The sequence below is a fragment of the Trachypithecus francoisi genome, unplaced genomic scaffold (genome assembly GCF_009764315.1).
Source record: "Trachypithecus francoisi isolate TF-2019V2 unplaced genomic scaffold, Tfra_2.0 Lachesis_group6, whole genome shotgun sequence".
NCBI classification, from domain to species: Eukaryota; Metazoa; Chordata; class Mammalia; order Primates; family Cercopithecidae; genus Trachypithecus; species Trachypithecus francoisi.
In genome coordinates this window covers 42,724,845-42,869,023 of record NW_022681471.1, presented here as the reverse complement: position 1 = coordinate 42,869,023, position 144,179 = coordinate 42,724,845, and the positions used below count along the sequence as shown (strand labels likewise).

The 144,179-nt window shown below is 39.7% G+C and overlaps 3 protein-coding genes, 1 long non-coding RNA gene and 1 pseudogene across 5 annotated transcripts; 2 read left to right on the top strand and 3 right to left on the bottom strand.

Annotated features, from left to right (window-relative positions):
* The first annotated feature begins 682 nt into the window (after positions 1-682).
* Positions 683-1,569, top strand: LOC117078267 (annotated as a pseudogene). The gene has a single exon (XR_004434960.1). The product of XR_004434960.1 is annotated as a 60S ribosomal protein L7a-like (transcript).
* A 5,504-nt stretch (positions 1,570-7,073) lies between these two features.
* On the bottom strand, positions 7,074-7,724 carry KCNE5 (potassium voltage-gated channel subfamily E regulatory subunit 5). Its single transcript, XM_033201778.1, is given in 2 exon segments — positions 7,074-7,213; positions 7,216-7,724. Coding segments are annotated over 2 exon segments (426 nt in total). The 5' UTR covers positions 7,583-7,724; the 3' UTR covers positions 7,074-7,154.
* Positions 7,725-25,744: 18,020 nt separating this feature from the next.
* Positions 25,745-108,885, bottom strand: ACSL4 (acyl-CoA synthetase long chain family member 4). Its single transcript, XM_033201370.1, has 17 exons — positions 108,755-108,885; positions 71,372-71,424; positions 58,048-58,576; positions 57,631-57,808; positions 56,175-56,284; positions 55,913-56,051; positions 53,210-53,360; positions 52,933-53,056; positions 49,093-49,164; positions 44,510-44,649; positions 43,626-43,798; positions 40,869-40,943; positions 38,690-38,881; positions 37,913-37,962; positions 37,003-37,115; positions 34,877-35,034; positions 25,745-27,241 (listed from the first exon to the last, which is right to left on the bottom strand). Exons 3-17 carry the CDS (start codon positions 58,396-58,398, stop codon positions 27,084-27,086), a joined length of 2,184 nt encoding a protein of 727 aa, XP_033057261.1. The 5' UTR covers positions 58,399-58,576; positions 71,372-71,424; positions 108,755-108,885; the 3' UTR covers positions 25,745-27,083.
* LOC117078265 (glycine-rich protein A3-like) lies at positions 108,099-109,424 on the top strand. Its single transcript, XM_033201777.1, is given in 2 exon segments — positions 108,099-108,680; positions 108,682-109,424. Coding segments are annotated over 2 exon segments (570 nt in total). The 5' UTR covers positions 108,099-108,632; the 3' UTR covers positions 109,204-109,424.
* Positions 109,425-110,047: 623 nt separating this feature from the next.
* On the bottom strand, positions 110,048-136,566 carry LOC117078266. The gene is made up of 3 exons (XR_004434959.1): positions 136,375-136,566; positions 126,037-126,083; positions 110,048-110,672 (listed from the first exon to the last, which is right to left on the bottom strand). It is a non-coding gene; the product is annotated as an uncharacterized LOC117078266 (long non-coding RNA).
* Between the last annotated feature and the right edge of the window lie 7,613 nt (positions 136,567-144,179).

Below are 144,179 nucleotides of genomic sequence, written 5' to 3'. Positions count from 1 at the left end.
ATGCACCACAGTATTCTGCCTTAGTGGAAGATGGAAAAAATAAGAAGGTGGGGGATCTTGAATGTACCAGCCACAAGGACTTGCTAGAGGAGAGGCTCACACTTCCATGGGATAGTGCCAGATACTTGGTACACAGGATGGAGACTAACCCAGCTGATTTCAGAGCAGCTACCTCCAAGCAGGGCTTGTCATTTCTCTTTGGCCTTGATTTAGTATAGACTTATAGGTAGATTGCAGGAAAATGATGGCAACTCCATTCTTACAGTCCTCAGGGGACCCATCCTAGTATTTCTTCCCTCATTCCCCTCAGCCATTCCTCTTGGTGTTGTGTTTGCTAAGGTGGCCTTCCAGTGGACAGAGGGCTAACTGGGAAGCAGGGCAAGGCCTTCTCTCCCCTTCCATCTGCCCCAATTACTCCCATCTCCACCCCCATCTTATCCCCCACAATAGGAGCCTCACATGAAAATGAAGATGCCCTCCTAGGCTGAATGTTGCAGTCTTCCAAAATCCCCTAGAAGCAGTGGAGATAAAGAAAAAAAAAAAGTCCTTTCCTTGAGAAGCTAATCACAATGTTGTGACTGCCAGAGTTAGCTTACCCATATCATATTTGAGTGTCCTAGGACAAGCCCTCTTTCATGCCCCTCTCCCTCACTCAGTGTCTGAAAGCCACCATTAAAAATATATTCTCTTCTCCTCCCGCCGCCCAAGATGCCGAAAGGAAAGAAGGCCAAGGGAAAGAAGGTGGCTCTGGCCCCTGCTGTCGTGAAAAAGCAGGAGGCCAAGAAAGTGGTGAATCCCCTGTTTGAGAAAAGACCTAAGAATTTTGGCATTGGACAGGACATCCAGCCCAAAAGAGACCTCACCCGCTTTGTGAATGGCCTCGCTATATCAGGTTGCAGCGTCAGAGAGCCATCCTCTATAAGCGGCTGAAAGTGCCTCCTGCTATTAACCAGTTCACCCAGCCCTGGACCGCCAAACAGCTACTCAGCTGCTTAAGCTGGCCCCAAGTACAGACCAGAGACAAAGCAAGAGAAGAAGCAGAGACTGTTGGCCCGGGCCGAGAAGAAAGCTGCTGGCAAAGGGGATGTCCCCACTAAGAGACCACCTGTCCTTCGAGCAGGAGTTAACACCGTCACCACCTTGGTGGAGAACAAGAAAGCTCAGCTGGTGGTGATTGCACACGACGTGGATCCCATCGAGCTGGTTGTCTTCTTGCCTGCCCTGTGTCGTAAAATGGGAGTCCCTTACTGCATTATCAAGGGGAAGACCAGACTGGGTCGTCTAGTCCACAGGAAGACCTGCACCACTGTCGCCTTCACACAGGTGAACTCGGAAGACAAAGGTGCTTTGGCTAAGCTGGTGGAAGCTATCAGGACCAATTACAACGATAGATACGATGAGATCCGCCGTCACTGGGGCGGCAATGTCCTGGGTCCCAAGTCCGTGGCTCGTATCGCCAAGCTCGAAAAGGCAAAGGCTAAAGAACTTGCCACTAAGCTGGGTTAAATGTACACTGTTGAGTTTTCTGTACATAAAAATAATTAAAATACAAATTTTCCGTCAAAAAAATATATATATATTCTTTGCATCATCGCTGAGATGAATAGCAGATTAGGTATAAATGAATAAGGTCATTAGATCCTAGCAGTAGGAAAGAGATAGTTTGGGAATACTGGGACTAGGGAGAGCAAGAGTGAGCTCGGAACAAGAAGGGGAAAAATGAGATAAATACCAATCCCATAGTTTTTCCAGAAGCTGATCCTAATCACATTGCCCCTAAAGAAGTGGTCCTAAAAGAGGAAGATTGAAATTACAAGTCCTTTGTCTCCATTCTTTCTTGTGCTGGGCCTGCTGGAGCTGTAGCCCCTACTGGATCACAGTTAGATCCTAAAAAGAGCCAAGGGTAGATCCCCTGTTCTTCTAGGGACCTGAAGTATTTTCTTGAATAGACATCTTATGAGTCAGGTGTGTGGAAATCCAGTGAGTTTGTACTGCAATCCAGTCATTCATGGCCACCTCCATCCTCCCCAGGGTTCCAAGAGCATCTGGCAGTGAGAGTAGAATGTGACTTGAGAAGCTGTGGGAAGTCCAGCATACCCACCTGTGTACTCTGCCTGACATCTGTGAACATTTCAAGGTATATCTTCTTCCATATTCCACTGAACCCCACAACTGGAGTTTCTTTCTTGGGGTTTTACCTTTACATTATCCTAAGTGATCTGTTATAAAATGTGAATATCCATGGAAGGGGTACCATCTAAAGCAATGATTAAGTATGCCACTTCTATTTAAGGGAATTTAAGTGTTCTCCTTTTTCTCTGACTGAAAATGGCACTGTGGTAAAACAATGTCTATGTAGTTAACACTACTGAGCAGTACACTTTTAAAAATGGCTATGTGGGTAAATATTACATAATGTGTATTTTACCACAATTTAAAAAATGTATCTGAGGTATTTCCCTGTCTACTCTGGCTGCACTCTCTTCAGAGGAAGAGGCACAGGCCACAGCTTTGACCACGACTGTCCTCTTTCAAAACATAGCAGATGGGGGACTAGTTGAGGCCACCTGGTCCCATGCTGTGAGGCCTAGCACCGAAAGAGGAATTGGCTTAACCACATTATTTGTCTTCCTGGACAGCCTATAGGTTATGTTAAGTAGGGACAAAAGGGCTGAAAAGTGACTTCTCATCCAACAGTTCCTCCCAAGGCCATTTTTGATGGAAAGATCAAGTTCATCTAGGCTGACTATTGACCAATCTAATCTGTTCACCTTTGGTGATCCTCAGTCATACTCTCTTACCTTCACAGAACATTCTAGTTCACTGTTCCTCCTACCTCACTTATGAAGCCCAGCACCCCTGATTCTTACCCTTCATTCTTTTCTCTTATGCTCGCTACCAATCCCTGAGGACTCCTGTCTTCAAAAGTCTAGACTCCAGTCCTGGTGGAGCATTGTAAATAAAGTGCTACTGTCATACTTTTTTTAAAGAGCACCATGGGCCTACAGGTAAACGAGAGTAGAGTAGAATGGTGAGACAGTTATGTAGTTTCCTAGTCAGCCAAGATCCTGAGAATGGGGTAGATAAGCTTGAAAATGTGGGAGCCAGTGGCCAAGTATCAGCAGTCCTCTTCTTTGAGCATTAACAGTAGAAACTACAAAATGGAAACTTTTCTCTTTCTCCCACTACTCCCACCCAAGTGCAAAGAGCACTCCTCCAAAGAAAGAAAAGGAAAGTATAAACTTAATACCTTCTATAGCTTCTATACTTCTCCTAGCCTTTTCCCATATATTATCTCACTTGATCCTCAAATCCCCACAGCTGTAGACACTGGGGCACCGAGAGGTTAAGCAGCTCACTCTGAGAAACAAAGCTGGTTAATTGGTAAAGCCTGAGCTGGACCCAAGTTCTCCTGATTTCTGGTCCTATGCTCTCTCCACATCATGGTGTATTTGCTTTAGCTGGCAGGCAAGATTGTTTGGAAAGCAGCCCAGACCCTTTGATTGTTGTTGATGATACAAGTTATGTGCAGACCTTGGGTTTATAAAAGCAACGACACATTGAAAAAGAGAAGCTGGTAACTACAAACAAACAAAAGACCCCACTTATATCCTTCTAGAAAAGTAAAATTGACAACACAGAATTGTGTCTGTAATAGAAGAAAAGCTTTCATTTCTTTTCGCACTGTCAATGAGTAATTCCAGACATTGAAACTCAAAACATTCTCCTAGTTCTTCTTTGGAGAAAGCCTCAAGTTACAAGTAAGGAAGCAAAGGTCTTTTGCTTCATTATTATTTTGAAGTGAAGATCGGACCTGAATTGAAAGAGGATCTGGTTATGCAGAGAGGAAAAATAGACTGCTTGGTGGAGTAAAAAAAAAAAATCATTCTATTAGAATGTTTAACATCTTTAAAATCCCATTAAGGACAAAGCTAACATTTTCCCAACTTGTAGAGTCAGCTGTTGCCATTCAGGGATACATTATCAAAACCAGGGGTTGGCCAAGCAGCACCCAGTTCTTCTTTCTTCTCCCTATCTTTTGCTGACCACAATATGATCACTTCAATGCTGTTAACACCTCCACTGTCTGGTAAAAGTTGAGTGTCCAGACTTCTGAAAAACTTCATTATCTGAGAGACAGTTGAAAGTCTGAGAGTATTTGAAAAAAGCCACTAGAAAGTAAATTAAATCATTCTTCCCAGCCCATGTCACTTTTCTCACCAGTAGGGTTCTATAGCTACTCTCACTACATGTTCTTCATGGGTACCCTAAGTCATCCTAAAAAGGTTAAAATGTTTTTAAAAGCAGGAACATTTTCCATGGGATTTGTTTTCCACAGCTGGCACATTAATATATATAGTATGGGCACTGTCCCAACTTCTCCCAGCTTCTTTTATTTTTGGCAATATTTTATTTTAAATGTCTATGGGAAAATGGTACAAATGTGTACCAAATTTCAACACCTGAAGCAGTGACTATGCTTCATTATCAAAATAACCTTGAGGCTGGGCGCAGTGGCTCACGCCTGTAATCCCAACACATTGGGAGGCCGAGGTGGGCAGATCACTTGAGGTCAGGAGTTTGAGGCCAACCTGGCCAACATGATGAATCCCCATCTCTACTAAAAAAATATATATATATCTATATATATCTATCTATAGATAGATAGATAGATATATAATTAGCCAGTGTGGTGGCGCAGCCTGTAGCCCTGCTACTCGGGAGCTGAGGCAAGAGGATCCCTTGAACCTGGGAGGCAGAGATTGCAGTGAGCCAAGATCGCGACACTGCACTCCAGCCTGGGCTACAGAGCAAGACTCCATCTCAGTTTTAAAAATTAATAACCTTGAGTCCCCATTATGCCAGATAAATGAATGGCAGTTTTACTTAGAACACAGGACTGAAGACTGCCCTGTCACATGTCCTCAGCATTGCTGCATTGCCCTCCCTCCACATCCTCCCCAGGCCTCCCTGCCTGGCTGAAATGGCTCATACAGCTTCCCTTCTCTTTCTGTCGTCGTCTTGGACTCCTGCCCAATCCCTGGCCCTCACCTTCAAGAGTGACCTTATGGCTGGAACGAGGACTGGAGAAGAGCCAATGGGGCAAGGCCAGTATAGCTTCAAGGAGTGAATCCTGGAAATAAAAGTAAGTTCACTTAACTTATTAATAGCTCCAATAAAATGCTAGATGGGCTGGAAGGTCAGACCCAATGCCTTGAATGAGCTTTGTGTGTTATCATTGCATTTAAGTGACTGGTAATATATTTGTCCTGCTATCATTATCAGAGAACCCAGCTATATTTAAGCAAATTGGCTTACTTCTAAGAGGTGATTTTATTTGTGGTTGATGAAGCCCAAACAGCCATCATCAGCTATAGGCATTTCAGCTGTAAGCAGGGAAGTTTCTGACAACCTTCTTGAGACAAGGAGACTAGATGAGTACAACACATACCTCTAACTTTACCCATCATTGGTTAAGATTGCTCAATTCAAGAATTTTCTCTTTGACTTCAGATTTACACTATTTGGTGGCTTCCTTGTCTTTTAATAAGCCACTTTAAAAAAGTTATTGGCTGGGTGCAGTGGCTCACGCCTGTAATCCCAGCACTTTGGGAGGCCGAGGCAGGCGGATCACTTGAGGTCAGGAGTTCGAGACCCTCCTGGCCAAAATGGTGAAACCCCCATCTCTACTAAAAATACAAAAATTAACTGGGCGTGGTGGGGCACATCTGTAATCCCAGCTACTAAGGAGGCTACTTGGGAGGCTGAGGCAGGAGAATCACTTGAATCCAGGAGGCAGAGGCTTCAGTGAGCCTTGATTGTGCCACTGTACTCCACCCTGGGTGACACAGAGAGACTCTGTCTCAAAAAAAGTAAAATAAAAACAGTTATTAAGGTGGCTTCTAAACATTAGGTTTGATAATAGCTGAAAGTGATGGGTCATAGAGGTTTTTTTAAAGTGCATCCTGAAAAACTGCATTGTGATCTTTGAAAGTGCTTCAGAAATAAGAAAAAAGGAGGGATAAGTGATAAAGTAGGTATAACTTTTGAAACACTTGAAGAAACAACCCATTTAGCCGTATAAACATTTTCTTCACCCACGGAATCACATGTATCAAATTGGAACTGGATATATAGGTATAAATATCACAACCACCCAACCCCCACATCCAAACTTCATTTCCAAAAGCAAAAGAAAAAGGATTCCTTCTCCATATGGTACTGGGTCTTAAGGCTAGAATCTTTGAGAGAAGAGTCTTGCGTTATTGTTTAAACAACCTTTATTACCTGCCTCTGACATTCCCCAGGGTTACAGAGCAGGGGACATCTGAGCCTCAAGTTCCACGGATGAAGCAGACACTGCAATAACAACTCAATCAATAGAAGAGAGGCATTTGGAAGTACGGGGGTGATACACCCAGTAATGGTAACCCTCAGCAAAAGATGGCATAGCTACCAGAAATCAGGCAAGTTACCACTGGGATGAAAACTGGGGAGGCGAGAAAACCATACAGTTGCAGTCATAGATCATTTCCCTCCCCGTCGAGCACTCCTCCGGCTTCCGTCCCCCATTAAGTTCATTCTATCCCACAGACTGTTCCTAGTGTCCTGCTAGCTCCCTGCTGAAAGAAGGAGGGAAAAGATGTCTGAAGTCTCTTCATTTCCTTTGTCTCTGTCCCTAAGGCAACTGGAAGCTGGAGCTGCTGCAGTCGGCCTGGCAAGCCCGTTGGCTCTGCAGAGTGAGCAGTCCCTGGCAGCCCCTGGAGCAGCTGCCAGTTAGACGGTCCAGAGTTCTGATAGAATGCATTGCTTCAGTTCAATGCCAAGTGTTGGACGTGTTAGATTCAGTTCCCAGAGGGCTGGAGCCTGCTCTCAGGGCTGTCTGAAGACAAGAGAGCAGAGGCAGTTTAGTGCAGTTGGATGTGCGGGGTAGGGGTGGAGGCGCAGGGGTGAAGAGGGAGAAAGTGGCCAGGAATGGGTAAGGTGATGCTTCTCCTTCCAGGGCCTTCCAGACAAGGTCTCCTGGCCTCTCACCATTATTTGGGCCTCAGATGAGGCGAACCCTGGAAGGGAGTAGGGGGTGAAAGGCGGGAGGCGCGCCCAGGGATGAGCGAGATGAGGAGGGCGCGAAACAGCAACCTGGGGCTGTGGTTTTAGACCCGCTCAGCCCCCTGGGCGAGGGCAGGCAGCCCCCCGGGGGCAAGCTGGCGGCAGGCTCGGCCGGGGAGCCCGCGGCAGTCTCGGCGTCGGCGGCCAGGGCGCCTCCTGGGGCCCATTCGTGCTCGGCGCTAGCCTGGGACGGCTCGTCCTTGGCCTCGACGAGCTTACGGGAGCGGGTGTAGGCCAGGATGAGGCCTCCGGCCAAGCAGGCGTAGAAGATCATGATGAGCAGGATGTAGAGATAGGCGTCGTCGCCCTTGGCGCTGGTCACTTCGCGGCCCACGAAAGGGTCAGGCACGACCCCCATGCCCATGCTGGGGCCAGGGCCTGCGCCCAAGCCGCTGGCGTTACCCCGATGGTGCAGCTCGAGCAACAGGCGGCTCAGAAGGGTTCGCAGCCTCTGGCTCTCGCTGCAATTCATGGCTTTCGGGGAGTGACACGGCGGCTCCAGGGCGCTGCTGACCTTTCCCCCTGGGCGAGGGGAAGCGAGCTAGCGAGCGGGCCGGCCGGCGGGCAGGGCTCAGCGGTGGCAACGGCGGTGGCACCCAGCTCTCCGGCGGGCTCGCAGTGGCTGGGGGCGCCGATCGCGGGGCCTCCTTATTCCCTCACTCCCGCCCCTCCTTCCCTTCCCCACCACGCCCCCTCCGGCCCGCGGCCGCCTCTTCCCAGGCTCTGGCTGTCTCGCTGCTCCAGGGAAAGGGGACAGCTGGTGGGGGGAGGAGAAGGGGACAAGAGTGGGGGCGAGGCTGAGAGACGGGCGGAGGGGGCGGGGGCTCGGAATGCGCGAGGCCCCGGGCGGCAGAGGCTGGCAGGGCGGCTTGCTGGGGCCAAGCCTGGACCCTGGGCTGCGGAAGAGAATTCCTTCCAAGTTCTGGCCACCTGCCCTGCAGGCCAGGCTTTGGCCCAGATACAGCATTTGGCCCCCTAAGGCAGCTCTGCCTTGGGGCGCTCAAGGGAGAGGGCAGACGCCTTTCCGCGGCAGAGACCCCTTGTCCACATTTTATGGAAGTTACTCCCATATACGAGGACTCAGACCTATCTTTTTAGTCCTCATTTCTTTCGTTTTCCCCCCTGCCACGCTTCTCACCCCCCTCCCACCTTGTCGGAGGAGAGCATCTCATTCAGAAGATGCTCAGGCTGAATTTGGTGACTGAGTGCTCAGGCACCTGCTAGAAGACCAAGACAGAGTAGAATTCCCTGGTTATCCAGAATGGTTTCTGGTGATATAAGTGATATAACAGCCTTCTTGGAAGCACCCTGCTCTGATGTTCTATGACATTTTTTGAGAAGTCCACACATCTTAGCACATGAATGTCCTATTCATAATGGGACCCTGTTTCCCATGGGTAAAGAAGCCATCTTCCCAGAAGTGAAACCAAGTTCTTCCAGTAAGAGTAGCATGCACATTAAAAAAGACCCTTTGAATACACTCTGTAGATGTCTCGGGATCTGAAAAGTGCCAGTTCTAGAGAATATGCTCACCCTACTCCCAGTTAGGCCAGCACACAGCTATGTGCCTCTCTAGACTTGGTAACAGGTCTAGGCCCTAATGGCTTATAGGGCAGCCATTTTTTCTCAAAGGCTATCTTTTTTTAGGGGAAAACAAGGCACCAAGACAAAGATGAGGCCAGATATGTTAAATTGGAAACAGACTGAGCTTCACAAAGGAAAAGGGTTGGTTTGTAAATGGTGGGGTAGAAAAAATGAGGTAGTGCTGGCTAGGTCTGGTTGTCCATAGTTGCCAAATGAGAGCAGAAAGAAAGAAAAGTGTATGACCTTATGCACACCTTGAAAATAATGCTGCCTGTTCAAGACCATGCAGTCCAGGGACCATTCCATCTATAGGTGCCATGGGTTAAAAAAGGAAGGTTTTCCGATGCCTCTTCCCCAACCGTTCTTCAGCCCACCATCCACCCAGGGGCTGTAGCCTTCTGTGTGTTCAGGTGAGGCTGGCATCAAACTGTATCCAGGGTCTCAAAAAGAGCCTTGCTTCACAGCCTCTAAACAGGCCTCAGAGACATTCCACATGACCCTGACACTGGCTCCCTTCTAATCACCTTGCCTCAATATTCTCACCTCAGAGGGGCCCAGGAAAGAATTGTTAAAGCAACTTGGCAGGATGAATGCCAGAGAACACAGCTAGAGAATTTTCAAAGCAGTACTAACCTAGTGATACGACTGTTAAGCTAAAAAGACTTCTCTTATCTGTTAAAACTAGAGTCCCCAGCCTCCCAGGCTGCTGAACCCTGGCCTGTTAGGACCAGCCGCACAGAAAGAGGTGAGCAGAGGGCAAGTGAGCATTATCGCCTGAGCTCCACCTCCTGTCAGATCAGCGGTGGCATTAGAGTCTCAGAGGAGCTCAAACAGTATTGTGAACTGCGCATGCCACGGATCTAGGTTGCATGCTCTTTATGAGAATCTAATGCCTGATGATCTGAAGTGAAACAGTTTCATCCCGAAACTATCTGCCCCTCCCCAGTGTCCATGGAAAAAAATTGTCTTCCACAAAACAAGTCTCTGGTGCAAAATGTTGGGTCTGCTGTGTTAAAACATACCTAGAATATCTAGGGATTTTTTTTTTTTAGAGGAAAGGAGGAAGAAGCCCCTTTACTGTAACATAAAAATAATCATTTAAACTTGTTTTCTAATTTAAATAGCCTTATGAGCTAATAAGATTCTCATTTTCCAAAAAGGAAACTGAGGTTCAGACTGGTTAAGTAGCAGGACTGGAATTATAAAGTTTGACCTTCTTCTTCTCAGTCCTAACACATTACTTGTGTCACGTGGGTGGTATTCAAGCGCTACCTCCATTTTCCCACCTCTCCCTCCTCTTGAACCTTCTAGAGTCCAGTGCTTTCTGCCAAGACTGCTTTCCATAAGTCACTTCACCGGTGACTTCCCAGTCAAATTCAGGGGTCTCTGCTCCCTTTGCATCTTTGACCTCGAGGATGAATTTGAAACCATCAACCACCCACTCCTTCCTGCAACTGTCCTACCCTTGGCTCTTGTGGCATTGCATACTCAGGTTTCTCTTCTTATCTCTCTGACCCATCATTCTCTGTCTCCTTTGCTGGTTCCTCTTCTTTCCTTCTCCCATTTTCTATTGGAATCCCCAAAGACTCAGTCGTCAGCTATTCTCTCTCAACACCCATTTCCTTGAAGAGTGTCTCTTTACATGGTTTCACCTACCACTTGGCATATATTTAGCCAAATTGAATCTCTAGCTCTGATTCTTGTAGCATGTCTCAGATCCCTCTGTTCCTTCCTTTCTCGTTTTATTGCCACAAGCTTAATCCATGTCCTCATTACCTCAGGTCAAATATGCAAACAGAGAATCCTGGCTTACAGCCGAATCTATCATGTTATGGCTAGAATAATTCTGCAACACCACTTCCATCAATTCAGCCCTATGTTCAGAAACCCCGGAGTTGTTACCCATTGATTCTTTAATAGAGTTTAGTCTTCTGTGGTGGAACTTAAGTCCTCACCACCAATAGACACCATCTTCTCCCCTTTAAATTTGAAAAACAGCATCTTCCTGGAGTTCCTCTGCAATACTCTGTGCATTTTGCCTTCCTCAAAATTTGCTGACTGAAAGAACCGGGTGTTTTGTATCCCCGTTTGCGCTTTCAGATTCTTCACAATGCACCCTTCTGAGCTTACTTTGCAGCATTCAATGCAGAAATCTTGGAAAACACACACACAAAAAAAAAAACAAGAAAAATTTTGGAAATCTTGGAAAACACAAAAAAGCGACAAGAAAAAGAACAAAAAAATTACCAATAGTACATACTCCTAACAGATCTCTCTCTCTCTCTCTCTCTCTCTCTCTCTCTCTCTCTCGTGTTTCATGGCCTTTTTCTCGTGTTTCATGGCCTTAACAACATACTGTAAATTTTTCCATGGCATTTACTATTTCTCCATAGCGTTATTTTATTGTCTACACAGTACTCCAGACTATGGATCTGCCATAATTTATCTAACTTTGCCATTTATTGTAATATTTATGTTATTTTCAGGTTTTGGTTTAAATATTAAAATATTTTTTAAATACAATGCTACTTCGAGTTTTATTGAAAGATTCATTACCAGAGAGAAATCAACCTACTAATTTATAGAAGAATGGCATGGGGAGGGATAGATGTGTAGAGCGGGTGGAAACAGAAACGGAGAATAGCCATAAAATTTAAAAAGGCCCAACACTCCGAAAAAAAACAACAGGTGTGGGGCGGAGGGGATTCTGGCTTTCTTTTCACACTAGGGGCTTCTGGGCATCTTTTAAATCTCAGTTCCAGGCCAGCCTAGAATGGCTGAGATGCCAACCCCTTTCCCTACCACACTTAATGAAACTGCAAATCCAACAGATGGGCACTGGTTCTCATTCCTCACCACCCCTCCACCCTCACTTTCCATGAGCCCCATACCTGTCAAATAATCATCCATTTATCCATCACCTGGAACTCATTTCCAAAATGGGAATCAAGGGTGTTGACAAAGGGAAGCAATTTACAATCATGTATTTAGACTTTCACAGAGTCTCAGGAAAGATTCTCTTCCATGCCAAGGTGCTTTAAAAGTACAATTGAGGCGCCATGGATGGGAAATGCTTTCCCCATTCCTTGAGACTGTGAGTGCTTCCTGCCAAAGCGCAGCTCTATGGAAGCTGGTTGAATTGAACTGAGTTGAGTTTGGCTAGTTGCCAAAGGACAGACACAGATGGTAAGCACTGTCGGAATCCAGAAGGCTGGCAAAGCCACAGTGGGCTCTAAAGGAGAGAAAGAAAGAAGGCTTCATGAGGCACCAATAAAGACTGAGAAAGAATCATTCATTCATTCATTCATTCAACAAATATGTATTGCATGTTACTTTGTGTGAAGCACTGTGCTGGGTCCTAGAGACACATCGGTGAGCAAGTCACATCGGTGAACAGTCTGTGCCTTTATAACTCTCACAGACACTTCTTTGTGAACTGGGGACAAATAGGGAGTGCCAAGATGTGGAGATGGGTAAGTAGTGGGCAGGACGACCAGCCAGAATTCTGGTTTGGAGAGAACTGAGACTCTGGGCCCAATCTCTGAGCACTGGAGTCCAAAGCCTTGTTTGGAAAAGGAACACTCCAGGTGGTCTGAGCTCACTGTCCCGGGCTATGTTGCAAGCTTCTCTACCTCCTCCTAGCAGCACCATCTTGAGAATATGGTTTGCCATAAGCCACCACAGTAGGTCTGTTCTCAAAAGACTGATGAGAATATAATTAGACGGTTCCTGAATCCAACTGGGGCTTCTCAGTTGTTCCATGGGAATATACACAGCATTTCAGACTAACTGGGGTTTGATAAAGATCACAATAATTGTAGGTTGGAATGGGCCTCAGGAGCTTCAAATGCCTTTCTTAGAGACTTCTTGGAGATCTTCATGGGCTTGTGCTGATATCCCCCTCTATTCAGGCCACATACTGAAGCATCAGATTTGGTCTCTAATTTCATTGATCAAGTGTCTAGCATATGCCAGGCATATTACATACATGATACTAATTAACTTTATAACAACCTTATGAGGTGCTCACGTATGGATTCAACAGCAGTATATCTTCAATGCTGATCAATCAGAATGGACTAACAAACCATCAGAATACATGTTGACTGTGAACAACCAGTATGGCCTTACAGAGCCACAACATCATTGGGCAAAGAAGTAGGACAGAGGCACAGACTAAATGGCTTCCCATTTCCCAGGGGATCAAACCAAGATCGCATCTCCTTAGGCTTTGGGGCTGTCCTGGTCATTCTGAACCTCTCTTTATGGATGCTTCCACCTGCTCCCGTTGCTCATTGCAGGTACCTGAAAAGCTCCCTTGCCCGCTAACCCCCCTAAAGCAATGGCATCTATTGCACCTGCCCCTTTCTCCCGGTAAATTCCTAAAGATGTCACTCCTTGGCTCAAAATTCTTGAATGGGTCCACTAGACTTCCAAATGATCACCTTAGTGTGACCTTCAAGACTCTCTGTGCTCTGGCTTGAAGACGCTGTCCAACCCTACTTACAGCACTAATTACCCAAAATGTCTTCAATGCCACATACCTTCTCAACTAGATGAAATCTCACTCTCCTTAGCAATCTCATAGCGTAAAATAATAGTGATGGATGGGCTCATCAGATGGCCCCTACAGACCTCTTGAGGGCAGGTGCTGTGTTCTTCCTCTTTGTATCCCTCACCATGCCTGGCACAGTGCCTGGCACATAGTATGTGCTCAGGAAATATTTACCTAGGTCTGAGGTCTGCCTTCCTGCAATGAAACTTTCCAGCTTTGAAAAAGATTCACTCTGTGGGGAATGTGAAACATTGAAGTTACATTTTTCCAAAAAAATATTGTGTAAAATTTCAAACATATAGCGACATTGACAGAATTATACAGAGGATATCTGGTAACCATCTAGACTCTACCACTAATATTTTCCTATACTGGCTTTATTCATCTCTCACCTACCCATTCCTCCCTCCATCTATTTGTCTCTTCATTATCTTTTATTTTTTTGAAGTTGCAGACATCAGTATGCACTTCACTCCTAAGCACTTTCTCCATACCTATCATTAAGTATAGTCCAATATTTGTTTATTATTCTTTTTTCCTTTTGAGGTAAAATATACATACAATGAGATACATAAATAGTAATTGCATGTTTTCTGAGTTTTGGCAAATGTAACCCCTATTAAGATATAGACTACTACTCAAGAACATTTCCTCTTGTCCTTTCATAGGCAATCCTCTCCCTTCACCCCCAGAGGCAGCCACTGTTTTTTTTTTCCACCATTGATTAGTTTAGCCTTATAGAAGCTCATACATATGGAATCATAAGGCATGAACTTTTTTGAATAAGACTGCCTTTACTCAGCTTCATGTTTTTGAGGATCATGCTAATACATGATACATAATGATACATAATTCATATATAATACATAAATCATGATACATGCTGTTGCAAGTATCAGTAGTTTGTTCCTTTTTATTACTGAGTGGTACTCCACTGTGTGACCATACCACAGTTTGTTGATCCATTCTCCTACTGATGAACACTTGGTCTGTTTCCAGCTTCTGGCTATTAAAAATAAAGCTGCTACAAATGTTCTCATACAAGTCCTTTTGTGGACATATGTTTTCCTTTTTCTTGGGTAAATACCTAGGTGTGGAAATGCTGGGTCAAGGGAAAGATGTACTTTAGTTTTATAAGAAATTGCCAGACGTTTTACCAAAGTGGCTTGTATCATTTTAGACTCCCACGAACAGTGTAAGAGGATTCCACTTGTTTATGGTTACTTGTGCAGCTCTCTGCTTCAATTGCATGCTTAGCCTTGCAGTGCACCCATGAAATGCATTTATCATTGTACTTATAAAAGGGCCAAGCCTGATTGTGGCTTAGTACTTAAAACTTCCCCCAATTTTGATGACTCCTAAATGAACACCCAAGCTCTAGGAAATTACTACATTGTGAGGGTAAGCTCTACGTGATAATAGCTTTTACTGAAAGTGACAAACACTGTGTTAAACACTTTACATACATTATGTCACCTAATCCTTAACAACAACCAACCCTCTGAGGTAGGTAAAACAGCATTCCTATTATACAGATGAGGAAATTAAGTTGCAGAGAGGTTAAGTAACTTGTCCAAAGTCGATTAGCTCATAGGTGGTCAAGCTGAGAGTTGAACCAGAGTCAGTTATCTTCTTTATTGTCTGCGGTCCTTTGTATAGAAACTATCAGGGAAAATAAAACATTTCAGGGTTGGAAGTCTCATCTAACCCTCTTATTGTAAAGGTGGAGCTACTGAGGTCCAGAGAGGAGAAGGGACTGGCCTGAAGTCTCTCATTAGTTCATGGCAGAGCCATCAGAAGCCATTCCTGACTGCTTCACAGTCAGGAAACCTTTTCACTCCACTGCATGGCCTCCTCCAATGCTTTTGGCAATTCAGATTTTATTTCCAGCTTTGTAATGGTGACAAGGGTGCAAAAACCACTTTGAGATCTTTAAAATAAGTGCATGAATCTAAAAGAGTGGAGTGAAATAAGGTCAACCTTGCCTTTTGGGCCAAAACATAAAGTCATAAATAAAATTGTCAAACTCATGTCAATTCCTGCCTAAACGTTATCTTGAAAATGTTTCTCTTACCCACTCAGGCTTCTCTGGAAAATAAAATTAAATTAAATTAAATTTAAAATGTGGATATTTGGAGTCTTCTTGGGAAAGGAGTGGGAAAGGAAAAGGTCCGAGGGCACTTTTCTTTTGGACTCCCACAGCACCATCTGGTGGAGGCCTGGAGTTTTCATTTCTCCTCATTCAGAATGTTTTTCTTATCTTTTAATTCATACGTGTTTATTTATTTTTAGGGTTTTTTTTAAAATGTATACTTTAAGTTCTGGGGTACATGTGCACAACGTGAAGGTTTGTTACATAGGTCTACATGTGCCATGTTGGTTTGCTGGACCCATCAACTCGTCATTTACATTAGGTATTTCTCCTAATGCTATCCCTCCCCCAGGCCCCCACCCCCTACCGGCCCCAGTGTGTGATGTTCCCCTTCCTGTGTCCATGTGTTCTCATTGTTCAACTCCCACTTATGAGTGACAACATGTGGTGTTTGGTTTTCTGTCCTTGCGATAGTTTGCTGAGAATGATGGTTTCCAGCTTCATCCATGTCCCTGCAAAGGACGTGAACTCATCCTTGTTTATGGCTGCATAGTATTCCATGGTGTATATGTGCCACATTTTCTTTATCCAGTCTATTATTGATGGACATTTGGGTTGGTTCCAAGACTCTGCTATTGTGAATAGTGCTGCAGAATGTTTTTCTACTCAAATGTTTCTGTGTCAGGCCCTGTGTTATTTGCTGGGATCCAGATAAGACTTGGTAATTTGGTTACTGATGTGATGTTGCTAACATTCCAGGGGGTGGGAGAAAGGCAGACGCTACCCAGACTATTACAACAAGGTGTGGAAAAGGCGCTGTTAGAAATTAATAGAGCATAGTGCTTAAGAACAGCAGCTCCAGCCTCAAACAAACCTGCCTTTTTACATTTTGGCTTGGCCACCTACCAGCTGCTGTGTTACCTTAAGCAAAGTCATTCATCTTATCTTTACTCCAGTTTCCTCAATTGTAAAATGGAGATAATAACCATGCTTACCATAGGATTTTGTGGCAAGGATTGAGTAAGATAATTCATGTAAAGTACTGAACATAGTGCCTGGAACATATGAAATGCTCAATAATGTTGGCTGTGGTTATTTCATTAGCATTAAACGTATGGTGCAGTGGGAACCAGAGAGGAGCGTTTAACTCAACCTCAGAGAGCTCAGGACACATTTCCCTAAGCATGTGACAACTGACATAAGTTTTGAGTAGGAAATAGCCATTAGGTTCCTTTCTCCGTGTGGGAAACAATGCCTGTAACATTGGTAGGGAATAAACAATAGGGTTTACTCCTCTTCATCTCGCATTGTGAGGGATGACAGCATAGTGTTCCTTTGCCTCTGGGTACCAGAGGTTGCAGTGAGGGCTTCTAAGCTGGAAGATGGTATGGGAACATTTAGGAATTATTGGAATTAGGCCCCAGACCACGTTAGAAATAGTTTCCGTAGTGAACACACAGAGTTTGACTTGAAATTAGATGCTAAGAGAAACATGGTTGTGTCAACTACCATCTGTTTGTTCTAATTTCTACTTTGCTCTTTGGCAGTGATGTTCAGTGGCTCTTTATTCATCCAGCATTATGTTCAATAGGCATGATGGGGCCTGATAATTTCCCATTGCCTGCCAAATTGTGCCTGGCATACACTACAAACATATCTGACTCTATTCCTATTGCTCATCACCCTTGCAAACCCTTATCCCTTCCAGGTTATCCGTATTTTACTCATTCTTCAAGGCCTAGACTTCCTCATTCATTCATTCATTCATGAAATATTTTATGAGCATGTACTATGAGCTAGGCACAGTGGCAGGCACTAGATATATAACAGCATATGAGACAGACACAGTTTCTACTTTGACAGAGCCTGTGTAACTTGGACTACAGACAGGAAAACAAATCACTGAGACCATGTGTTAGCTCTCCAAGAAGAGGGATACATCTGAAATAGTGCTTTCTAGCTGTTTTTACCACATAGCACACATAGATAACATATATTGGCTCCCTGGGATAAATGGATAAAAAAGCAACCTGCCAGGGAGCTCTGGCCACCCCAAAGGCAGAAGGCATCAATATCTTAGGTGCATGAGGAATCTCTTGGAGATCTCTGGTGTGGAACCTCAAGCTGTAACCCGTGAAATTCCTATTGCTTTTACCCCATGTAGTCCATGAAGACTGATGGGGCCTTCAAGGACTACATGGGGTGAAAGCAACAGGAATTTCATGATGCAGTGGGCAGAGAGGATGCTGCTTTGAGTGAATGCATGCTCCTTGTTATTATCTGGAATTTGGTAAAAGTCACTGTCACCTCTTCAGTAGTAGGCTCAGACTGGAGGCCGTCTCAGGCAACTGAATCCTTAAAGACTGTTTGTCTTTTCCAAATTCCTACATATGTAGACTCTTCAGCTCACAGTTCAGCTTCTCGCTCACCCCCATGGTCTGACATGTGCTAATAGCACAAGAACTTTTTTGTCTCTTCTTAACACCTAGTAATACTACACAAGAAGGGCCAGAAGCATTGAAGTGCCATGTTTTAAGACGAAGGAAATCTAAGAGTATTGGAACTTCACAGGGCTTTAAAACAAAAATGGCTTTGCTACCTAAGAAAAGTCCAGTGCTCAATCTGTCTTTAAAACTTGACAAAGAGAAACTCCCAAAGTTTTAAGAGAGAGAATGAAGTCAACAGCTCAAGCTAACATATTTGTACAACCTTACTTCTGGAAACAGAATGCTGAGTCCCTGCAGCTCCGGGCCAATTGGTTTTGGAGTTTGTCTTCTCTGAGCAAAACCAAAGGCCAACCAAGATAGCCCACAACCCCAGGAGATGGGATACAGAGAGCTATTGTTTATACCATAAGCAAAAAGGAAGAATTCACAAGCAAAGAGAGCCTGGGGGCCTCTTGCAGAGAAAACAAAGACTCCTGCTGGAATGTAACAGAAGATTCCATATCCTTTCCTTCACTTGGACTCCCTGAGAAAGGTTAATTCTGTCACCACCATGAATCTTGATGGGCAATGAAATGTAGAACTGCGTGAGAAATGATGCCACCCAGAGGAAGGCTGGGGAGCACACTTGAGCAATTTCAGCTTGTCTTTCTATATTTCTCCCTCAGTCAGTATCTAGGCAGGAGGGCTTCCTAATTTTTCTCTCTGGCCTTGTCCCTCACCTACTCTTGGAGAGCCACATTGCCACTTTCCTATGTTGATACCTGCTATTCAACATCCAAAACTGAATGTGGGGCATGGAGTGCCCTATAGTAAGGAATGTCGAAGATACAGCTAAGGTGAGAAAGTCATTTGTAAGAAGAGCAGTTGGCCATAAAGACATGTCTGTAATTTATATGTATGTATATCTATATCTAATTTGAAGCTTCTTATAACTTCATGGGCTAGCAAACAGCCAGGTGCAAAAATAAATACCTGACCTCAAAAGAATTATTTTCCAATTTCTACTGCAAAAGTCACTCTAGAGAGACATATGCATGGGTGAATTTTCAGCATACTCTTTTCCTTTTTCCCTTTGTTTTTGTTTGATTTATTTATTATAACCTCAAGGCAAAAATATGAATTGGGAAACTCGATGTTTAGCACTCCCAAGTGTCTCTCCACCACCACTAGAGCCCATTTTTAATTTGTGATACCCTTAGGAGTGTCTTCCAAGAAATGTTCTGATTCTATATCTCATCCTCTCAGAATCTCTCATTCTTGTTAGTGTAAAGGAAATAGCTAGCTAACTTGTTGATATGGTTAGGCTTTGTGTCCCCACCCAAATCTCATCTTGAATTGTAATCCCCATAATCCTCACAATCCTCACATTTCAAGGGAGAGACCAGGTGGAGGTAATTGAATCATGGGTGGTTTCTCCCATGCTGTTCTCATGATTGTGAGTGAACTCTCACAAGATCTTATGGTTTTATAAGGGGCTCTTCCCCCTTCGCTCAGCACTTCTTCTTCCTGATGCCTTGTGAAGAAGGTACCTTGCTTCCCCTTCACCTTCTGACCTGATTGTCAGTTTCCTGAGGACTCCCCAGCCATGCTGAATTGTGAGTCAATTAAATCTCTTTCCTTTATAAATGACCCAGTCTCAGGTAGTTCTTTATAGTGTATGAAAACAGACTAATACACATGCCAAAGTGAAAGAAAAATTGATCCTACCAAGAAGGAAGAGTTAGAAAAGCCAACAGTTAACTAGGAGCCTCCTTCCTTGGTTAACCGTGAAGACTGTCGCCTCCTCTGTGAATTATTTTGTTATTTAATCCTAAAGATACATGCTAATAAAGGAATCGAAATATCTAGCAGTATGGCCTCCATTGGCCAGTGAGGGAGGATGAGGTATCGAAATTGTTTTTCTGTTTTGTTGTTGTTTTTAACCTTCCCATGTGATTCCTAAGTGCAGCCAGGGTGAAGAACCACTGAGAGATGAGCTTAACATACTGGAGAACATACTGGACTAAAGATCACAATGAATTTATTATATCAACAACTTAAAACTCTTCTGCTGAGCACATCTACAGAGGTGCTATATACACCTCTGTTACACAAAAGTTATACATTTCCTAATTACTGCTATTGTTGTGGAAATACTGCTTCAGTCATCGTCTTCAAATATGTAAATACAAGGGAAATAAATTTATTCCAGACAGTTCCAGATTCAGAATGTGTTATTCCTCCCAGAACAATGACACCGAGGACATCATTTTTCCTTTGAGGCTTTTACCTATCCTGCTGCTGAGCCATTTATGTGCCCTCTTTTTTTTCTTTTTTGAGATGGAATCTTGCTCTGTTGCCCAGGCTACAGTGCGGTGGTGCAATCTCCGCTCACTGCAAGCTCCACCTCCCGGGTTCAAGCAATTCTCCTGCCTCAGCCTCCTGAGTAGCTGGGACTATAGGTGCATGCCACCACGCCCGGCTAATTTTTTGTATTTTTAATAGTGATGGGGTTTCACCGTGTTAGCCAGGATGGTCTAAATCTCCTGACCTCGTAACCCGCCCACCTCGGCCTCCCACAGTGCTGGGATTACAGGCGTGAGCCACCATGCCCGGCCCCTTTGTTTTTTTATTTATTTTAAGTTCTGGGATACATGTGCAGAACGTGCAGGTTTGTTACATAGACATACATGTGCCATGATGGTTTGCTGCACCTATCAACCCACCATCTAGGTTTTATGCTGCACATGCATTAGGTGTGTGTCCTAATGCTCTCCCTCCCTGTGCCCCTCACCCCTCGACATGCCCCAGTGTGTGATGTTCCCCTCTGTGTCCATGTGTTCTCACTGTTCGACTACCACTTATAAGTGAGAATATGCAGTATTTGGTTTTCTGTTCCTGAGTTTGCTGAGAACGATGGCTTCCAGCTTCATCCATGTCCCTGCAAAGGACATGAACTGCATAGTATTCCATGGGTTGTATGTGCCACATTTTCTTTATCCAGTCTATCACTGATGGGCATTTGGGTTGATTCCAAGTCTTTACTTTGTAAATAGTGCTGCAATAAATATATGTGTGTATGTGTCATTATAGTAGAATGACTTATAGTCCTTTGGGTACATACCCAGTAATGGGACTGCTGGGTCAAATGGTATTTCTGGTTGTAGATCCTTGAGGAATCACCACACTGTCTTCCACAATGGTTGAAGTAATTTACACTACCACCAACAGTGTAAAAGTTTTCCTATTTCTCCACAGCCTTGCCAGCATCTGTTGTTTCCTGACTTTTTAATAATCGCCATTGTGACTGGCATGAGATACTTTCTTGTATGACTCTCTACAATGTACTCTTTATTAAGCACTTTGCTACTGAGATGCCGCCTCTTGCCTTTTTAAATTATCTAAATATATTGTTATGGTGTCAATGTTTTTCTATCAATTTTCTCTCCTATCCCATACCCACCTTTGGTTCATTTGAAAAGACTTGAGAAATGTCTTACTACTGACACTACTGCATGTAGCTCTTGCTTATTTACCCATCTGGGGAAACAGGATGTATTTCCTTTTTTAGAAAAGCCAATTTACAGATTACACTAAAATACTCCTCCTTTTGCATCACTCAGCTTTTTAACTTGGTAAGTTTTAAGAAATTTCAACAGCAAAGTTGTTATTCAAGGGGCATGATGGACTACAAGTACCTTGAGTTACGTATATCTGCCCTAGATGTAAACTTCATTGTTTTTTGTTGGATGATATTTTAAAAGGATATAAAATGAATTGTCTAAAGACAGAAGGGAGGGAGGGAAGAAGGAAGGAAGGAAGGAGGGAGGGAGGGGGAGGGAGGGAGGGAGGAAGGAAGGAAGGAAGGAAGGAGGGAGGGAGGGAGGGAGGGAGGGAGGGAGGGAGGGAGGAAGGAAGGAAGGAAGGTTGGTTCCTGTTGGAGAGAGAAGATGGAAAGCTTATTGACAGTGGAATAATGCTTTCAACATGGAGAGGAAATTTTCAATCCTATACCCAACCAAATTATCAGTTAAGGTCTCCAATTATTTCCCATTTATCCCTTCTCAGTAAAGTACTGTAGAATGTATTCTATCAAGGAGAAGTAATAATCCAAGTAAGAAAAAGACATGGAATACAGAAAACAGGAGATCCAACACATGACGAAGGTAAAGGGAAGTCTCAGGACGAGACCCTGCACCAGGGAAACGAGGGCAAATGATCTGGTTCTAGGAGAGATTTTTTTCCAGATGAAATTGTTAGAATTCTTGTTATCTGGAAGTCGAGAGAGATTTAAGCACTTAGTTGCAGAGCCTGCAGTAGAATTAGCGGTAAGTGCATAGAAAACCAAGCAAATGAAAGAAAGACAATTATTAGTTCCAGTGGTTTAAAAGTGCAGAAGAAAACGAATCAGTTTTCCCACTACATTTCAGCTCTGAATAGCAGTTATTATAATGTAAAGACTTACTGATCTAACTATGCATTTATATTGAGGATGAGAAGTGTCCCTGTGTACACTGAAAAGTTGATAAAATTAAGAAGCAGGGATACAAGCATGTTATTTAGATACAAGAGGGTAAATACCAAAATAATCAACTAAGAGTTAAAAGTGGTTGCCTCTGAGGGGGAGGAAATGGGGAGGATGAAGGGAGTGGATAGCTGTTTTTCAGAGACTTTGTGTAACAGCTGCCTTTAAACCTGTGCTTTTCCAACCATGACTTACAATCTCTCTGGAGTGATGCTGTCCAACAGGGACATAAAAATAAAAATTCAGATCCTCAGTCATACTAACCACATTTTATTTTTTAAAAGATCTTTTAAACTTTTGTTATTTTATTTTTATTTATTTTTTTAGAGCTGAGGTCCCACTATGTTGACCAGGCTTGTCTCAAACTCTTGGCCTCAAGCGATCCTCCCATCTTGGCCTTCCAAAGTGCTGGGATTGCAAGTGTGAGCCACCGGGCCTGGCCAACAATAACCACATTTTAAATGACCCACGGCCACATGCACTACAGTGGATAGTGCCGATACTGAATCTTTTCAACTTCACAGCAAGTTCTACTGAGCAGCACTATTTTACGGGGTAATTACATCAATTTAGTGAGTCACAGCCAACATTTAAGTAAATGAAATAGAACAGAACACCAGTGTGCACCTCATTAGTATTGTTTTTTCACAAAGTATTTTCATAAAATATGTGTGCACAGCATTGTGGATTACAATAAAAAGAAGTTTGGAAGCACTCCTTTACATTATGTGTGCAAAACCCTGATTAAAATTTAAAAAAAACATAAGGGTCAGGCACTGTGGCTCACATCTGTAATCCCAGCGCATTGGGTGGCTGAGGTGGGAGGATTGCTTGATGCCAGGAGTTCAAGACCAGCCTGGGCAACATAGCGAGACCCCATCTCTACAAAAAAAAAATTGATTAGCTGGGCATGCTGGTGCATGCCTGTAGTCCCAGCTACTTCAGCGGCTAAAGTGAGAGGACTGCTTGAGCCCAGGAGAGTTCAAGGCTGCAGTGAGCTATGATGGAGCCACTGTACTCCAGCCTGGGTGATAGAGTGAGACCCTATCTCAAGACAAAAATACATAAATAATTAAAAAATAAGAGTCACAGACTCCTTATACCTAGTAGAATCCTCAACTTCTTGTGATCCATAGTCTCAGAGCCCTATAGGAAACTCAGAACCTAGGGCATCATTTAAGAAAATAGAGCTTGGAACAGTAAGATCACAATACTAAAGCTAGACATGATGGACCGTAAGGACTACTGTGTTCCCTATTTCTTCTGTCATTTGTGTTTCCCTTTTTGCAAAAGGCATCATTTTTGAAGTGTGTGTGTGTGTGTTTTTTTTTTTAATGGGAAGAAGAAACTAAGGCTAAGGCTAAGGTTATGAGATTGGCCCATGGTTACAAAGCTGGTGTCAATAAACCCAGGTCTCCTGACCTCTAGATCTAGAACTTTTTTCACAAAATCTTCAGGGGCAGTCAGTTCTTGAAGGCCCTGAGTATGCTAGTCAATACTTTAAACAACCTGACTGATGAATAGTGTCTAGATACAATAATAATTATGATAACAATAGCTAGCATAAGCTATTTTCCTAAACACTTTACATTTTAACTCTCACAACAATCCTATTAGGCAGATCCTATCAACCCAATTTTTCCAGATGAAGAAATGCAGCTCCAAAATGTTAATCAATTTGCCAAAAACTACAGTGGCAAAGCCAGGAAATAGAGCTCTTAATGCCATTTTATACATACCCTCATATAACTCAAATTAATTTCTCTCTAAAATATTAAGTACCCTAAAAGTAGCAGTTATAATTTGGTAGCACCTACTGATAATCCATGTTTTGTCCCAAAGTATCAGTGTTACAAAGGGGTTTTACTCTACTGACTGGATCAAAGGAACAGTTTGGGATTCAAATACTCTGAACTAAAGGATGGGACTATACAAACCTGTTTAACTGCTTAATGCAATTCCACAAACTTGGAGATGAGTACTTTAAAAATATGTGTGTAAAACGTTGGCTAATAATCTTCAGACTTGGAGATTTTCTCTCAATGCATAATGAAGTACAAATTGGCTTGATAACATGGGTGAATTTATTTCTTAAGATTTGAGTGCAAACTTAAAAACAAGAACAAAGCTTTTCATCAAGAATAAACACAAAATCTCAACAATTCTGCAATCGTGCATTTTAACAGAAAGTACAAATATGAATACATTATAATTTGTAACTGCATTTAAAAATTAAAATATTTCTCTCCAAATCCAAAACACCACACAATCTTTATCTGTTCTCATCTTGTTACCTTAGAAACATTTGTCATATGCTATCAGGAAAATATAGGCAAGAATCACTAACCAGTTATTCATGATCAAAGAAACATGAATCTCCTTAACTGTGACTTTTTGAATCATGTATCCATATTTCTGAAATATCACACAATTATACCTCCACTCTAGAGAAAAAAAGAATAAATACAAATATCAAGGAGGCAGGAACATTCACGGAATTAAAGCAAAAGTCACAAGTGTTTGACTTAGAAATGTCCATATTGTAGTAAATTTTTAAAGTACAACTTTATTTGATGGCTGACATGTATGTAATAATTGTGAGCAATTTAAACAGTATAAAAATGTGAGATCAAAATCTTTAGTCTTAAATACTTGAAAAGTCACTATGAATATGGAAAGATTTGCTTACATAACATGTATATTTTTAGATGGAAAATCAAGGGGTAGTGGCATCTCCCTGGTCCCTTAACAATGTTTGGATTTTTGCAAAGAATTAGCAGCACCCAACCTTAAGTGTTAATGATGTGTTTCTACAGGACCTATATAACAGATCAGTTGGCAGTGTTCCAGCTTTTGGGAGTCGGGGGCGGATCGGGGGTGCAAATATCTGAGATAAGACAGTGCATGCACTCACACATTTAAAATCACCATTCTAAATGGGAAAAAAAAATCACATATTGGAAAAGTCTAAGAAACTCATTCTTAATGGGTAAACAGCAGGGCAGGAATAAAAGCTGAATAGTAGTCTACTTGAAAATAATGGTTTTTCACTCTTCAAAGGCAAGTTGGGAAGAATGAGAATACTCACATACACATAACTCCAGGGAAAACTTGCCTAAAATTTTACCTTGCAAAACACTGAACAGAAATCTTTACAAAAACCTTCATTCTTGTTTATAATACTTGATTTTTCCCTTATTACCACCATATGCATAACATTTAAGTATTTTCTTTATAAATATTTTAGAGCAAAAAGAATTTATTTTGTTGCAATGGTGGCCCACATCTGTACATAACAACATAAGCAACTCCCACACACACACACACACACACACACACACACACACATATATATGTATATATGCATATATATAAAATGATTAAGAAAAAGTGCAAAGAGTAACAGTATTAAGATTTTTTGTGTTTTACAGTAACTATGGTTCAAGTGTGAATATTTATCAGGGATATAATCCCAGGTTTTAATTAAAGATTCAAAAAGAAACCACACTCCCAAGTTACTGCACAAACATCAGTCCCTTATCAAGTAACTCTGCCCTTCTCCCAAATCTAGTATTTCCAGTTTCTAAGCTCTTCCCAAACAGGAAAAAATGGTAACAGTGTTTTCTTCCCTTTAACTTCCCAAAACTCATCCAAGTTAATCACCTGTAAGTTCGAGCAAGATATTGGGGAAGTCATTCGTTATAACCCGCTTTGCTAAAATTAAAGCAAAATGAAAGGCTTCCTGAAATGCAAACTACTGATCAAGAATCAAATCAGCAACAGCAAACAGACCTTATATTACAAATGTAATTTACTACATGTACATTTTAAAATCAATCCCTGTTATCAAAGATAAATTCAGAGTTTAAATCTCTTTCCCAGGTTCAGTGCTGTGCCAGGCTTCTAATTCCAAATACTTACGATTTTATCATCTTTTCTAAGAGAAAATGTTTGCCTGTTAACTTTTTACCTTCCTGTCATTTTGCTCTTGGTCTCAGCTTTTCAGTTTGAATAAACACAGAAAGGCAATTTTCAGCATTTCAAAAAATGTACTTTCCTCTTAAGTCATTCAAATAATTACAGTTATTTTTAGATCTCAAAGTTTCAAAAAAGCAGCTCAATTTCCCTTTAAATATATTACTAGATATTTTTTGGTGTTGTATATGTTGTTTTATTCTTACTTTAGGCACTGTAATTATTCACAACATTACAATGACTCTATATCTAACCTATGCAACAATTATAATCTTAATACCTTCTAAGGTATTATTTGATTTTGTGTATTATATTACTATTGAATTTTTCCTTCAAGATAAATGGTTGGAAGAGAATTTTAAAGCCCTGCAGCACTTTTGCTTTGAGTAGTGTTAATACATATTTTCTGTCATGCTTAATATTTAAACTTCTTCTGAAATAGGAAGACAAGAGGCATTGGAAGCTGCAAATTTCCTCAAACTACATTCTACTCCAACTCCGATTTATTTTGTTCAACATTAAATATTTTTCTTTACAACAACAAGTATATCTTAGGCTAATTTTTAAAAACAAAATTCTGCTCTATAATAACACAGCTAAAGGGAAATAACTTTTCAATTTCAGCTGCACTAGAACTATGCAAAACTAAGTTAAAGTAAACTGGACAACAAATTTAATAACTTTTGGTTTTGTTTTCTTTTTACTGTATCTTTAGAATGATATACCTTACATTCTAACAGCTCAACAAAGGCTTAATATTCTAGAAGTGAAAAACCACCAGGCTACCTCCTGCACAACTGTCAATAAGAGAGCATTTTATTTGCCCCCATACATTCGTTCAATGTCTTTGAGGTAATGGTTCTTCAGCTCCTTCCTTTTCAGTTTGAAAGCATCAGTTACCAAACCAGTTTCAGGGGTCCATGGCTCTGGGCTTAATCGAACCTTGATTGGAATTTCAAATCGCTCCAATTTCACTGAAATTAGAAGGGAAAAGATGGGAGAAAAGGAGAGGGGGGAAAGAGAGAAGAAAGGAGTGGGGACAGGGAAAGAAGGGGAAGGAGAAGCAATTAATAAAATATGAGTTTTTCAGGATTTACCTAGATGATTCAGGTGCTGAATCACCAATCACCACAAACTTATTTAATGGTATACTAGATAGTTTACTAATGCTACCTCTACCTTACAATTTCATTTCATATTTCTCAACGTATACATAAGTTGTTTCAGTTGGATAGTTTTAGTCTATGTGGTTTTTAATATACATGCATATACACATTATACTCACACACACACACACACACACACACACACACACATCTTCCTCTTCAGAGACTTTATATTTGCCTGAGATGGTCTTTCTCAATACAGTTGTGTGTCACTTCCATACTTTATCTGTATGTCTGCTCAAATGCCACCTCCCCAGAGAGGACTTCCCTGATCACTCATAACAAAAGAGAAGTACCTTTGTCTCTCTATATCTTCTTAACACTATGCTTTGTTCAAAGTAGTTATCAACACCCAACATATTATATATTAGTCTCGCCATGGAGCTAAAATGTAAGCTCCATAAAAGCAAGGTCTTTGATTTTTTCACTGCCATCCATAGGGTTGAGAGCCCTCCATAAATACATACAAGTTTATTTATTCATTCTACAGAAAATTCTCTAGACAAATATTCTTTATAAACTTTAGTATATATTCAAATACAGATAAAAAAGGGGATTGTGAATTTCATATCTTTAAATGGTATAAAAACTGATACAATGAATATTGTATTTGAGTTAGACAACCTATACATATTGGAAAAAATATAAAGAAGGACATAAAGATAATTAATATAGTATTAATACTTTCAAATTCCATAAATTACATGCCATCAAGTTATTTATCATGACTACAAGGGTAATTCTTTAAATTATGGAGGCCTATTAACAGTAATGTTAATCAATAGATGAGCCTTATTTTATGTGATTATTTAAAACAGCAATTGCCAAGAAGCAAACATTGGCACATTTTTAAAAACTACTAAAAAATAGCGTAGATGACTTTAGAAATGATTTGGTTTCAGTGGCAAGCACAAAGAACTCACATTCACCGAAGTTCTTTTCTAGTACTAGTCTATGTTTTATGAAAGTTTGGTTGAACTAGTGAGTTTCTCACTAAAATGACAGAAAAATATAAAGTTGAGTATGAAAATATCTTTTAAATCTAACTTAGAACCAACTTCCTATAAATATGCCTGAAGAGGTCATAAAGGGACATAAAACTTGCTTGAATTAACCAGGTCTACTCTGTTAATAAAGTACAGCTGAATTACACAGAGGTTCATAAAATAAGCCTATCTGCTCCCAAGGTCACAATTGGAACTCAAGTAAACAGTTAAATTCTCAGGTACAGATTTGGCCCCCCAATTTTTTATTTCATTTTCCTTTTCTTACATACATAGGTGCTAGTCCAGAAACACTGACAACATTGGGACAAGGCAAGCACATTATTTCAGTTGCACACAAGCAAATGAAAGCAGGCTGAAAACAATCTTTCCATTTAGTTAAATCCCTGCTTTAAAGCCAAAGAAATAAAGACAGCTATAGAGGTTTCACCTTGAAAACTCCTAAACATTATTGAATACCCCAAGCCATAGGAAGCAATGGGCTATCACAGTTTCCCGTAAATAGAATACATTGCCAACAAGTGCGAAAGGTTAGGGGAAGGAAAAACAAACAAAACCAACAAAAATGTGGCATTTTTATCTGAATTAACTACAACATTATGAAACGTGACCTGCAGGTGGCAGCAAATATCGATTTTCATAGCCATTGGAAGTCGCTCAAATCACCCAAAAACAAGTATTTTGCATTCTTATGATACTATGTATACCTCACACAAAGTACTTAAAATATGAAGAGGCCTGCTATGAAAGATGTATAACTTCCGACAGATTTGCTGAATATAATCACAACTATTTTACACTTTTTTGCATAAGTCTCTGAAATTATAATTTGCAAAATGTTGGCAAGATAAATCCTTTGTGGCACAAAAGGCTTATGATTTATACATTTAGCTCATGATTACCACTCGTTATCCAAATCATGAGTTACATGCCTCACTCCACGCACAGGAAAGTTATGAGGACCTAGTGGGTCCTCGGATTTTATTCTGCCTTCTAACAAAGTGGGATGCAGCTTGACTTCCCCCATGGTTGCTTTTACACATTAAATATGCAATGGAAAATGATTCAAGTCACATTCTAATCCATTAATATATTCAGAGGATGACTAAGAATAACGACAGTGCACCTCTGATGGTTAGCCTTTTGGTTGAAATACTATATATTTCTTGAAATACTATATTTGTAATGCTATACTTAAATACTTAAAGAAAATACTATATATTTTTGGGAATACTATATTGAAAGCAAATCAGGCTTTGTATCAAAAAAGGTTCTGGGAGCTTGGTGTCATTAATATGAAAGTGTGTATATCAATAATATAACAAAACCATCTTGAAGCAGGAAATATTATGTCACACTGTTTTTATAAGTATAAAATAAATAAGCTTTTTCAATCTGATTATGTTAATAGGCAATTGTCATTTAAAACTTGACAGTGTCTAGAATTCAGAAAATTATTCTTGGGGAGAAATTAGTTTTCAGATAGAAAAACTATTACTATAAACTATATTTTTAAACCCAAATGGAACCTAAGTAGTTAATATTTTTAATAAAAATAATAGGAGCCCAGAGTTAGGGAAATAGGTATATTCATGTATCTCTGATTGGAATAGAAACCGGTTCAGTTTTCCTGGGGAGAGGCAGCAATTTGGCAATGAGGAAAAAAGTCTTAAAATATATATTCTCTTTGACTCAGAAATTCTGTTTCTAGGAATTCACACCAAGAAAATAATCACATAAGAAAATAATTGAGTATACAAGATTCGTGTTATATTTGTTTACAGTGATGAGGAAGAAGGTGAAACTCACCTAAAAATCTAATAGGGACTTTAAATGGCTATTTATGTACTGGGACTATTTAGTATTTAAAATGATAGTGTAATTTTCTATTTACTGACATAGAAAAACTTTGATTATGTTGACAGGTTAAGTATATATACCAAAAGTAATCTCGCCACCCATAGATAAACTACTCTCAAGTGATTTTGACTTCCTTCTTTATAATATTCTGTGTCCAATATTTTATAATGAGTATAGATAACCTATAATCAGAAAAAAATGATATTTTTATTTGTAAGAGAAAAACAATGGGTTAAAATTAGGTTAAGAGCTTCCAACAGAACATGAAGAATATACAGTTTTTCTCTGTTCTGCCTAAAAAAGAATTTAAATTGTTTAGAATAATTTAAAAATGAAAAAGGTATTAACCACCAGGCAAAAAGTGAAACGAGAAAAAGGGCACTGAATGAGAAAGTGCAACAAAATCTTAGAAGACAAAAAGCAAAGGAATTTGTGGTCATTAAGTTAAGGCTGAGGGATCCAAAGCAACTACCAACAAAAGAGGTTGCCAACAAGCAGCAAACTGCCCTCACAGTAGAGCCTGGGCAAGTGCCCCCTAAGCCTGTGCCTCTGAAGATAGAGATGAGGGGTAAAGCTGGAAACAGCAGCACCGGGCTCCAGCCTGTTTAGAGAATAGTTCTCCCTCACCCTGTGCTGCTCTTCCCAAAGCCGTTTGTAGGCAGGTCTACTTTTTGGAAAAACTGAAGCAGAGACTCGGGACTCAAGGACATTAGGTACAACAGAAGGAGGGAGTAAAGCTGAAAAGAGAAGGATTCAGTGAGGGTGAGACCCACTGCTCTCCCATCCCCCCAATAACTCCTTTACCTCTTTTGGGTACCAGAATTCTGGCAGTCAGGCTAATATCGCCGGGCAAGAGACTGGAGAAATCTCCTTTGGAGAAATAGAATGACTTAAGAGAAATGTCTGTTCATATCCTTTGCCCACTTTTTGATGGGGTTCTTTGTTTTTTTCTTGTAAATTTGTTTGAGTTCTTTGTAGATTCTGGATATTAGCCTTTGTCAGATGAGTAGATTGCAAAAATTTTCTCCCATTCTGTAGGTTGCCTGTTCACTCTGATGGTAGTTTCTTTTGCTGTGCAGAAGCTCTTTAGTTTAATCATATCCCATTTGTCAATTTTGGCTTTTGCTGCCATTGCTTTTGGTGTTTTAGACATGAAGTCCTTGCCCATGCCTATGTCCTGAATGGTACTAAAAAGACACTAACATTGGAATGCCTTTTCAGTGAAGCCCAGTAAGCTTTCCAAACAGTTTTTTAGTACCTGGTTCTTAAATACGGACATACAAAGATCAGCAGACACTTGCGACTCAATGACCAAAGCAAGCGTAAAGTGCAACTTGGAGGTAAAAGAGACAATAACAGGAGGGGAAAACTACATTAAAAGGATTCCTTTTAATATCCTCAGAGGAATAAGAGACAATGCATTGACTGCATCCATGAAAGAGCAACAGGGTGCTATTAAAAGGAATACTGAGAGGACAGAAACAAGCTCTTGAAAATTAAAATTCTGATAGTGGAAATTGAAAATTCAGTAGACAGAAGAGATGATAAAGTTGAGAGACTCTGCCAGAATATAAAACAAGAAGAGAAATAAAAAATTTTTTAAAGGATAATAAAATTAGAGGATGAAAGCTGGAAGTCCAACAGCCATATAAAAGTAGTCCCAGAAACAGACACACAGGGTGGGGGGAATTATGGGGAAAAAAGCAAATGAACAAACATAAGATAAATTAACATTTCCCAGAACTGAAGGGCAGAGATCTCCATACTGAAAGGGCCCACCCCAAGTATGCACAATGATAAATGATCAAAGACCCACACCAAGATACATCATTATGAACTATCAAAACACCAGAAATTAACATAATGACTCTGAAGCTACAAGAGATAAAACAGATCATACACAAAGGAATGGGAATCAGGATGCAACACTGGAGTTGGAAGACAACAAAGCTAAGTCTGCAAAGTGTTCAGGAAAAATGATTTAGAATTTATCATTGTAAGTTATGCCAAGATACACCTCAAGGGTGAGGACAGAATAAAAACATATTCAGACATGCAAGCACAGTCTCAAGAATGTACCTCCCATGCACCTTTCTCAGGAAGCTGCTGAAGGATGTGCTGTACCCAAACTGGCGAGTAAACCAGGAAAAAGACAGATATGAGATCCAGGAAACAGGATCCAACATAGGAGAGAAGCAAAGGAAATTCCCAGGATGATAGTAAAGGGAAGCCTTGGGGAGCAAATAGTCTAAATTTCAGCACAAGGATAAAGGGCTCTAAGAAGTATGTCTCTGAAAACAAAAATACAGACACACTATCCTTTTCTGTATTAGGGAGAATTTTTACAATTTTATCAGAGTTTGGAGGAAGAGTTAAGAATAGGTATACAAAAAACTAATGAAGAGAGGAAATTTTAAGATCCAGGGAAACACAAAAAATTGTCCAAGAAAGGAAATATAATCATAAAACACTATGTAATTCAGCTGTGAATATTTTCATAGTCATAATGAAACCTGGGTATAAAATGCGAATTGTACTATATATCGGAAAAGAAAAAGTGTGGTGGGGAAGGGGAGGAGAATGGTAATAAGAAAGCTAATCATCTTCTATGGTTAGTGGTCCATAAAAGTCTACAACATTTTTCAACAAATGAAAAATCAAGAAGAAGCAATATAACCATTTTCTTTAGAAAAATGGAGACGAATGCCAGAAACTTTAAAAAAACAACTAAAGTTGAAGACAGATGAGACTTGGGGAAAAGAGGGATACAATATGGGCTGCTTTTTGTTGCAAGTCCGTAATACTGATATTTTTAAAACGATATATACTTGTTATACTGATAACATTGAAACTTTAAAAAAAAAAAAAAAATGGAATCCCTTGATGGGAAAAAGGGGGAAAAAAGCCTACTATTGAACTTGAGCATTAATTTTTATATCTTAATTTTCCAATCAGTGTTCCAATAAGTTTTGTCAGTCCTTTCTGCTAATGTCAAACTGTTGATTGCTCTCTTTCCTGAAACTCTCTTAGCAGTGCTCTGCATGGGCATTGCTCTCCTGGCATCTTGCCAATCATGCTTCCCACACACATCTCTCTCTTCATCCATTCCTGATATGCTGGTATTATCCAGAGACCCATCTGCAGCCTCCTGTTCTCCCTTTACAATCTCGCCCAATGTTGGCCCATCTTCTTTCATGGTTTCAATTATCCCTGAGTCTATAGTATAGTCCAGGCCTCGCCCAATAAATTTGGAGTATACACAACCGCCTGCTGGGCATTTTAACTTTGATTATCCAAAAGATGTTTCAAACTACGGTGTCCCATACTGACCTCATCATCTTCTTGTATATGCTGGCTCTTCCTCTTGTATTTTCTAGCTCAACCAGTAGTAGTATTTACCTTGTCACTTCAGCTACACATCTGGGAGCTATCCTAGACTCCTCTTTTCCCTTATCTACATGATCCAATTAATCATTGAAGTGTGCCAATTTTGCTTCATAAACATTTCCTGATTCCCTGCTTCAGGCCCTCATTACTCACCACCCCTCAGTCTAGGTATCTCCTACAGTCCTCTTCAACTGGCCTTCTGCCTCAGTCCAGTCCCCCTCAAATTCATCTTCAGCACGGCCTCCAGAGTGACTGCATCTCTCCAAAATGCAAACCTGACCATATCACTAACCTAGTAAAACCCGCCAATGGCTCCTCACTGCCTACAGGATTACATCCAAATTTCTGAACACAGCATAGAAGGTACTACACAACTTGGCCTCTGCCAACCTCTACAGCCTTACCTCATACTTTGTACTGTACCAGTAACACCAGACTCCTTGTAGTTCCCTGCATACATCATCCTTTTCATACCTATTTGCCCATACTCATGTTGCTTCTTGCCTAGAATGCCCAACCTAGTTAACTTCTAATTAACCCTTAAGAATAAGCCTAAGTGACATCTCTTCCATGTCCTCCCAAGTAGGTTAGGCATCCCCATCTGTGGTACCATGATTCTCTGTTCATCTCTCTATTGCTGTTAAGATTGTTGTCTCTCTCATGTGCCCCTCTCACCTGATAATGAACTACATGAGAGCAAGAAATGAGTCTTACTACTTTCTGTATTCCTAGTGTGCAACACAATTCCTGGCATATACTATATAAGCAGATTTTCTCCAATTGGTTTTTAACGTACCATCTGAGACAGTCCATTTACAGAGCCAAAGTATACACACAAAGCATAATCATGGTTATAACACTATTTACTAAACTTAGAGTTATTAATTAATTTCTGCTTTGCAGACACAAAGTAGATTTATGTAACAGATCTACCCAAAGATGGACCATTCCAAACACAGGCTAGATAACCACTTTGGGAAAGATGTTGAAACATGCAATAAAGAACTAGATAGGTTATTTTACCATACGACACTGAAGGATCCTTCCAACATGGAAATCCATTATATATTTAGAAACAGGTTTCTTAAAATCCTGTATTTTATTATTAAGTGAACATCTTGAAGAGCCTAATGCAAAAGACATCATTAGATGACTTTTAGGGACTACACCAGTCTAGCAATTTCTTACTTACTGGCATTTGCAGCTTCTCGAATTTCTTTCAGTATTTCAGCTTCCATAGCAGGATTATTGCAGATATCAACCCAAGTTCCTTCTACCCCTTTCTGTTGTGCCAAGAGTGTCAACCTTTTCTGATTAGGAACCACAAAACTGATCACATAGGACTGGTCACTAAAAAATAGAATAAAATAGAAATGAAAGCATTGAGAAAAGTTATTTATAAATTAGTCAATGAAACAGTACAGTGCAGATAAAGTTTCATTAGGAAATAATAAAACCCATAGTACCAGCATAAAGACAGACATATAGACCAATGGAATAGAGAAAATAGAAGTAAACCCTTGTATCTATGGAGAAATGATCTTCAACAAGGGTGTTAAGATCACTCAATGAGGAAAGGACAGTCTCGTCAACAAATGGTACAGGGAAAACTGGATATCCACATGCAATGAATGAAAGTGAACCTTTACCTTACAACATATACAAAAATTAGCTCAAAATGGATTAAAAATCTAAACATTGAAGAGCTATTAAGTTGGTGCAAAGTAATTGATATTAATGGCAAAAACTGAAATTACTTTTGCACCAATCTTATAAAACTGCTAGAAAAAAAAATAACACACACAAGAAACACTTTATGAGAATAGATTTGGCAGTATTTCCTGGATGTGACACCAAAAGCAAAGGCAACAAAAGCAAAAACAGATAACTGGGACTGCATCAAAATTAAAAACTTGTGTATATCAAAAGACTCAATCAGCAGAGTAAAAAGACAATCTATGGAATAGAAAAAAAGATTTGCAAATCATATATCTGATAAGGGGTTAATAACAGAATATATAATTTCCATAATTCAATAATAAAAAACCAAATAGCTCAGTTAAATAATGAACAAAGAACTGAATAGACATTTCTCCAGAGATAATATATGAATGGCCAACAATCACAGGAAAAGGTGCTCAGTGGCACTAATCATTAGGAAAATACAAATTAAAACCAAAACAAAATATCCCCTCACATCCATGAGGATGACTATTATATAAAACAAACAAGTGCTAATGAAGAAGTGGAGGAACTAGAATGTTTGTGTACTGTTGGAGGAATGTAAAAATGGTGCTGTTGCTATGGAAAACAGTATTGCTGTTCCTTAAAAATGAAAATAGAACTGTCATATGATCCAGCAATTCCACATCTAGGTATCTATCCACATAATTGAAAGCAGGATCTCAAGAGAGATTTGCATACCCATTTTCCTAGAAGCATTATTCACAACAGCCAAGAGGGGGTAGCAACCAAAATGTGCACTGACAATGAATATATAAACAAAATACATTATATGGATACAATGGATATTGTTAAGCCTTTAAAATGAAGGAAATTCGACATGTACTATAACATGGATAATCCTTGAGGACATTATACTAAGGGAATTAAGCCAATCACAAAAAGACAAAAACTGTATCATTCTACTTATGTGAGATTTCTAGAGAGTCAAATTCATAGAAACAGAAAGTAGAATGGTGGGTCCCAGGGGAAGGAGGAGGAGGAATGGGAGTTATTGTTTAATGGGTATAGAGTTTCCATTTTACAAGAAAAAAAGTCTGGAGATTGGCTGCACGCCAATGTAAATACACAACACTACTGAACTGTACATTTAGAAACAGTTAAGATGGTAAATCTTATGTTTATTGCTTTTTACCACAATTACAATTTTTAAAAAAGAATAAAATCCATAAAATAAGACATATCAACATATAAAGAAAATGGCTCAGTCTCTTAAGGCTTTTGATTTAGAAAAACTTGGGTTCAAAATCCATCTCAACATGTAGTAGTTGTGTTACTTTTTTTGGGAAAATTACTTATGCTAAGTCTCAGTTGTCACGGATGTTAAATGAAATAATTTATCGCATAGCTAAGTATTTAGCAAGATGCAGGTGTCCAAAAAAATAGTTAATATGTCTGAGTTATCTCAAATGATCTTCGAGCTGTTGAATTCAATAACTTTCATAAATGTACAATTCCCCAGATCTGATGAAAATTCTAAGAGGAGTCTATGTTACCTTTATGATAATACGTAATCACATTATTTTCTAAATATCTTTTGACTTATGAAACAAAAAATACAACTTTGGAAGTTACCTTTTGGCAAAAGCACAGATGTTATCAATAAGTGGACAATTCTTCAGTGCAGCTTCTACTTTCCCAAGAGATACATATTCTCCTGCTTGTACTTCACTAGATCTTCTTACGATCTGTAAGTCATAAAGAATGTAAGTCAGCCATAGTTTGTTTTACTAAGGTATATGCAATTCTGACTGTCTTCTTTGAATATCATTGCCTTAATTGTTATTTACAAAACTACTTCTTCTAAAATTATTATTAGGTTGGTGCAAAAGTAATTGTGGTTTTTGCCATTACTTTTAAATGGCAAAAACTGCATATACATAATGCTTGCCCATACACACCAGTTAAAAAGAAAATGCCTAGTTAAATAAGTATTGGCTAAAAGTTACACCTTATACCCAAAGCTTTAGCATCTTATTATAATCTTAAATATTATAATCAATGTAATAGAAGGAACTAGGACTTTGGAACATTCTATTTGAATGGTAACTCTGCCTGATACTAGCTAAGTGATCCTGGGCATGTCAGTTAACCTCCTAATCCTCAAGTTTTATCAGAATAATGATGCCTACCTCATACAGATATATCCCACAATGTCTGGCATATAGAACACATTTAACACATGTTAATTCTCCTTTCCCACTTTTGATATTATCTTGTTAAAATGACAGTTCTCTAAGAAAGTGCTAGTACAGGATGGCACAGCTTGAATAATCATCACATGGCCTTGGAACCTTCGTGTGAGTGCTGATTTGCCTACCCATAGCTGGGAACCAGTCTACAGAAATAACCTTTGATTCCAGTGCAATTAAGGAACAAGGGGAAAATAAGCTTATTGTTTCTCAACTGAACCATGGTTCCTGGGAGTTTCCCCAGCAGATCAAATTTCTAGATGAAGAACCAATTTTCCCAGGAAATCTCTAACTATATTCAGGTCAGATATCATGAGGTCCAGCGACGGATTGAAATCAGTCACTGGATATAGTGGGAAACTCTATGTCTTAAAAAAGACCTGACTGGGATCCTGCTGAGTGGTCCTCATCAGCAAGTTTTAACTTCTGCCTCATCCAAGTGAACAGCACATTCAGCCCATTTTGAGTCATTTTTTGAACATAAAGGTCCACTTCAGTAGACTCAATAAGGACAATGCCAAAGTAACTGACATTCTCAGAACCGACTAGTGCTAAGGATTGATACTAATTTTCTAAGGTTCAGCCTAGTTAGACCCATATAAATAGCCAACAGTAAAAAAATATGAGCCCATGCTGCCCCACGGTGGAGAGGTAAAGAGTGAGGAAGGCCTAGCATAGAGTATGTTACAGGAAATAGTTATATAAAATCACATGTGTTGACCAAGAAAGACCTCCTCTGAGCTCTTTTTGTTTTCTCATTACCAATTTGCTATTTCCCTGTCCATTCTCTCTACACTCAATGTTGCTGTGGCTAGTGCTGCTAGTACTTACACTAAGGTTCAGGCTCTATTTAGAATATTTTACATATATCAACTCATTTAATCTTAACAGCCCTATAAGGTTGGTATTGTCCCTGTTTTGCTGATGGAGAAGCTCATACATAAGTTAAATAACTTGTCCAGAGTTTGAACTAATGGAACCACCAACTTTATTAATGACTGATCAATATAACTTTCATATATATTGAAGTTATAAAACTAAAGAAAACCATAAAAAGAAAACATTCTGACCTATAATCTGTAAACATCCATCGGGATGGAATTCTCCAATATCACCAGTGCAAAACCACCTTTGTCCATTTTCATCCACAGAATAATCCTCTGCTGTTTTCTCTTCATTTTTAAAATATCCCATGGAGATGTTCTGTCCACCAATTACGATTTCACCTCTGGGGTTTGGCTTGTCGTTAATTGTATAACCGCCTGGAAATCATAAAAGTAATTAGTTATTGTTCTACAACAATTTCATTACTCTTAAGCTTGTATGTTAGTATTTTTCTGCTGATCAAATTTTATACCACTTTATGAGAGAACATTAGTTTATATTTACTAAGATTTACATGAGGATACTGGGTGACTGTGATTTTAAAAACACCAAGAAAGGCTCAATAATAATCACTACCAATAATCACTCATCTCAAACCTTCCCATACCATAACATTTCACACTTAGAACACCATTAGAGCTTAGTGTTCATAGAGCTCTGTTAAGATAAAATCACCCCCAGGAAGAGTAACACTTGAAGCTGTTATAAGTAAATTACTACATACTGATACCAATGCATTTCAAATTTTTCTAAGGAGGTTTTAACCAAAAAACGTGCAGTAAGTACCCAAAAATGGTAGCACCATAAAGTGAGAGGGAAAGGGGGACTATGGGAAACAGAAGAAAATTGTATTAATTTTACCTGCGGCCAGTCATGACTTTAAAAGTTCAACACTAAACTAATTGACAATAACTACTAATATATTTTATCACTACTTATTACCTCTGTATTACTGAAGGAAGCTTACTTTAAGAAAAATATACAAAAATCTAAATTTGTAAACTAAGATAGAGATTAGATTTTGTGTCATCAGGGTTCCTTTCAGCTGTTAGCTGCTCTGATAACTTAAAACTATTCAATATTTCAACATGATAAAACCCATTGTATGTAAAAAAAAAAAAAAAAAAAAACTGAGATCATTCCTACAGTATAAGCCAAGAGACTTTACAGCAAGGAAAACTCCAATACATGTTCAACAATGGACCTACTCCCCAAAACTGACATTAAGGCCCAGTACCAGGAAATCAGAAAATAAAAATTATAGTAAAACTTGTTAAGGAGATTTTTGCCTTTAAACATTTCTGTGATTCCACTGCCTAACAAATAAAACTTACCTAATAAAATAATTCTGATGTTGATGTCCAAAACACATACACACATACTATTTTCTTCAGATTTTCATGGTAAAATTGGAATGCCATTACCATGGAAGAAGGGAAGACTAAGTCCCAAGGTGTAAAACTCTTGGGAATGCAACTGGCTTTTTAAAATGTGTTTTTAAAAAACAAATAGTCATTTGCTCATAGAGCACTGACAATAACACACATAATAAAAAAATGCTTTAGAAACTTAAAGTTTATGTTAGATAAAACGCATTCATTTTCTTAGGTTTTGTACAACCTAAGGGTTATGTCCTACAAGGTAATTGTACTTTAAATTTTGGTCTGTGGTTCCATCCTAAGGTAATATTCTCTTTTAAATCTTAAGCATTTTAATTATTATTCCTTTATCTGACATGGCTAGGCTGTTAATTATTTGTTTTATTTAACAATCTACTTTACTGTAGTTACTGTGTATGTTTAGTATCTTTCATTAAGAAGACTGGTTGATATTTGCCTTCAGCTAATTTATAGAAAGGATGATCACCAATATCTCTAGGTTTCTTCTAAGTGGCTTGTCTCTGCAGGTACATATAAAAATTAAACTATACAAATAGCTGGACAGTTGAGTCTCAACTATGAAATCTTTTCTGGGGTCAAGATCTAAGAAGTTGGTGTATGTTTGCAACCCATCATTCTATCCCCTAAAAATCTGGGATTTCTTTCTCAGCCCAGACATTCTCACTAGTAAAGTCAAGTTTCAAGGATCCTCACCTTCTCCAAACCAGAAAGCTCCAGTAAGAATTTTTTTTCTCTTTACCTTCAAGTATTGTCAAGCTCAGAATCATAATCCTAGATTCTAGAGATTTTATTTTCCTCTTGGGAACCTAAAGATATCACTAAGGAAAAGAACGCACGGGGACAGGCAATAGCAAACCAGCAGAGAATTATTTGCTTCCCCAGACTTTAAAGAAATGAAAGTCATAAAGCTGACAGTAATTTTCAGCATATCTTGAATCACTAGAGCTTTTCATAAAATTCTTACCTTCCTGCCAGTCTTTTAGCTTAATTTCACAGCAAATAAGAGGAGCTCCAACTCTTCCAGTAGTATAGTCGGTTACTGTGAGGGAAAAAGTAACAGATATTAACATACCACATTCCAGATTTGTACCAATGTACTGGGAATATTAGAGTTAGAGCCAGAGTCAGAAAAATGACAAAAGAAGGAGTGGAAAGTGTGATCATTTTTCAGTATTTCAACTCCATTTCAATAGTGTGATGGATTCCATTGTTGTTATATCATTTTTGCTTTTCATGGTTATATTTTATGTAATTAAGTACAAAAATCTGTTAAAGGAGGAGAGATGGCTCCACCGTTATCTACTAAGATTGTCGTAACATAGATTTTAATCGGAATTCCTGCTCTACCACTCACTGGCTGTGTACATGGACAAGTAACTTAGCCTCTCTAAGCCTCCACTTCCTCATCTATGAAATGGAGATAATAACAAAAGCTACTTCATACAGGGATGTGCTGTGAGGATTAAATGAGATGATACATGGACAATGCTTAACACTTCTTGGCACAACCTAATCCTTCAAAAGATGCTAGCTGTTGTTATCAAACACCATCATGATGATGATATCCCTTTGTAATTTGTGATTATTGCTAGCAATAAAAAAATATTTATGGACAGCCTATTATGTAAACAGCATTATATTAACTGTTGTGAAGAAAACACAGGAGAGATAAGAAGACCCTGCACTCAATGACCTTAGGAATGAACTGGGAAGAAATGCATGTGAAACAATTCAGAGAACATTTAAATACTAAACTGCATGGCACTGAAGGTGAGCACAATAGCAGCTTAGAGACTCAAACAATCAATGTAAAATGAAGTAGTTGGGAAAGACATTATTGAAAAGTGGGCATTAAAAGATGGTTGTGATCAATTAGCAAAAAGGACATTCCAAGAGAAGGGAAAAGAAAATACAGAGTGGTGAGACCAAGAATGCCTTCATGAGAAACAGTAAAAAGATTGGCTGGTCTGGAGAGAAGAGCCAGGCATGTTTATATGTGGGGAATAACGGAAAATGATGTTGGATAAGTACACTAGCGTCAGATTAAAGATGTCCTGAAAGCTAGGTAAAGAGGTGTTTAGATTTGATACATCAGGTATCAAGCAGTGGGTGAGGTGGATGTATCTAATAGAAGGATACAGGATACATTAGAAGTGATGTAATGTAGACAGACACAGCTGTTAAAAGGCTGTTAGGTCAGACCAGGCGCAGTGGCTCATGCCTGTAATCCTAGTACTCTGGGAAGCTGAGGTGGGTGGATCACCTGAGGTCAGGAGTTCGAGACCAGCCTGGCCAACATGGTGAAACCCCGCCTCTACTAAAAATACAAAACTTAGCTGGGTGTGGTGGCGCACGCCTGTAGTCCCAGCTACTCAGGAGGCTAAGGGAAGAGAATTGCTTGAACCTGGGAGGCGGAGGTTGCAGTGAGCTGAGATTGTGCCACTGCACTCCAGCCTGGGCAACAGTGCAAGACTCTGTCTCCAAAAAAAAAAAAAGGGGTTTTAGGTCAGAGCAGAATGGAATAATAAAATGTTGGACAACAAAGGTGGTATGGGGGGAAAGGAGAAACCTAATGAAGGAATGATCTGATGACATTTAAAGATATTTTAAAATAAGCAATCAGATGACTTCAAAGCTGGTATCTGGAATGACTTTAAGGATGGTGATACCACTCACACAAACAAATAATTTGTCAATAGAGAGACAGTTTAGAATAATGGCATTGATTTTGGACACAATGAGTTTAAAGCAAAAATAAGATTATCCAAAAATACAATTTCTATACCCCAGTGTTTCTCAACCTAAAGTGATTTTGCCCCCCAGGGGATATCTGGCAATGTTTGGGGATACGTTCATTGTCACAGCTGGGGTGAGCCCATAAATATCTGCTTTGGCAACTAAATATCCTGCAATGCATACAAGAGTCCTCAACAACAAAGAATCATCGGATTCAAAATCTGAACATTGTCAAGGTTGGGAAAATTCGCTTTAGGCTGTTGAAAAATAACAAACGGGAAAGCAAAGAAGTCAGGACAGGAACACAGATTTAAGGGGGAGCATAAAAGTGATACTTCATTTTTAATAGTACGGTTCTCCAAAGAAGTGATCATTTAGAGAAAGAAGACTAAAGGACCAGGGTGACAGGATTTTGAGGATGACTATGTGGCATAAATATTTATAAGGCGACTGGGCATGGTGGCTCACCACCTGTAATCCCAGCACTTTGGGAGGCCGAGGCGGGCAGATCACCTGAGGTCAGGAGTTCAAGACCAGCCTGGTCAATATGGTGAAACCCCATCTAAAAATACAAAAATTAGCCAGGCGTGGTGGCACACGCCTGTAATCCCAGCTACTTGGGAGGCTGAGGCAGGAGAATCGTTTGAACCCAGGAGGTGGAGGTTGCAGTGAGCCAAGATCATGCCATTGCACTCCAGCCTGGGCAACAAGAGTGAAACTCCGACTCAAAAAAAAAAAAAAAAAAAAAAAAATTATAAGGCTTAAAATTAAAGGGTCCACATGATACTTATAACTAAGAATTCATAAACTAAAACTACATTGATTTGCCATGAATCTGATATTAGTTAAGAGGTATTTTAAAGTTGCAATGAATCTGATATTAGTTAAGAGGTATTTTAAAGTTACCATGGTTTCCAAAGGTAATGCAAATATATTTTATTAGTAGTATCTGATACAGAATATTTACCACATTAACAATGCTTACCCTCAGTAACTGTCCCAGCACCACATGATTCTGTCAGTCCATAACCCTGGCCAATTGGGCAGCAGAAGCAGACATTCATGAATCGGTGTGTCTGAGGAGATAGTGGGGCCCCTCCAGACAGCATCATGCGGACATTCCCTCCCAGCAGAGCCTTCACCTTTTTAAACAGTAACCTTGATAAATGGAGGATAAATGATTTTAATGTACGCATACATTATTCTTGGCAACACACTAATTCATAAGCTCTGGGAAAGATTCCTCAACTGGTTGAACATCTCAATGTCAGAATCACGGTGAGAATGAGAGGTTAACAAGGCAACAACCAGTAACGCCTTGAAAAAATGCCAGAAAAAAACTCTTTAAAAATGAAGAAAGATAATGTGCGGTATCAGGAAACTATGCTGACACAAGTAAATGATCACTTATGTTATCTCGCTTCCAGTAAAAAATGCTTCCCCATCCCCACTCCTCAGTATCACATTTAAAATAACGGTTATGTTCATATACTTACAACACTATTTTATGAATACAATAAATCAGAAACCTTCATGCAATGAAGGTCACTTTTTTTAGTTAGAAATGACATTTTTTAAGCTCAAGTGTCTTGATTCAAAAGTCTATTTTAGTTTTTCTTCATGAGACTAAATTTTATAAATAAATCTTAAATACATACTCAATTATTAAAATCTGTTAAATTGCCAAGATCAGAGTCCTCTGCTTGCTGTATAAACAATAAGACTTAGAATGAAAGAGAAATTCAAACTTATGATCATGGTGGTGATATTCAAATGAATTAACTTTCCATTTATTTATTCATCTTCTGGATTTAAAAGCAGAAAAAAAAATTAAAGGCTCAAACCACAGAGCCTATGAAATGTACTTACAGATTGCAAAGAGGTGCATCATATCCCTTTTTGATCTGTTCCAATTTGTAATCATACCCTATCTTGAACAGAGTTTTCTGAATATAATTCATCTCTTGGACTTTGCTCATAACATTCTTATAAATTCTATCCATGATTTCCTGAAAGTTAAACAAAATATTCAATAATCTGAAAAGAATGGAGACAGTCTTTAGTTGAAGATACCTCACTTGCAACATCTTGGGTAAAAGTCATTAGCATAATGGACATATTTGTTTCTTTAATTATATAATTAATTTCACTGACTACTTGTTCACTACTTCAAAAAGACTAAGGACAGCTATAGGGGTTTCTTCAGTTCTATACATTAAGTTAATCTAATTTTTTTTTTTTTTGTGAGATGGAGTCTCACTCTGTTGCCCAGGCTGGAGTACAGTGGCAGGATCTCGGCTCACTGCAAGCTCCACTTCCTGGGTTCATGCCATTCTCCTGCCTCAGCCTCCCCAGTAGCTGGGACTACTGGCCCCCACCACCACACCCAGCTAAATTTTTTGTATTTTTAGTAGAACAGGGTTTCGCTGTGTTAGCCAGGCTGGTCTCGATTCTGACCTCGTGATCCACCCGCCTTGGCCTCCCAAAGTGCTGGGATTACAGGCGTGAGCCACCGTGCCCAGCCAAGTTAATCTACATTTTTAAGAAATGTTAGCTCAAGTTTAGAGAATTTACTCAGCTGTCACAAAAAAAAAAAAAAATTAAATCTCTTTGTTACAATATATTTACTTAATCTCAAACAGTACCAAAATACCTATGTTGAATCTATTCATGATGCTTTTCTCTTTTTTTACTACAACTTTGTAATCTTCTTACAGCGTGGCAGAAAGCATTAGTTTCTTAAATCCTAAGTATCTATAGTTTAAGCATTTCTATTACATTTTAATAGAAGCAAAGAACACGATTCTTGCTCATACAAACTTGAAAAACTGGAGGTAGGACCAGGTTTAAGATATATTGACTCCAAGGTTAATACAAAACAAACAAAAAACCAAACAGCCCAGACTACCACTAAATGATGTTTTCTTGAAATTATTTAACACAAATTAACAAGAATTATTACATAAAGCACACCCATTTATAAATACGTGTTTCCAAATACTTAAAATATCAATTATCAGTACAAATTAAGGTATGCTATAATGATAACTTAATGGGCAGTTCTTTTAATATTAGAATAGAGCCACTCACAAATGAAGACAGCAGAACCATCCGTTAAAAAGGTTACCACAGGTCAGGCGCAGTGGCTCACACCTGTAATCCCAGCACTTTGGGAGGCCCAGGCGGGTGAATCGTGAGGTCAGGAGTTCGAGACCAGCCTGGCCAAGATGGTGAAACCCCGTCTCTACTAAAAATACAAAAATTAGCCAGGCGCGGTGGCAGGCACCTGTAATCCCAGCTACTCGGGAGGCTGAGGCAGGAGAATCACTTCAACCTGGGAGGCGGAGGTTGTAGTGAGCCGATATCACACCACTGCACTCTAGCCTGGGTGATAGAGCAAGACTCCGTCTCAAAAGAAAAAAAAAAAAAGTTTCCATTACATAGCACTCAGGCATGGTACAATATTGTTTTCTCCATTTCCACAAGAGGAGTCACTACTATATAACTGAAATATTTATCTACATCTGTGACAGAATCCCCAATCATTCCCTAGCAGGACTTGAACATCCTGTAAACATCCTTCTTAAAAAGCATACGAGATCTTAAAAAAGGAGGGGGGGTGGGGGGAGGGGAGAGGGGGCAGGGGCTTGGGAATGAGACAGATGTGTGAGAACCATGTCTACTGTTCTTTCCAGCACTGGGTACTAATCATAGACTTAGGCAAGGCCTTGATGAGAAAGGAACATAAAACAGTTGTAACACATTGGCAGAGTTTATGGTTAGCACATTAAGTCACCCTTTATCTCAAACTAACATTACATGATGTTCAATGGAGCCACGGCTGGTAAGTAGTGACTTACTCTGAATTCTCATTGTGAATGTTATAGTATTCAATCAATCTTTCATTCTGACCCAGGAAAGAAACAAACTCAAAAAACAGACTCTACCAAAAATAATTCTCAATAAAAAGTGTTTTTCTTTTAAATGGCCTATTTCTGGAGAAACAGGAGGAGCTAAAAAGGAAACCCGGTAATATTTGATGAGGTGCCAATGGACTAGCAACATAGGAGACCATTTACTATCTCAAGGCCTCAAGAAATAAGAAAAGTGTCACTGGAACCTGGATGAGGACTCTAGCCATGGGAAAGACCTGGTTACAAACAATGGGAAGGAGAGTAACCAACAGGGTCTCCTGACAACTGCTAAAATTTGCAGCCCAGCAGGAAAGGAGCAAAGGTAGTAAGTGTGCAGACTCTCTCTCTTTCTGCCCTCTGATCTCTCATGAGGGCCTCCAATGGCTGAACCCAACCAGAAGTCATAAGGCAAGGAAGCACTGGTAATTTGTGCATAGAACGTAGCCCCTCAAGACACAAAGTAAAGCAGGGAAGAACGGACAATGGGCAGTTAGAGGATAAGCAGCCTATGTGTTAACTGTGCTTATCCTTCAGGCCTAAAATCAGAGATCACTTCTTTTTTTATTATTTTTTTTTATTATACTTTAAGTTCTAGGGTACATGTGCACAACATGCAGGTTTGTTACATATGTATACATGTGCCATGTTGGTGTGCTGCACCCATTAACTAGTCACTTACATTAGGTGTATCTCCTAACGCTATAGCTCCCCCATCCCCGCACCGCACAACAGGCCCCGGTGTGTGATGTTCCCCTTCCTGTGTCCAAGTGATCTCATTGTTCAATTCCCATCTATGAGTGAGAACATGCGGTGTTTGGTTTTCTGTCCTTGTGATAGTTTGCTGAGAATGATGGTTTCCAGCTTCATCCATGTCCCTACAAAGGACATGAACTCATCCTTTTTTTATGGCTGCACAGTATTCCATGGTGTATATGTGCCACATTTTCTTAATCCAGTCTGTCACTGATGGACATTTGAGTTGGTTCCAAGTCTTTGCTATTGTAAATAGTGTCACAATAAACATACGTGTGCATGTGTCTTTACACCAGTTACAATAGTGATCATTAAAAAGTCAGGAAACAACAGCTGCTGGAGAGGATGTGGAGAAACAGGAACACTTTTACACTGTTGGTGAGACTGTAAACTAATTCAACCATTGTGGAAGACAGTGTGGTGATTCCTCAGGGATCTAGAACTAGAAATACCATTTGACCCAGCCATCCCATTACTGGAGATTACTTCTTAAACACCTCAGCCCTTACCTCTTCCTATGTTATCTGATAAGGTTTGCTATGGAATTCTGTATGCTAGATAATAAAGCCAATGTATTGTTTCCCAAAATGAAATAATAACAAGAACATACAACAGTCCTAAATAGACAGCCATAGTGGTTAAGAAGACTGGCAGACTGATACTCAAACACTGATTCCATCACCTATGAGCTGTGTGGCTTTGGGGCAACTTTCCTTCTTTGTAAGATAGGGGTAACAGGGCCAACCTTGCAGTCTTAGAATTAAGTGAGATCATTTATCTAAGGCATTTCGCACAGTGCCTACCTAGCACATAGGAAGATCTGCACTAGCTATTATTAGCAACTTTATATTATGGTTTTAGTCAGAAGCCTCTTCTTTCTGTTTGAAAACTTTATGAATTATACAGAACCTCTAAATAAAAAGACAAAGTCTTCTCTGACCTATTCTATTTCTTTGTTATTTGGTAATTTTGCAATTAGAAGCTAAAACGACCATAAAGTATCTTCCATCTGTAATTCTCAGAAAAATCCGGACTGAATACTTTCTTATCTAATCTCAGACTTTCCATATACAAAAGTAATTCTGTGAAAGATACTGGGATAAGATTTCAAGTCTGATCATAATATAAGCAGTAGTGACACACAGTCTTTCTGGAGTTTCTGAAGCATAAAAAAGCTAGAAGATATTTGATTACACAAATCTGAAATATGGTGTTAAATGTTTCAAAATTCATCATTACAAGGCTATAAAATGTAACATCTTGTTGTTTTTTGTTTTTAAGGCAGTATTTCACATGAGGATTCTGAATATATAGAATTAAACGTTTTTCCTTTGGGAGCTCTCTCCAATGTTCAGTTTACTTAATCACCGTAAGAGGGTTGGGAGGGCTTAGATCCTCGACCTTGTATATGATTCTTCAGCTCCCTAGGATGGCTTAAGTTTCCTCATATTTTAAATTAAGAGATTAAACAAGATGGTCTTTAGAGTATATTCTATCTTAAAATGGTCTAATTCTCACAGTAGGTAATCTGAACTAGGTCGTTTTCATCACCTAATTTTCATGTATCAGCAAACTCAAACAGGCATACATTTCAAAAGCTTGCCATTTTGTCTTCCCCAGTACAGTACCTAAGATTTTAATGAACATATTTGCTGTGATCTCAACAAGGTAAAATTATTTTAAAATGTAGACATATCTAAGAGTATTACTTTTTAAAAGGTCCAAGTATGAGCAATAAATTAAATAAACGATTCTCTTATGCTCATATTCATATTCTGTACTCACCGGAACAGCAGCCATAAGTGTGGGCTTCAGTACAGTACAGTCTCCTTTGCTTCCTTTTTTAATTTTGCTGGACTACATTAAAGAAAAAGTAAATATAATCAGGAAAACCAACCTTAACAAAACATGTTGTAATTCAAGTATTAATAACAAATATAGAAGTTACACATGGAATGTGAGCTGTTATTGCTTGTGATTATCTGTTAACAACTATCATAACCTACAAGTCTCAAGTGTAAGTACTTTAGTGCTACAGATAACTGCTTCTAGCACATTTCACCTTCCTTAGAGGAGAAACCTTGATCCAGGATAAGAAGAGAATGGGATATTTTGATGAATCAAACATTCTTATTAATAACACACTATCAAATACAGCACAGACTACGACTACATTTTCAAAAAAACTTGATTAAGACAGATATAACACTAAAACAAAATTGAAGGTGATTTTAACTTTCTTTGATTAACCAATAGGCAAAGCCACATCTTAAACACACCACTATATGGCCGGGCGCGGTGGCTCAAGCCTGTAATCCCAGCACTTTGGGAGGCCGAGACAGGTGGATCACGAGGTCAGGAGATCGAGACCATCCTGGCTAACACAGTGAAACCCCGTCTCTACTAAAAAATACAAAAAAAAAAACTAGCCGGGTGAGGTGGCAGGCGCCTGCAGTCCCAGCTACTCAGGAGGCTGAGGCAGGAGAATGGTGTAAACCCGGGAGGCAGAGCTTGCAGTGAGCCGAGATCCGGCCACTGCACTCCAGCCTGGTTTGCAGAGCGAGACTCCATCTCAAAAAAAAAAAAAAAAAGACACCACTATGAACATCAATTAACATCATACTGAAACTCTAATTTGGTAATACCCTAGTTGGTACAATACAGAGAACACTGCCAGGGACAAAGTAGAGATACATATATATATACATAAATGTGCACATATTCTCTTTTTATCTTTCTTTCTTATACACATAAATACAATTTGGTATTTCAAATGTTAGTTAGATCAGTTGGTAGAAAAGTTGATAAAGTAACCCACTGAAAAAGCAAGATAAAAATAAAAATCTGCTACAACACAGTTCATTAGCCTGCAAGTTTAGCTGTTTGTCACACGTTAGCCATTGCTGATACAGGAAAGAAGAAAACCAGCTGTTAAGCAGTGTGATCCATAAGAACTACCAGCTTGGCCATATACAGGATGGTTCTCCTGATAAAACTAAGTTGCCTTTCTCCTACTTTTCTTTAATATGGATAAAGGAGATAAAATAACTTGTTTTATGTATGTGCAAGGATGTGCAAATTTGCAAGTGGAAACCTACACAGAAACCATGTACACCACACACAGGAGGGGCTGCTCTGCAGAGACAAAATGGGCTCTCATGTCCTTCAGGTCAGAGTTGCCCTCTGCATGCTATTGACCAGTTCTTGCTACAGAGAGCAGTTCTAGGATAGCAGAAGCCACAAGAAGTCCTTCTTTGTTTTTTTCACTCTTAGTAATTTTATCAGTTATTTTGTCCTCTTGTGATCATAGTAATCCTAGTTATGACAATATTGCTATCATCAGTTGGCTCCAAATGTGGTGCTTCTAGTCTCCTGCATCCTTCTGATTTCCTATGTGAGGGAAGTTCCTGTGTTTTAGATTCCTAGTAAGATTGAGAGTCTTTACAATAGTTCATTTAAAAAGTAGGTGTGAATTTTATTGAACAGGCTTCTAATGTACTAGCTTAGCCTAAGAGACAGCAAGAATTAAGTCAGACCAGCAACAGACTCCAACTGTCCCTCCTTTCCCACACTGAGGCTATTGTTCTCAGAAAGGCAGTGAAAAATCAAAGAGTGGCTAGTCCCGGCTTCCAAATTCATAAAGGGAAAAAAAATTATACTCAAAGTTTACTGAAATGTTTTCTACATTTTGATAATGTCTCTGAGCATAAGAAAAACCCATGACAATAAAACATAATCATCAGAGATTTTACTAAATTTTTTTTAGAGTTTAAGCCTCAGTCTTATTGATAGGTCTACTTTGATTTTACTAGATCAAGTTCTGTTTATCAACTGGATTGTGTATTTATTCATTCCATTACTATTCTAGCAGATTTTAAATGTGAATTTATAGCTGAGTGGTATAGTCAAACACAGCAGCACCCTGTCATACAAAGATTGTGTTTCTTAAAGTAAAAAGGTAGGAGTTGTTTGGAACAGAATGCTTTCTCACAGAAAAAGCCACTTTAAAAGGAGGCTGGATTCTTCTTTCAAAGAGAATCCAATGTGGTAATGACTAGGAGGGGACACAAGGGACATTCACGGGTACTGAAAATGTTCTTTGTTTTCCTCATCTAGATGGTGATGATCACAGAGGTCTATATGTATATATGCTTATTAAATCTAATCAAGCAGTACACTTAATATTTGTGCACTTTGAGTCATACATAAAAAAAAAAAAAAGGTGATTAGAATCTCAAGTCCAAAAAAAAACACTCTTTAACTTTTTTTGTTTTAATAGTATACAACCTATCTAGCCTTTCCCTACAATGGTATTTCTACAAATAAAGTATTACAATTTCTAACTGTGAACACCAAGGACATATCTTACCAACTCCATGCTCCATAGAGACTCAAACAAAAGGCAGCATTGCCGGGGGTGGGGGCAAACAACAGCTGGGCCCCCAGTGTTGAAGGAGCAGAGCCACATATAGACAAGTCATTCCTACCTATACTCGCTTTATCTTTCAGCATCCAGAACCCCACAGCTTCTTTAGTGGCTTTTTTTTTTTTTTCCCCTATGCCTGGTTGAAGCTTTTCTACAGCAACTATTCCAAAGAAGACATAAAACAGAACTGTGGACAATAGTATTAGGTGTGTAATTTCAAATGGGTATAACATATATGAGTTAGCCCCACCCATTGTTGGGATTTCTGCTATGAACTACAGGAAGAAGGAAGAATCCTAACTTAGTATGGTGAGCTGAGACTACCTTTGGAGATGCCTCAGCCCTTACCAACAGAACTTTCTGTGATGATAAAAATATTCTTTATCTTTGCTGCCTAATATGGTAGCCATTGGTCACACATAGCTATTGAGCGCTTGAATATGGCTAAAAGCAAATGAATTTTTTTTTCAATTTTACTTAATTTTTATTTAAATATCTGCCTAGTGGCTACTGTATCAGACAGCACTGCTCCAGAAAAATCTCGGAAAAACTGGGCCAAAACCCTAACATATGTCCTCCCAGAAAACCCACCAATGCTCATGGGTAGTGTGTCAAAAAGGCTCACTGTATTTATATTCTCTATCATAGTTCTCAAGAGTAAAAATCTAGTAGAGAAAGATAAAAATAGTTATTCATTCTGAAATAATTGTAAGGCCGGGCACAGTGGTTCACACCTGTAATCCCAGCACTTTGGGAGGCTGAGGTGGGTGGATCACTGGAGGTCAGGAGTTCGAGACTAGCCTGGTCAACATGGTGAAATCCCATCTCTACTGAAAATACAAAAAAATAGCAGGGCGTGCTGGTGGGCGCCTGTAGTCCCAGCTACTCCGGAGGCTGAGGCAGGAGAATTGCTTGAACCTGAGAGACAAAGGTTGCAGTGAGCCAAGATCATACCATTGCACTCCAGTCTGGGCGACAGAGCAAAAGAAAAGAAAAAAGAAATAATTTTAAAATATATAGCTAAAGCAATACTAACATATCCACAGGATAATTTCCTATAGCTACATATTGTTCATGGAAGCTATTTTGATGTCAAGGAGAAAGCTTTAGCTGAATTAAAATATCTCATGTCCTAGTATTATGTTCTCAGCCAAACTATGCAGCATCATATAATCATGCCAATATGAAAAGTTTGTCACCTGGTCAGAGAGTGTAAGTGGAGAAGAATATCCAATCCTGCAGCCATAGGTAAAGCAAGATATCTCTGCTGTCAGTTCTAGCACATGAGCCAAAGGCAAGTAGCCAATATATGTGTCCTTTGGTCTAAAACAAAATAAGAGAAATATTTTAACCATTCTTGAAAAGGCATTTGAAGTTAGAAATACCAAGAACTTTATCATTTTAATATAGATTGAGTTTAGAGAATGCTGAACATGAACTCTGATTTCTAAGAAGAAAGTTAAAGAACTATCTTACCCCAGTCCAGGTATTCTTTCACATTGGCCTGTCATTCCAGCTATTAAATTGCTATGATGCATCATCACTCCCTTAGGTCGGCCAGTAGAACCACTAGTATACATAACAATGGCCATGTCTGAAGGCGTTGGTCTACTTGGAGGAATGCCCACTAAATGAATGAATGAAAAACACCACATTTACTTCAGTTCAAAAGTTAAATTACTAAACAATAATAGGATATTTCGATTTTGCATAATGATAAACTATCAATAGACAGTATTTGCTTTAAATCATCAAAACGAACTGGGTGAGGTGGCTCATGCCTGTAATCCTAGTACTTTGAGAGGCCAAGGTGGGAGGATCCCTGAGCCCTGGATTTCGAGACCAGCCTGGTCCACATAGCAAGACTCTGTCTCTACAAAAACTAAAAAAGTTAGCCGGATGCAGTGGCATGCACCTGCAGTCCTTGCTACTCAAGAGGATGAGGCAAGAGGACTGGGTGAGCCTAGCAGGTTGAGGATATGGTGAGCTATGGTCATACCACTGTGCTCCAGCCTGGGCTAGAAAACAAAAATGTTTATCAAATTCTGGTTACAGTGAGCATTTTGGACTCAATTTGGCCCATTTTCTGGATGTTTAACCTAATCCCTGTCTGTGCTGTGCCTCTCCACAGTGTTGTGTACAGAGCAATGTCGTAGAAAGATTTCTGGGACTTTGGAGTATCAGGAGGACAGAGTATTCTGTATAAACTTATTAGGCCTCAGTTTGTCATCTCTAAAATAAGACAGTTGGACAGATTGTGGTTACTGACCCCTAGTGGGTATCAGAATCACCTGCAGAACTTAAATAAAATACTATTTCTGAACCCCCTTTCTGAAAATTCAGATTCAATATGTCCGGGATAGAACGAAGCTCCACAAGTGATTCTCATATATGCCCCTGATTGAAAACCACTGGATCTGACCTTTAAGGTGACTCCAATGCTAAAATTCGAAGGTGATAAGTTTTAAACAGCACCCTGGAGCTTCCACTTTCAAGACAGTGTATAGTGCTAACCTAGTAACCACTTTTCCTTCCAAGAATATACCAAAGTGGCTAAGAAGCCACAGATACATCATCAGAATTAAATACAAGTTTAACAGGATTATCAGATTTTAAAATCTTTACACAAATTATTTACATTTTTATACACATTAAAATACATTTTTTTAAAACAGTGAGTTATACCACTGAAACAAAGATAGTTACACTTAAACGGGCTAATTTTAATGCTTTTTAAAGATATAGTCATAGTTTATAAACCAAGCACATAAGGACTGCATATTTCCTCTGATGACTGACCAAAGCAACAGCAGTCGCTAAATTCTTAATCTAGCACATAATGTGATACTTTGCTTCTGCCCACTTTTAAGTAAATATGCAAAAAAGTGGCATCATAATAACTGTCTGTACCACAAAAACATATGTATCCTATCTACTGCAGAGATGAGTAGAACTAAGCGGGATATGTGGTCTATTACATTATTGCTCACACCAAATTATGAAGACTGCTGACCCCTTAGTTTGCTACCAACACCCTTTGGTGAATCAGCAGAACTGCAACTGATCCCTACCAATCAGGACTTTTCAGTCAAGTTTATCCCAGTCTTACAGGGTCAACCTGGTGTAAAGAAATAATTCTCTATGGGTCTCATGTTCCACACATCTTGCAAGCAGAGACACTGACTTTGTTCCAGACTATGCAAAGAGATAGTGTCTCTCCCCAGAGCAAACAGCAGGCATGCTTACTGTCCAGTACAATAAAATAAGATATTCAGGCTCTTTAAGCTCAGAGTTCCTCTCTTATGACACAAATGTTGATATGATACTCTGGCTACTGCTATTGTTGTGAGTAAAAAACGTCCCTCATCTCAGACCCAAAAGTTTATGGCCCCAAGAAGTTTTGCAGGCTCATCTGTTTGCCGGCAAGCAGGGTAAAATCTCAGACTCTCTGCCATTCTGGACACATGGCAGAAAGCTATAATCTATACCTGTTATTATAAACGCATGTTCATTCTCTAACAGTAAAATGTTCAGAAGCTGAGTAGAGGTTCGACCAACACTTTCTTCTGCAAAAATGTATCCTTTCCTCATTATAGTATGGTATTATGGCATTAAACATAATAAGAAAACTCTTCAAATGGAGTATTAACTTCCTCAACTCTCTGCCCTGATGGCCAACTGACATTTTGCTACAAGGTACACTTACTTGCTTTAAATGAAATACCAACTACCACTTCAGTGGTAACATACATCCAAGCATTAATCTTGGTAAACAGTTTTGCATCCTCTGAAACATTCTTAAGATAACTAGCATTAGGCATTTATTTCAGAAAGTTTACTGAATGGAAGGCCTGAGATATTTTTCTTTTATGAGGCCCAAATTGGAAGGTTATAGTGGGTTATTTAAAAAATGAAGAAACATTTGGCAGCAACTGCCATAAAGTCTGAACCACTGATTACATCTCAATCATTTAGTGAAATTTACTAACTTACTTTTTTTGAGGAGAAATGGAGGGAAAATCTTAATCATATATGGTCTTGATGGTTTTTAAAGAGTTTTAAACTTTTTTTTTCAGTCAAAGAACTTTTGTGGATTTACTCGTATCACTTGTTTCCCTAACCTACCGAAATAACTAACCTGGAATAGGTAAATAAAATTGTTTCTACTGCTTTACTTACAGTTTTCTGGGTTGGATCCCAACTCTTCTACTGATTGCATGCTGTGAATCTCAAAACCTTCCGGGTACTCTGCTTTATTGATAGTCTTATTGTCCACATAAATGATATGTTTTACACAACTGATATCTAACAATGCAGTCTGTTAGGCAGAAAGAAAAAACCAGCTATTAAATTTGGGCCTGCAACAAAAATTCACTTACTGAATATTTTTCTGTCCTGCCAGACAATGCAACCATGAATTAAAAGAATATTTCATATTTACCTTAAGTTTACTTTCCAGAAGTTCAACGCTGGTAATCAGATAGGAAGCCTCAGATTCATTTAGCCCATGAACTACTGCTTCTTTGCCAAGTGTGGCATATAAAGTCACAACTACATAATAAAAATAAACAGAAATATTAAGTAATAAACATCTATTAGAAATGGGTATTATTGAAGTCAGTCTTTAATAATAGGTACACTTAGAGACACAAAGCCATTGTATATTTTAATTTGATTTCATAGTCTCTGTCACCATCCTTCAACCTTGCTTCAAACTCCCTCGGAGCCCAAAGTTTTCCTTACAAATTCCCAGAACTCTCACTTCCTAAACCTGAAGAAACCCAGAAACACTCACACTGCCACAGCTGATCAAAAATCTGTTAATTAAGATGCTCCAGGCCAACTGGTACTGGCTGAACTCTTAATTCAGGTCAGAGTGGCCCAGCTAGGGCTTCCTCTTGATACACACTTTCATTGGCCATAGCCTCCAAAGAATGGATAAGTCCTTGAAAATCTTGAGGATCTTAAGTCATAAGATCAGCCACAGATAATATTCTTACTCCTTCTAGGAAGCTGCTTTAGTGAGTCCAATGTCCAATGTGATTGGTGACCTCCACACCTTAATTAGAGAGATCAAGGAGACCTACTCCTTAGGAGCCACCAGAGATAACATAAACTTAAACCAAGATCAGTTGGAATCAAAGGACATTTGCTGAACTTAGAAAGAACTGAAAATTCAGCTCTAGATTGGTAACTAGAAACAACGTGGTTAAAAATAGCCACTTTTCACAAGCTGTTGATCGTTGAAAGTGGGTAATGGGTACATAGGGGATCATTTTCATATTATCTATTTTTTGTTTGAAATTTAAGTTCTTCAATCCTACCCTACAGTGTTATATTTCATTCAACAAACAACGGAGTACTTAGTATGGAACAATACATTGTTTACTTCTTAAACAGTGGCAACAACAAATGCTTGAGTATTAGAAACATACTCAATTTTACTTTCTAACATATCTAATGCCAATTCCAGTTGTCACATGCATATTTCACATGTAAAATGGAATAAGTCAAATAAGAGGTCTCAAAGTGTAGCAATGAACTTGAATTATCCTAAGAAATGCTTTTTTGTTCTTTTAATCATTACTCTTTGTATATCATCCCTGAAAAATACCCCCAAACTCCAACTCTTTGAGGTACAATTCATTTCCAATTGGAAAATAAAAGTGTAAATCATATCCCTTAAAGCTGCCAATTCCCATATTAGTTCTTAAAAGTTATATTTAACAGGAGCTATCAGATATCTTTTAGCCACAATATTACATACTGTATTGTGGACGTAATTATGTGTAAAATGGCTAAACAACACCTACTCTGAAAACAGAAGCATCTCAAAACAATTTTCACATGCAAGCAAAAACCCTTCTCTCCCCGCTCCAAAAACACAAGGCACTTACGAGGAAAGCTGTACTTAAAGCAGGTCTGTGCTGCAATCATCCACTCGGCCCTGGTCTCACAGAAGATGGCAATGGTGTTCTTTGGTTTTAGTCCCAGTGCAGTGAGTCCACTACCAAAGTTATTCACTCTGCAGTTCACTTCAAGGTAGTTCATCCATTTATAATTCCCAAGAATTAACTGTTAAAGTGATACATTCCCTAATATTAGTATATTCAAATAAGCAATTAAAATACTATCCAAAGCATAAAACTCTAAAAATGCTCTTAAGTGAACATAAAGAAGCTACGAACGGCTTCTGAGTAGTTTTACACAGCACTATAATAGAATGCCAGCATATTTAAAATGCACTCCATTTATAATAAAACAAATGTGTCTTACTCTTTAAAACATAAATGGAAAGCACCAAAATACTTTACCTTCTTAAAAACTTTTCCATTTGGCTGCATTTCATTTTCTTCACTTAGGATTTCCCTGGTCCCAAGGCTGTCCTTCTTCCCAAACTTGGATACAGCATAGTCAAATAATTTATCCAGAGTATCTGCTCCAGGGATGTCTATTACAGCTAGTGAGTCGAAGTGTGTGACAGAGCGATATGGACTTCCAGGTTTGTCTGAAGTGGGCTTAGCTTTTATTCTCTTTGCCATAGCGTTTTTCTTCTTGGCATTGGTAAGAAAATACCATGGAATAAATATAAGGGCACTGTATATTGTTATTAACAAGTGGACAGGCAGCAAAATAATGGTGAGCACATTTAGCTTAAGTTTCATAGTGGAAAGGCTTCTAAAATGGTGCTTATTTCTTGTTATTCTTTGGCTTTTGAAAGCCTTATTTTGCTGAAGAAGGCAATAATAGAAGCAGCAGTAAGAATAGCAGTACAGCCAAGGCAGTTCAATCTCAGTGATACAGATAAGTTAGTAATCTTTGGAAGCCGACAATAAAGTACGCCTGTAGGTGATGACAATGAACCAAGCAGAGAGCAGGAGAAAAAAAAAAAAAAAGAGTATTAACAAGTTGATAGCACAATTGATTTAAATACTCAGGTCTTTATTAGTTTACACAATTAATTACAGAAAGCTGAAATAACTGGTCTGAAAGGCTGGCATTTTCCATTTGTAATCATTATTGACATAAATGTCTTTGAGCACATCAACTTCTGAATTTAATTTTTTCTAGATTTCTAGGTGTAGTGGTACTCTGCATATCATTCTGTGAGTTGAACAACAACCTTAATGCTTACGCAAATGCATGAATACGATATTTAAGTTTGGCAAAACTTTGATAGAATAGGGTATGCCAATGAGATTTTTCTTAAACATGTGCATGTAAACTAGACATCTTTAAATAGTGTTAAGTTTATATCCAAACGCGGGGGGTGGAGGGGCAGATACTACCAACTTAGATTTATTTCTCAAAGGTCAACCCAGAAACATTATTCTGAGTTCTTCATTAAGGTCCATTTCTCAGGTAATGCTATTTACTATCTCCTGTTTCCCATATGGGATCAATACAGTTGTAAAATCATTTCCTGTATGTCCACTTTGTGCTCAAAACTGCACCAGTTGCCTAGGAGTGGTAATACAAGACTGAAGTAGTATTAATTCCTGGCCCTTGGCCATTATAAGTTAACATTTATGAGTCAACTATCACACAAGATAGATCCAGTGTTTTTGAAACTGTTTGGGGGCATGGGGACAGGGGGTGCAACTAAATCATCTCTTCTAATAAACACTACTGCAAACTGCCCATATAATACTAAAAAGTGGAGTTGCTCTGGCCAAAACAGGGTTTGGGGATGTCTAGAGTCCTGCCCCAGAATTCCCTGAATCCCAACTCCCAAGGTGACCACTAAAGCATTTCCACTGAAAAGCCTTGTGGTAATACATAACTAATACATAACTACCACATGCAGTATAGGCAGTAGTATAAGCAATAAATGCAAAAGGAGTTCACAGGAAGTGCAAAATGGCCAAGAGTAACTAGGAGAGGCGTTGTGGAGATTAGATTTAAGCTGGACCTTATGTTGGGTATCTAGAAATGAAAGAGGAATGGAAGGCATTCCAGGCTCAGGGACTGTACGAAAAAAGATACGAAGGTGGGAATGAAAGGACTTTGGGAGAATAGGAAGTACCAATAGCAAGGACACTAGTCTGACTGGGGCACAGCATACACTAAATACGCTAAATATGCTTGACTAAATATGCTATGGTAGTTACAAGATTTAACAAATCAGGCAAAGTAATTTTGATTGGATTACGCAGAAAGCTGGGGGCTGCTGCAGGTTAGAAAAACAGTGCCATTGGAAAGAAACTGCGGAAACAGGCTCAAAAATAGTAATTTTGCTTTTTTTTTTTTTTTTTTGAGACAAGGTCTCATTTTGTCACACAGGCTGGAGTGCAGTGGTGTGATCTCAGCTCACTGCAACCTCTGCCTCCAGGGCTCAAAAGATCCTCCCACCTCAGCCTCCCGAGCAGCTGGGAACACAGATGTGCTGATGTTACCATGCCTGGCTAGTGTTTCTGCATTTTTTGTAGAGATGGGGTTTCGCCATGCTGCTCAGGCTGTTCTCAAAATCCTGGGCTCAAGCGATCTGCCCTCAATGGCCTCCCAAAGTGCTGGGATTACAGGTGGGAGCCATCACACCCGGCCTAAGAATAGGAATATTTTTCAAAGAGTTTACCTTCAACTGAGAAAGCTACTTTGGTGAGTCGTAGCATATTTCAACAAGAAAAATCAAAATATTAGTTCACTTTGAAGAGACAAACTGAAGCCCATCCTTCTGCAACTTTTGTAGAAACAGACTGACAGACTTAATTCAATTGACCCCAGGCTAGTTGATTGTTTTTATACCATCTAATATAAAATTGTAGCTTCATCCTGCCTGTGCCTTTGTTCATGTAGTTTAGCTGACTATAGTGAAATCAGCAAGAAACTAGAAGTCACCGGGTGTCAATCCTCATCTCTGCCCCTAACTGGCTGTGTAACCTTGAGCAAACCATCTGTCTGAATCTGGGATCACACTAGATCAGTAGGCCTTAACCTCTTAGAGATGATGGGCCTTTTTGAGAATGAGAACTAGGAACCCAATTCCCCTCAGAAAGACATGCTAAATGACAGACACAATTTCAAGTGATTCACAAGCTCCCTGAAATCCATCCATGAACTTCAAAGGGCAACAACCCTGAACTAAAAATGTCTGGCCTAGGTGATTCTTAGGGCCTTTCCAGCTTTAAATTCTATGATTTACCCTACCTGGAAAGTACTTTCTCAGTCTCTTGGACAAGTCTGGTCATTCATTTCTTCAAGATAAGGTGTGTCATGTCAAGTGTTTAATCACAGTGCTGAATGTAAGATCCCCTCTAACAATCCTCTTCTCCCACTGAAGATTTCATGGCTACCCAAGTCCAGAACAATCTTTAATTTTTCTAATTTCACATATCATTAGCAGTATCTACCACTCAATCTGATATATGATTATACTACCATCACTTCCAAACTTCTGGGTGCCTTAGTATAGAACACAGACCAGTAGTTCTCAACCATATCAAACCCAATACCTCTTTCTTATGACAAATATTTTGTGATATCTCTTCATAAACATCAAAGGATAGTCATAATCTACCAACATACCATTTTAAAAAATAATTTCTTACTGGTAGTATAAAAGAGTACCATAAAGAAACTAATTTAAAATTTTAAAAAATAGTTGTTTCAATACATACATTCTCAGAGACAATATTAGCAGACATAAATGCATGTCTTCAGATTTACAAAATGCCCCTAAGGGGTGAGTACCACCTTATCCTCAATTGAGAACTCTTCAGACTTAAGGCTGAAGATATATAAAGAAATAGAAAATAGCTTTTGAAGAGCCTATACTTTAGTTGGATTTAAACTGCACTGTATGTTTTTTAGTTATTGATGTTACATAAATTTAATCTTTTATACATACTTGCCTTAAGTCTTGGAGAAAGAGAAATGCTTTCTAGGTAATCCTCATAATGGTTAGTAGAGACATACACACATTGCATGCACACACACACACAGAGTAGGCAAGGCTCAAAGAACATTCAGGTGAGAAGAAACCAGAGAGATCATTTAGTCTAGAGGTTTTCAAATTCTTTCTGCAGGTAGTGAGGGGGTCATGGGTCATCCATTTGAATAGAATCTTATATAGATACAAAAACACAAGTGTAGATGAAAGCAAAAAGCATAGCTGCTCTGGTAGGGGAGGCTATGACAGCCCCTGAAGGTACTCCTTGGAACTTCCAGTTCAGCTGAATATTTGAACAAGTGATACTGTCTGATCCCTCATCTTACAGAGAAGCAAATGAATGGTAGAGCACAAATCGAGCACCCAGTGCTCTTTCAAGTACACTAGCCAGCCTCTGCCCAGTTTTGCCTATCATCTTAAACTATAATACTTCCTTGTCAGGGATTCTACTCAGTCTATTGATACATTCATTTCAAAAAACATTTAAACATTTCATTTTACTTCAAAAAAAAAAAAGAGTTGGTGGTAAGGGTATGATGCTGAGCATCGTACCCATCATTAGGCAGAATATAATGTCTCGTAAGAGAAACAACAAAAATTTTCTAGGCTCACAGATCTGAGTTTAAAATGTGGTTCTATGCAGCCACGAAAAAGAATGAGTTCATGTCCTTTGCAGGGAGATGGATGAAGCTGGAAACCATCATTCTCAGCAAACTAACACAGGAACAGAAAATCAAACACTGCATGTTCTTGCTCATAAGTGGAAGTTGAACAATGAGAACACATGGACACAGGGAGGGGAACATCACACACAGGGGCCTGTCAGGGAGTGGGGGGCTAGGGGAGGGATAGCATTAGGAGAAATACCTAATGTAGGTGACGGGTTGATGGGTGCGGCAAACCACCATGGCACATGTATACGTATGTAACAAATCTGCACGTTCTGCACATGTATCCCAGAACTTAAAAGTATAATTTAAAAAAGAAAGGTCTATATTGGTGGCTTCATTTGTAAAACAGGAATACTGCTTATATTACCTCCTTTATAGTGCTTTTGGGAGAAACCTTTGTCTTCTTCCTCTTAAATTCCATAGGCAATCATGCTCAGTTCCTGATAAATACTCTCATCTCTCTTGCCACGCCCTCACTTGGTTGTACTTAATCATCTTAACCACAGCCTGGTTCTATCCTAGCCAATTCTCCACCTAATCTGTACCTCTACCTATGCAGCTGAATTTGCTGTGAGAAACACACAACTGTGCTGAATCTCTCACTTTGAATTTGTGATTGCTACCTCAAATGGCCTCTCCCTGATGCAGAGAGACCACACTGCACTAGTACACTCACTGGCCCACTCCTCTGGATTTCATACTTTACTCTCTTCAGACCACCAACATTCCTCATCCAGACTCATTCTCAGCAGCTGACCTATTTTGCAGAAAAAACAGCAACAATCCAAAGAGAATTTCCACAGACTCTCACTGCTACATCTACCCACCTAATCACATCTGTGGCCACATGCTGTTTTTCTCTCCTGTGACTATGGAAGAACTGTTGATGCTCCAAGCTGAAGCCAACCCCTTCACCTGTGCATTACACCCTGTCTTTATAAGGACATGGAAGTGCTACTCTACCAATTCTTCCCTCTCTTCCTTCCTCATTAATTTTCCCTGCTCTTCTGAACAATTCCCTTCAGCATCATAACCAGCTGTTATTTCTTTCATCTTAAAAATCATTCCCTCTCTTGCATCTTCTTTTCAGCTATAGCCCATTTATTTTCTATCTCTTTGGCATTCCTTGAAAGACATGTCTATGGCTCTCTGTCTCCCAGTTCTCTCCTACTCTCTCTTGAACCTACTACAATCAGGCTTACGTCTCCTACCACTCTATAAACTTGTTCTCCTCATCAGGGTCTCCAATGACTTCCATGCTATTAGATCCAGAGGTCAATTAAAGCTCAGTACTCTTCTTCCTTGACCCACTGGCAGCCTTTAACACAGCTGAGCCCTCTTCTGCTTTAAACTTCTTCACTTAGCTTCCAGGAGACCATATTCTTCAGGTTTTCTTCCTACTTCCCTGGCTATTTCTTTTCGGTTTTTTTTTTTTTTTTTTTTTTCCTGCTTCTTCCTCATATTCCTGGCCTTTAAATGGTATGGGGCTTGGTCCTTGAACCTCACAATTTTAAATACCACATATATGTTGTGATGACTTCCAAATTTCTCCCTCAAGCCTGGAAGTCTGCCTTAAACACTAGATTTGTATATCCAACTGTTTCCTCAACAGATCCACTTAGATGTCAGTTAAATACCTCAAACTTAGCATGTTTAAAACTGAGATCATCTTTCCACAATCCTATCTCACCCAGTCTTGCCCATCTCTATATATTCCACTTGCTTTGACCAAAAACCTTAGATTCACCCTTTTACCACTCCCCCCGCCTTTCTCACACATTCCACAGGCAATTTATCAGCAAATCCTAATGGTTTGACTTACAAAACAGTTGAATCTAATTCAACTACTTCTCACCACCTCCACTGTTACCATCCTGGTTTAAGCCACTATCATCTCTCAAGTGGATAAATGGAATAGCCGATCACGTCTCCCTGCTTCCACCTCGTACCCCCACAATAAATTCTAAACTCAGAAGACACAGTACTATTCTCAAAATGTAAGTTAGATCATACCATTCCTCTGCTCAAAATATTTCAAAGAATTCCCATATGACTCACCCAGAATATAAGCTAAAGTCCTTACTATAACCTACAAGACTATATAATCTTTCCCCTATCCCAAGGTTATGACTTCACCTCCTAGTACGCTTTCCCTGGAACACTGTTCTGCAATCCCATTTGTTCCTGCCTCATGGCCTTTGTACTTGAGGTTCTCTGCCTGAAATATTCTTCCAAGACACCTACATAGCTTATTCTCTTGCCTCTTTTTTTTCCTTTACTCAAAGAACACCTTCTCAGTGAGGCATTTCTCCAACCACCTTCTTTTAAAATTGGACTCCCCACACTTTCTGTCCCTTACTTGCATTATTTTTTGTCCATAGTACTTTTCACTAATATACCATGTTTTATTTTTCATGTTTACTGTCTGTGCCCCAGTAGATATAAGCTTCACAAGGCAGAGAGTTTGTCTCATTTGATGCTGAATCTGTGACTGGAACAGTGCCTCCATGTGTTAGCTTCAATAAAACTGTTTACTGAATTAAGAATGTACCGGAATTGTTCTGAATCTATAAGGTAAAAATATATGCAAGTACAATAACATGAAGGTAGCTAACTTTAATCATCTTAAAAACAATTACTTGTCCATGTCAACATCCTAGGAAATACTATACTCTTAAAATCCCTGGTAATTAAAATAAACTTCAATGTGTTGTTAGTTGCTTAATAGAAAATATGAAACTGGAAAAACTGCCTGTTGCACAGAGGAAAAAGATTGGTGTTATAAAAGCATGACGATTACACAATTTGCACTATGTGCATCTTCACTGATACTTTTCACAAAGGTATGCAGTCCTTCCATGTATGAAGAGTGATACCGCTATCCCACCATTAGGAGGACATGGACTTTGGTGCTTCCTTGAGATCATGTATTTGTATGTCAGCCAGAAAAAGGCAGGGCATTATCTTCAGTCACTGGATAGTTAATTGCTCCTGTTGAACTTCACCATTCCATATGGGAATCACAGTAATAACCAGGTACTGAGCATTTACTACAGGCTAGGTACTGTGCTAAGTCCTTCAGATCTATTATCTCATTTAATCCTTCAGAAAACTTCTTTGAGGTAGTACCTTCATTTTAAAGATATAACAGACTCAGAGAGATTAAGTTGCCCAAGACAGCACAGCTGAGTAGAGATTTGAACCCAGGACGATTTGATTTTAAAGTCCATGTTTTTAGCTCAGTTGTCTGTGATCCTAGTCATATTGGTATAATCTAAATAAGTGAGAGTGACAAACTTTGGATATGAAGAAATACTGGCAACAATTTTGAGCAATGATCTGTCCTACATCCTAAGACATTTTGCTTGGGGGCAGGGGCTGTCTAGATGTCTAGTAAGTACTAGAAGTTTCAGTGAAAATCAGATTCAATTTTATTTTATTTTTTTGTTCTGAGGTGAGATTTAATAAGTATTTCATTCCAGTTACTTCAAACACTCCAAGACAGGTTAAACACAAAAAGCATTAGTGATATATTAAGCTCTAGTACACAAAGTAAACAGACACTACATATTAATTAAAGTCTGAATTTAAAAGAAGAAATCGTCTTACCCAGAAGCATGTGACACAACACCAATATGAGAATGAAAGAGAAAAACTACTGAACTGCAGTTGGTTAATGCCAAGACATTTTTTCAAAAGTTTTAGAAAATGAACTAAACCAAGCAAGGATCCATGCATCTGCCAAGTTGAAACATACAGTAGTGACAAATTAACTTTGTCCTTGACATAAGATCTTAACGATAGTTTTTAAATCAATTTGAAAATCAACAATTAACAATATAAGTGCTACTTTTTTAAAGTTTCATTTTCAAGTTACACATTATTTAAGAGTAATTTAAACACCAAATAAAGAGACAATTTGCCTTCTGAAACAGATTAGTTGTAACTAGTAAACATTAAATCAGGAAACAATTATAAAAGCTCCAAGAGATTAAACAGGTAAGAATACTTGCTGTACTTTAAAAGATCATATTTCTAAATAGATGTTGCATCACAAAGACTTTTGTAAAGGGGCAGAGTGCTTCCTTAAAATCTTACTTTCTTTAACACACTATTAAAAACTTCCAAATTGTTTTTGGAATGATTGTAAAACATACAAGAGAAAGCTCAACTACTAGGTTAAGAATGGTTTCACTGGCCGGGCGCGGTGGCTCAAGCCTGTAATCCCAGCACTTTGGGAGGCCGAGACGGGCGGATCACGAGGTCAGGAGATCGAGACCATCCTGGCTAACACGGTGAAACCCCGTCTCTACTAAAATATACAAAAAATTAGCCGGGCGAGATGGCGGGCGCCTGTAGTCCCAGCTACTCGGGAGGCTGAGGCGAGAGAATGGCGTAAACCCGGGAGGCGGAGCTTGCAGTGAGCTGAGATCCGGCCACTGCACTCCAGCCTGGGCGACAGAGCGAGACTCCGTCTCAAAAAAAAAAAAAAAAAAAAAAAAAAAAAAAAGAATGGTTTCACTTTGTAAATGAAATCAAACTTTACAAGAGACATTACAATTAACTTTATACTTTAACATTAAAACTTAGAGAATGACAATACCTTAAGAAAATAAAGGCATTAAGAGTTGCTAACAAGATCTTTCATCAGTCTGCAAGATGAAATAATCATGTAAAATACATGTATCATTACAGCACTTGTCTCATCTGATTCAAATTGTTATATTGCAAATATCAAGCAGTCTATTCAATATAAAATAACTTGTGCAATCAAACCTTAAGCTCAAATACACAGTAATTATAATAAATACATTTTAAAACCAAGAAAAGCAAAACAAAACCTAAGATGACTATATAGATGCTGTATACCAACACATTACACCTGTCCCTGGCTAGTTTGACTGAAAGCTTTTCACAATTATGACTGATCTTTGGGTGCGTCTCTCACAAGATAAACTGACCCTGTTTACTTCATCACCTGGAGAGGTATTAACTCCTGAATTCGCCATTCTGCCAGTCTCTTTGCAGCTTTTCCCAGCAAAGAAAGCACCTCAGCTGCCATGTTGAAGATACTTTTAATGCTCTACAGTGAGTTCCCTCCTATCATGCCTTAAGAAGATCCCCAGCATGCATCAGATAATGTTGTTTCTAGGTCATAGGATGTTATAATCGGTATCCTATCTGTGTATGTTAAAATGAGGAGCTCTAGGAGCCAATGCTGCTGCCTACACACTTCACATACACTGTGTATAATTATACATCTATTCCTCATTTCAAGTGATCAAGATATACTTGATTTTTAAAAATGTAGCTTTCTAAAGCTGGGAATTGGTTGTATATAATCCAATAATTGGTTGTAAATAATTTAATCCAAAGTTTACATCTAAGGAATCTTGAGGATAAATCAGGCTAGAGGTGGCACCTGTAATCAAACTTTATTAAACATAATGAAAAAGGGACAAAAACTAAGTTCTGGGTGATATGTGTTTAGAGAGCAATACAAATGGTTCAGTGCTGTAGAAGGGCAGCAGATAGCACAATGACAATGTCAATGTTGTCCACCTGATGCTAAAGAGTAACTGCTGCAGGTCCCTGTACACAAAACCTTGCTGCTAAATTAAACTGCCCATTGTACCACAGTGGAGACTTATTTTATCTACAAAGTCTTCAATTTACTGGGTGCTTTTTCTCTGTTGGGATATATATATGATTTTAACAGAAGTTAACCAAAAATAATTGGGTTATAGAATTTAACTTTAAACTTTTATAACAAATGTGTTTTCTTCAAGTGAAGAATATACAAAATATCTATAGGTTATACATCTATTTCCTGTAATCTTACATATTTATTATAATAAAGTAATACAACTTAGGGCTTTCAACCATGAGTGTAGGTTCCAAAAAAGTCTTTAAGCAGCAGTAGTATTTCCCATAGGAATATCTTCATGTTACAGCGAGAATTTTACAACTATGCCCTTTTTTGCCACATGATCTGCCCTCCCCATCTGCTAGAGGAGGAACCAGTTTAGTAGGTTAGTTTATGAATGTTCTTTCCAATATGTCAGACTGTTAATAAATTATGCAACAATGTAGTCTTAAACCATTTCTTATAAAATGGCCAAATAAATGACTATAATTCAGCTGCCTGACTACCATAATACAAAATTGTATCGTGATAAAAAAACAAAAAACTCATTCTGCTTTTCAGTATTAAATGGATCTTAGAAGTGATTCTAATTAAAGAACTCAAAGACAGATTATTCAATAATCTGTTGAATATTGAAATTTTATGGCCATATAGTCAACGCTCACATATTAGCCGTAGTAAAGAACAGAAGGACACATATTCTAAAGACAGTGGGTAATTCAAAAATGCATTTTATCCTTATTAGCATTTTATTTTCAGTATGTCTGACATTTCAGAATTAAAGAATTCCTACGTAAAGAAGTAAGTCACACAAAGCCAAATATAAGAAGCCATGGAAAAGTACCCCTAGAGTTAATGTCTCCGCATTAGGATTGGGAATACATTTCATTCTGTTCTCTCCCTCCACATTCATTTGTTTATCTGGCTTATGTTTCAGTAAGATGAGTGAGACAAGGGTGATAAGGAAGTTCATTATTTCCATTTTGAAACATACTTTGGGAACGTTCAGACAAAGGCAATTAATGGGGAGCCTCCAAAGTGTCACAGAGTACTATCTGCAATCTCCTGAACACAACTGGCCAGATATGTTCATGCCAATGTTTCTGGTAACTTCTACTCTTCACCTTGGTAGTTTTTTCCCTTCCAAATCTAGATGGGCTGCAGATTGATTGGTATAAATATGTATTGTGTGTGTGGGTGTGAATCTGTGAGAGAGAAAACAGTACTTTCTGTAGTTAAATTAACCATAGAAGTTTGAATACTACACTCTCACAGTGGCAGTATAGTCTGTCAACTTCCAAAAGGAAATAATAACTTTACTGATATTTTAACTTCTTTGTCAGTCATTGGGGAGCGTGTAATACCTAAGTAGCTGAATTCGGTGACAGCTAATTCTGATCTGCTGATAAAAATCTTTGGCCATGTTTAAGATTCTTCTAATGCAGGCTAATCAGTGGACTTCAGCACTTCGCTATACAAGAACATGGTCTTTTGAATTTCATTATACTTGGAAATCAAAAATAGTTATTAGCACATAAGAACTACTATATCTTCAGTTTCAAATTTATAACCTATTAAAATGAAAGCAATTTTCAGAAGACCAGGAATTCTAGAGAGACAGTATCACATATAGGGTTTTAGTCCTGGTTCACAAGCTGCTGAGCTGTAAGACCTGGAACAAATTAACCTCTCAATGTCTGTTTCCTCATCTGTAAAATGAGAAGTTGGGTTCATATTTTAAGATATCACAAAACAGTAAAAACTGTAAAAGAAAGAAGAATCGTAGGGGGAAATGACACAGAGCTACCAAGTTGTTGTTGTTTTGCCGAGCATGAATTTTTTTGAAAGCCCTACCATTTACTATCACCATCATTTCACGAGATAAAGAACATGTTTAATTCCCCTAAATTAGAAAGATATATTCTATAAGAAGCACTCCTTTAAAGTAAAAATGTTTAGCTTTTAAAAACTCATGATCTGCTGTCCTTATTTTTCTCACTTCACCATGGACCAGTGAAAGTGTTTTCACTAACCAGCACTGGTCTAAAAGTCAATAATTGGGGATTATGGGAATAGGTAAATTTCAAAGTCCAAGCCTCAAACACTATGATTTTAATTTTAAGTGCTCTGTTGTATTTCTTTTACTCCATATTGTAGTCTAGAATAGATGCCTCAATGAAATATATACTTAAAAATTTATGAAGATCAGAAATACACTTAAATCAGTTTGAGAGACAGCCTCAATGTATACTTGCCCCATACATTGAAGTTTATTCTTCAGTAAGCTTTGGCGCAAGTATACATTGTGGCTGTCTCTCAAAGAATAAGCTTCAGGTTGGTACGGTGGCTCACGCCTGTAATCCAGCACTTTGGGAGGCCGAGGTGGACGAATCACAAGGTCAGCAGTTTCAGACCAGCCTGGCCAACATGGTAAAACCCCTGCTCTAGTAAAAATACAAAAATTAGTAAGGCGCCGTGGTGGGCACTTATAATCTCAGCTATTCAGGAGGCTAAGGCAGGAGAATTGCTGGAACCCAGGAGGCAGAAGTTGCAGTGAGCCGAGATCATGCCACTGCACTCCAGTCTGGGTGACAAAGCAAGACTCCATCTTGGGGCAAAAAACAAACAACAACAACAAAAAGAAAACAATAAGCTTCAATGCATCAGGGCAAGCATAAACTGCTATGGATTTAACTTCATCAATAATAACGAACCACTGAGGACAGGTGCGGTGGCTCACGCCTGTAATCCAGCACTTTGGAACACCGAGGTGGGATAATCACTTGAGACCAGGAGTTCAAGACCAGCCTGGGCAGCATGGTGAAACCCCATCACTGCTAAAAATACAAAAAAAAAGCTGGGCATGGTGGCACGTGTCTGTAATCCCAACTACTCGGGAGGGGAGGCGGAGGTTGCAGTGAGCTGAGATGGCGCCACTACACTCAAGCCTGGAAGACAGAGGGAGACTGTGTCTCAACAACAACAACAACAACAACAATAATATAATAATAATAATGAACCCCTGATTGTGTACTTACTACTAAACCCATTTTAAAGATAAGGCAACTGAGATAATGAGAGACTAAGTAGTTTACCAAAGACACATATTCTATAAGCCTCAGTAGTCAGAACTGGAACTCTAATCTCTGACTCCAGTTTTGGGTAGGACTCAAATAGAAAGATGTTGCTTGGATTTTAATTACCACTTGCTCTTTTACAAATGAGTGGCAAATGGTTTAAATTTTAGAAGCTGCACAGGGTAAAATGTTTTCCTATTTTGCTCTATAAAATAGTGCCTTTTTAAACACAGTCATAAATACTGGTGGAGTTTTTCCTCTATAAGAGTCAAGATGCCATTAGTATGGTCACTTACTTTTCTCAAAAAGCTAATAAAATTACACATTTAGAATTTCTAAAGGACAAATACTTACAAATGTCCTCTTTTTCTCTTAAGAAGAACAGGAATATCTTCTGTGATTTCAATCTGCAGTAAGAGACAGCATTTATGAGTACAGTGACATGAGACAAGTGCCCCTTTAAAAGAAATGTCGAGTGCTTATTCACATTATCTGCGCACCTTAGCTCGTAAGCTTTTCCTTTTTACTAAAGGAAAAGCAAGAAATGACTAGAGATGAGTGTCTGACTAGAATTAGTGCTATTACAATCTCAGAAAGTAACTGAGCCAGACTCTAAGTAACAGTAGTTGAAACTCTATGGAAAAATGACAAGAAGCAAGAGCCATGTTCTTAACGGTTTTATTTGTATCTCTGAATCCCCCATGGTCAGGACCAAAGCCATATTCAGACACAGAGACAATGTCTGACCACAGCAAACTAGTCAGTCACACAAGACAGCCATCCCCACACGCAGATGACTATAGGCATCTATTCTCCCATCGAAACCAAAAACGAGTAAGTTCCTCGAAACAACACAAGTTCCTTCCCAATACAAATACGACACTAGTCTAAGTAGAAACCTAAATATATTTCCATCTTCTTTCAGTCTGTAAACACACCATTTTTGTGACATTTTTCAAGATATACACCAAAAGGGCCAGGCAATGGTGGCTCATACCTGTAATCCCAACACCCTGGGAGACCAAGGCAGGCAGATTCCTTGAATCCAAGAGTTCAAAACCAGTCTGGGAAAAATGGCAAAACCCCATCTCTACTAAAAATACAAATAATTAGCCAAACATGGTGGTGCATGCCTGTAGTCCCAACTACTTAGGAGGCTGAAGTGAGAGGATCACCTGAGTCTGGGAGGTCAAGGCTGCAATGAGCCAAGATTGCACCACTGCAACCAGAGTGAGATCCTGTCTTAAAAAAAAAAGAAAAAAGAAAAAGAAAAAGGAAGGAAGGAAGGAAGGAAGGAGGGAGGAAGAAAGGAAGGAAGAAAGGAAGGGAGGGAGGGAGGGAGGGAAAAAGAAAAAGATATATACACCAGAAATGTTTGTCAGTTAAGGGTTGGGGTTTGACCTATTTTGGACAATGCAGGAGTAAACTACTTACCACCTGAATACTTGGAATAGTAAAATAAGGCCCTTCAGTAATTTGATATTGCTTTCTACAGAGCTGGGGCTCCCTGGGCATGATGCTATACTCTAAATAACTGAGGCTTTATTCCATCCAGCAGTATTCACTACTACTTGCATATGATTATGTATCAAGAATAACTCTTCGAGTTTTTTGGTTTTTTAGTCTAGACGCCCCCATGGAAGTCATACAAACAACATCCACATAACTGTAATCATCACACTAACTAGCTGGTGTTAATTCAGACAGTTAATTTTCTCCTTGCTACTATTAAAGAGATGAAGGAAAGAATGATTTATACCCAAGCCTATTACTAACAAAGACTAGTTACTAATAGTGAACTACTTTCAACTTTATGTTAATATCCACAATCTACTTTTGTTGAGGGGTTACCAGGGACAGCATCAGTATATGTCTTAACACAAATAGTTAAAACTACTTATAAACAGAAGTCATGCCATTTCATATGTTCTTATTTTTCTCCAGAAGGCTAACACTGGCTATTAACATGAAGGCGGGGCGGAGGGCGGGGGCACTTATATTAAAATAAGATCCAAAGAGCTCACAAGGAGAATGCTGGGAAAGAAAAACTTCATACTTCTATATAAAAACGTACACATTTCCCCCATAGATAATTCCAATAACTTAAAAATAAATGACCAAAAAAAAAACCCCATCCTTCTATAAAATCATCTAAAGATCTAAAGGTGGAAGTTGCAGGGGAGAAGGATAAGGGAAAACACAAAACTATCTGCTAGTTTGCTTAATTTGGAAAATAACTCCATAAATAAATATTTGCAAAGGATAGTCAACTCTTGACCCTTGGTACTAGAGAGTGTCAGGGAATTCTCCAAGCTGGATGACAGCCCCAGCTTAAACCTTCTACTCATCTCCATTCTCGTAGCCCCAAATTGGCCGAGCAGGAGAAGCAACTCTCAGAGGTTCTCTAATGCTAAGGAAGTTAATTTTTCTCAATGCCTATCACCTTAAAAGCCATTTCTTTCATCACAAAAAAATGAAAGAAAGTAGCAGCTACCCAGGAAAGAAAAGGAAACCAAATCACATTTTGTAACCTAGCCTAATTTAGTTCTACACAACAGAAAAAACTGATCCCGCACTCTCCTCTCTCCTAGTCTCCTCCTACAAAATAGCACCTCCCTGTTAAATTTGCATTATATTAAAACAAATTGAAGAAATAATTTAATATAAAAAACTAAGCAGATTAACACCATGCGGGTTGAATTTACAGACGATCAGGAATTGGGATGATTTAGCTAAAACTGTAAAAACAAACTTCAGACTCTTTCACTTCAGATATATGCAAGGTTTTTGTAACATAAGAAAGTTAGAAAGTCTTAGCCTAGCAAATTGTTAACAGACTGAAGCATATAATATTGTTTATTCAACCTAACAGTAACATGGTGGCATTAAAAAAAGAAAAAAGAGATAATACAGCATCAAGAGTTTATTATCTTACCACTAGAAAAGAAGGCAGCACTGAGAAAGCCCAACTCACCAAATGCCAGTGAGCAAAACGAAGTACATGCAGCTAATAGGAGAGCAAAATGTGATACAAAAAAAGTAAAAACTGATACAAATACAAGGCAGTGTTCAATTTCAGACAACCCTCATATCTGGGGACAGACTTAAAAACAAATCATTAATGTGTTTGGCTCTAGCCCTCTCTGCAAATAAGTCGGTCTCTTAACCAATATTTTGAAAACATTCTTCCACAAGCAAAGTCAATACTAAACTTGTGATAGCATCTGTTGGAAATGTTTCAAGCACGAAAAATCATCGTCCTGTACTGAATGTCTCAAAAATCGATCTTAATAAGTTTAAAATAGAATGTTTCAGAAAACAGTGGAAAAATATTAAGAAAGCTTTTGGCCAGGGGTGGTGGCTGATGCCTGTTATGTCAGTACTTTGGGAGGCTGAGGTGGGCAGATGACCTGAGGTCAGGAGTGTGAGACCAGCGTGGCCAACATGGCGAAACCCTGTCTCTACTAAAAATACAAAAATTTGCTGGGTGTGGTGGTGCATGCCTATAACCCAGCTACTGGGAAGGCTGCGGCAGGAGAATCGCTTGAACCTGGGAGTCAAGATCACGCCACTGCACTCCAGCCTGGGTGACAGAGTGACTCGGTCTCAAAAACAAAAAGAAAAAAAGAAAAATATTAAGAAAGTTTTTAGCACTTAATGTTCAAATCTAAAAGTAAATTCTGGCCAAGTCCTTTTCAAAACAATTCCCTACGCAATGGTCCTTGATAGGTCTTATTTTAGATAAGTATACATAAATCACGTATTGGTAAATAGTAGATTAAAACTGCCATACTAAAATACATTTCAATGTTTAGAAATGTTATCAAGAAATAATACAGGTCAAAAACAGTATGTATGACTCCATTCTACATACGTACATATATTTGAGTGTCACATATTCATAGAAAAATTAGCAAAATGTATTTCAAATACTAACAGTTATTGCTGGGTGGTAGGATTAGAGGTGAATTGTTTTAATATTTGCATATATTTTGGGTTTTTTCTGCTGATTTAGTGTCTTCCAAAATTTTCAAAACTAAAACTTGTATACTTAAAATTTATTTTAAAAACCATAAAGGAACAAGAAAATGACTCATTAAAAACAGTACTGGCCGGGCGCGGTGGCTCAAGCCTGTAATCCCAGCACTTTGGGAGGCCGAGACGGGCGGATCACGAGGTCAGGAGATCGAGACCATCCTGGCTAACATGGTGAAACCCCGTCTCTACTAAAAATACAAAAAACTAGCCGGGCGAGGTGGCGGGCGCCTGTAGTCCCAGCTACTCGGGAGGCTGAGGCAGGAGAATGGCGTGAACCCGGGAGGCGGAGCTTGCAGTGAGCCGAGATTGCGCCACTGCCACTCCAGTCTGGGCGACAGAGCGAGACTCTGCCTCAAAAAAAAATAAAAATAAAAAAAATAAAAAAAAAAAAACAGTACTAAAAAACTGTCGTAAGCCAAACTACGGAAGGTGTCACTCACAGGCTAAGCTGTGGGAGAAACTTTTCTTTTCCCCTTAAGAGTATATGTGAGCCAGGCGCAGTGGCTCACGCCTGTAATCCCAGCACTTTGGGAGGCTGAGGCAGGCAGATCAGAAGGTCAGGAGTTCGAGACCAGTCTGACCAATATGGTGAAACCCCGCCTCTCTTAAAAATACAAAAATTAGCCGGGCGTGGTGGTGGATGCTTGTAATCCTAGCTACTCTACTCAGGAGGCTGAGGCAGGAGAACTATTTGAACCAGGGAGGCGGAGGTTGCAGTGAGCTGAGATCGCACCACTGCACTCCAGCCTAGGCAACACAGTGAGACTCTGTCTCAACAAAAGAAAAAAAAAGAATATATGCGAATGTGGCTGGGCACGGTGGCTCACGCCTGTAATCCAAGCACTTTGGGAGGCCAAAGCGGGCAGATCACCTGAGGTCAGGAGTTCAAGACCAGCCTGGCCAACATGGTGAAACACTCCCTCTCCACTAGAAATACAAAAATAAATTAACCGGGCGCCATGGTGTGCGCCTGTAATCCCAGCTACTGGTAAGGCTGAAGCACAAGAATTGCTTGAACCCGGGAGACAGGGGTTGCAGTGAGCCAAGATTGCGTCACTGCACTCCAGCCTGGCTGACAGACTGAGACTCTGTCTCATTTAAAAAAAAAAAAAAAAAAAAGGCCGGGCGCGGTGGCTCAAGCCTGTAATCCCAGCACTTTGGGAGGCCGAGACGGGCAGATCACGAGGTCAGGAGATCGAGACCATCCTGGCTAACACGGTGAAACCCCGTATCTACTAAAAACCACAAAAAACTAGCAGGGCGAGGTGGCGGGCGCCTGTAGTCCCAGCTACTCGGGAGGCTGAGGCAGGAGAATGGCGTGACCCCGGGAGGCGGAGCTTGCAGTGAGCTGAGATCCCACCACTGCACTCCAGCCCGGGTGACAGAGCGAGACTCCACCTCAAAAAAAAAAAAAAAAAGAGTATATGTGAATGTGTAGCACAGGAGGACTAAATTGTTATAAGATTATGAGTCGGACGGGCGCGGTGGGTCACGCCTGTAATCCCAGCACTTTGGGAGGCTGAGGCGGGCGGATCACAAGGTCAGGAGATCGAGACCATCCTGGCTAACACGGTGAAATCCTGTCTCTACTGAATATACAAAAAAATTAGCCAGGCATGGTGGCGGGTGCCTGTAGTCCCAGGTACTTGGGAGGCTGAGGCAGGAGAATGGCGGGAACCCGGGAGGCGGAGCTTGCAGTGAGCCAAGATGGCGCCACTGCACTTCAGTCTCGGCGACAGAGCGAAACTCTTGTCTCAAAAAAAAAAAAAAAAAGGATTGTGAGTCATCTGATTCGTAAATATTAAAACATATTAAATAATGTTATAACATAAGTACAACTACCCAAAATCTAGCCTGTGCAATGTAAAGAATGAACTAGATACGTTGCTTCATGGAAAAGATAGAAAACTTTTTTTAAAAGTTTTTAAAAAATATTCAGGGCTGGGCACAGTGGCTCATGCCTGTAATCCCAGCACTTTGGGAGTCTGAGGCAGGCAGATCATGAGGTCAGGAGTTCGAGACCAGCCTGACAAACACGGTGAAACCGCATCTCTACTAAAAATACAAAAATTAGCCAGGCGTGGCGGCACACACCTGCAGTCCCAGCTACTCAGGAGGCTGAGGCAGGAGAATCACTTGAATCTCAGAGGCGGAGGCTGTGGTGAGCGGAGATCGCACCACTGCACTCCAGCCTGGCTGACACAGTGAGACTCCGTCTCTAAATAAATAAATAAATAAATAAATAAATAAATAAACAAACAAACAAACAATAAAATAAAAATATTCAAACATTACAAAATATATCAAATGAAGTGAAAGTGTCCTTTTTTATCCAACCACCTAGAAATAACAGTTTTTATGTTTGGTGGGTAACTTTGAAGCCCTTTTTCTAAGCATATTCTAATACACACATACTTTTTTTTTTTTTTTTTGAGATGCTGGAGTCTCACTCTGTCACCCAGACTGGAGTGCGGTGGCATGATCTTGGCTCACTGCAACTTCCACTTCCCAGGTCCAAGAGATTCTCCTGCCTCAGCTTTCTAAGTAGCTGGGACTACAGGCGTGTGTACACCACAGTGCCCAGCTAATTTTTGTATTTTGAGTAGAGACAGGGTTTCACCATATTGGACAGGCCGGTCTTGAACTCCTGACCTCAAGTGAACCACCCACCTCAGCCTCCCAAAACGCTGGGATTACAGGCATCAGCCACCTCGCCTGGCCAACACGTAAAATTTTTAAACAAAAACTGAATCATACCATCTATACATGTCTGCAACTTGCTTTAAAAAAAAAAAAAAACACTGGGTCGGGTGCGGTGGCTCACACCTGTAATCCCAGCACTTTGGGAGGCCGAGGTGGGTGGATCACATGAGATCAGGAGTTCAAGACCAGCCTGGCCAACATGGTGAAACCCCATCTCTACTAAAAATACAAAAACAAAATTAGTCGAGCATGGTGGTGGGCGCCTGTAATCCCAGCTACTCGGGAGGCTGACGCAGGAGAATTACTCAAGCCCAGGAGGCGGAGGTTGCAACAGCAAACCTCTGTCTCAAAAAGAAAAAAAAAAAACAAAAAACTGACTCTCTTACATGTCTTTCCATGGCAGAATACACAGATCTACTTTTTAACCATTTCATGGCATTCCATTGATTACATGACCACATCACAATTAAGTTAACCCATATTCTCTGTTGGTAGACATTTGGGGTTTTTCTAATTTCTGATCATTCGAAAAATCACAATGAACATCCCTATCAATATACTTATGCTAGTGATTCTAGAGGGTTTATATCTAGCAGAATTGCTGATTCAAAAGGGTATGATCATTTTATATTTAGTCTATTAAAAATTGCCCTCCAGGCCTAGAAGCAGTGATACCCCAATAGCAATGAGCAGATCTAGCACACAGATCTTGGGTTCCAAATACAATTCTCTAAGAAAAGGAACCAGAGCTCTTTGAGCAGTTGATTCCAGGTCTGAGGCAGGAATATTCAAGATGAGGTTAGTGTCATCTGGTGCCAAGGAATAAAGAAGGGCTGAATTTTTTTTAAATGGGGACATGTGAAAAGGACACAGGGGTCAACCAAAAAAGAGCTCCCAATGGCCAAAGCTGGTATTAACACAACCTGGGCAACAAATAACAGTAATACTAGATTATATCCCACAGAATAAAATAATATCCATGAGTCCGTACTAATATAATGAATGACTGAATAAGTAAATGGGAAGAGACTAATCATCCTTACAGAAGAATTCTAATAAATGTAGAAGGAATAAAGGAAATAGAAAATCTCCATTAGAGTACCACAGGAATAATTACTACAGGCAAAATCCATCAGTGAATGCTAATGCTGGTGAGCAAAAGCTGAAACTGGACATTACATGGTCTCAAAGGATCTCCCCCAAATATGTATTAATAAAAAGTGTATTGATATTACTTCATTGCAAAAGGGGAAATAATAACATTACTGTAGAAAAACACAGTTGATACCATCTTAACTAGGTGATCAGACTTACCATCACCAGTAATAAGGTGCATCTATATCATGTAAGCCCTAGCTTGATTCACTGAGAAGAACACAGCATCATTTTTGTGGTATTCTTGCCCGAATTGCATAATCTCAATCAAATCATGAAAAAACATTAGATTAACCCAGATAAGGAACATTTTTAGTTTTTATAATTGTACTATAATTGTATAACATGTTAACATTAGGGGAAATTGGGTAAAGGTCCCATGGAAATGGTGTATAATTTTTGCAACTCTATTGTAAGTCTAAAATTTGTTTTATAAAAATGTAAAAATGCCCTCTAAAAAAGAATATAGTGTTTCATATTCCCACCAGCAGTATATTAATATGCCCATTTCCCCATATCTCCTCCAATACTAGATTGAACTGTTTGACAGATACCAAAAACACTGTCTTAATTTTTTGCTTTTCACTATTAGCCAATGAACATATGAAAATATTTCACTGGCTTGATACAGTGGCTCATGCTGTAATCCCAGCACTTTGGGAGGCCAAGGCGGGAAGAACACTTGAGGTCAGGAGTTGAGACCAGCCTGGCCAACATGGTGAAACTCTGTCTCTACCAAAAATACAAACATTAGCCAGTGTGGTGGCAGGCACCTGTAATCCCAGCTATTCAGGAGGCTGAGGCAGGAGAATTGGTTGAACCTGGGAGGTGGAGGTAGCAGGGAGCCGAGATCGCACCACTGCAGAGCGAGACTCCATCTCAAAAAAAAAAAAAAAAAAAAAAAAAAAATTCACTATGTCTGAATTTCTTATATAAATTACTTGCTCAAGTTCTTTGCCCATATTCAACTTGGTTTTTCATTTTTTTCTTATGATTCATAAGAGCCCTTTGTATATTAAGGAAATAAGCCCTTTGAGATATTGCAAATATTTTCTCCATTATAGCTTTTCTCTGTTTTGAGTGCTTGTTTTGGATAAATATTGTGGGGTTTTTTGTTGTTGTTTGTTTTTTAGTTTTTAGTAGTAAAATGTATCTCCTTTATGGCTTCTGGGTCATTTTCCCACTTCAAGACTATAAAATTATTCCCTCGCATTTCTTAGAAGTATGATTACTAGGTCAAAGATCTTATAAACTATGCCATATTCACATTCTCTGATGCCTTCTTGCTTGAGACACCAAATTACATATCCATGACAACAGTCATATTTCTCTGCATAGATAAATATGCAGTATTCTGATAGTTTTCACTTTATCCATTTTGAAGCAGTTTATTTATTTTTATTTTTCTTATCTAAGGTAAAAATTAAAGCAAATAAGCAGTGCTTATTTATCCTAGACCCAATTCTCTTCATCTAAACTCAAAGACAGAGTCTAGTTTGAATGCCAAGAGAAATATTCCAATCTTAGCTAATAATTCTATTATCATTCATTTTGTTACATAAATTCTCCCCTGTGATTAGTATGGAGATATATAAATACTGATGTAGATCTATCAAGTGCCTAATGAACTGCAAGCACACAAATTTCACTCCTGACATACCAAGTTGTAGACTCTCAGAACCAAAATAGGCTTTAAAGTGAAGATAATGAGCCTGTCTCTAAAAAAGAAACTCTTCTCTTGGGCAAACCTGGAGGACACTATGCTAAGTGAAATAAGCTAGACACAGAAGGACGAATACTACATTATACCATTTATAGGAGGAAACTAAAATAGTCAAACTCAAAGAAGCAGAGAGCAGAATGGTGGTGACCAGAGGCTGGGTAGAGGGAGAAACAGGATGGTATTAGTCAAATGATACAAAGTTTCAGTTATGAAAGATGAAAAAGTCCCAGAGATCTACTGTACAGCATAGTGCCTATACTTAACAATATTGCATTGTGTATTTTAAAATTCGCTAATAGGGTAAATCTTATGTGAAGTGTTTTTATCACACATACACACGAAGAACAATACAAAAGAGGGTAGAAGGAAACTTTTGGAGGTGATGGATGGGTTTATGGCATAGATTGTGGTGATTATTCTCTCGAAGTTGTTTACATTCCATTTTTACAGCTTTCTTTATGTCAATCATACCACAATAAAATGGTTTTAAAAAATGAGGGATGGGTGATTAATTATTGTCCATTTTTGGTGCCAATAGTTTTCAAAGGCAACTTTGTAATTATATAGGTGTAATCATTCTCCAGGGAAAAATGAATACCAATTAGAGTGTGCACACAGAGGTTTCCAAATGAATCCATCCATCTCTCTTTAGGAAGTCTCTGCAGTATACATCTCTTAGGACAGTTTTGCTTAAGGAAGTTTAGCTTGTTCTGCTACCAGTGACAAAAAACAGGGAACCAGTGCGATGCCTACTAAAATAAGAAATGGAAGATGCTCAAAGACAAACATTGCCTGGTTTGACATTTTGTCTGTGTGGTTTATTCTGCCTATGTGCTTCCTTTACCTGAGGCTTAATTGAAATCTCCAGTTTCTGAGCCATACTTTTTATCTCAGCTTTGAAATTCAGTTTAAATATGTACCTTTTGGGAAAGTGTTGTTATTTATTTTTTTAACCACAAACCCACCCATCCCTCATATTTAGTGACAAATAGAAAGTTTTTTAAATGCCAGAAAATTCCTTTTTTTTTTTTTTTTCTGAGAAGTGGAGTTTCACTCTTGTTGCCCAGGCTGGAGTGCAACGGCACGATCTTGGCTCACCACAACCTCCACCTCCCAGATTCAAGCGATTCTCCTGCCTCAGCCTCCCGATTAGCTAGGATTACAGGCATGTGACACCACGCCTGGCTAATTTTGTATTTTTAGTAGAGACGGGGTTTCTCCACGTTGGTCAGGCTGGTCTCGAACTCCCGACCTCAGGTGATCCGCCCGCCTCAGCCTCCCAAAGTGTTAGAATTACAGGTGTGAGCCACCGCACCAGGCCCCATTTACTTTTTAGCAATAATATTTAAATCTTGACTTTTGAATGGGGTATATACTAGCTTAAAATAACTTACTATAACACAAATAAATTATGGAGTGAAGTACGAGGTTGACGTTAAAATTTTTAATCTACTCTTTACCTTCCTCACAGAGAGTGTTGTAAGAATTTTAAAAACTGAACATAACGATAACTGTAAAATAATTTTAAAAAGAAAGAAACAGTTCCCCCTACTCCGTGACTAAGAAGCTAAAATAGGGTCTGCTTTCTAGAACATTAAGAAAGCACCCTATGTACTTCCCTCTGTACTAAAATTAGGAAATTCTTTCTAATCAGTTATAATTACAGCTTTACTCTTAAGATCATCTTGAGACTAGATAAAAGATGAATGTGAGAATATGAAAAAACAACAAGAAAGTACACCATTCCTATTATTTCAGTTACCTAGAATTAAATTAGCAGTGGTATCAACAGTGAAAGCACATTCTCTTTATGAGCTCTGAATATATCAATTGCATTTAAGTTAGAATTTTTCAAAGTCATAAAAATCAACAGATCATGCTTTTTTAGGTCCACACCTAAGAAACAGCTTGATTATTATGAAACACTACTGGGGAAAAAACTTTCAACATATGAAAATTGCTGTCACACTGGTAATTCTTGACTCAGAATCAAGAATCTTACGATACTGATTTTTAAATATTTTGGACAAACAGATTACATAACAGCAAACACTGACCTTACCATAACTCTCCCTCCCTTCCAAGTTTAGTCAAGAAGTGTGTTGATACATGGATGAATCTGAATTTACAAGACATTCATTAAAATACTAGAGACCTGAACAATACTTGAAGAAATTGTTTGTTACCTTAAGTGTTCTTAACCAGAAAGTACTCCTGTGTAACAATCCAGACTTCCCACAAAATTTGTATAATTTTTGCCAGAAGGTATGTTTTGTTTTTGTTTAAAATGACAAAAACATAAGTCTTACACACAGAGAAATGCCTAACATAATGAGCAGAAAGTACATATGGAATTATAATTTTAGGAGAAAAAATTAGCACTTTCCTCTACATTAGAGACTGATAAAGTATTTCAGAAAGGAAAAATATATTTTTAAAAACATAGACTCTTAGAGTTAAAATATAGTCCGTTTAGACAATTCTCAAAGTACCAGCTGGGGTTACCAGTTCCTTGCAGTACTACTACTTATAATATCGCATCCTTACTTTCATTTCTGCCATGAATAACTTTTATTTACTAAAACAGATAGCAATGCGCTGCGGGTCCATAAAAACTAGTGCCAATAAAGAATAAAGAAATTAGTGCTGCCAAAAGTATACAAAAAGGCACTTTATATACTGTTGACAGAAGTAGAAATTAGTACACGCTAAATAGAAAACAACTTGGCAATACGTGACAACAGGCCTTCAGTTATACTTCCTGCACTTGTAATTTCACTTTCTATTTCTGGGAATATCCTAAAGCTGCAGTTCCCAAACTTTTGGGTACCAGGGACCAATGGTAGAGCTCAGGCAGAAATGCTCACTTGTCGCTCACCTCCTGCTATGCAGCACAGCTCCTAAGAGGCCATGGACCAGTACAGGTCCATGGTCTGGGAGTTGGGGACCCCTATCCTAAAGGAAATCATTAGAGATTCACACAAAAAATAGAGGACAGTCATCATGGTGGTACAGATAACAGAAAAAAGATAGGAACAACTTCAAATGCCCAATAGGAGATTGGTAAAATAATGTATCCATGTGATCAAATACTATACGGCCATCAAATGCAGTATTGCCAGAGTATTTAAGAGTATGAGAAAATGTTTAAGATATATGAAGTAAAATTGGTTTAAGATGAAATTTCATACGCAAGATCAACTTCCTCAAATTTATGTAGGTTATAAACCAAAATGTTAATCTCTAGGTTGTAGAATTACAGGTGATTTTTTTTTTTTAATTGAGACAAGGTCTTGCTCTGTTACCCACGCTAGAAAGCAGTGGTGCAGTCTTGGCTCACTGCAGCCTCGACCTCTTGGGCTCAAGCCATCCTTCCACCTCAGCCTCCTGAGTAGCTGGGACGACAGGCATGCGCCACCACATGCTACTTTTTTGTATTTTTGGTAGAGACAGGATTTTACCATATTGCCCAGGCCGGTCTCCAAATCCTGGGCTCAAGCGATCCATCTGCCTCAGCCTCCCAAAGTGATGGGATTATAGGCATGAGCCACTGCGCCCACCTAGAGGTTATTTTTAGTTTTATCCTTATAATTTCCCTACATTTTCTAAAACTTCTACAGTGAATGTCACTTTTATCATTTAATAATAAAGTAGAAAATATAGCACCAGCCTTTCAATTAATTCTAATGTGTGTCTGTGTATTGATAGTAACAATGAATATGGTCCAAAAGGTGTTTAGCCCTACTCAAGTGGCAAAGTAATACTGTAAAAGGAGCTAAAACTTGGATTTACCTGTACTAAGGAAAGCAGGTTAGACTCTTCTGTTTTTAAATTAGGCTCAAAGCAAAATAAACTCTTCTTTTGCTCATGTAATATAATCTATAAGCTAAATAAAATGAGGGTTTTCTTCCTTACTATAACTACCATGGTTAACTGTTTTCTGAAGCTAAGCATCCTTGTGGCCCCCTATGTCAAAACGTGACTAACAAAAATTGACTAGTACAAGCTGAGTCTCCCTAATCTAAAAATCCAAAATCTGAAATGCTCCAAAATCCGAAATTTTGTGAGCACCAACATGACACAAAGGACATTCTCATTGAACTACTTCAGATTTTTGGATTAGGGATGCTCAACCAGTCAGTATATAATGCAAATATTCCAAAACCTGAAAAATTCCAAAATCCAAACACTTCTGGCCCCAGGCATTTTGGATAAGGGATACTCAACCTGTAATAGCAAGTGAACAGACAGTATCAAAAAGCCAGACAATCACGAGGGGTTCTTCACAGATGAAAGTATGATTTCTTTAAAGCTAAGAGTTCTACTTACTTATCCTATTAAAACAAAACAAATGGGAACTCAAATGCCAGATTATATCTGCACGAGACTGAATAGGTACCATGCCATACTTGCAACCTTCTGCCCCATAATGAAAATGTTTTTCAACTGACCAGAATTAGTCCCCTACAGGAAATGAAGCCTGCCCCAGGAGAAGGTAACTTAAGCAAAAGGAACCAAATGAATATCATTCCTTTGATGTCTGTGATTAGTAGACCCAGAGGGCTACTTTCCACACGGGTGATCAGAGGGCCTGTGAAAGGAGGGTATTTCAGAAGTGAGCTTTCCATCAGTACTCTCTTCTTTACAACGTGGTTCTGGGACCAAATACTCAAACTTCAGAGGATATCATCTTACCTGTCTAGCTTCAGACATTCCAATCAACTGTGCTATCACATTACAAATGTGTACTAACTGATTTCGAAAAGTAGGAGGCAGAAAAGGCTGAATCATTTCTTTCTCTCAAAGTTTTTATTTCAAAATGTTTCAAGCAGTGGTAAAGTATCATTAAGTAATTTCACTTCCTGTAAAGCCCACACATCTACAAATGTGTCCTGTAATAACCCCAACACGGTCTGGCAGCATGGGGTTCACAATGCTAGAAAGTATAAAAAGAACACAGCTGCTATGCATACAATTCAAATATAATAATACAATAGAATATTTACTCAAAAATTAACATTTTTACTCCAAAGGGAAATCTCTCTGTCGTTGATGGTTCACTAAACTGGGTTGAGCCAGTACTTCTGAAGCTAGAGTCACAAACTTGATCCCCAGATAAAATGGTTAAAATGAAGGCAAGGCCGGGTGCGGTGGCTCACGCCTGTAATCCCAGCACTTTGGGAGGCCGCAGCAGGCGGATCACCTGAGGTCGGGAGTTCGAGACCAGCCTGACCAACACAGAGAAAAACCATTCTACTAAAAACACAAAATTAGCTGCGCCTGGTGGTGCATGCCTGTAATCCCCTCTATTCAGGAGGCTGAGGCAGGAGAATTGCTTGAACCCGGGAGGCAGAGATTGCAGTGAGCCAAGATCAGGCCATTGCACTCCAGCCTGGGCAACAAGAGTGAAACTGTCTCAAAAAATAAAATATAAAATAAAATAAATAAAGTAAAATTAAATTAAATTAAATTAAAATAAAATGAAAGTGAAACATTTCCCAGCTTTCCAAGGACTGTCCTGTGGTTGTCCCAGCATAATTATCAAATCCCTCTTTCTTTTGCAAAAATATCCTAATGATGGCCCTAGTTGTATCCTAACTTTCGTCCCACAGAGAACAAGGCAGTATAGGTATGGCATCGGTATAGTAGCAGAAGCCAACCTTCACTCATGGAAAAACACTTCCAACTAAAAACTCCTGTTTGAATCCACAGTCATATATGATGGCAAGTAAATGAAAGCACCAGCTGTACACCATTAATCACATACACACAAGACTCTTTATTCCAAGTGTTTCAATTATATCAAATTACTACAATCTTAGTTTATGTGCAACATTTATAATCTAATTCTAGAATCTAGATTAACACCTTAACTGATGACTTAAACCAAAGTCAATTCTCATCTCACAAAGAACACACTGTATCTTAAAAACATATAAGATAAATCAGATGCATTGTAAGAAAATATCTCTGTGTATAGGGTAATTTGTGACTTTAAAAAAATTATAGTCCTATTTAATAAGTTATGTTCACCCCTAACTAACTTTATTTTTTAATTTTTTATTTCTTTTTTTAGAGATGGGGTCTTGCTTTGTTACTCAGGCTGGAGTACAGTGGTACAATCACAGCTTACTGCTGCCTTGAACTTCTGGGCTCAGGGGATCCTCCTGCCTTAGCCTCCTATAACTAGGACTTAGTAACTCACCACTGCATCCGGCTAATTTATTTTTTTTTTTTTTGTAGAGTAAGCATCTCACTATCTTAACCAGGCTGGTATTAAACTTCTGGGCTCAAGTGATTCTCCGGCCTTGGTTTCCCAAAGGGTTGGGATTACAGGCATAGCCACTGCACTCAGCCTAACTAACTTTAAAAATCAGAGAAAAGGATTGCCAAATTAACGTTAATAATCAAACAAAAACCCTAGCCTTGCAGGAAATACATATTTCACATTAATTTTATTTTGCAATAAAAATGTAACCAGTATAATTCCCCATCTATGATTTTCTGGAAAATATGTGTCAATAGCCTCAGAGTTGCATATCAAATGAAGCAGTTCATTCCCAATCAAGAATAAAAGACTAAAGCAAACCTGTATTTCTAAACTAATCCAGATCCTATAAGCTCCAGCTCTTTTTATGATATGTAGTACCAGACAGACCATTCCATTTACTAAGGAAGACTATGCCCCAGCTCAGCGGCAATCCAGTATGGTAGTTAGGAGCCAATATACTACAGCCAGATGACCTGGGTTCAAATCCTGGCTGTGCCACTTTACTAGAGATGGATGACCTAGGGCAACATATTTAACATCTTTTCCTCATTTGCCACAACCATAAAAATGGAGGGGATAATATTATTACTTACAGGTACTGTCATGAGGCTTAAATGATTGATCTTATAGCTCTAGCCATTATGAACTTGAACTTCTTTTAATTTCTCAAAAGCATCACGCTTAATCTCTCATCTCTGCTTCTAGCACATGCTTTTCCCTCTGCCAGTAACATTCTCTTCTGCCTTTTCTTGCTTCCCTTTAGGTCTTTATTTAAATGAAATATGTAGAAAGCCTTCCTTGACCTCCTGTTATGTGAGGTGCCTCTACTATTTGACCTCAAAGTACTCTACAGAATAGCACTTAAACTTGTCTAAGTTTCTGTTCCCCTGCTAGGCTGTAAGCTCCTTAGAGGCAGAGGTCATGTCTGTCTTGATAACCACTGTAATACCTGGGGCCTAGCACAGTACTGGTTCACAGTAGGTGCTGAAGAAATATTTTTGGAATTAAGTTGGAATGAAATAACAAGTCACATTATGTAGAAAGAAAACCAAAAAAGGTAACTTAAGCAAAAGGAACCAAATGAATATCATTCCTTTGATGTCTGTGATTAGTAGACCCAGAGGGCTACTTTCCACACGGGTGATCAGAGGGCCTGTGAAAGGAGGGTATTTCAGAAGTGAGCTTTCCATCAGTACTCTCTTCTTTACAAGCTGTCTTTCAATCTGAGTAGAAGTATATGCCTCCCCACATTTGAAATACATAGGAGAGCCTCCTCTCATGTATTAGGAGTCTCACCATTGAACAGGAGAAGTGGCATTTTTTTAAAGAAATGGGGTCCTGCTCTGTTGCCCAGGCTGTAGCACAGTGGCACAATCGCAGCTCACTGCAGCCTCAAATTCCTGGTATCAAGCAAGTTTCCCGCCTCAGCCTCCTGAGTAGCTGGGACTACAGGCACTCACCATCATGCCTGGTTCATTTTTAAAGATTTTGTAGAGACAGGGTCTCACCATCTTGCCCAGACTGGTCTCAAACTTCTGAGCTCAAGTGACCCTCCCACCTCAGCCTCCCAAAGTGCTGGGATGACAGAGGTGAGCCACCATGCCTGGCCAAGAAGTGCCACATTCTGACCAAGAACAAACTTGATGCCAATTCTGGGTAAGAACCATGACTTCATAAGCAGAGTGATAGTGTGTTCGGTGTGTTTACACTTATTATTTCACATCCTATATTCCAAAGCTTTATTAAAATAAGGGTATCACAGCAAAATTATGTGGCTAGTGTAGCTCCCTGAATATTATCAGCTGGCCGAAATGAAGCTCATAAATACCAGTGGCACAGGTGGGGAAAATAAAAGTAAAGTGAGACCATGAATGTGGAAGAGCAAATAAAAGGAAAGTGAGACCATGAATGTGGAAGAGCATACAAGAAAGAAAAAGAAAACCAGGTGCCATGGCAGGTGCCTGTAGTCCCAGCTACTCAAGAGGCTGAGGTGGGCAGATCATTTGAGCCCAGGGGTTTGAGACTGGCCTGGGCAACATGGGGAAACCTTGTCTCTACAAAAATTTGCAGGCTGTGGTGGCACATGACTGTAGTCTCAGCTACTCCAGAGGCTGAGGTGGGAAGATCGCTTGAGCCTGGGAGGTGAAGGGTGCAGTGAGCCGAGATTGCGCCACCGCACTCCAGCCTGGGCGACAGAGTGAGACTCTGAGAAAGGAAAGAAAACAAAAAGAAAGAAGGGGAGGGACGGAGGAGAGAAGGGAGAAGGGAAGAAAGGGAGAGAAGAAGGGAGGGAGGAAGGGAGGGAGGGAGGAAAAAGGGAGGGAGGAGGGAAAAAGGGAGGGAGGAGGGAAGGGAGGGAGGGAGGGAAAAAGGGAGGGAGGGGGGAGGGAGGGAGGGAGGAGGGAAGGGAGGGAGGGAGGGAAAAAGGGAGGGAGGGAGGGAGGGAAAAAGGGAGGGAGGGAGGGAGGGAAAAAGGGAGGGAGGGAGGGAGGGAGGGAAAAAGGGAGGGAGGGAGGGAGGGAGGGAAAAAGGGAGGGAGGGAGGGAGGGAGGGAGGGAAAAAGGGAGGGAGGGAGGGAGGGAGGGAAAAAGGAGGGAGGGAGGGAGGGAAGGAAGAAGAGAAGAAGGGAAGGGGAAGGGAAAGGGATGGGAAAGGAAAGAAGAATTTGATACAGTGAAGAGTGCTAGAGCAACATCAGCAGCTTGTCTACAACGTGCCACTGGGTGGCACCACTGTCCTTAGCTAGTCACTACAGATATGGAACCAGGATAGAGGAATACCAGGCTCTCTTGCAGAGCTTAGGTGAAAACTCAAAAGTCTATCTCCATTGTATTGACACACAGATGCAAGTCACTATAGTTAAAGTTCTCTGCGTATGTCATCAACACAAGGATATGTCTTCAGGATGTTGTGTTTATCGGAGACTCCTGGAAGGTGAGTTTGTCAACATTGTTGCCTAGTCCAAAGGCTTCAGAAACAGCTCACTACTCTAAATGCAGATTCTCAGGGAAGTGAGAGATGGGACAGGGATGCAGGGTGGTCAGAATAACCTAGAAAGCTTTTTTAAGCTATTAGGCTGAACCACATAAAATTGCCAATAGTAAAAAATTTGCTACAGACAAAAAAAAAAAAAAGGCAATTTCAAGTGGTTCCACATAATATACATACATTTAGAATCACTGGCTTATTGAGCCACTGTAATGATGAGTGTCATATTTCTCATTTGTTAGGGAGGAAAAGATTGAGAAGACACAAACAGTTGGCCTTTTACTTAAAATCATGAAGAATTAACTGAGCAAAGAGATGGAAACAACAAAATATCTAAAAATAGGGAATAAACTACAGTCATGCACCACATAGTAATGTTTCAGTCAATGACAGACTGCATATACAGTAGTCTCATAAGAATATAATGGAGCTGAAAAATTCCTATAGACTAGTGAAGTCACAGCAGAGCACATTATTCATGAATATCTATGATAAAAAAAGGAACAAATCTAGCAAACCACCATGGACGTATCAATATTTCTGAAAAGAATGACACCTTCTCAAGCAGCGCCTCAGGCAGGTCCTTGAGGAGGCATCCAGAAGAGACACTCTTCTTATAGGAGATGACAGCTGCATGCATGTTACTGCCCTTCAAGACTTCCAGTGGGACAAGATGTGGAGGTGAAAGACGGTGATACTGATGATCCTGACCTTGTATAGGCCTTGGCTAATGTTTGTGATCGTGTCTTAGTTTTTTCTGTTGTTGTTGTTGTTTTAGACTGTGTCTTAGTTTTAACACAGAAGTTTAAAGAGAAAAAAAATCAATTTTAAAAATATAAAAATGCTTATAGAATAAGGACATAAAGAAAAAAATATTTTTGTACAGTGTGTTTGTGTTTTAAGCTAAATGTTATTACAAAAGAATCAAAAAGTCAAAAAAATTTAAAAGTTTATAAACTAAAAAGGTTATAGTAAGCTAAGGCTCATTACTAAAAAATTGTTTTATAAATTTAGTGTAGCATAAGTGTACAGTATTTATAAAGTCTACAGTGGTGTACAGTAATGTCTTAGGCATTCACAGTCAGTCACCACTCATTCACTGACTCACCCAGAGCAACTTCCAGTCCTGCAAGCTCCATTCGTGGTAAGCACCCTATACAGCTGTGGACCATTTTATAATCTTTTATACTGTTTTATAGTACCTTTTCTATGTTTAGATATATTTAGGTACATAAATACTGAGCACTGTGTTATAACTGCCTACAGTATGCAATACAGTCACATGCTGCACAGGTTTGTAGCCGAAGAGCAACAGGCTGTACCATACAGTCTTGGTGCACAGTTGGCTATACCATCTAGGTTTCTGTCAGTACACTCTATAATGTTCACAATGATGAAATTGCCTAACGACCCATTTCTCAGAACATGTCATTGTCATTAAACAACCTATGACTATGTAACTACATGTATTAAAAACAGCAAACATGGCAAGAGGTTCACAAAAAAACTAAATGCTATACTAAGTATTCAAAAAGCAAAATGTGGGTCAGGTGTGGTGGCTCACGCCTCTAATCCTAGCACTTTGGGAGGCTGAGGTGGGGGGACGGGAATCTCTTGAGATCAGGAGTTTGAGACTAGCCTGGGCAACATGGCAAAATCCCATCTCTACCAAAAAACACTAAAAAAAAATTAGCTGGGTGTGGTGATGAGTGCCTGTAGTCCTAGCTACTTGGGAGGCTAAGGTGGGAGAATCACTTGAGCTGGGGAGGGCGAAGTTGCAGTGAGCTATGATTGTGACACCGCACTTGAGTGCAGGTGACAGAGTAAGAACCCAGCTCAAAAAAAAAAAAAAAAAGCAAAATGAAAAACAGTACATAAAATAGGTTTGAAACCTGTCTTTTAGGGAATCTCAACAGTTTTGGGGGGAATGGATTTATATTCTCCACGTAAAAAAGTATGGAGAGGCCAGGTGTGGTGGCTCATGCCTATAATCCCAGCACTTTGGGAAGCCGAGGTGGGCAGATCACCTGAGGTCAGGAGTTCGAGACCAATCTGGCCAACATGGTGAAACCCCACCTCTACTAAAAATACAAAAAATTAGCCAGGAATGGTGGCACAAGCCTGTAATCCCAGCTACTCAGGAGGCTGAGACAGGAGAATCACTTGAACCTGGGAGATGGAGGTTGCTGTGAGCCAAGATGATACCACTGTACTCCAGCCTGGGCAACAGAGCAAGACTCCATCTCAAAAAAAAAAAAAAAAGAATGAGGGATATATACTAAAAATATCAGTAGTTGTCTCTGGGTAGGAAGATTACTGTATTTTGTTTTACGCTTTTATAAACATACATTTTCTAAAATAAACATGTATAATAATTTTGAATTCTGAAACCAAAGAAAAAGATTTTGGTAGAAAAACAAGGGAAATCCAAATAAATTCCTTAGTTTAGTTAATAGTATCACACTAGTGTTACATAAAATGTTAACATTAGGGGAAGCTGGGTGCACATTACACGGGACCTCCGAACTATCTTAAACAAATTTTCTGTAATTAAAATTATAAAAGAGGCCATGCACAGTGGCTCATGCTTACAATCCCAACATTTTGGGAGGCTGAGGTGGGAGGATCGCCTGAGGTCAGGAGTTCGAGACCAGCCTGGTCAACAAGGTGAAACCCTGTTTCTACTAAAAATACAAAAATTAGCCAGGCGTGGTGGTGCACACTTGTAATTCCAGCTACTTGGGAGGCTGAAGTGGGAGGATCACTTGAACCCGAGAGGCTGAGGTTGCAGTGAGCTGAGATCATGCCACTGCACTCCGACTGCATCTCAAAAAATATAGAGAGAGAGATCAAAACAATAAATCATATAATAAGATCATATTTTAAAAATCTAGAGGGCATGAAACTAAAACTTTTAAAAAATCTAAACAAAAGTATCCATTTGGTTAAGTGGTCCCTACATATAAGCAAGAATACGGTGGCACAAACCTTTTCTGGTAGTAAGTCACTATGCTCTTTTAAATTGCAACAGAAAGTTATAAAGGCAATTATATCATCTGGCCTCTCCTAAATATGACAGTGACATCACCCCACTGGGTACAGACTCCCTGAAGTGGGAAACGATTAATTCTGTTTTATTTGGTTTTGTAAACATCATTGCTGAAGAATAACATGTTGATTTAAGGAGAGAAAAAATAAAAGTTAAGTATAGCCAGTAACAACCCTTTTCCTTCAAAATATTTTTAAAAATCTAGTTTCCCAAACCCTGGGTAGTTACAGGTACACGTGCATGCACTTGTTCAAGAAATACTCAGTAAGTATACACTATGCCCTGCCCTTGTGGAGCTTACCGTTCAACTGATATTTTAAGTGGACAACAGACTAACAGAGGGAACTAGACATGTAGGTAGAATAGGAAAAGAAGGTCACACATGAGGCAATCCTCAACCCTATAATAATTGCCCAACCTGACAATTATATGCTTTTTAAAAGTTAAAAATAATAGTTACCCTCTGGAATTAACCAGTTATACCTGTTACTACTTAGGTATCACCTGGCTTGTTTTGAAAATGAATGTTATTTAAAAACTTCCTTCAAATATTGGGGCAAGGAAGAGTATGCAAAGCCAAAGGATAAAAGTGAGGTTCTGAAAGAATAGAGGAAGAAAAATGCAGAGTCGAAAAGCATCAACTGAGAAACTAAAACATCTTGATCAATTTCATCTACAGACTAGCCAGCTGTTACAAACAACACTGCTGTCTGGTTATAATACTCCAGCAAGTGTAAAGTTTGGAATAGGTTAGTTCCACTGTGTAACACAGCCAATGGAAGTTTCATTCTTTAAGTACTTAAAATGCCTCAGTATAAGGCACTTTTGCATGGTGCCAAAACAAGAACTCTAAGAACAGATTTAAAGAGAAGAGCCAGAGCACTAAAAAAGCCCAAGCAGAGCAGGAGTCTTTTTTCCCATCTCAATGAAATACTATTTAAGGAAGGAGAGTTATGTATCCCATACAAAGGTCAGCCAAGAAAACTGCTGTAATCCTAACAGTGTTGATATTTCCTACTAGTAGATATTGCCCATGTATCCTAATGCATTTAGCTTCTGTTGCATCTGCAATGTAATGTACCTTTAAGATATCCTTTTGCAGCTATTTCTATGATTATTTAAGATATTTATCACCTTTAAACTAGGCAGTAATTCAATCCTCCTTGAAGCAGCTGCAACCAATATGAATAGCAAGAAAATACAAGAAGTTAGTTTGCTTTTTCATCAAAGACAAAACTAAGGCCAACACAGAGGACAGTTTTGAAAACAAAACTGTTCTCTCTTACCATACATCTTTAACTCTGATTGATGGCTATGTGACCGTGTCTTACAAGCCAGATTTTTTTTTAAGAATAAGGAAAGATTGGCTCACGCCTGTAATCTCAGCACTTGGGAGGCCAAGACGTGCGAATCACCTAAGGTCAGTAGTTCAAGACCAGCCTGACTAACATGGTGAAACCCCATCTCTACTAAAAATACAAAAAATTAGCTGGGCGTGGTGGTGGGCACCTGTAATCTCAGCTACTAGGGAGGCTGAGGCAGGAGAATTGCTTGAACTCAGGAGGTGGAGGTTGCAGTGAGCCGAGATAGCGCCACTGCACGCCAGCCTGGGTGACAAGAACAAAACTCCATCTCAAAAAAAAAAAAAAAGAACAAGAAAAGATTAATATCAAAATGCTTTCAACAGCCCCATCTTACAGTTTTCAGGGCTGCTAATACCTGAAATTAGATGGGAATGACATTGAGGTTCAGAGCCTTGTGCCAAGCCCAGACAGCATCCTGGTCTTTCAGCAGCAATGGGGCAGTACTAGTAAGAGCAAGGGAAAAAAAATGGTCCGGCAATAGCAGGACATGGCCCCAATCCTGGACAAAAATCAAACTCAACACAATTGCCAATAGTTTATACTCACAGTCGTGTCCAACCCTTTGAATGCGAGGACTTTTTTGCTTATCTCTGGTGGTAGATATTGTGAAAATTATGTACACACCTTTAATTTTTTTTTTTTTTTTTTTTTAGCTCATGAGTTATCATTAGTGTTAGCATATTTTATGTGTAGCCCAAGACAATTCTTCTGCAAACATGGTCCAGGGAAGCCAAAAGGTTGGACAGGCCGGGCGCGGTGGCTCAAGCCTGTAATCCCAGCACTTTGGGAGGCCGAGACAGGTGGATCATGAGGTCAGGAGATCGAGACCATCCTGGCTAACACGGTGAAACCCCGTCTCTACTAAAAAAATACAAAAAATTAGCCGGGCGAGATGGCGGGCGCCTGTAGTCCCAGCTACTCGGGAGGCTGAGGCAGGAGAATGGCGTAAACCCGGGAGGCGGAGCTTGCAGTGAGCCGACATCGCACCACTGCACTCCAGCCTGGGCGACAGAGCGAGACTCCGTCTCAAAAAAAAAAAAGGTTGGACAACCATCACTTAGAGGATCATTCCACAGAACACTTTTATGCAACTCAAACAGGTAACTGTGCAACTTTGATTTTAACTAAAGAGGTAGACGTCATAAGCAAAGTCCACAATTCTAAGATCTGGTTTTCTGTCCTAACCAAATTCCTACTCACTCCTCACAATGCAAAAGTAACATTTTCCCATGATTTCATGACAAAACATTACAGCATTTAGAAAAGACTGGACAAATAATATGACCTTAAAGTTACAATTTGCTAGGAATGATGCAAAATTGGATAAATCAACTCCAGGTTGAAAAATAATTGTTTCACCCAAAGTCAGCTGCTTCAAAACGTGTTGCTTACATCTCACTGAAGTCATTAAGGTAACAGGTAAGTGTTATATAACAATAATCCCAACTTTGAAAAAGAAAGACAAATTCAGTTTTGACTCAATTTTGCAAATTTTCACTGGAGACTGATCATCAAATGAAATACTGCAGACTTCTCAATATACTACTTAGCTTAAGAAATCCCATAGTCAGCCAGGTGCAGTGGCTCACTCCTGTCATCCCAACATTTTGGGAGACTGAGGGAGGTGAACTGCTTGAGCTCACGAGTTGGAGACCTGCCTGAGCAGCATGGCAAAACCCCGTGTCTACAAAAACTGCAAAAATTAACTGGGCATGGTAGCACGCACTTGTGGTCCCCACACTTAGGATGCTGATGTGAGAGGATCACTTGGGCCCAGAAGGTGGAGGTTGCAGTGAGCCAAGGTCACACCACTGCACTTGGGTGACAGAAGTGAAACCCGGTCTCAAGAAAAAAGAAAAGAAAAGAAATCCCATAGTCTACAATTTGTTGTTTAAATATGTCTCTTAAGTAGAGACTAGATCTCAGATTCTTGGTTTTTAAAACTCAGTGTACACCCTGGCTATAGACTGTAAGTTCACTGCCACTCCTCCTCATCTTTGGTAATATCCTAGTATGGCATCCACCTCCTCTTTTAAGGTGGCAGGACCCTAAGCAAGGTGATCCTTCAATCAAAGGGGGTGCAGGAAGACTGTCAACAGACTTCCTCAGTTGAAGACAACTGGAAACAAGATTATAAGGAAGCACTTTATCCCTATGAGGCTAACAAACAAACAAAGAAACAAACAAAAAACCATGGTCTTTAGGGTTAGGGGTTTTTCAATAAAAAGATCAGCTCTGTAAAACGTGTGTTAGGAACAAATCTTCTGTTTTACTAAATATTGTCACTGCAATCATAGGCCAATCACTCCACAGAAACATTTTATGTAACCAAACAACAATGGCATAGATGGAGGGTACCACAGAGATAAGACAGGGGTTAAGGAACTATCCCACCACTAGAATGTTCTCCAAAGTGCCAGAAGTGCCACCTATGTAAAAGTTGTTATGCCTACGGCAGCTTAAGAGTGACCCCTACTGAGCTAGGATTCAAGACAGCTGTCAGGGCTGGTGCAAGGTCAACTCCCCTATTTTGTACTCCTCGCGCTGAAAATCAATCATTCAGTTCTAACCAAGTCCACAAAGAAATGCAAAGATATGGCTGAGCTGTAATGGTGATGATGAGGAACTCCATTTCAAAACAGGAATAAAAAAGAAGGTCGGGAATTCACCATGAAAGTTTTCATCCTGCTATTGTCTCTTCTGAAACAGTCTGTGGGATACCACCTGTAATGAAGTAAATTCTTTGGGGGAATGTTTCCTTTAAAAAGCTACTTTCCACCGGGCGCGGTGGCTCATGCCTGTAATCCTAGCACTTTGGGAGGCTGAGGTGGACGGATCACCTGAGGTCGGGAGTTCGAGACCAGCCTGAGCAACATGGAGAAACCCTGTCTCTACTAAAAATATAAAAATTAGCCGGGCGTGGCGACACATGCCTGTAATCCCAGCTACTCAGGAGGCTGAAGCAAGAGAATTGCTTGCACCTGGGAGGCAGAGGTTGCAATGAGCTGAGATTGCGCCATTGCACTCCAGCCTGGGCAACAAGAGCAAAACTCCGTCTCACAGAAAACAAACAAACAAACAAGCTACTTTCCTGGCCAGGCACAGTGGCACAGGCTTGTAATCCCAGCACTTTGGAAGGCCAAGGCAGGTAAATCACTTGAGGTCAGGAGTTTGTGACCAGCCTGGCCAGCATGGTGAAACCACTCTTCCACTAAAAATATAAAAATTAGCTGGGCGTGGTAGCACAGGCCTGTAATCCCAGCTACTCAGGAGGCTGAGGCAGGAGAATCACTTGAACCCAGGAGGCAGAGATTGCAGTGAGCCGAAATCGTGCCATTGCACTCCAGCCTAAGCAACAGAGAGAGACTCTGCCCCCAAAAAAAAGCTACTTTCCCACAAACATTTTAATACTTAATCTCTAGATAACAAGAGAAAGTAGCATACATACTTGCCCAAATCAAACTTAATTATCTGACACAGTTCTCCTAACAATCAATTTGATAAACTACAAACTGAGATATCATAGAAAAAGATTAATGTTGCTACAGATACCTAGATTTTCTTTACTTTTATAAGTTGTAAAAAAATACAACTACATACACCTCTACCAAAAACTAGCCACAGCAGTTGGTTTTTCTTTGAACAAAAATAACCATTCAGGTTCAGTTTTTAATTCTTCGTTAAAATCAAACTCCACCCAAAAAAGCTTCCTAATGATATTTGAATACATTGCACTTTTACATCGTCATTGGTAACTACAATGTAAATAACACGTTCATAGTTAAATTCAAAACAGAACTGAACTAATTCAACATAAAGACTTTAAAAATCCTTGGTTATTTACTCTGGTGACCATGACTTTTTTTTTTTTTTTAATTATGGTTTGTCCTAGAAACCAGTTATTTTAACTAAAACACTATATTTACACGGCATGATGCTGGTCTTTTCCCAGAAAAGTCTTTTTCACTTACTTGGAGTTACTGATCCTGCAAGATGCTCACAATATAGTGTCGAGTTAAAGAAGCAAGTTACAAATCAGTATGTACAGTAAAAACCCATTTTTGTAGAAAGGTGATATATGTGTGCACAGGTGCATGCAAGTGTCCATACATATAAGCACAAGCATATATACCAAAAAGTTGACAATGGATGCCTCTGGGTATGAAATTACTGCTTTTATTCTTTTTTATACTTATATTTTTGGTTTCAAAAATTTAGAAAATACCAATAGTACTTCATTGATAGCAGAAAACGTCATTTTTTTAAAAACCTGAGTGTTCAGTACAAGGCTTAATTACATTTATAGTAGAGTGTCATTGTAGAATGAAGGAATCCTATAATAAGCATCCTCCAGTGTGCAAATGTTTCATATTGGTAATCTGCATACCTACTATCAAAATAGTTATTGTAAATTATAACATATAATATAGAACTGTATAGGGAAAAAGTAAAACTATACTGCCCTCCTCTAACACCACTCCCTTTTCCTCTAGGGATAATTATTCTTGATGTGTATCAATCAGATTGTTTTGTATTACCCATACACATAAGGGTTTATTTTTAGATAAGTGGAATTATGGTATACAACAGTTCTTTGACTCCCTCCCCCTCTCTTCCCCTGCTTAACAGCATATTTTGGAACTCCTATGTCAGTGTATATGGGTCTAACCGAAAGGCTTTTCTCCTTTTTTTATTTAATAGCTCAACGGTATTCCACAGTATAATTTATCATTATTTGAATCATTGCTGTACTGATGGATATTTAGGATACTGCCAAATTTTCAGTTACAGTTTCGCTGCATCAAAACCTTATACATAGATTTATACACGTGATATTTCCCTAGAATTGTTTTCTAATAAAACTATTGGGTCAAAATGTATGCACATTTAAAAATGAGATGATTTTGGTATTCTTCAGCAAAAAGGTATACATGTGAACTCTCATTAACAGTGTATGCGAATGCCTATTGTCGCCCGGACTGGAGTGCAGTGGCCAGATCTCAGCTCACTGCAAGCTCTGCCTCCCGGGTTTACGCCATTCTTCTGCCTCAGCCTCCTGAGTAGCTGGGACTACAGGCGCCCGCCACCTCGCCCGGCTCGTTTTTGTATTTTTAGTAGAGATGGGGTTTCACCGTGTTAGCCAGGATGGTCTCGATCTCCTGACCTCGTGATCCGCCCATCTCGGCCTCCCAAAGTGCTGGGATTACAGGCTTGAGCCACCACGCCCGGCCGCGAATGCCTATTTGTTAAAAGTGGATATTATATTAAGTTCTTGCCAATCTGTCTGGTGAAAAATGGTTTACATTTCCCTAATAACCAGAGTGAATTTGAACATCTTTTCTTTTTTATTCACCAGTACTTATCTTCCTGGGAAATGCCCACGTATAATCTTGTGCCACTTTTTGCTTTTTGTAGTGGGTACCTTTCTCTTATTGATCTGTAGGAGCTCTTTCTCTATTATGGATATTATGCAGTAGAAACCCTTTTTATCTAATGTGATTTGGAACAATCGGTTACATAATTTAAAGGGTTAATTTCAGGTAAACGATCATAAAAAATATGTATGGCAAACATTTCACCTTCCTTTCGTCAGTGGTGTATATATATATACACTCATTCACCAAACATTTTGTGTGTGTGGTTTTGATTTATTTTGAGGGGGCTTTTTTGTTTGTTTTGTTTGTTTGTTTCTGAGACAGGGTTTTGCTCTTGTTGCCCAGGCTGGAACGCAGTGGTGTGACCTTGGTTCGCTGCAACCTCTGCCTCCCGGGCACAAGCTATCCTCCTGCCTCAGCCTCCCAAGTAGCTGGGACTACAGGTGTATATTACTATGCCTGGCTAATTTTTGTTTTTGTTTTTTTGAGACAAGGCCTCACTCTGTCACCCAGGGTGGAATGCAGTGATGTGAGTGATCACGGTTCCCTACAACCTCCACCTGCTGGACTCAAGCAATCCTCCCACCTCAGCTTCCCCAGTAGTTGGAACCATAGGTACATGCCACCATGCCCAATTAATTTTTTGTATTTTTTGGGTCAGGCATGGTGGCTCACGCCTGTAGTCCCAGCACTTTGGGAAGCTGAGGCAGGCAGATCACTTGAGGTCAGGAGTTTGAGATCAGCCTGACCAACATGACAAAACCTCATCTCTACTAAAAATACAAAAATTAGCCAGGTGTGGTGGTGGGCACCTGTAATCCCAGCTACTCGGGTGGCTGAGGCAGGAGAATCGCTTGAATCTGTGAGACAGAGGTTGTAGTGAGCCGAGATCACGCCACTGCACTCCAGCCTGGGTGACAGAGCAAGACGCCGCCTCAAAAATAATAACAACAATTTTCTGTAGAGATGGGGTTTCACCATGTTGCCCAGGCTGGTCTCAAACTCCTGGCCTCAAGAGATCTGCCTGCCTTGGCCTTCCAAAGTGCTGGGATTATAGGCGTGACCCACTAGTACCTGACCTGGGTTTTTTGTTTGTTTGTTTTTGTTTTGTTTTTTTATTTAAAGACAGGATCTCACTCTGTCTCCCAGGCTGGAATGCAGTGATGTGATCATGACTCACTGTAACCTTGAACTCCTGGCCTCAATCAATCCTCCTGTCTCAGCCTCCTGAGTCACTGGGACTACAGGTGTGTGCTACCACGCCCAGCTAATTTTTTTTTTTTTTTTTTTTTTTTGAGACAGGATCTTGCTATGTTGCTCAGGCTGGTCTTGAATTGGCTTCAAGCAATCCTCCTGCTTTGGCCCCCAAAAATGTTGGGATTCCAGGCATGAGCCACCATGCCGGCCTCAAACTTTCCATAAGGGGCCAAGAGGCCAAGACCTTTTTCTCTAACTCCAGGCCCATTGATTTTACATTTGAAAAGTAATGTGAGTATAAAACCCTTTTAGACGGCCGGGTGCGGTGGCTCACGCCTGTAATCCCAGCATTTTGGGAGGCCGAGGCAGGTGGATCACCTGAGGTCAGGAGTTCAAGACCAGCCTGGCCAACATGGCAAAACCCCATCTCTACTAAAAATACAAAAAAAAAATTAGCCAGGCATAGTGGTGGGCACCTATAATCCCAGCTACTCGGGAGGCTAAGGCAGGAGAATTGCTTGAATCTGGGAGGCGGAGGTTGCAGTGAGCTGAGATTGCACCATTGCACTCCAGCCTGGGCAACAAGAGCGAAACTCCATCTCAAAAACAAACAAACAAACAAACAAATACAACCAACATATACAGGTTTAGTAACAAAAAAAATTTACTGTACTGGTAGGTACACAAGCACACTGGAGTACTGGAGATCCACCAACTAATACCAAGTATTCAGTGTACACTGTATTTTACCAAGGAAATAAAAATTATTCAATGTGGTGAGTCAGTGGAGGTCAGTTAAAGCTTCTACTGCATATGTAGAAGCTTTTTCATTTTTATTTATTTATTTATTTATTTTTGAGACAGGGTCTCACTCTATCACCCAAGCCAGAGTGCAGTGGTGCAATCATAGCTCTCTGCAGCCTTGACCTCCCAGGCTCAAGGGATCCTCCCACTTCAGCATTTGGAGTAGCAAAGACTACAGGCACATGCCACCATGCCTGGCCTTTTTTTTTTCTGTAAAGACAGGGTCTCACTATGTTGCCCAGACTCCTCGGCTCAAGCAATCTTCCCACCTTGGCCTCCCAAAGGCGTGAGCCACAGGGCCCAGCCATCACTTGTCTTTTTAACTGGGTTATGATGTCTTACGCTTTCCAGAAGATTTTTTTTTTTAATATATACTTAGATTTTTAAAATATATCCTTAAGTTATTTTTATGTATGATGAGAGATGGAGATGTATTACTTTCTAAATACACAGCCACCTGTCTTTACTCAACTTCCATTTTCAGCATCACACTTAGAACACTTAAAAGAACTAAAGTATCAACTGCTTAGTTATAAGAAAGGAAGTTGTACAAACAAAATAATAAACCAACAGTCTAAGTTCAGTTTGATAGGCTCTTAGTACTATGTAGTTAAGGATCACATAGCAGTTTCAGGAGCAAAAACATGACCATGCCTGGCTCTCTCATTACCGCTATGGCTCACAACAGGGTCTCCAAAAGACATCATAGACTGCATATTAGTCTATCTGCAGCTTACTGGTTGCCACACATGTAAATTTACATTCACATTTAAATAACCCACACTTAACAACAAATCAACCGTCTCAATTCTCTGTGCATTCCTTATTGCTGCTCCTAGACCACAGTGCTTTGGAGACTTAGTAAAGAAAATGAATGCACTCTCCTGAATCACAGTATCACCTGGAAATGGAACCAGAAGGTATAAAAAGTCAGGGTAGTTTATTAAATTTTGTGTGTGTGTGTGTGTGTGTGTGTGTGTGTGTGTAAATCAACAATTTATAAGGTTACCTCCTCTCTGGGGTCAGCAAACTTTTTCTATAAAGGTCCAGAAAGACAATTGGCTTCACAGACCATAAGGTCTATTTTTCAGCTCTGATGTTGTATTGTGAATGCGGCCAGAAAATACATAAATGAATGGATGTGGCTATATTCCAAGAGAAGTTTATTTACAAAAACGGGTGGTGGGCAGGATTTGTCCACAGGCAGTATTTTGCCAGCCCCTGCCTTACACCAATGTTTTATCTTTTTCAAGTAAGAATCTACTTCCCGGCCAGGCGCGGTGGCTCAAGCCTGTAATCCCAGCACTTTGGGAGGCCGAGACGGGAGGATCACAAGGTCAGGACATCGAGACCATCCTGGCTAACCCAGTGAAACCCCGTCTCTACTAAAAAATACAAAAAACTAGCTGGGCGAGGTGGCGGGCGCCTGTAGTCCCAGCTACTGGGGAGGCTGAGGCAGGAGAATGGCGTAAACCCGGAAGGCGGAGCTTGCAGTGAGCTGAGATCCGGCCACTGCACTCCAGCCTGGGCGACAGAGCGAGACTCCGTCTCAAAAAAAAAAAAAAAAAAAAAAGAATCTACTTCCCTCGTTGCACATGTATTTGAGTAAATATAGTAACACTGAAGGGACAAATAATAATTTCAGTACTGCCTTACAGAAATGAATATTCTCAAAATTAATCACTAACCTTTTCCTATAAGTCCTTCTCATATGAGCACATACATTTTTCAAAATATAAAACTGTAATCACCTTGAACCTAATACTTATTTCAAAAGACAGTTACAATGAATGTTATGTAGCTGCTATAAAAGGAAAAATGCAGTCTAGACAGTCAAATACAATGATCTTTTATTCATTATTCTCATAATCAACAGCGAGTAGAAAAGAGTGCTAAATACATGGTCATGAATCATAACTTCACTACTGAAAATGCAGAAGTAGACTTTGCATTTAAATAAGAACACAAATTTGTTTTTTGGATTACTTACCAAAATCCTTGATGGAAAATGATACAGCTTTGCCAAAATATTTTTAATTTAGAAAGTGAGACCAAAAACCTCTTTAGCATATCATGCATCTATTTAATTTTAAAATACAAATTTTAATGTTTCATTTGACAGCCTGGTGAGGTAGGCATTTTTAAGGCAGCCATTTTAATATAGTGAGAGCATGTGTGAATATGTATTAACATTCTAAGCCATTAAGGCCACTTGTTCACAGAATATATTTGAGCTCTAAAATTGTTGAAAGAGAAAATGCTCAAGTAGCTTGCAGAAATAATGGATGTTATACAGAACAGAAAGGAATAAAATTAAATAACAAAAGTTCATAAGATTTCTTGACACCAAAAGCACAGTCCATAGAGGAAAAATTAAAACTGGACCTCATCCAAATTAAAGCCTTTTGCTCTGTGAAATTCCCTGTGAAGAGGTTGGAAAGACAAGCCACGGACTGGGAGAACATATTTTCAAACCACTAGCTGACAAATGATTAGTATTAAGAATAAAAAGGCCAGGCGCAGTGGCTCAGGCCTGTAATCCTAGCACTTTGGGAGGCCGAGGCGGGTGGATCACGAGGTCAGGAGACCGAGACTATCCCGGCTAACATGGTGAAACCCTGTCGCTACTAAAAAAAAAAAAAATTGGCCAGGCGTGGTGGCGGGTGTCTGTAGTACCAGCTACTCGGGAGGCTGAGGCAGGAGAATGGCATGAACTCGGGAGGTGGAGCTTGCAGTTAGCCGAGATCGCGCCACTGCACTCCAGCCTGGGCAACAGAGCGAGACTCCGTCTCAAAAAAAAGAAAAACTCTTAAAATTCACCAGGTTAAAAAAAAAATCCAAATAGAAAATGGACAAAAGACATGAACCGACATTTCACTGAAGATACAGAGATGGCAAATAAACACATGGAAAGATGATCAACATCATTAGCCATCAGAAAAGTGCAAATTAAAACTAGGAGGATATATTACGACACACCTATGAGAATGGCTAAAATAAAAAATAGTAACACCACCAAATGCTGTCAAGGATGAGGAGCATTCACACATTCCTAGTGGGAATGTAAAATGGTACAGCCACTCTGGAAAATGGTTTGGCAGTTCCTTAGAAAATTAAACATGCAAGTGCCATATACCACCCAAGAAGTACACTCTTGGGCATTTCAGAAACAGAAATTTATGTTCATACCAAATCCTGTAGACAACTGTTCATATGAGCTTTATTCAAAATAGGCAATAAATAAATAAATAAATAAATAAGTAAAACAAACAAAAACCCTGGAAACATCAGCTGCCTTTCAACAGGTGACTGGTAAACAAACTGCAGTAAATCCATATTATGGAATACCACTCAGCAATGGAAAGGAACAAGCCACTGATAAAGGGTACATTCCTTGAACTAATCTCCAAGGAATTATGCTGAGTGAAGTAAAGCCAGTCTCCAAAGGTTTATACTGTGTGATTCCATTTCTATAAGCATTTTTGAAATGACAAAATTATGGACATGAAAAACAGATCAGTGGTTGCCAGGAGTCAGGGATGAAGGGAGATGGCTACATCTATAAAAAGACAACAAAAAGGATCCTTGTGGTGATGCAATTGTTCTGTATCTTGACTGTGGTGGTGCTTATACGAATCTACACGTGATAACATTATGTAGAATTAAATACACACATGCAAATTACTGCATTAAAGCTGATGAAATCTAAGTTAAGGTTGATGGATTGTATCTATTTCAATTCTGTAGTTGTGATGTTACACGATACTTATGCATGAGGTTACTATTGGGGGAAATTAGATAAAGCGTATTATTTCTTACAACTATATGTGAATCTACAACTATCTCAAAATAAAAAGTTAAAAGGGAAAGAGAGTACATAAGACCAGCCAATGGTAGAAGTGGAAAAACAAAGCTTTTATTTTTGCTAAAGGCTCAGCAATTGAAAGTGAAAGGATGGAGAAAAAGGTAATGTCAAAGAGTCTACAGGCTACAATTAATAGAATCGAATCTTCCTTCCCTGTGGAGCCTTAACTTCTCCAGAATTTTGTTTGTCCTTGATTTGACTGTTGTTCTTTTTAATAAAAATAAACTGCATGTACATTTGTCTCTCCACATGCCTCACAACCATCTCCATCAGCCCAAAGTATATTTTTATTTTTTATTTTTATTTTTTATTTTTTTTGAGGCGGAGTCTCGCTTTGTCGCCCGGACTGGAGTGCAGTGGCCGGATCTCAGCTCACTGCAAGCTCCGCCTCCCGGGTTTACGCCATTCTCCTGCCTCAGCCTCCCAAGTAGCTGGGACTACAGGCGCCTGCCACCTCGCCCGGCTAGTTTTTGTATTTTTAGTAGAGACGGGGTTTCACCGTGTTTGCCAGGATGGTCTCGATCTCCTGACCTCGTGATCCGCCCGTCTCGGCCTCCCAAAGTGCTGGGATTACAGGCTTGAGCCACCGCGCCCGGCCTTAGCCCAAAGTATAAACTCATAGAATAGGGTTTGTCTTCTTAACCATCATGTACTGAGGGCTTGACATAAGTGACAGATGAAGGAAGAAGACAGTTGAATGAATTAATAAATGAATGAGATGCCCACATATTCTTTTAAAGTTCCTAGCCAATTACAGTTGTAAGGCAGTATATGAGTGCAGTGGTGCGATCTCGGCTCACTGCAAGCTCGGCCTCCTGGGTTCACGCCATTCTCCTGCCTCAGCCTCCCAAGTAGCTGGGACTACATACACCCACCACCACGCCTGGCTAATTTTTTGTATTTTTAGTAGAGACAAGGTTTCAGTGTTAGCCAGGATGGTCTCGATCTCCTGACCTCGTGATCCACCTGCCTTGGCCTCCCAAGTGCTGGAATTACAGGCGTGAGCCATCGCACCCAGCCATTCCCTTACAAATTTCTAAAAGCCATGGACGTTTAAAAAATAGTGCTGTATAACTCACATTTCACTTGTAAGCAGAAATTAACATAATACCCAACATTTGTAAAATGCTTCTGAGTTTACAGATTTTCACATATAATAATTTATTTAATCAGGATGAATTAAGAACTAAGTATACCTAAATTGAAACCACTATACACAAACCTTTGAGAAAAACATTCTACTCAACTGGTATAACAGGATTTATGACAGCCTTAACGCAAATTGCCTTATATACGTGTGTGTATACATATATATATACACGTATGTGTATATATATATATTTCTCATATATATTCATTTTAAGAATATATCATTCAAATTGGGGGACTTGTGGATCATTTCAACAGCCATAAAGACACTTATTTTACAGATGCAAACACTAAGAGAGGTGAAGTGACTTGTTCAAGGTTATATATCTAACTAGAGCTGGGTCTAGAACCTGAGCCTCTACAGAGTTCCAATTCATTTCTCTTGTCTTTGAATTGAACAAGATTCTTCTTTCTTCACCCATCTCACCCCTACCAAAAATACTGAAAGAGATATCTTAATCTAAATCACTTGTGTTTTTAAATAGGGGGTTTTCCAAAAAAAAAAAAAACCCCACAAAACTGAATTTACTCAAGCTTTCAATTGCTGTATTACACCTTCCATGGAATTTTAGTTGTCAAATTATTTCTTATATCAGGACAATAAGGTACTTTATTCTAAGGTACAAGTATACTGACAGTTTAATGTTTCATTCCCCCACCTAAATGGCAGAGAGTGTTAATTCTAACAGGAATCTTACATGTCTTACACTTTAGCAGTTTCAATCAAAAGATGAGCTATTTTACAATTTAAGGAAGAGGCCTTACATTATTAAAATCTTTATTGATATGCTCAATGGCAGTACCATCATTGAATCTCCACCTGCTGTCTTATGTATCAAGAACATTTAAAAGTCTTTCTTGTTAGAGACAAAATAAAAGAAAAGCTAAAGTGACAAGCAACTATGAGAAGTAAGGCTTTAATCAGGTTAAATTTGCATTACGCAGCCTGCATGAATTTAGAGGTCCTAGAATCAAAACACTAGAAGGAACCTTAGTTATGCTCTAGTTCTACAGACTGATTTTTGCAGAAGAGGAAACTGAAGCACTGATGAGACCATTAACTAATAAAGCAAACCGCTTACTTTTTCAAAGGGATTCATTTCAATGCCATTTTACCCTTATTTTGCATCTCACTGTTGTTTCTCGGGGCGACGATTGACCTTTTTTTAGGTGAAAAGAGCTAATAGAGCAAATTAATTTCAAGAGGGTGAAAAATGCCTTTGAAGGAGGAGATGCTGGAGTGAAGAGGAGAAATGACGTCTTATTTAAAATATGTAACCCCTTGATGGGGTTAGACAATGAATCATATTCTCCTAGATTTTTCTGTGTCTACAGACATCAGCCACAGTTCTTTCGGGCACTCAAACGAGAGGAAGAGGAAGTGAATAAAGCTCATACTAAATATATAGCACCCACTGAAGGCAGGGATGTAGACAGAAAGAACGGGGGTGGGGGAAGGAAGGAAAGCACGCGTCGCCAGGATCCAGCTGTTTTCTAACATACCTAATCCTACGGAAGCTAGGAAGATATCGGAAGCAAGGAAGATATCGGAAGCGAGGGCATCCCTCAAATTCGAGAGGGCGGATGCCTCTAGGGCTAGAGAGACTCCCTGGCCCTCTTTAACAGAGCGACTGGGAGGGGACAAAATGGAGTTGAGGTTTAGGGGCATCCTAAAGGTCGTTTGGAGGTCTAGCAAGCACTTCATGGTCTCCTCTGGAAAGGGCCGTGGCAAAGCCTACTACCCCGATCAGGAAGATGACTTCTAGCCCTCGGGATGCGGTGAGCGGCAGGAAGAGGCAGGCTGGGGTTCCGAGGACCCCAGACTCCATCACAGGAGGTTACTATAACCTAGGGAATCTTCCCGGCCCCAGCGGAGGCGAGCGGATAGATAGCCCTAGCTCAAGAAAAAAAGCGAGCCGATTCCAGCAGCTGGAATGCCCACCCAACCTCCTCCCGGCTCAGGTGAGGTAAGCCAGTCCCCACCCTGGAGATGGGGCCCTGATACCGACAGGGCAGGGGTGCCGGGGCCGCAGCCTCCCCAGCCAGGGATACTCACCGGAGGGGCGGCCCACCGCGTCTTCGCAGCCGGCCGGCGCCTGGCACTCGGGAAGCTCGCAAAAAGGAACCGCGTGCCCGCTAGCGCTGGGACGAGGAGAAGCGCGCCACGGAGGCCAGAGAAAAAGCCGCAGCGGCGCGCGCGCACCCGGACAGCCGGCGGAGGCGGGGCTCAGCGCGATCCCGGAAAAGACGCGCCCGGAGGGGCGGGCGGAGCGGGGGCGCGCGGTGGTGTGGCAGAGCCAGCCGAATCGCTGGCTGCAGACTGCTCGGCCCACCCACGCGCCCGCCCCCGCTCGCCCGGGACGTCAGCCGAAAAGGCGGAGCCGAACGGGCTTCCCGGGGAGAGGGAGGGGCGCTGCGGGGAAGGCGAGGCGGCTAACGGCTCGCCTCAAGTTGTTGTTCCCGCTGGCGAGCCGCTTCTGTGAGGCTCGCTGCTGGTGTCGTTGAGTGTGTTTCGAAATGTCCTTGCGCCTAATAGCAGTGAGGCGCAGGACTGGCCCACGCCCTCACCTGCGGCTTGCTTCGCAGGACTCCACCCCAGGATAAAAGTTCCTCTCGGGTCATCTTCCAGCTGCCCTCAAAAGACACTCGTTTTTGGATTTCACTGCTCCAATTTTAGAGAGCTATCTTAAACACTGACTAAAAACATCTTGCTCCTGTAAGCCTGAGCTGATGCCTCTCATCCGTTTATCTTGCCTCTCACTGCGTTAAGATCCCCGCTGACTCCCACTGATGAAATATCACAAGGACGCAGGATTTTCACGTTGTCTTCCATTTCCACGATGGTTTCATGGCAAAAGAACCCCCAACTGATAAGGAAAAGTCACCGCAGCTCTGTGACATCTTACTAGCCCTGATCATTGCTTATAAGCTGGTCATACGAATGCTGTTACAACATATGCAAGAAATTGCCATTAAAATAAAATTCCAGCGAACTATCTGAGGGCTTCAAAAGGAAAGACCATAATTGCAAATGAGCCCTGATAAACTGCCAAGAATATATCACCCAAAAAATTAAATCTCAAGAATTCTTCCAGTTCCCTGATGTGTAATGGTGAACTAGCTTCCTGTTCCTGATGGCAATCGACATTTCACTTCACCTGCTGATTTCCATTTTCCCATAGAATTACCATTTCTGCTTGTGTGTGTATATATGTGTATATATGTGTGTGTGTATATATATATGTATATATAAAATGCCTTACCACCTGAGATTACAGGCTAGAGTAGTTCTTAAACTTCAGGGTGCATCACAATTATCTGGGGTGCTTGTTAAAACGTAGGTACCTGGAGCTACAACCCCCCGGTATTTTTATTCTGATCTGGGTAGGGATAAGAAATTTGAATTTCTAATAAGCAGCCCAGGTGACACTAAAAGTGGTTAGCTGAGAGCACAGAGCTACAGTTTTTGTGTGTTACTACTCTGAAGCCATATTACCATTTCAATTTCCAAGAAACCCACCCACTTACATATAATATACCTATAAATATTGTTAAGACAGTTATGTAGCTTCCTTTTTGAAGACTGACCTACAAAGTTCAGTACTTCAAACAACTAGTTTAATTGCATTGTTTATTTTATGAAATCTTGTTTCAATACCAGAAATAAGTAATCATTTTTCAGGTAACTATGATGTACAGAGCACTATCACCTACAGTTGGCTTAACACAAATGAAATTGAAGAAATGAATATCGCTGCTCTCAACAAAGTTAGTGTCTAGTTGTGGAATTAAAATATAGACATAATACAAACCCAGTGTAGCACATAAATCAATGTGTTGGATGAAGATGAAAAAGAACTTGTAATTAAAGAGTACTTTTGCCAGTTTCCTTTATTGTCAGTCTCTCAGCCCAGACATTTTCAATTAGGTAATTTCCTCTGAACAGTCTTCAGCTTACTGAAGTTCCTCCAGCTCTACAAGATATAAAGGAAAGAAATCATTATAGCCTGAAACTATTCGTTTTTTGGTATACGAATGTGTGTATGATATACATATAAGTATGTTTATCAGACCAAGAAGCTACTTGGATTTTCAAGATTTCTTATTACTTAAGCTATTCATTAGTGTGTACAGTTCTTGCTGTCTTCATCACCTACCACATCTCACCTTCTTCCACATTTAACTGCACCCAAGTTGAAGAGGAAAGAAGAACTGTATCTCCAAAAAGGAAACCAAGTATAACCACGCTATTTCCAGCTTTCCTTTTTCAGAGTCAAAACAAACCTTGCTTAATTTCTTGTCATCAGAAACCTTCCAGAAATTACTGCCCAGGAGCAAAATATTTCCCAAGCAGCTGTCTGACATTTTAAAGAGAACATTTGCAACGCTGTTTATTAGGAAGATAGGGTATTATTATCCCTATTTCACAGATGAAGAAATAGATGCAGGTGAAGTGTCTTGTCCAGTCACACAACTAACTAGTAACAGAGCCTGAATTTCCTACTACACTGCTTATGACTCCTAGACCAGGGTGCTTGCCGCTACATCAAGCTGCCTCTGTAATGAGTCCTACCCAGAACTACCAAGCCAATTAGAAACGGAGTAGATAAACGTAGGAAATGGAAGAGTTAGGGAAATGTACAATGCAATTGACAGATTCAAAATGCAATGTAATAAGTACTAAAAGCATGAGAATTAGTCTATTAGAAGCTAAACAGAATTTAAAGGACAGCTCTGTTAAGAGGCACTGATATTTAGGCTTGCCTGTTTTATTATTCTGTAACAAGAAGCTGAAACAGATAGCCAGGCTGCTCTTGGCATTAGTTATTTATGGAAGGGCAAAAAACAACTGTTCTTCATTGACTGTGTAACAAGCCTTTGCGTGTTAAACTTCACGGGTTTGTAAAATAATAATAATTTTCTCCTGTGGTCCAAATACAAGCAGCAGGACTTCATAATAATATTTGCATTGACAAGTTGTGTTAGATTTTGTCACTAACAAACCTTATTTTTGGCAGACCCAACAACCAGGCCAAATATTGTCTTTAGTGGCTTATGTTAAACAACCAGTGAAATCAGAAACCTAGGCAGAAGATGATCTCACTGTGAACATAAATAATAACCTAAGCCACTCCTTTCAAAAATGATCAAAGGCATAGTAGCTACATCTAAATGTTATTTTTGAAAAATGATTTGTTTTTTCAAAATAACTATTTCTTTTCATTCTGGCACATTTTTCAGGTTTTTAAATTAATGGAAACACCAAAACAAACAGACATCTAATGCACCCAGATAGGAAGACACAGTATTGTATGGAGTCAAGTCTTTCTAAATTAATCCATCAGGACATTGTGGTCCACGTCAAAATCACAGCAGGATTTTAGTGGAACTTAATTTCAGTTTCTCTCATGAAACTCATTTGTCCTTTTTAAAGATAACTCCAACCCCCCTAAATAAAATCCTCCACAGTTATCCTTGAAATTGTTTGTGCAACCTTCCTATAAAGGATCAAAAATAACAAAATATTTTTATTATCCATAAGGCCATAAGTATGCGAAAAATCTGCTGTGGTTGTCATTGAATCTGTAAGAACGTTGTTTTTCGTATATTTTTGCCCACTCTCTGTAGTGATTCTAGCCCAGTAATATTATGAAAAAAGATAGGTCATCAATATCATAACTTGCCTTAAACGTCTCTTTGTTATCCTTTCCCTTTAACATACAAAAAGCTTCCAATATGTCCTATTCTTAAAAAGACCAGTAAAATAACAAAATTTTAACATGTCCCTTACTCAAAATCTTCCACTGTTAGTGCTGGGAAGCCACTTAGATGCAGAGTAGCAGGATGGAAACCATATGGGTTTGGACTTAGCCAACCACTGTAGACCAAGTTATATAACATTTTCCTGAGCCTCAGCCTCTTCTGTAAATTGGGGATAATAATGGTACCCCATTCATAAGACTCTTCTGAGGGAATGAATCATGCCTATAAAATTCCTGATTTATGGCAAGGGTGTATAAAATGATGGCTATTAATCACCAAGTTCAACCTCTTCATTTCACAGATGAGAAAAAGGAAGCTAGAACCAGAATAATCTTCCTCCAGATTCTCCTACTTATTCAGTGACTTTTTTTATTTTTTTTTTTTTGAGACGGAGTCTCGCTCTGCCGCCCAGGCTGGAGTGCAGTGGCCGGATCTCAGCTCACTGCAAGCTCCGCCTCCCAGGTTCACGCCATTCTCCTGCCTCAGCCTCCCGAGTAGCTGGGACTACAGGCGCCCGCCACGTCGCCCAGCTAGTTTTTTGTATTTTTAGTAGAGACGGGGTTTCACCATGTTAGCCAGGATGGTCTCGAACTCCTGACCTCGTGATCCGCCCGTCTCGGCCTCCCAAAGTGCTGGGATTACAGGCTTGAGCCACCGCGCCCGGCCTTATTCAGTGACTTTCTTTACAACTAAGGACAAATTCCTTGATAAGTGGTCTACAGCCACTTCATTCACTAAATCACTATCTGACCTCCAAGTTAATCTCCATTCCCATCAATCCTACAAATATCCTATTGCTAATGCCTTCTATGAAATAGACAAATCTCATAATTATACTTAAATAATTATGGGACTATTTCACTCAGACCGAGTGAATAGTCCCACTGGGACTATTGGACTGATTAAACCTTTGGATATGTATTCAAAGCATCCCTCTTCAAACCAAAATTCTGTAATAAAACTGTCTGCTTCACTTGGATCCTACATGGCACCTGGTACAAGCCAAGTTACTGTTATTCAAATAAAACATTTTTTACAATATATTTGAATCAATAATTATTACTTTTAGAAATAGATATAAACGGTTTTTAAATATTTTTTAATTTCCCCTTCAAGTTGGTAAGATTTTTAGATTGATAATATTCAATTTTGGCAAGAATATGAAGAAACTTGCACTCATATATTCTTTTTTTTTTTTTTTCCAAGATGGAGTCTCACTCTGTCGCCCAGGCTGAAGTGCAGTGGTGCGATCTCGGCTCACTGTAAGCTCCGCCTCCCGGGTTCACGTCATTCTCCTGCCTCAGCTTGCCGAGTAGCTGGGACTACAGGTGTCCACCACTACGCCTGGCTAATTTTTTTTATTTTTAGTAGAGACAGGGTTTCACAATGTTAGCCAGGATGGTCTCAATCTCCCGACCTCGTGATCCGCCTGCCTGGGCCTCCCAAAGTGCTGGGATTACAGGCGTGAGCCACCGCGCCCCGCCTGCACTCATATATTCTAAGTAGGAGTGTAAATGGTTTTGGTCCCTTTATTTTATTTTATTTATTTTTGAGACAGAGTCTTGCACTCTCGCCCAGGCTGGAGTGCAGTGGCACGACCTCAGCTCACTGCAACCTCTGCCTCCCAGGTTCAAGAGATTCTCATGCCTCAGCCTCCTGAGTAGCTGGGATTATAGGTGCCCGCCACCACATCCAGCTAACTTTTGTATTTTTAGTAGAGATGGGGTTTCACCACGTTGGCCAGGCTGGTGTCGAACTCGGAACTCAGGTGATCCACCTGCCTCGGCCTCCCAAAGTGCTGAGATAACAGGCGTGAACCACTGCACCCAGCCTGGCCTTTTTAAAAGACAATGTGGCAGTATCTTTTATTTTTTTTTTTTTTTTGAGACGGAGTCTTGCTCTGCCACCCAGGCTGGAGTGCAGTGGCCAGATCTCAGCTCACTGCAAGCTCCGCCTCCCGGGTTCACGCCATTCTCCTGTCTCAGCCTCCCGAGTAGCTGGGACTACAGGCGCCCGCCTCGTCGCCCGGCTAGTTTTTTGTATTTTTTAGTAGAGACGGGGTTTCACCGTATTAGCCAGGATGGTCTCGATCTCCTGACCTCGTGATCCGCCCGTCTCGGCCTCCCAAAGTGCTGGGATTACAGGCTTGAGCCACCGCGCCCGGCCGGCAGTATCTTTTAAAATTTAAAATGCATATACTCTTTGACATTTTCATGTACAGGGCTCTATTATACAGAGAAACTTGAACAAATACACAAAGATATATGCACAGGAATAGTAACCAGAGTATTATTTTAATAGTGAAAAATTAATCAAAAATCTCAAGTGTTCATTAATAGGAATATGGTTAATACCTTATGGTATATCCATATTATGGAATACAGTGTTAGGTAAAAAAAAAAAAAAAATGAGGCACAATTATTTAAATATCTATATGCAAACATAATGACATGAAATGATGTTTGTGATATATTATTAAGCGAATAAGAGCAATTTGCAGTTCGATACACATAATTCATTCTCATTTTGAAAAAAAATAAGTGTATGTCACAGTATGTGTGTGCAGCAAACATCTGGAAAGGTCTATACCAGATAATGAACAGTTGTTATCTCTACAGAAAGGGATCAGAGACTTCTTTATATACTTCTATTTAAGCAAAAGAGGTGAAGTGACCAGGCACTTCTTTTGTAATATAAATAAGAATAAAGAGACAATCAGTAGAAAAATGAGCCTTACTGAAGGAAAATTTGCTTTACAAATATCCTTTCAGGAGTGTATTTAGGCTTTACAAATATCCTTTCAGGAGTGTATTTAGTCTATGTACAGTGATGTACAGCTACAGAGAATTTGGAAACCTTCACATAGAGCCTGTTTGCACCATGGCTCAATAAAGAGAGTATAGTCTTAGGGAGGACCAATTCCTAAGCTGTTCTAGATCATCATACCTAAATTTTTGCCCTTTGGCAACAAAATTAGATTTGTTGAACTATTTCATAGATACCATTGAAACAAGCTTGTAAAAAGTTGAGGTTAAGACCAGGTGTGATGGCCCATGCTTGAAGTCCCAGCTACTTGGGAAGCTGGGGCGGGAGGATCACTTGAGTCCAGGAGTTCAAGATCATCTTGGGCAACATAGTGATATGTCATCTCTAAAAAAAAAAACACTATTAATTGGGTGTGGCAGCATGCACCTGGAGTCCCAGGTACTCTAGGAGGCTGAGGCAGGAAGAACCCTTGAGCCCTGGAGTTCAAGGTTACAATGACCTATGACCACATCACTGCACTCCAGCAGCCTGGGCAACACTGTGAGACCCTGGCCAAGAGAGAGAGAGAGAGAGAAAAGAAAGAAGAAGAAGAAGGAAAAGGAGAAGGAGAAGGAGGAGAGGAAGAAGAAGAAGAAAAAGACAGCAGCCTGGGCAACACTGTGAGACCCTGGCAAAAGAGAAAGAGAGAGAGAGAGAGAGAGAAGAAGGAAGAAGGAGGAGGAGGAGGAGAGAGGAGGGGAGGGAGGGGAAGGGAGAAGAGAGGAGAGGAGAGGAGGAGGAAGAAGAAGAAGAAGAGAGGAAGAAGAAGAAGAAGAGAGGAAGAGAGGAAGAAGAAAGGAAGAAAGGAGGAAGACAGGAAAGAAAGAGGTGAGGTGAGCCACAGATTCTGGGAGCTGCCTGTATAGAGACAGTCTGTATTAGATACATGTAATAGCTAAAAATGAATTTCTTAAAATCTGTGATTCACTTTCAAGGTATTTGCTATAAATGTCTTCTCTTGGGAGAATTTCACCCTGGGTTTGATTCTGGGTAGAGAGAGAGGTCATTTCTTTTGTTTGGTATTTGAAATTGGGGAGGTTTTTTTGCAGGAGAATATTTTAACATTCTGTTGGGAAAAAAAGTGGGAGGAAAGACAGCTTAATTGAACAGAACACATTAACCTTAAAAGACCCTTCAGCTTCAGCCAGGTGTGGTGGCTCATGCCTGTAATCCCAGCACTTTGGGAGGCCGAGGTGGGAGGATCACAAGGTCAGGAGATTGAGACCATCCTGGCTAACACGAAGAAAACCCCGCCTCTATTAAAAATACCAAAAAAAAAAAAAAAATTAGCCAGGCGTGATGGCGGGCACCTGTAGTCCCAGCTACTCAGGAGGCTGAGACAGGGGAATGGCGTGAACCCAGGAGGCGGAGCTTGCAGTGAGGGAGATCACACTCCAGCCTGGGCGACAGAGGGAGACTCTGTCTTAAAAAAAAGAAAAAAGACCCTTCCGCTTCAATCATACCTCCCTTATCCATACCCCATACTATACGTTGTTTCCCAGCGTTGCAGAAGCTGCTATATTTTAAAAAAATAAGTTAACCTAAGACTGAACGAAAGACTAAATATAGATACAAAGGAAAGCACTGATGCAAAGTACATTTGTAAATTAACAGAAAAGAAATAGCCACAGGGTAATAAAAATATCAAAATCAGATTTTCAGATAATCCAGATCAGATCAGTTCCCTGATAAAGTTATCTGATAGTGAACTTTAATAGAGCCTTTATCCGCTACAGTGTTCAAGATGAGAAAACCTCTAAAATTGAAAAAAAAATACTAATGTACTGACCATGTCAGCAACATTCATCTGAGATTGCTAGCCTTTCTCTTTCCATTGACTTTTTGTATTAATAATCCCAGGATTATGAACAAACTCATGCTGTGCTGTACCTAAATGCAACATAATCTTTCCCAGGTAGATCTTAAACTCCTGACTCCTCATCATAGACTGAAGTTGCCAGTTGTACTCTTGTGGCAATGAGATGACCCAGAGCTCACTGGGGCCTATGTTAGAAGAAAACCCCTATAGTGGCAGGGCAGAATGACCTCACCATTTATTATGACTTTTCCTACAAATGGAAAAACAAAGGAGGGAGTTTCAAAACCCAGTACCTTCCTGTAGAAAATAAAATGCGTCATCAGATTAAGTGAAAGTCAAAGTGTCCTCATTTGAGATCATCACAGAAGTTACAGCATGAAAGATTGGAAAAATGCAGAAGATGAAAAGTGTTTTAGCCACTGAATAGGAGACAGTGCTATGTCCCGTCTGAGCCCGTTGCACCATGTTTGAAAAACAAACATCTATGACACACATTGCAAAACCCAGATTAAGAAACCTCAGGGCAGAGGGCAGATCATCACATGTACAAGTGTACCCAGGCACTTAGCCAGTACACAAAGAGGTGCATGGCTTCAGCACTTCGAATTCTGTGTCCTTGGGCCTCTTTGTTTAAAAAAAATAAAATAAAAACTATTTTCATGATACAGGTTTGATCAAGGCAACAGTTTTACTTTCTGTAAATGTAAACAAAGAAAGGATATGCATTTGCCTGTGAAATTTGAAGTACCTAACACATGAACTTTTCAAATAGAATGACAGAGCAATAAAGAACTTTAAAGATCATCAAAGGGCCAGTCATTTATTTATTTAAAAATGAGGAAACTGGGGCTCCAAGAGGTTAAATAATTTACCCAAGGTTACAAAACTTGTTATTTCTGAACTGGGGCCTGGAACACAGATCTCCTGACTCTCAGTACAGTGATCACCCACACTGACACTGATACTGACCTCATACCATTTTCTAGAGATTTTACAATATAACCATAAACAAAATTATCATAACCACACTTACTAAATTGCCTTGATTTGCTTGGATTAAAAAATCAACAGGAATATCTAAGGAAAACAGGAAAAGATGATCTGTTGGATTTATGTGGAATATGTCTGAGGAAGCAACTGGAATTTTTGAAGAGAAAGACTATTTCTTCTCCTTTACATCATTTGTTACAGAAACAAATGTAAACTTTTCTAATACATTTGTTATCATCTGGATGTGCTTAATCTACCCGTCAACAAACGTCCACTCCAGGTTGCAAACGCCTCCTTACCCAATGTGCTGATGGAGTTGATAGCTTGCTTTTCTTATTTCCTATCTGCCACTTTTTGTTTGTTCGTTTGTTTTTTGAGATGGAGTCTCCCTCTGTCGCCCAGGCTGGAGTGTAAGGGTGTGATCTCGGCTCACTGCAACCTCTGCCTCTTGGGTTCAAGTGATTCTCCTGCCTCAGCCTCCGGAGTAGCTGGGATTACAGTTGCCCGCCACCACGCCTGGCTAATTTTTGTATTTTTAGTAGAGATGGGGTTTCGCCATGTTGGCCAGGCTGGTTTCGAACTCCTGACCTCAGGTGATTCACCTGCCTTAGCCTCCCCAAAGTGCTGGGATTACAGGCGTAAGCCACCGTGCCCGGCCCATCTGCCACTTTTATGACATTATCCCTATTTCATTTAACTATATCAGCAAATATTCCAAGCCCGTAGACTTGATATCAGAAAGGAACTTCCCATTGTAGCAGAAAATGTAACAGTCTCAGGGATTAGGGCCGGGAAGACATTTGGGGCATTTGACAAATATAATTTTGTAAAAACAGCTTTCTCATTCTTGTTTGCTTCTGATCTTTCCATCTTCTGTACTATATAACAGAAGCTGTAAAAGGTCAGAAATACCCCAATGTAAGAAATAAGCTACATTAAAAATGACCACGAAACACATGAAAAGATGTTCAGCATTACTAGACATTAGGGAAAGGCAAATCAAAATCACAATTAAGTATCACTCCATACCTGCTTATAGCTATAATGATAATTTTTTTAAAAAAAACACTGGAAAATAACAAGTGTTAGCAAGAATATGGAGAAATTGGAATCCTCCTACATTGCTGGTGGGAATGCAGAGTGGTGCGGCTGTTGTGGAAAACACTTCGGTTCCTCAAAAAGTTAAACAGAGAGTTACTAATAACCCAACAATTCTACTCCTAAGTATATACCCGAAATAATTGAGGCTGGGCGTGGTGGATCATGCCTGTAATCCCAGCACTTTGAGAGGCCAAGGCAGGTAGATTGCTTGAGACCAGGAGTTCGAGCCCAGCCTGGGCAACAAGGCAGACACCATCTCTACTAAAATTTTTTTTAAAAATTAAAAAAAAAAAACCTGGGTGTGGTGGCACATGCCTGTAATCCCAGCTGCTCAGAAGGCTGAGGCATGTGAATCGCTTGAACCCAGGAGGCAGAGGTTGCAGTGAGCTGAGATTGTGCCACTGCACTCTAACCTGGGTGACAGAGCAAGACTCTGTCCAAAAAAAAAAAAAAATTGAAAACAAGTACTCAAATATATGTACATTCACGTTCATAGCAGCACTATTTACAAAAGCCAAAAGGTGGAACACTCCAAATGACCATCAGTATATAACTCGACAAATAAATTTGGTACAGCTATACAATGGAATATTTTTCATCCATAACAAGGAATGAAGTACTGATACACGCTACAACATAGATGAAACTTGAAAATAGTACATTAGGCCAGGCACGGTGGCTCACACCTGTAATCCTAGCACTTTAGGAGGCTGAGGCGGGTGGTTCACCTGAGGTCAGGAGTTCGAGACCAGCCTGGCCAACATGGCAAAACCCCACCTCTACCAAAAATACAAAAAAAAAAAAAATAGAAATAGCCAGGTGTGGTGGCACGTGCCTGTAATCCCAGCTACTCAGGAGGCTGAGGCAGAAGAATCACTTGAAACTGGGAGGCAGAGGTTGTGGTGAGCTGAGACCATGCCACTGTGCTCCAGCCTGGGCAACAGAGCAAGACTCTGTCTCCAAAAAAAAAAAAAGAAAGAAAAAAAGAAAATAATATGTTATTTAAAAGAAGCCAGACACAAAACATCTCTTATCGTCCTATTCCATTTAAACGAAGTCTCCAAAATAAATTCGTAGAGACACAACGCAGAATAGTGGATGCCAGGAGCTAAGGAGAGGGAAGACATTGCTTAGTGGATAAGGAGTTTTATTTTGGAGAGATGGAAATGCTTTGAAACTAGATAGAGGTGGTGGTTCCACAACATTGTGACTGTCCTAACTACCAGTAAATCGTTCACTTGAAAATGGTTAATTTTGGCCGGGCGCGGTGCTCAAGCCTAATCCTAGCACTTTGGGAGGCCGAGACGGGCGGATCACGAGGTCAGAAGATCAAGACCATCCTGGCTAGCACGGTGAAACCCCGTCTCTACTAAAAATACAAAAAAACTAGCCGGACGAGGTGGCGGGCGCCTGCAGTCCCAGCTGCTCGGGAGGCTGAGGCAGGAGAATGGCGGGAACCCGGGAGGCGGAGCTTGCAGTGAGCTGAGATCCAGCCACTGCACTCCAGCCTGGGTGGCAGAGCGAGACTCCGTCTCAAAAAAAAAAAAAAAAAAAAGAAAATGGTTAATTTTGTTATTTGAATTTCGCCTCAAATTATTATTAAAAAGAAATAAACTGCATCGAAACAATGAAGCAAAAGATTCGAAACTTTCAATATTCAAAAGTTCATGTATGAAGCATTAGAGAAGATACTGCAGAAAATAATGTCTCAGAAAATAAAACAGAGTAGAAACAAGTTCCCTTGGGGTAAAATTTAGGTTTGAAGAGTTATGAGGTATTTTTCTCACTCATTTTACTTGGGTAATTTTCTAAGAATTTTTTTTTTTTTTTTTTTGACAGAGTCTTGCTCTGCCGCCCAGGCTGGAGGGCAGTGGTATGTTCTCGGCTCACTACAACCTCCGCCTCCGGGGTTCAAGTGATTCTCCTGCCTCAGCCTCCCGAGTAACTGGGATTACAGGCACCTGCCACCATGCCTGGCTAATTTTTTATATTTTTAGTAGAGACAGGGTTTCACCATGTTGGCCAGGCTGGTCTCGATCTCCTGATCTCGTGATCCACCCTCCTTGGCCTCCCAAAGTGCTGGGATTACAGGCGTGAGCCACCGTGTCCGGCCCCCAAATTTCCATTTTTAAGAGGCTAAGGAAATAACAACAAGAAATGTGTTCCACAAATTTAGAATTTCAAGAAATTTTAAATCTTTACCTCAAACTCATTCACACAGTCATTCAATAAATATTTATTTAACTGTGACTTTGTGACCAACTGGGAGTGGGGAACACAGATATGGTGCCAAACTCAAGAGACAGGTCACTTCCCTTAGGGAGCTTATATGTTGATGTATAAGACAACCCAATGAGATAACTTCAGAAAATGATATGTCATAGACAACATAAAACGTGACTATGAAATTAAAAGTGCATTTTTGTGTAAAGCTGTACTTTTTTTTTCTTTTAGTCTAGTGTAGTAGTGAGAAGGTGTGAAAGAGTAGAACAAGGAGTTTGATCTGTAACTGACTGTGAACAATCAATTGAGATAAATTACTATCTTTGGACCAGCCTCAAGGTGTATTTTTTTTATTTTTATTTATTTTATTTACTTATTTATGTATTTATGTGAGACACAGTCTTGCTCTGTCACCCAGGCTGGAGTGCAGTGGTGCAATCTTGGCTCACTGCAACCTCCACCTCCCAGGTCAAGCAACCCTCCTGCCTCCACCTCCCAAGTAGCTGGGATTACAGGCATGTGCCACCATGCCCTGCTAATTTTTATATTTTTAGTAGAGACGAGGTTTCACCAGGCTGGCCAGGCTGGTCTCGAACTCCTGACCTCAAGTGATCCAGCGGCCTCGGCCTCCCAAACTGCTGGGATTACAGGCATGAACCACCGCACCTAGCCTTAAGGTGTACTTTAAATAGGGTGATTTGGAAAGACCTAGCTGCCAAGTCAACATTTGAGCTAAGATGTGAATAATAAAAGGGACTCAGTCAGGCCCAGGTCAGGGGGAGAATGGTCTAGTTAGAAGGATCATCAAGAACCAGATATGGTGGCTCACGCCTATAATCCCAGCACTTTGGGAGGCTGAGGTGGGTGGATCACCTGAGGTCAGGAGTTCCAGATCAGTCTGATCAACATAGTGAAACCCTGTCTCTACTAAAATTACAAAATTAGCCAAGTGTGGTGGTTCATGCCTATAATCCCAGCCACTTGGGAGACGGAGGCAAGAGAATCGCTTGAACCCGGGAGGCAGAGGTTGCAGTGAGCCAAAATCACGCTATTGCACTCCAGCCTGGGCAACAAGACCGACCACTACTCTGTCTCAAAAAAAAAAAAAAAAAGGATCATCAAGAGCGAAAGTCATAAAGCCAGTCTGGGCTTGGGCCTTGTACAACTGACGGACGGATCATAGAGAACTAGAGAACTAAGGGCAGAGGTGACGTGGAAAGAAGTCAGAGAGGTGAGGAGGGACTGGTTTTTCAGGGTAGTATAGTCCAGAGTAAAAAGTCTGATTTTATTTAAGTACACCTATGCTCTGAAATGTTTACAACACCAAGAGTAATCTGGTCAAAGCAGTAGATAAAAGGGATCGGTGAAACACAAACAACACACACACACATGTAAGAGGGGATATACCAAGACATATACTTCCCTTTGGTTGTCAGAAATTAATTTGATCAAACTGAAAGACTGTTTTCTTTTCCTTCTAGTCCAGGGTTTCTCAAACTTGGCACTATTGATATTTGGGCTGGATAATTTTGGGAGGAGCTTCCCTGTAGGTTGCAGAATGTTTAACAGCATCCCTGATATCTACCTGCTAAATATTAGTAGCACCCCTCTCCAAGGCTGTGACCACCAGAAACATGTCTAGAGATTGCCAAAAGTCTTATAGAAGCAAAATTGACCTCAGTAGAGTACAATTGTTCTAATGCAAGGCAGGAAAGTGAATAGATGCCACGTAGCGAGGTAGACTTTGAAGGAAGTGGCATTTTCTTTTTAATTTTGCCTTTCCCACCTCCAGCCTCATTCCAAAGCCTCTCCTGATTCCTCAGCCTCTGGAACACATACATTGGTGTTAAGTAAATATTCAGTAAATTCTTCCAATACCGACTGCCAATCTGTACACACTGAGCAAAACTTTTCTTCAATAACAGGGTGGTAGGTGGAGGATACCACTGGATTTGAGTAGTCTGGGTAGCTGCCTCAACTTTGCAGCTCATTTTGTTTATACAGAGCCTTAAAGAGACAAAACCTCCTACTGGATGTCTACAGAACACCAAAAGAATTATTCATTTTCTAAATTCCACCAAGTTTTCTGAAAACACAACTTTTATTCACTGACTTCGATTATAAACTAAGAGTTGCATTTCCATAAGCAGCACCTCCTAACAGAGTATGAGACTGTGAGAGTAGCAGAGAGAGTAGTCAGAGACTCTCGGGAACTATAGGCATTTGGGGCCAGATATTATTTTTGTGAGGATCTGTCCTGTGCATTATAGGATATTGAGCAGCATCCCTGGTCTCTGCCCACAGGATGCCAGAAGCACCCTCCCCAGTCCTTTTGCAAAAATAAAAAAATGTTTGTAAAGAATATCCAGGAGTCCATACTGATGTAAAAGAAATGATGGCTCAATGAATAGATATGGGAGAAGATACAAATTTCCCACAGAGAAGATTCTAAGTAATTTATGTAGATACACTTCCCTCAAGGAGGTAGTACATAATTCCTCACCCTTTGAGTAAAGGCTGCACATACTGACTTGCTTTCAAAGAGTATAGTATGGAAAGACAGGAAAATAACTTGACAATGAAGAAACTTTGGCCAGGTGCAGTGGCTCATGCCTGTAATCCCAGCACTTTGAGAGGCCAAAGTGGGCGGATCACCTGAGGTCAGGAGTTCGAGACCAGCCTGGCCAACATGGTGAAACCCCACCTCTGATAAAAATACAAAAATTAGTCAGGTGTAGTGGCGCATGCTTATAATCCCAGCTACTGGGGAGGCCGAGACAGGAGAATTGGTTGAACCCAGGAGGCAGAGGTTGCAGTGGGCCGAGATCACACCATTACACGCCAGCCTGGTCAACAGAGCAAGACTCTGTCTCAAAAAAAAAAACAAAAACAAAAACAAAAAACTCACAAACCCTACCTTGGACAAGTGGCCAAGATTAACATAATTAGTGATGTCATGTTGATAGTCTTAGATATGATATAATGAGAATGGCAGTTCACCTCTATGGTGCCTCCCCTCAAATACCATATCAGAATAACATTAGACGAATTGGCCGGGCGTGGTGGCTCACACCTATAATCAAGAGGCGGGCGGATAACCTGAGGTCAGGAGTTCCAGACCAGCCTGGCCAACATGGCATAACCCCGTCTCTACCAAAAATACAAAAATTAGCCAGCCGTGGTGGTGGGTGCCTATACTCCCAGCTACTGGGGGCTGAGGCAGGATAATCCCTTAAACCCAGAAGGCATAGTGTGCAGTGAGCCAAGATCATGCCACTCCACTCCAGCCTGGGCAACAGAGTGAAATAATAACATTAGGCAAATCCCAACTAAAAGATATTCTAGGCCGGGCGCGGTGGCTCAAGCCTGTAATCCCAGCACTTTGGGAGGCCGAGACGGGTGGATCACGAGGTCAGGAGATCGAGACCATCCTGGCTAACACGGTGAAACCCCGTCTCTACTAAAAATACAAAAACTAGCTGGGCGAGGTGGCGGGCGCCTGTAGTCCCAGCTACTCGGGAGGCTGAGGCAGGAGAATGGCGTAAACCCGGCCGGGAGGCGGAGCTTGCAGTGAGCTGAGATCCGGCCACTGCACTCCAGTCCGGGAGACAGAGCGAGACTCCGCCTCAAAAAAAAAAAAAAAAAAAAAGATATTCTACAAAATACTAATCAGTACTCCTCAAAACTGTCAATGTCATCAAAAACAAAGAAAGTCTGAGAAACTGTTATAGCCAAGAGAAGTCTAGCTAAATACAATGTGGTTTCTTGGGTGGGGTCCTGAAACAGTAAAAGGACGTTAAGTGCCAACTAAGGACACCGAAATAAAGAATAAATTTTAGTTAATAATGTGTCAATATCTGTTCCTTGTAACAATACATCATACCAACGTAAGACGTTAACAATAGGGGAAACTGAGTCAAGATATAGGCAAGTGTTTGTACTATGTTTGCAACTTTTTTTGTAACTCTAAAATACTGTAAAAATTGTTTAAGTTTATTTTTTAAATGTCTTCAGCTATTGCCAAACTTTCCCTAGGGAGCAAAATCTCCTTCAGTTAAGAATCACTGTTCTAGGTCAATCTAGACATTTGCTTTCTCATTATAACACTTTCCACCTTTTACAATATTTTTACTAACTCCCAGCTGTCCTCTATGTTGTCAGCAACTCTTAATATTCAAGAATTCTTATGATTTTAAGATCTCCTTTGTTCTCACCCACAGCTTCCAGAACTTTCCTCCTCTCCACTTTTGTCTGTCTATTCACTACATACCAATTGAAGTGGAGTTCAATGTCATTTCCCTCGTAGGTAATGCTATCTAACAAATCAAGTCTGTAAATTCTTCTACTTCAAGACATGAGGTAATAGTTCAACTACTTTTTTCAGCTTGAAAATCTGCATATTGTGATTACAATAAAAAGGGCTACTTGCACTTCATCAGTGTTGCAAAAACTTCAGTTCAAGAGTGATACTGTCTTAGTATTAAGACTGCTTTGCCCTGAAAAGATATTCCACCAATATATGGAACAGAGGCTTCAGCTGCAGATATGAAATATAATTATTTTAAGGCGAAATGGTCTGCCAAATCCAACACTGTCAGTCACTTTCCAAAGCATTTTGGGATTTAAAAAAATTTTACCTAGTAGTTGTTCAGCCATGAATATGAATTTCTGCCTTCTTCTGGATCTAAATATGAAGGAACAAAAGAATTTGACCCAATATTGAAATTAAACCTGAAAAAATTAAAGATACCAGTAAAAAGAAAGACAAGTGGAGCCACTAACGTAATTTAATTTTTTTTTTTATTTTGAGATGGAGTCTCGCTCTGTCACCCAGGCTAGAGTGCAATGGTACCATCTCAGCTCACTGCAACCTCCATCTTCCGAGTTCAAGCGATTCTCCTGCCTCAGGCCCCTGAGTAGCTGGGATTACAGGCACGCACCACCATGCCCAGCTAATTTTTGTATTTTTAGTAGAGAGAGACAGGGTTTCACCATGTTAGTGAGGCTGGTCTCAAACTCCTGACCTTGTGATCCACCTGCCTTGGCCTCCCAAAGCATGGGGATTATAGGCGTGAGCCACCGCGCCTGGCCGCCACTAATGTTTTCAAAGTGTAATCCTCTTTCTGAAGTGGTGGTTCGTTTTACACCACTATTTCCTTCCTCTGAATTGCTGTTCCTATTCCCACCCAGCTCTAATAGAAACATAGCCTATGTTTTATTATATGTGTAGCAGTGTCTTGGCTGGGCTGAAGGAAGGTAGTGCCAGAACCTTGTCCGAGGGAAATTAGATGACACTTCCCCCATCCCTTCTTTTATCTATTTGCATAAATTCATATGCATGGAGACTGGGGGTTGGGCTGAAGGAGGAGTGATAACTTGGTTTTCATTTGTTGTTATTTGCTGGAGCACACAGAAAAAGAGAATGAAAGCTGGAAAGAAAAGAAGGTAAGGTAGAGTGCTGGTGCTATGGCTGAATCTTTGGATTTGAGGCCTTGTGGGGGAGAAGGGTATATGGCCAAGAATCTTTGGATTTGAGGCCTTGTGGGGGAGAAGGGTATATGGCCAAAGCTGAGGGGGTCATTTTCTTGAAGGACTTTATGTGGTTCTGGGCTGAAATAATGCTGTTTAGGTACAAAGTTAGAAAATTATTGTAGAGTTGGGTGAGGGGCCTAGATCCCAGTACCTCAAGGACTGGAAACTTTGTGAAAATAGGGAGCCAGTACCCTTGATACAGACAATGCTGTTTGCACAAAGGGCATCTGCAGCAGAGGCAGTGATAAGGTGCTTTGGCTAGCAGGCTAGAGTATAAGAACGTAAGTGAACTTGTTACAAACACATGTGGCAAACAACTCTTCTGAAAACAGCCAGAAATAACCAGAGAGTCCTTGGAAGGGGTTGAAATTCCTCTGTGAGCAGGTGAGGGTTTGCAGCTGATGAAATTTGGATACAAGTGTACATGTGATCTCATCTTACCAGCAGGAATAATCTGGAATATTTGGGTTATATAATTTTTGTTTTCTAGGATTCAATTCTAATAAGAGCTGAGATTTCTTAAACCTGTCTCCATCTTAGAAGAATATTACTCCATACCTAAGCCATCATTTACCTCCCAGGTCTAAAGACACACTATTATAGTCTCCACTGAGAGTCCTTTGAGCAATCTTGTCTAACAGCATAGTAAGTGGCTATAGGCTCCTTCTCTGGAAGTTCCCTAGAGTTAGCCTTCCTTAGTTACCCCTAAGTTAACAAGGATACTCCTCCTTCAGAAAAGTAATGTAGCTTATTTTTACTTTATCCCCCTTGGTAGCCTCTAAATATCCTTTTAAAAACACTTACCACAGGGAGCCACATGCTCTTTTCAATAACCAGTGTTTCTTTCTGTGAAAATAGGCCTCTTCGGCCGGGCACAGTGGCTGACGCCTGTAATCCCAGCACTTTGGGAGGCTGAGGTGGGCAGATCACGAGGTCAGGAGATCGAGACCATCCTGGCTAACACGGTGAAACCCTGTCTCTACTAAAAATACAAAAAAAAAAAGGGCATGAAGCCGGGAGGCGGAGCTTTCAGTGAGCCGAGATCACGCCACTGCACTCCAGCCTGGGCAATGGAGCAAGATTCCGTCTCAAAAAAAAAAAAAAGAAAAGAAAGAAAATAGGCCTCTTCAGACCATTACTCTTTGCTGAAAATCCAGACTTTTGTATCCCAGATAACTACAATAATTATCTTGCTCCTTTTCTATTTTTCTTTGTACTCTTTAGTTAATACGGAAAAATATACACTCATGTTCTCTGCATGTGGCAAGTACAGAAAAAAATTCAATGAACACCAAGACATCTAGACTATATTACCAACTAACAAAAGATTTAGAAAGACAAATTTCTTGGACTGTAGCCACGTCTTGTTGCCTAAGAATTTAAAGATTCATTTAAGATCCACTGAATATTCCATAATAACATGGTTAGTTAGGACATAGATGTTGGCATCTTGAACATTTTCCCCATTACTAAGGAAATGAAAGAAGATTGCATAGTAAGTTCAGTTTTATCTTTGGCTACAAAAAGCTAATAATCCAACAAGAAACTTACAAATTGGTCTTTGGACTAAGCTTCCAATCTGCCTTTCAATTAAAATGAGTTTATATGAGATCTAAGTACTCTTGTAGACTGACTATGTGCCATGGAAAATATTCACAAGATGATGTGCAAAGGATCCAGAAAATAAATATATTTACTACTGAGGTCATGTACCAGTCTATATCATGGAAATTTAAAATAGCATCCTAAGATATTCCTGTAGATAGGCAACTGAGCACTATTGCCAAATCTTACTTTCTAGACAGAGCAGGAAACCAAAGTTATAGACTCAATATGTGAAGAGATTTAGGTAAGCAGAAATAGTGTTAAAGCAACATGAATCCAAAGGTCATCAGAGTTGAATGTCACGTTTCTTTAATAGCTATAGCTACATGACCACTGCTTTTTTTTTTTTTTTTGACTGAGTTTCGCTCTTGTCGCCCAGGCTGGAGTGCAATGGCGCAATCTCGGCTCACCACAACCTCTACCTCCCGGGCTCAAGCAGTTCTCCCACCTCAACTTCTTGAGTAGCTGGGATTACAGGCATGTGCCACCACACCCAACTACTCTTTTTGTATTTTTAGTAGAGACAGGGTTTCGCCATGTTGGCCAGGCTGGTCTCAAACTCCTGACCTGAGGTGATCCACCTGCCTTGGCCTCCCAAAGTGCTGGGATTACAGGCGTGAGCCACTGCACCTGGCCAACCATTGCCTTTAAGAAATCCTTGTTGGGAGGTGGAGCAAGAGGGCTGAATAGAATTCTCCAGCAATTAGGCCAGGTGTGATGGCTCATGCATGTAATCCCAGCATTTTGGGAGGCCAAGGTGGGCGGATTGCTTGAGCTCAGGAGTTCGATACCAACCTGGGAAACATAGTGAAACCCCATCTCTACAAAAAAAAAAAAAAAAAATACAAAAATTAGCTGAGCATGGTGGCATGCACCTGTAGTCCCAACTGCTTGGGAGGCTGAGGTGGGAGGATCACTTGAGCCTGGGAGGTGGAGGTTGCAATGAGCCATGGTCATGCCACTGCACTGCAGCCTGGGTGACAGACCAAGACCCTATCTCAAAAAAAAAAAATTATCCAGCAATTGTCTTTCCCACAGGAACAACAAATTGAACAAATATCACAAGATATAAAAAAAAAAAAAAACCGAAAAAGTAGGAGAGGGAGACGATGTTAAAGTGTAGAGTTTTTATTAGTTTTCTCTTTGTTTGCTACTTTGTTTTTGCAGAGTTAAGTTCTCATCAGTTTAAAATAATGGGTTTTAAAATGTTGTTTTCAAGCCTCATGGTAACCTCATATCAAAAAACCTATAACGGATACACAAAAAATAAAAAAGCAATAAATTAAAACATACCACCAGAGAAAATTACTTTCACAAAAAGAAAGGTGGGAAGGAAGGAAGGAAGATAATGCCACCACACAAGCAGAAAACAAATAACAAAGTGGCAGGAGTAAGTCCTTACTTATCAATAATAACACTGAATGGAAATAGACTAAACCCTCCAATCAAAACACATAGAGTTGCCAGGTGTGGTGGCTCATGCCTAAAATCCCAGCACTTTTGGAGGCCAAGGTGGGCAGATCACTTGAGGTCAGGTGTTCGAGACCAATTTGGCCAACATGGTGGAACCCCATCTCTAGTAAAAATACAAACAATTAGCTGGGTGTGGTGGCGGTTACCTATAATCCCAGTTACTGGGGAGGCTGAGACAGGAGAATCACTTGAACCCAGGAGGCTGAGTCTACAGTGAGCTGAAATTGTGCCAGTGCACTCCAGCCTGGGTGACAGTCTCAAAAAAACAAAACAAAACCATACAGAGTGGCTGAATGGATGAAAAAAAATAAGAACCAACTATCTGCTGCCTACAAGGAACACTCTTCACCTATAAAGACACATATAAGCTGAAAATAAAGGGATGGACAGAGATATTCCATGCAAATGGAGACCAAGAAAGAGCAAGAGTCACTCTATTTATACCAGATAAAATATATTTCAAGACAAAAACTATAAAAAGAGACAAGGAGGGTCATTGTATAATGACAAAAGTCAATTCACCAAGAGGATATAACAATTGTAAATACATATGCATTCAACACTGGAGCACCCAGATATACAAAGCAAATTTTATTAGAGCTAAAATGAAAGACAGACCCCAATACATAAATAGCTGGAGACTTCAACAACCCACTTTCAGCATTGGACAGATCATCCAGAGAGAAAATCAACAAAGAAAGATCAGACTTAATCTGTACAGTAGGCCAAACCGACCTAATAGATATTTACAGAATGTTTCATCCAATGGCTGCAGAATACACATTTTTCTCCTCACCAGATAGAACATTCTCAAGGATAGGTCATATGTTAGGCCACAAAATAAGTCTTTAAATTTCAAGAAAATTGAAAGCATATCAAGCATCTTCTCTGGCCACAATGGAATAAAACTAGAAATCAATTAATAATGAGAGGAACTTTGGAAACTATACAAACATATGGAAATTAGATAATATGTTACTGAATTACCAATGAGTCAATGAGGAAATTAATAATGAAATCAAAAATTATTGAAACAAATGATAATGGAGACACAGTATACCAACACCTATGGGATACAGCCAAAGCAGTACTAAGAGGAAAGTTTATAGCAATAAGCACCTACATAAAAAAAAAAAAAGGAAAACTTCAAATAAACAACCTAACAGTGCATCTCAAAGAAGTAGAAAAGCAAGAGCAAAGCAAGCCCATTAGAAGAAAATAAATAATAAAGACCAGAAGATAAATAAATGAAATTAAAACAAAAAAAATACAAAAAATCAAGGAAGTGAAAAGTTGGTTTTTGAAAAGACAAAACTGACAACTTTTAGCCATACTAAAAAAGAGTGAAGAAAAGAGAGGAAAAAAAGAGCAGAGGTCCAAATCAATATAATCCTAAATTGAAAAGGAGACAGTACAACTGATACTGCAGAAATTCATTAATGACTACTATGCTTATTAGAGACTACTATGAGCATCTATATGGCAATAAATTATAAAACCTAGAAGAAATGGATAAACTCCTAGACACACATAACCTACGTATATTGAACCATGAAGAAATCCAAAACCTGAGTAGACCAATAACAAGTAAAGAGATTGAAGCTGCAATAAAATGTTTCCCACTTAAGAAAAGCCTGGGACATGATGGCTTCACTGCTGAATTCTACTAAACATTTATTTTATTTTATTTTATTTTATTTTATTTTATTTTATTTTGAGGCGGAGTCTTGCTCTGTCGCCCAGGCTGCAGTGCAGTGGCCGGATCTCAGCTCACTGCAAACTCCACCTCCCGGGTTCACACCATTCTCCTGCCTCAGCCTCCCGAATAGCTGGGATTATAGGCGCCCGCCACCTCGTCCGGCTAGTTTTTTGTATTTTTTAGTAGAGACGGGGTTTCACTGTGTTAGCCAGGATGGTTTCGATCTCCTGACCTCGTGATCCGCCCGTCTCAGCCTCCCAAAGTGCTGGGATTACAGGCTTGAGCCACCGCGCCCAGCCTCTACTAAACATTTAACGAAGAAATAACACCAATTCTACTCAAACTATGTTGAAAAATAGAAAAGGAGAGAATACTTCTAAACTCATTCTACGAAGTCAGTATTACCCTGATACCAAAAACAGACAAAAGTACATCCAAAAAATAAAACTACAGGCCAATAGCTGATGAATATTAATGCAAAAACCCTCAACAAAGTATTAGCAAATCAGATTCAACAATACAATGCATAAAGAAGATCATTCATCAGGACCAAGTAGTATTTATCCCTGGGATTCAAGGATGGTTCATCATATGCAAATCAATCAATGTGATACATCATATCAACAGAATGAAGGACAAAAACCATACCATCATTTCAATTGATGGTGAAAAAGCATTTGATAAAATTCAACATTCCTTCTTGATAAAACCCCCAACAAATGGGGTATAGAAGGAATATACCTCAACACAATAAAAGCCATGTATGACAGACCCACTGCTCGTATCAAATTGAATAGGAAAAAAAAAATGAAAGCCTTTCCTCTAAGATCTGGAACAAAACAAGGATGCCTACTTTTACAACTGTTATTCAACACAGAACTGAAAGTCCTAGCTATAGTAATTACACAGGAGAAAGAAATAAAGGGCATCCAAATGAGAGAGGAAGAAGTCAAATTATATTTGTTTGCAGATGATATGATCTTATATTTGGAAAAAACTGAAGACTCCACACACACAAAAAAAACTGCTAGAACTGATAAATTTAGAAAAGATGCATGATACAAAATCAATATACAAAACTCAGTAGCATTTCTGTATGCCAACAGTGAACAGCTGGAAAAAGATATCAAGAAAATAATCTCATTTGGAATAGCCACAAATAAAACAAGATATCTAGGACTTAAACAAAGAAGTGAAAGATCTCTACAATGAAAACTATGAAACGCTGATGAAAGAAATGTCTCATCATTTTAAAATGTCCTTTGAAGAGGACACCAAAAAATGGAAAAATATTCCATGTTCATGGATTGGAAGAATCAATATTGTTAAAATGTCCATATTACTCAAAGCAATCTACAGATTCAATGCGATCTTGATCAAAATACCAATTACATTCTTAACAGAAATTTAAAAAAATCCTAAAATTTATATGGAACCACAAAAGACCTAAAATAGTCAAAGCTATCCTGAGCAAGAAGAATAAAACTAGAGGAATCACATTACCTGACTTCTAATTATACTACAGAGCTACAGTAACAAAAACAGCATGGTAATGGCATAAAAATGGACACATAGACTAACGGAACAGGACAGAGAACTCAGAAACAAATCCATACATCTACAGTGAACTCATTTTCAACAAAGGTGACAAGAACATACATTAAGGAATAGACAATCTCTTCAATAAATGATGTGAAAACTGGATATCCACATGCAAAGGAGAAAAACTCTCAACATATCTCTCACCATATACAAAAATCACCATATACAAAAATCAAATCAAAATGAATTAAAGACTTAAATTTAAGACCTCAAATTATGGAACTACTACAAGAAAATCTCCAGGACATCTGGAGTTGGCAAAGATTTCTTGAGTAATACCCCACAAGCACAGGCAACCAAAGCAAAAATGGACAAATGGAATCACATCAAGTTAAAAAGCTTCTGCATGATAAAAGAAACAATCAACAAAGTAAAGAAACAACCCACAGAATGGTAGAAAATGTTTGTAAACTACCCATCTGACAAGAGATTAATAACCAGAATATATAAGGAGCTCAAACATCTCTATAGGAAAAAATCTAATAATTCGATTAAAAAATTGGCAAAAGATTTGAGTAGACATTTCTCAAAAGAAGACATACAAATGGCAAACAGGCATATGAAAAGGTGCTCGATATCATTGATCATCAGAGAAATACAAATCAGAACTACAATGAGATATTATCTCCCCCAGTTAAAATGGCTTAAATCCAAAAGACAGGCAATAACAAATTGTGGCAAGGATGTGGAGAAAAGGGAACCCTCATGCACTGTTGGTAGGAATGTAAATTAGAACAACCACTATGGAGAATAGTTTCGAAGTTCCTCAAGCTCCAGCAATCCCACTGCTAGATATATATCCAAAAGAAAGAACATCAGTATATCAAAGAGATACCTGCACTCCTATGCTTGTTGGTATACTGTTCACAATAGCCAAGATTTGGAAGCAATCTAAGCATCCATCAACAGATGAATGAATAAAGAAAATGTGGTACCTATACACAATAGAGTACTAGTCAGCCAAAAAAAAAAAAGGAATGAGATTCTGCCATTTGCAACAACATGAATGGAACTGGAGGTCATTATGTTAAGTGAAATAAGCCAGGCTCAGAAAGACAAGAGGATGGTTAGCAAAGGCTGGGATAGGTGGTGGGGGGTTTAGAGGGTGCAGACAAAGTGGGGATAGCTAATGGGTACAAAAAAAAAGTTAGAAAGAATGAATAAGAACTAGTATTTGACAGCACAATAAGGTGACTACAGTCAATCATAATTTAATTGAACATTTTAAAATAAGCAAAAGAATATAGGCCAGGCGCGGTCGCTCACACTGGTAATCCCAGCACTTTGGGAGGCCGAGGCGGGCGGATCTCTTGAGGTCAGGAGTTCAAGACCAGCCTGGCCAACATGGTGAAACCCGTCTCTACTAAAAATACAAAAATTTGCCGAGCATGGTGGCCGGCGCCTGTAATCCCAGCTACTCAGCAGGCTGAGACGGGAAAATCACTTGAACCTGGGAGGTGGAGGTTGCAGTGAGCCGAGATTGTACTACTGCACTCCAGCCTCGGCATCAAAAAGTGAAACTCCCTCTCAAAAGGAAAAAAAAAGAATATAATTAGATTGTTTGTAACACAAAAGATAAATGCTTGACGTGACGGATACCCCATTTATCCTGATGTGATTATTATGGATTGCATACCTATATCAAAATATCTCATGTAACCCATAAGTATATACACCTACCATGTCCTCACAAAAATAAAAAATAATTTTAAAAAATCAAATGACAAACCGGAAAAGTCTTTGAATGAAGGTAAGTGGAATTATAATAGTTTTGATACCCATTCCAACAGTTTTCACATAGCAAGCACAAGTTGGGTAACTATATACAGGTAGCCCCTATCCCCAAGAAAATGCCATACAGTCAAAGTAAAGCAAAGTTTTCACAATTTTTTCATAACTATAGAATTTCAGACATCCATAGCAGTAAACACTCCAATGTGTCAGACAACAATTAAGCAAGTCATCAACAAGCAAAAGCTGCTATGTGCCTTCCACTGTACTAAATGCTGTGGGGCATATGAAAGAGACAAGATATAATCTTTTATTGAGGAGACAGGCTCTGAATACATAAGACAAAGGAAGCCATACAAGAAAACAAAAAGGCTAAATGCTGTGGAGCAGACTACAAGAGTCAAAATAAGTCCAAAAGGCCAGAATAGTGGAGGGTTTCACAGAGAAGTCTGGATTTGAGCTGGATGGCACAGAGTAGGGCAGAATGCATCCTTGGAAGAAAAAACAATATGAGCAAGGGTAGAGACTGGGAATAAAGAGGGCACATTGGGAAGAGTCCAGAAACTAGACTAAAAGGAGCAGAGGATTCTTGTCAGGGAAGAATGATAAGGAAGTTTGGGAGAGACAGTCTGCAAGTTGCAATAGAACTTCAGAGCTCCAAACCCTGAAAAACCACAGAAATGATTACTAGATGTTTTTACGCACACCGGTATAGAGAGGGCTGCATCACTAATGAGACTCTTCAGTCACTCTTTCACATGCGGAGGTCTCTACCCATAGTGTCTCTTTGAATAATACAAAAGGAACAGATGATGATGTAGAAATTGGGTAAACACAAAAAGTAGTGTTTTGTCTCTGTATTCTGAAAGCAAACCACTATTACATGCTCCACCCATTGATGTTGAAATTCTTTTCTTACAAAAAAACTTAACCTTTGCCTGTGGAGAGTAATAGCTATTTAATCTATTGACAGTTAGTACACAATTAAGTGCCTACCTTTCTACCTTGCCAATATTTCAGTAAGCAATTCACATTTTAACTTTCAGATCAGATTACTTTCTTTTGTGTTTTAAATGTTTATCTAAGAGTTGCAGAGATAACATCTACATTGAAAAGTGCCATTAAAAACCCAACAGACATTTCTGGTTTCCTGTCCAGTATGTAAGGAGCTTAGAAGTTGCCATTCCATCCTAAAAATGAGTAAAAAACCAAATAAACTGAAAAATCAACAACTCTTCTTACATCTATCTGTCAGGGAAGTAAGGTCACAGTGCAAACTGCTGCCCCCAGAATTGGAGAGACAGGCAGGAGAATCCAGAGAATCACAACTTACCTGAGCAGAAACATCCACAGGAACCAGCACAGGGTAGGAAAACCTAGACTGTAATTGATGAATTGTTGGAGGCTCAGTGTGGACAAGCCTGTGAGCTGAAAACTTCTTTGTTTTACCTCCTGGGAGTTCTACCAGGTTCTCACAGTAAAGATCAGACAAGAACTCCTTAGGGTTTCAAGTAGTGGGAGGAAAGTAATTATTTTGAAATATGCCAGAGCATTCTGTTCTTAACAAGGCCTGCCATCAAGAGAATCTATTTTACCGGAACCTAACCTATTGACGTTTCATCAGAGCCTAACTGACCTGGCTGAAGGGAAATGGCCGACTCCAGTCTGCTCTACCCTTCTGCCTGTAGGAAGGGAAATACCCAACTCCAGCTCCAGTCCCCTCCAGCCATTCTGTCCCATCTAAGGTAGGGGGAAGGGAGGACACAGAGAGGCACTTTTGAAGTCTACAGCCCAGGGGCACAGCATCACTAAAATAGTGAGACCTAATTATAAAATTATAGAATGCTTCCCCTCTCCCAAAACCTTAGCACCATATCACTAAAGGCCTATTGAACAGTTTCTTTCACCCAGTACCTGTACATCATGACCAGCTTTCAACAAAAAATTATAAGGCATACTAAAAAACAACAAAAAAAAATACACTTTGAAAGACAGAGCAAGCATTAGAACCAGACTCATACATGGAAGGGAAGTTGGAATTATCAGTTGGTAGATTCAAAGAAACTATGTATGATTAATATGATAAGGGCTCTAATTTAAAAAGTAGATAATGCACAAGAACAGTTGAGTAATGTAAGCAGCGATACGGAAATTCTAAGAAAGAATAAAAAAGGAAATGGTAAAGATCAAAACACTGTAAGAGAAATGAAGAATATTTTTAATGGACACGTTTGTAGACTGCACACAGCTGAGAAAAGAGTCTCTGAGCTTAAGTATATGTCAATAGAAACTTTCAAAACTGAAAAGCAAAGAGAAAAAAATGAAAAAAAGAAACGGAATGTCCAAGAACTAGGAAACAAAGATATAACATATGCATAACAGAAATACAAGAAGACTTCAACAAGTTTGTGGAAAAAATAGAATTAAGAGATAAAAATAGGCAACATAGCAAGACCCATATCTACAAAAGAAATTTTTTTTAAAAAGCCAGGAGTGATGGTGCATGCGTATAGTAGTAATTACTCAGGAAGCTGAGAAAGGAGAACTGCTTGAGCCCAAGGGTTTGAAGCTTAATTGATCTTTGAATGCACGACTGCATGCCAGCCTAGGCAACCAAGCAGGACCCTGTCTAAAACAATTTTTAAGATAAAAATAAAAATACATAAACTTTATTTCTCAATACTAGTTCCATCAATGTCAAGACACTTTTATAAGCAATAATACCAGCTATCTAGTCTATCCCTGAGGGCCCTGGGAATTTGGTTATGTCAATGTCGTCTTTTTTACATAACTAACGGAAGAAAAAAATAGGTGCTATTTTAAAAATTTGTAAAATTAGGAAACAAAAAGAAGTCAGAAGGAGCCAAATCAGGGCTGTAAGGTGGATGCCTAATGATTTCCCATCAAAGCCTTCACAAAATTGCCCTTATTTGATGAGAGGAATGAGCAGGAGCATTGTTCTGGTGAACAAAAACTCTCTGGTGAAGTTTTCCCGGGAGTTTTTCTGCCAAAGCTTAGGCTAACTTTCTTAAAACACTCTCATAATAAGTAGATGTTATTGTCTCTTGGCCCTCCAAAAAGTCAACAAGCCAAACGCTTTTACCATCTCTAAAACCCGTTGCCATGACCTTTGCTCTTGACTAGTCTGCTTTTGCTTTGACTGGACCACTTCCACTTCTTGGTAGACATTGCTATGATTGTGCTTTGTCTTCAGGATCATACTGGTAAAGCCATGTTTCATCCTGTTACAATTCTTCAAAGACATGCTTCAGGATCTTGATCCCACTTATTTAAAATTTCACAGCAAATTGACACAAGAACAGAAAACCAAACAACGCATGTTCTCACTCATAAGTGGGAGTTGAACAATGAGAACACAGGGACACAGGGAGGGGAACATCACACACCAGGGCCTGTCGGGGGCTGGGAGGCTAGGGCAGGGATAGCATTAGGAGAAACACCTAATGTAGGTGACGGGTTGACAGGTGCAGCAAACCAACATGACACATGTATACCTATGTAACAAAACTGCACGTTCTGCACATGTACCCCAGAACTTAAAGTATAATTTAAAAAAAAACCAAACAAACAAAAAAGTAAACAGCCAGAGCCCAGGACCCTTCTAAATCAGGATACTTCGCAGCTATACAGATGGGACATTCATGGAGCCAGACTTACCCTTTCAAAGTATCTCATCACAAAATATTTAGATGTGTGGGGAGCTGAAAAAAAATGTTTTTAAGAAGCGAACTCCCTATTAGCGAAGTTGCACATGACCCCCTAACCACACAAGACTCAGCTCTAAGAATTCAAAACCACCAAGTATGGTGCACTTGGACACATACGAGACTAGTTGAAACACCTGGTTCTAGTCCCAACCTTTACTGATTCTAGCCCCAACCTAGTCGTCACTTTGCTATGAGACCATAGGCAATGCATTCTCCTCATTTGTAAAATGAAGGGATTAAAGTATATGATGAAAATGTCAAAAAAAATTTCAGTTGAGCTTGAGAGGATGGATACCCCATTCTCCAGGATGTGATTATTACTCATTGTATGCCTGTATCAAAATATCTCATGTACCCTATAAATATGTACACCTACTATGTACCTACAATAATTAAAAATAATTTTTAAGAAACATAATACAATCTCCATTGAAAGTTCTGCTCTTGTCTGAAGCTAATCTGGGTGCAGTGGTTTCAACACTCGTCAAGTGGAAAGTTTGTTCACCTTTAATTTTTCAGTCAGAACTGTGTATGCTGAACCAACTGAGATGTCTATGGTGTTGGCTATTGTTTCTGCTGTTAATCGTTGGTCCTCTTCAATTAGGACATGAAAAGATGAATTTTTTCCTCACAAATTGATGTGGATGATCTGCTGCTGCATGATCATCTTCAATATAATCTCCCTTTTTAAAATGAGTTATCCATTTGTTAACTGATGATTTCTTTGGGGCATTGTCCCTGTAAACTTTTCATAAAACATCAATGATATCACCATTATTCCACTCGAGTTTCATCACAAATTTAATGTTGGTTCTGATTTGTTTTTTTTCTAAAGACCACCAGAGCGGGCACAAAAGAACCAGCGAGCAGGCAAGGGTAGGAGCAAAACTGCAAATTTATTTTGGTCACCTAAGGTGTGGGGGAGAGGTCTGTCGGCCTCCGGCAAAGGAGGCCGACAGAGTCCCCCAGTGGGGCTCTCGGGCGGGGTTCCTGATACAGTCCCCACATCCCGACAGGAGTGGGGCTGGGAAGTCCGCGCGTGGCGTCCATCTTCAGCGGCTTTTCTAGGAGTGGGAGGGCAACAGGCGGGGCACGGGCGTGTCGGGGGGCATTCCACAGGTGCGACCAGGTAAATCTTGGTCTCTTCAGATTGACGTCACCTGGCACATGCCCGGTTGGTCTGCACCTTCCTGGGCACCGGCTGCATTTTCGCACGCGCAGGAAAAGTTGGTGATGAAGAACCCGGAAGTGCACCATCTTGCCTCCGTTCGTCCAAACAGGTTCTTCCTTCAATTTTAGCAGAATTCATAATGTTCTAATAGAGGCTCTTTTCAAACTGATGTCCTATTCTTCTTAGTTCTTCAAACTAGAACCTGTTCAGACATGTTAGAACAAGTTAGGATGACTTTAGTTTGGTGCAAAAAATTTTTAAGTCATGTATAGTTTTTCATAATATACACTTTCCATGAACTTTTAGAAGACCCTTTGTACAACAAGGAGAAGTAAAAGAGAAAGGAACAGAAACTATTTGAGGGAATAATGACTAAGAATTTTCCCAAATTAGTGTCAAACTCCATCCCACAGACCCAGTAAGCTCAGAGAACGTCAGGCAGGATAAATATTAAAAAAAAAAAAAAAAAAAAAAAAGACACCCAGGCATATATTATCAGGAAATCAAAGATTTTAAAAAATGCTTAAAAGAAGACAGAGGGAAAAACATCTTACCTATAGAGGAGTGAAGATAAGAATGACATCTGATTTTCTTTCTTTCTTTTTTTCGGTGGAATCTCACTCTGGTGCCCAGGCTGCAGTGCAGTGGCGCCATCTCAGCTCACTGCAACCTCCACCTCCCGGGTTCAAGTGATTCTCCTGCCTCAGCTGCCTAAATAGCTGGGACTACAGGCACACACCACCACGCCGGGCTAATTTTTATATTCTTTAGTAGAGATGGGGTTTCACAATATTGGCTAGGCTGGTCTCGAGCTCCTGACCCCATGATCCACCTGCCTCGGCCTCCCAAAGTGTTGGGATTACAGGTGTGAGCCACTGTGCCCCGCCTGATTTTCTAGGAAACTATACAAGCAAGAAGAGTGGAGTTAAATATTTAAAGTGTTGAGAGAAAAAAAAATAACCAACCTAGAATTAAGTATCCTGTAAAAAGTTTCTTCAAAAGTGCAGGATAAATAATGACTTTTGCAGACAAGAAAACATTGGGAACATTTGACAGTGATTTGCTTTGTAAAAAAAAAAAGTTTAGGCTGGGGGATGGTGGCTCATGGCTGTAATCCCAGTACTTCAGGAGGCTGAGGCAGGTAGATCACCTGAGGTCAGGAGTTCAAGACAAACCTGGCCAACATGGCATAACACTGTTTCTACTAAAATATATATATACATATATATATATTTATATGATATATATACTATATATACAGTGTATACATATGTGTGTATATATATGCAAAAATTAGCCTCGTGTGGTGGCACATGGCTGTAATCCCAGTTACTTGGGAGGCTGAGGCACGAGAATTGCTTGAACCCAGGAAGCGGAGGTTGCAGTGAGCCGAGCTCGCACCACTGCACTCCAGCCTGGGTGACAGCACAATACTGTCTCAAAGAAAATAAATAAATAAATAAAGTTTTAAAGGTTCTTCAGAGGGAAAGAAAATTATATAGATCAGAAACTTGGATCTATATAAGGAAATAAAAAGCATTAGAGATGAAATAAATAAAAGTAAAGGAAAACTTTTATTTACTGATTTTTAATTGATTTAGCAGGTAATAGTTGTTCAAAATAATAAGAGCAACAAGGGTTAGATTACACATGCACATTTATGTGTGTATAGATATATAGTTACATACACTTGTGTATCAGTGAAATAAATGATAGTAGTAATGCAAGGGACGAGGGAAGAATTGGGGATAATTTGTTATAAAGTACTTGCACTACATATGAATTAGTGAAATGTTATTTGAATGTGTCTTGAATTAATTGTAAAAGTACATTGCAAACTCTAAGGGAACCACTAAAAAAGCTCCAAAAAATGTATAATTGATATGCTAAGAGAAGAAAGAAAATTGGATCATATAAAATACTCAATTAAAACCAAAAGTGGCAGGAAAAGGATAGAGGACAAAAACAAGAACAAATAAAAAGGGCAACAAAGAGAAAACAGTAATACATATGGCAGATATTAACCCAGATGATTAATCAATAGTGATTTCAAATGTCAATGATCTAAGTATACCAATTAAATAACAGAGATTGTAAGAATGAGTCAAAAAAACAAGACCCAGTTAGATTATTTCTACAATATGTCGGTTATAAATATAAAGACACACATAGATTCAAAGTGAAGGGATAGAGAAAGATATACCAAGCTAACACTAATCAAAAGTCTTGAGAAGCTATCTTAATTACAGACGAGCAGACTACAGAGCAAGAAAAATTATCAGGGATACAAAGAGGCATTGCATAATGATAAAAGGGGTCAATCTTCAGGAAGAATAACAATCCTTAATGTGCATTTGTCTAATAACAGAGTATTAACATAAATGAGGCAAAAATTTATAGAATTACAAGGATAAACAGAGAAACCCACTATTATAGTTGGAAACTTCAACACCCCTCCATCAGAAATGGACACATGCAGCAGGCAAAAAATCATTAAGGACATAGCTGAACTCAACAGCACCATCAATCAATTGGTTATAATTGACATCTATAAATGATTTCATCCAACGACAGTATAATACACATTCTTCTCAAGCTAAATTGAAATATACATCACATTCTGGCCATAAAACACACATTACGTTTTTTAAAAAATAGAAATCATTCACCGTGTGCTCTCAGACCACAATGAAATTAAACATCGATAACTGAAAGATAACCTGAACATTCAAAATATTTGGAGATCAAACAACACACTTCTAAATAACACATGGGCTAAAGAAGAAATCTCAAAAGAAACTTAACAATATTGTCAACTAAATAGAAATGAAAATACAACTATTAAAATGTGCACAATGCAGCAAAAGCAATGTACTTAGAGGGAAGTTTATTGCATTACATATGTATATTAGAAAAGAAGAATAATCTGAAAGCAATTATCCAAGCTTGCACCTAAGGAAACTAGAAAATGAAGAGCAAATTAAATCCAAAGTACACAGAATAAAAGAAATAATGACAGACCAGAAATCAATAACGTTGAAAACAGGAAATCAATAAAGAAAATCAACAAAACCAAAAAGCTGGCTCATTGAAAAGACCAATAAAATTAATAAACGTCCTTCCAGGTAAACCAAGGAAAAAAAGATGACACAAATTACTAGGATCAGAAATGAAAGAGGAACCATCACTAAAGATCCCATGGACATTAAAATAATAAAAGAGGTCAAGTATTGTAGCTCACACTGTAATCACAGCATTTAGGAGGCCGAGGCAGAAGAATCACTTGAAGCCAGGAGTTTGAGATCAGCCTGGGCAATAGAGACCTTGTTTCTACAAAAAAAAAAAAAAAGACAGGTGTGGTGGCATGCATCTGTAGTCCCAGCTACCTAAGAAGCTAAGACAGGAGGATCACTTGAGCCCAGGATTTCAAGGCTGCTATGGTCACACCACTGCCCTCTGGCCTGAATGAGAGTAAGACGCTGTCTCAAAAAAAAAGATAATAAAGAAATACTATGAAAAAATTATTTGATAACCTTGGTGAAATACAGCAATCCCTTGAAAGATATAATCTGCCGAAACTCACACAAGGAGAAATAGACAATCTAAATAAGAATAGATAATTTCTTAATCTATTAAAGAAATTGAATCAATAATTAATAACCTTCCACAACAGAAAGCACCAGGCACAGATGGTAAATTCTATCAAGGTGAATTCTACCAAACATTTAAGAAAGAAATTATACAAATTATCTACAATGTCTTTCAGAATATAGAAGCAGAAGGAATACTTCCTAAGGCCAGCTCTTCCCTAATACCAGAATCAGACAAAGCCATTAAAAGAAAATAAAACAACAACCAGCATCTCTCGTGAACATAGATGCAAAAATCCTCAACAAAATTTTACCAAATCAAATCCAACAAAGAATTTTTGAAAAACTATGCACCACAAACAAGTGGGATATACCAGGTGTACAGGGATGGTTCAACATTTGAAAAATCAATTAATGTGATCCATTACATCAACAAGCAAAAAAGAAAAGTCTCATAATTATATCAACAAATGGAGAGAAAGCAATTAATAAAATCCAACACCCATTCATGATTAAAAAAAAAAAACTCGGCCGGGCGCGGTGGCTCAAGCCTGTAATCCCAGCACTTTGGGAGGCCGAGACGGGCGGATCACGAGGTCAGGAGTTCGAGACCATCCTGGCTAACACGGTGAAACCCCGTCTCTACTAA

What these genes read in the sequence shown, in the direction of transcription:
- ACSL4 (XM_033201370.1), bottom strand. Translation starts at nt 58,398, where the DNA reads ATGAAACTTAAGCTAAATGTGCTCACCATTATTTTGCTGCCTGTCCAC. An exon ending in CTTTAAGTACAGCTTTCCTC is followed by an intron (nt 56,285 to 57,630) that starts GTAAGTGCCTTG and finishes TTTATTATGTAG; the next exon opens with TTGTGACTTTATATGCCACA. An exon ending in GAAAGAATACCTGGACTGGG is followed by an intron (nt 53,057 to 53,209) that starts GTAAGATAGTTC and finishes ATTTTGTTTTAG; the next exon opens with ACCAAAGGACACATATATTG.